The sequence below is a fragment of the Haliotis cracherodii genome, unplaced genomic scaffold (assembly GCF_022045235.1).
Source record: "Haliotis cracherodii isolate W230 unplaced genomic scaffold, xgHalCrac1.p SCAF_12, whole genome shotgun sequence".
In the NCBI taxonomy this organism is placed as follows: Eukaryota; Metazoa; Mollusca; class Gastropoda; order Lepetellida; family Haliotidae; genus Haliotis; species Haliotis cracherodii.
This window is the reverse complement of record NW_027266267.1, coordinates 11,656,176-11,800,354: the sequence shown is the minus strand read 5'-3', so window position 1 is coordinate 11,800,354 and position 144,179 is coordinate 11,656,176. Positions and strand designations below refer to the sequence as shown.

At 40.9% G+C, this 144,179-nt stretch overlaps 5 protein-coding genes and 1 pseudogene across 5 annotated transcripts in view; 4 read left to right on the top strand and 2 right to left on the bottom strand.

Moving 5' to 3' along the window:
* LOC139457542 (uncharacterized) overlaps positions 1-964 on the top strand; it is a 17,315-nt gene extending 16,351 nt beyond the window's left edge. Inside the window, exon 16 of the mRNA XM_071238919.1 lies at positions 798-964. Within this exon, the coding sequence (XP_071095020.1) occupies positions 798-900 (103 nt within the window). The 3' untranslated portion in view covers positions 901-964. The remainder of the gene's footprint in view (positions 1-797) is intronic.
* A 3,420-nt stretch (positions 965-4,384) lies between these two features.
* LOC139457019 (uncharacterized) lies at positions 4,385-40,259 on the top strand (annotated as a pseudogene).
* Positions 40,260-50,565: 10,306 nt separating this feature from the next.
* LOC139457018 (uncharacterized) lies at positions 50,566-60,653 on the bottom strand. Its single transcript, XM_071238471.1, has 9 exons — positions 60,547-60,653; positions 59,785-60,034; positions 56,544-56,858; positions 55,573-56,452; positions 54,889-55,439; positions 53,954-54,518; positions 53,055-53,501; positions 51,435-52,972; positions 50,566-51,342 (listed from the first exon to the last, which is right to left on the bottom strand). Exons 1-9 carry the CDS (start codon positions 60,651-60,653, stop codon positions 50,566-50,568), a joined length of 5,430 nt encoding a protein of 1,809 aa, XP_071094572.1.
* Positions 60,654-60,662: 9 nt separating this feature from the next.
* LOC139457017 (hemicentin-1-like) lies at positions 60,663-94,845 on the top strand. Its single transcript, XM_071238470.1, has 23 exons — positions 60,663-60,774; positions 61,553-61,716; positions 62,820-62,961; positions 76,333-76,584; positions 78,299-78,556; positions 78,952-79,209; positions 80,076-80,333; positions 80,619-80,876; positions 81,746-82,003; positions 82,870-83,127; positions 83,413-83,670; positions 84,540-84,797; positions 85,664-85,921; positions 86,207-86,464; positions 87,334-87,591; positions 87,877-88,134; positions 89,004-89,261; positions 89,547-89,804; positions 90,084-90,341; positions 91,211-91,468; positions 92,344-92,601; positions 92,887-93,144; positions 94,559-94,845. The coding sequence occupies exons 1-23, from the start codon at positions 60,708-60,710 to the stop codon at positions 94,843-94,845; spliced, it is 5,556 nt and encodes a 1,851-aa protein (XP_071094571.1). The 5' UTR covers positions 60,663-60,707.
* On the top strand, positions 94,744-116,858 carry LOC139458176 (hemicentin-1-like). Its single transcript, XM_071239508.1, has 18 exons — positions 94,744-94,816; positions 95,103-95,360; positions 95,805-96,089; positions 96,689-96,946; positions 97,218-97,502; positions 97,771-98,028; positions 99,217-99,501; positions 100,149-100,433; positions 109,456-109,713; positions 110,033-110,290; positions 110,956-111,240; positions 111,632-111,916; positions 112,270-112,524; positions 113,235-113,534; positions 113,883-114,011; positions 114,482-114,515; positions 115,169-115,206; positions 116,466-116,858. The coding sequence occupies exons 2-18, from the start codon at positions 95,144-95,146 to the stop codon at positions 116,522-116,524; spliced, it is 3,774 nt and encodes a 1,257-aa protein (XP_071095609.1). The 5' UTR covers positions 94,744-94,816; positions 95,103-95,143; the 3' UTR covers positions 116,525-116,858.
* An 8,407-nt stretch (positions 116,859-125,265) lies between these two features.
* Positions 125,266-137,965, bottom strand: LOC139458177 (fasciclin-2-like). Its single transcript, XM_071239509.1, has 10 exons — positions 137,884-137,965; positions 133,746-133,908; positions 133,391-133,527; positions 132,155-132,335; positions 130,440-130,576; positions 130,174-130,345; positions 127,536-127,672; positions 126,691-126,877; positions 126,430-126,566; positions 125,266-125,842 (listed from the first exon to the last, which is right to left on the bottom strand). Exons 1-10 carry the CDS (start codon positions 137,945-137,947, stop codon positions 125,550-125,552), a joined length of 1,608 nt encoding a protein of 535 aa, XP_071095610.1. The 5' UTR covers positions 137,948-137,965; the 3' UTR covers positions 125,266-125,549.
* Between the last annotated feature and the right edge of the window lie 6,214 nt (positions 137,966-144,179).

Genomic DNA, 144,179 nt, shown 5'->3' with positions numbered 1-144,179 from the left:
GTTCCACAAAATTATCGTATCGTTAAGGTTATCGCAACTCACATACTTAAACTTAGACCAACGACTGTCGTTGCGCTACAGCACGATCGCCTTGTAGAACGGGGCCTTGCACCTCAAAGTTTACAATCACGTCACAATACCCGATGACGTAATTTGTGGGATTTTGTTGCAAGATCCTTCGGCGAAACAATGCCATGTGACGTCAGCCTAGCAACAAGGTTGCTGTGGTCATCGAGTGTGCTTAAGCTCCTCTCAGTGATCTATCATCTCCACACGCAATGTCGTTGAATAAGCCAAGGGATGTTGAGAGCTTTCAATATTTTTCGTGAAACGTGTTCCGAGAGTACATAAGTACGCGTTTTGGTATTACACAATGTGTAATACAGCTGTATGTTTATTAAACGGGTGATCTCTTCACGGGCAAGTAATAAATATATATAGCAGTATACTCTGATATGTCAAGTTACAAGTGCAACGTTGCATGTTGTTCATATTAATTCGTACTCGCATACATTCACGATTTAATGTATATCAGCAAGGTCAGTAATGATGTGTTAAACATTTACACTTTTCCAACACCGTTTTCACGCTTTAGTGACCAGGTTGAGGTAACTGAACGGATCGGGTGGTCAGGCATGCTGATAAGGTTTGATTGTATGTCATCGTTCCACAGTGTAAAATAAACGCTCACGGTGTTAATCACTGGACTCTCTGACCGTCACATAGTTTGAATGTAGCTGTGTTAGTCGTTAACCAACAAATATACAATTATATTACGATTCATTACTCTGCTTCAGGAAACGCCGTCTTAGAGGTAAAGTGACCGATGATGAGCAATGTTCCAACAGAAGCATTAATGGAATAGAAAATCCGACCTTTGAGAACTCAAGTTGTTCTTAATTTAGATGATCTGCCTTTCTCTCTAAATTATGCTTCCCAGAAGACTGTTTCCTATATGTTACAACTCTGCAATGAAACACACAACTTTCGCATGTAAAACAAAAAGAAGATTGTGGTGGTTATTCAGACCTGTTGCTGTCTTGTTTTACATTCGTGACCAACTTCGTTTGAACATATTCGTGACAAAACACAATAGGACTGGACAAAAGTCTCTCATTTATGTACATTTAATGTTTGAATGTTAAAGTTAAATATGTTCCACTCTGTTATTATATTTGTCCAAATCATTGAACATTTGTAAATTTATGTACTTCAAACGAGGAAAATATCTTGTAAAATGTATCTCTGTTTATAGAGAACGTTTTGAAGCATAGAACAAATGGCATTCACTAAGCCTTTGTGCGTGTGTTGAATAAACATTGTACTATTGGCATCGTTGCAATGGGAATTGCCTCTTATATGAATAAAAGTTTGTTTGTGTTGTCTGAGTGTTGCGGCAGGTACAGTTTTGATTTTGCTATTGTTGATTTATTTTAGATATGAAACATAATATAAAGGCTAACTTTAGGACGAACGCAAGTATGAATTTATATGAAACATAACACAAATATAATATAAGGGAAACTTGAAAAAAGGTCCTTCGATATTTCCCCCTTTTCTCATTAACTTTATGCTGACATTGAAATACGCCTTAGGACACATGGAAATGCAGCATTTAATCAAGAGTTGTGTTGCCAACCCTTCTCATTCGTGACAACAATGATGTCATACAATTAAGCATTGTTACACTGCCATGTGGCTACACTGAAGAAATGTTGCAGAGAGTACACAATACTGTGATACAATGGTGAGTTAGTGAACTATATGTTAGGTATGCAGGAATTGGAAAACACAAACATGTCAGTAAATCGGAGACATACAAATCAACATTATTTAAAAGAATGTACCTCTGGATGAAGGGTCATTCGTACTTTTGCTTCGATGTTTAACAATCAATTGAACAGGTTATGTACTTATTGTTTACTGACTAAAGTAGTAGATGAAAATAAATCATTAATTCTAAAGTGTGAATAAAAACAGGATGATTAAGACATTAAGAGTGCACTGTGAAAGAGGAAGCTTACAGAACTTCAGCTGGAGATATAAGCGTCTTCCCGTCGGAACATGTGTCGGGTATGATCCCAATAACGTCTTGTCGCAAATTCTTTAAAAAGCCACAGGAAATAATTCCATGCATCAAAACACGAAATGCGTGATTGCGAGCTTTCATTTGACGATCTAATTCTGCTACATGTAAGTATTCTAAATAACGTTTAATTTGAAATAAAACACAAATTTTTGCATTAGAATGAAGTTTTTGCGGCAATATCATTTGGTCAGTTATTGTTTTTTAACTTACAGTATCGGTTCGGGACAGCAATAGCTTGACCGCTCTCGTGTAATGATAATCATCAGTGACATTAACAAAGGATGAAGTCACTAATATAAACAGCAGGATTATGACTGATTGGGGTCTTTGATGAGTTGACTACCCTTGTGTGTACAGAACAGGCTTCTCCACTCCAGTGTAACTACATCTGATATCTACTCTACTCTTTGTGACGAAGCTAAATGAACGCTACGCTACTGCACGGCAATCTAGACTGAATATTCATCTGACACGAAAAAAACACATCACAATAGAAACAAATGTGAAAAGATCGCAGAGGTCGAGATGTAGTAAAGAGATGCTGGTTTTGTTACAGTAAGGAAACATGAGAAGTGAAGTAGCCCGAGACACAGTACACACAAGCAACACTGGATAACCCCTAAGTTTATATAGTGTATACATGACAGCAATTTAGATCTATCTACATCTTGGATTTATCGTCACCATGCAGTAGTATTGAATTCTAACATTTTCTGGACAATACTTACAATGCATTACGAAAAATAAAATATGAATGACATATAAATTTCTATAGCAGGAGACGAGGGAAGAAAGGTACGAGTTCCTCGAACTGAATAAAATAGACAAAGAAGATAGAATGTCGATGCCTTTTACAAAAGTAATAAAACATTTTGATTTCGGTCAAACCGTTTCAGGACGAATTGATCAGTGTCACGTTAAAACTATACGCTCCTCTCAAGCCAATATGATGAACTTACTTTTTCGATTACGAGCCAAAGTCCCTTCACATAATCTTACTGAATGTTTTGTATCTTGCATCGTATACACAAAGACCACGTGTCATAACAAGCTGAATCGAAGGCGCCTATCACTGCCTGTGAATCTTCCAAATCCATCCTCAGTTGAAATTAACATTTCCAGTAGGTTTGTTGGCATTGAGAAAAAAAGGTTTACTGGCACAAGTGCATATTACGTTAAAAATGAGAGTTAGAATCTCTGGCAGTCTGGCTGGTGATGACAGTTGTGTGGCAGGTCCCTTTGCGGTGGTAATCTGACCAGTTTGTGGATCCTGTACTCCTCTGTGACCACAATATCCTTGTGCTGCCATGGCCCTCTAGGTTCTACCTTAAAGTGATATGTGTCTACAATCTACTGATGTCACTGAAATATACTCTGCCCCCCCAAACACCGCACAAATGATTTTTCCATGTTTAATTTATATAACATAAATAATGAACAGATGGTAATCGATTGTTCGAAATTGGCACACTCCATTTTCATTGACCAAGGTTCTATGTGGCACTCGTAGGACAGTAGATTTTCAAGATGAATGTGATGTGTGCTCAATATCTTGTATGGCCACAACTCGATTCCCAAACTGACAAGCATCGTCATCCCACAAAAACAATCAGACTGTGGATTGTAGCCTGGGGAATGTTCACCCATGCTTCCTGCAGTTGTTGCGGCAACGGCAACTGCGTGTGTTCTGTGGTTGTTGCTGACGTAGTCTCAAACGTTGACCAAGTTCATCCCATAAATGTTTGATTTGGTTTAAATCTGGAGGCCCGGTCTTCAGCAAACCACGCTTGCCGTAAAAGGCAACTATGATTGTCATAAAAGGTGACTAATGTGATCAGGTGGTCAGGCTCTCTGACTTGGCTGATGCATGTCATCGTATCTCAATTGCGCGGATAGATGCTGATGACATCAATAATTGAATGGTCTGGTCCGGACTCGATTATTTACAGACCGCCTTCGTATAGTTCGATTATTGCTAAACAAACAAACAAACAAACAAACAAACAAACCCGGAGGGCCATGGCAGCACATGGATATTGTGGTTCATTAAAAAGGCTGTTGTCGTGCCATCAGAGTTCAGGCGTGCCATTAGAGTTGGAAAACATCATTTGCTTGTTGCATGAGGGGAAGGAGAATTGTAATTGTTCCCCAGAATTTGCACCAAGTCTGTTCTGCCAGTGTGGGAGATGGCTGTCAACATCATCACGCTGACACCCAAACATCTGTCCACTTCCTTTATGCAGTTTCATGCATAACGTTCCCTTCGATGTCTATAAACAGGACGAAGTATAAATCATGACTCACCGCAAAACCAAACTTGCCTTCTTCGCTGCTGTGGCCATACCATGTTGCCCTGAACCCATCAACTTCGCAGCCGACGTTGCAGGTCCGTAAAAATGACACTTCGAAATGGCCATCTAAAGCGAATACCTTTTGCGCGTAAACGGTTCCTCACTATCTGTGCTGATATCCTATACAATCCTGGTATGGTTATATCTGTAGAAATGGACGACGTGTTTTGTTCAGATGAGTTATGTAGCCATATGAATCTGTCCTGTGCCATGGCAGTGATACGTGGTTGACCGGATCTGTGAATGTCACAGATTGTCCCGTGTGTCTGATAACGATCTCACAGTCTTGTAATGGTTCTTTGAAAAACCTGGCTACGGCCGAATATCATTTACCTGTATTGCGTTGATGCGTTGGGCTTCCGTCAGGCATGGCATGTTTTCGCTGTTCACTTGTTGTAAGATTGTGATGGTATGCAAATGTAAACACAAAGTTTTTATAGCCCAAACAGTGATGTTGCACGTGCATGTCATGTTAGTGTGTTTGGGTGCCAGGCTCTCACATGGTTGTTTTTTTTTCTTCTTTTCACCAACTTTCTGCACTACCTCATTCTCATTCTCAACAAACATTAATCATAATCATGCTGAATTTTTCTGTTTTTAATTGTGTATGGCTATCGACAACGCTCTGTCAGATATTTACGACTTCCTAGTTGTGTTTCTTTTTTGCAGAGTATAATTACGAAAGAAGTGTATGTGTATAGGGTATCAGGAAAGAGATAATGATCCTGTGTCATACTCATGTGTCTTGATCTACCTGACAGTGAGATCTGTCTACTGTCGGCTCTCCTTCTAAGTTGCGCTGACAACTTATATCACTGAAATCACTACCAAGGCAGTTTAACTCACTAACTAACTCACTCGTGGTATCTGATATCTTACCCACATCTATATTTTTTATCAATTATATAGGAAACATTAAATAAGAATACATCTTTATTTCTGCATATAACAATAGCAATATAATATATGTGTGTTCATTTGGAGAAAGTCTCCATAGTATATCATCTCAGAAGTTCTTGAACATTCCTCAACCCGTGACACATATGTTTTACCTGAAATTTGTCTGGTAGCAATACGGCATACATCGAGAGTACACACATATTTTGAACCAAGATTACCACACCAAGCAAACGACTAAACGTCTACAACGAAGTTCCATTGATATATTTTTATAAGGATAAACTTCCTCTCCTTTCATGGCATACACATCCGTACCCGAAACGCCGATTACATAGATTCTGTCACTGTGATACGACACACTGCATGGTCGATTTGATAACTTGATAACTGTTTCATATTTTAGCGAATTGGAAATCCGCATGACCGACTGACCGTCTAGGGCGTATACGACGTGTCTCTTGTTGTCGTAGCTTAAAGAAAAAACTACACTTTTAGCTTTCAACTTTGTCACATTTTCTGCTCTATATGTACTGAAAACAATATACTTTTGACAATTTACATACATCATTTTCCTCTCAGGATCTACCGCTATGGAACTAGGAAACCGTTTAAAATGCTGCCTATGCAGAATAACATGGAATTGTTTGCCCTTTGTTGTCATCACGACCACTGTACGATTTCGAGTTGAAGCAAATATCAGCTGTCTACCTTCATCTACCGTCAGCCCCCTGATGTTAATTCCTGTCAATAAAACGGTACCAACATCCATGTCTAAAGGATATGATAGGATCTGATGTTGTTTTGCAACAAGAACTGTTTTTAGACGAGAATTATATGCCATGGCGTCCATTAACCGTATGGTCAGATAAGGTTCCTTCCGAACCGACATGTTTTGAAAATTAACCTGAACAATTTTTTGCTTTGTATAAACTAAAAGTCTTGTCTTATTGTTGAAGAGTTCCGGCTTTCCATTGATTGCATCAACTGAAAAACAGAATGATAAAATGTTTGCAGACCATGATATGTGTCTGGAGTGTGAGTAAACGATTATAGTAACATCGGCAACATTGCATCCATATCGTGACTGGAAAACATTATACATTAATATCTATGTTAAGGATCTACATCAGCCCTTCAGGTGTTGGCGAGTATTGACAGATTTCGCCAAACACTAATAATAGCACATATTCTTCATTCTTGAATGATGTGGTCTTACATCGCCTCTCCGAAGGACAATCATTGTACACCGCTTTCGCGGGTACAGCCATTAAAATTCTCAGTTATCCCATTTACTGTACCAATTACCAAAAAGTACTTTATTTTATACAAAACATATCAATCAATTCCTTTTCGAAAAACAAGAATTAAATCAAAATTATATATGCTATATATGTTAACATGGCCAGTGATTCGGCTGTAAAAATGGAAGAGTTGCCTGGTAATCTAGTTGATAACATGTTTGGCAATTTTGTTATTAGCATGTAAGTTCGAAATGCTTTATTGTTTTCTGACCGAATTTAAAGGGTTTATCAAACTACAGTGTTTACCTTCCTTTTGAATTGTCTCACAATGCCAGTGGTGTTTTCGATCATAAAAACCCTTCGCAAAGTGTGGACACATGCCCGTGTTTCTGTCCTAAACATAGAATAAGTGAAACACAGTTATACTATTATGTATTTGTCTGTTAGGCATAGGATCCATATTTAGAATGTCGTTCTGAGTCGGCTATGGATTTTTTACTTGAGACCACAGATAAAATTCATTTTGATATGTGTCTTTTTTCTCAAAATCCTTGTTGCTTCTCGCTGAGTTGTGTTCCTTGGACACGCAAGAAACCTTTGATCATGTTTCGACTCCCGCTCCTCTCTCTCTCCCCCAGACAACCCAGTGATTGACATCATGAGCATCGATCAACGCAGCGACCCTGACCACCAGATCCCCTTGGATCTTACAACAAGCATAGTCGCATTTTACAACAAGCATGATTTGTGCAAGACCAATTCAACACCGGATCGTCACGGGTCCGCAAAATATAGTGCATATATGGCAAAACCTACCTTTTCCGGGACAAAAAATCATATATACCAAATAAGCATATATTTTTTTAATATTATATTAGCCTATGATATTTCTGTTAAATGAAAATACCCAGAATGTCAGTGTGTTATGCAAATAATGATTCCCCGAGTACTCGACCCCTACGGTTGTCAGATCGGACCTCAGATCACTGAAGAGCAATAGTGATTACGTGATGAGTCCATATTTGAGGTCAGTGTCAGTATCGTGATTTAACCAAAGCTGTTCGGCGCAGTTTTCTATTGTTATGTCAGCATTGAAATGTATTGTTGAGTCACATGGGATAGATTAACCAATGCAATTCAAATATTCTTAAGAGAGGTATAACAATACACATTGTTGCTTACCTGTGTGATGTTAACATTATAAGCCACTTCATCAGGGGAAGGTTTGTCATCTACAGAAGCCTTCAGACGACAGAGATGTTTAGTACTTGAATACAAGTACGTGGAACATCCTACAACGTTCAAGCACAGCCTTTGACACATCCTGATACCAAACGGTGACCTCGTGAGGGTGTCCGAAGCCCCAAAGAAAATGAAATGTGCTGATAATGCTGCATACACATGTCCCCACAGTATGACACCCATCTCCTTATTGCGTTTGGCTGAAGTGCATCAGGGACACGAGAATGAGAATTTTCTTTGCCATACAACCGTAAGGGTATTATGCACAAACTGAATTGATCAGTACAAATGTTATCAACAGGATGGGTGCAAACGAGCCACTGTACACTTATTATAAAAGTCAGCGAATATATCTATCAATAAGACCAAGACACAAACATGGTTCGACGTCAGAAAGTTATGGATAAACGAACGCGAATTTTAAAAGGAAAAAAAGTATAGTAATTGTAAACAAAACATGATTCGAACAACACAAAGACACACGTATACTTATCACTGTGTATTGTCGCCAACCAGCCACTGATGTCTCCGTCGTTGTTCAAATGTGGTGGATCTTTGCTACTGCCAGTAGTATTTCTAGACTAATGACTTACTTGTGTATTGGTCTAAAGCAATGGCATTGCCTTTACTGTCCAAACGGCTCTGCGTGCAAAAAGGCAATTCATCAATCAATTAAAAAAAATTGTCATAATTTTTATTGCTGGTGAAACTTAATACAAACAAAACGTATATGCCGCGAAAGAATGACTGAAAAAGTTTCAGAGTATTCAGATTTAGAATCTCATGCATTGTTAAAATGTCGTTTTTTTCATCTAGATTATGTTTTTGTTCTTTGAATGTACAAGAAACTGACTAAAGTACCTTCGAAAAAGTTAATTCCCTAAACTTTGAAAGGTCGTACAACTGTCAACTCCCGAAATATAAATAATGCATTTCAAACATACAATGTGACATTTGAGTTGACCTTTGAATGTCACATTAAACGGAACGTATCTATTCTTCTTGTTATTTGCCACTCACTGAACGCACGCATGAAGCTGTTTGATGTGAATTAAGATCGGATGCGCCAGAAAGTAAGGGGAAACTAAGTAAGGAAACACCGGACGAAACGCCCTTCATCAAATCAGCTTCCGTTTAAGTAAAAATGCAAACGAGCAGAAACAGAAACTACATGATGATTTTGAATATCAGCATCATGTATTTATGGTCAAGAACATTTTTTCATTCTGCATTTCGAACACAATATGAATACATTCCAATTGGTTTCGGCTGCTCTTTGTTTCTGCTGATGGAAGGAGTAATTTATTGATAATATGTCAAGTCAACAACAAAAGAAATGTTTGGACCAGTACATTAAAATTGCTTACACCACATTTATCGTTTACTTCTAAGCAGTGGGATTACTGCTCTTGTACACTGCAGCTGTAATTCAAAATAGAAATATAACTTTCCACAAAATCAGTAAATGGGCTATCGTGTCACTTTTAAGATTTTCAAAGGTCAATGACTTGATTGTCTCATCTGTCTCCCGTCGCATGGAAGGAGTACTGCTCTACGGCGTCAGATAAAAACAACTTTTATACAAGTTCAGTGAGTGGCAGGTGCGACAGGTTGGGCAGGACATTTATACTGTTTTTGCGAACACCAGTTTCAGTGATCCATTCATATAATTTTCACTGCTATATTACCTTTCACCCCAAGTGTAAACTGTTTCAGTGGATACTCGAGACTGGTTATTCTCTATCCTTGCCATGGGTTTATGACTGATACGAACACCTGTCGTCATCACTATTTGATAATGATTCATAAACATATGCATATGAAACAGTGTGAATTGCACAATGTATTTCTTATGATTATGGAAAGGGTTTTGTTGGTTTTATTGTTGACCCTCACCCATGACTCATCTTATCAGAAAGGAAATTCACACAAAAGCTACATCCTACCGTTCGTGCCTTGATAGGCACTGATGAGCAAAACTATGTATACCAAACTATATAAGGCTTCACACAAAAATATATTAAAAAAGTAGGTGATGTATTCTAAATGTAATCACATACACAAATATACAGCAATGATACTGACAACAAACAATGCTGTCACTGGCAACACATTGTTGAGCTTGTAGTCAGTTTTGCATATGTCAACCTTTGGCTTCAAATACATGCCCGCACTCGACGTGTTTGCAGGTTCCTCAGGTTGCGTCCTAAAATGACGACCAGTGTGGTCCCAGTGAGATCGAGCTGGCCATGACAAAATGTTGCAGAAAGAAATGAACGATGTTGGGTGTGTTGTGTTGTTGTGTTCTTTCAAGGTCTGGGTGGTTTGTTGAAGGGAACAGGGCATGGCGCAATGATCCGTTGATACAACACTGTCATCTCTCATCTTTCTAGTTATGCAACTGACGTAGCAGTAAATCGGAAAAATCAAACGTCAATAATATACGTTGTCTGATGAGTTCCCTCCCTTCCGCTATAATGATAATATCTCACTGTTCATGGGTGTGGCAACACAGTAATGAGCCATACCTGAATGAGGAAACATTCAAAGTGTTATATTAATGCACCAACCACACAATGTTGAGGAATAAAATGCTCACTCGAGTGACCTCCCTTGGATACGATACATGGGTCGGACACCTAGTCAGGCACTGGGAGATGACAACTCTCTGGAGTGTGACAGACTCAAGGCTGTAGTCGTAAAGAAAGTTTAAGACAACAGAACACCAGACAGGGTTGAAAGCAGGGTGAGCCACTGAAGTGATAGCTTGGTTAGAGGGAGCACAAGGTGAGGTGACACTTCTCACTTGAAATCAGTGTGTTTCACATTCATATTTAGAGGATCGGTTAGATAAGCTGGGACTGTAGCATGGCTTCAAAACTGAATTTCTACCACTTCTCCTCCACCCATGCTAAAATGTCTAAATCTTTATCTCGTTAGTTCGTCAGTTAACTTATTCATTCGACCGTATGTGAGGCGAAGTGTAACGCTGCTGCCAGCAATGATTCAGCCCCCTGTATTAAAATCAGAGCTGGTAAAAATAATTTCTGTACGAATCCAAAGTGATACTGAAACAAATATACTGATTCACGCGATGTTAATATGCGGACAGCCCACCTGACCATCAAAACCACGATTAAATCGGCTTTTTACAAGCACACGAAACTTGGGACCTGATTTTGAACCTGATGGGCTTAAGTGATTAAGTGTGTAAATCAGACACTCGCATTCATCTATGTCCCTTTTGACTTAACACGTTTGAGGATGAAAAACCCCATGCTAACATAAAAAACATAGCACCCATAAGTGATTAAACATTTGATTTTTTTTATGGAGTATCTAAATATAAGTGTAACTCTCGGTTCAATGTTCAAACTTTGGACATCTAGATTAAGTCACACTGCACCGTGTCGAGTCCTGATTTCATTTTTTTTATTGTGGAGAATATTACTGTCATGTTATTAATGTTTTAGATTTGGACATAGGTATGTGATAAATCTATTAAAAACAAAAACGTGTTTGACATAATGTTTAATGCAGCGTAAAACAATAACTTAGCTACATTACACCTTCAAACAATGAAGTCCAGTCTACCCAGTGGGTCAGCCCTTTACATAGTCACTCATTCGACCGAGATACCTGTCCCAACCAGGATAATGAGAGCGTCTTGTGGTAGGAAATATGTGAACACAAGTTGATTCACGTGGCCAATCGGAGCGGTCGCGTAGCCTAGTGGTTAAAGCGTTCACTCGTCACGTTGAAGACCCGGGTTCAATTCCCGACATGGGTACAATGTGTGAAGCCCATTCCTGGTGTCCCCAGCCGTGATAATGCTGGAATATTGCTGAAAGCGGCGTAAAACCATACTCACTCACTCATGGGGCAAATTCCCGAGGTTCAAACATGGATTTCTTTAATTCGAATGAATATTTTGCAACCCAACTATTTCATATTGCTGTGGTGTTGCATCAATGTCTGGTGAGAAGATGTGACCTACCTCAATGTGTACTCACGTGCACCGACGTAGTGAATCGTTTCTTTTGCAGGCAACCATTTCTTTACCTCGCTGTAGTTATGGTAACCTTTGATGATGACAAGGGTAAAGTCGCTTTCGAATTCAGTGCATGTTCCTTATGTGAAAATTGGTGTAAGCGTTAGAGCCATTGTCAATATCAAGAGGCGTACGCGTCCTTAAGCCATGCAAGAAACCGCTTGTCCTGGTTTCTAATGCAATTGTGCCCACATTTAGTGGTCACGAGATGACATAATTAATACGCTCTTCATATCGGCTTTTAAAAATAGCCCTCAAGCTTGTGAGTTTGTAAAACCAATTTAAGCCTTTGACTATACGATGCACATCAACCATAGGGAAATACTCTTTGTTTCATCATAAGTTTTGCATGGTTTCATTGTGAGGGGCAAGTCTCTTCAGTATTGCACGAATACTCAGACACTAACCACAGCTATCTCACCGCTGTTTATCCTGCTTTTGATGTAGGCTTTAATGCCTTTACATCGAAACTATTCTTTTATGTTGATGCTTACAGCTACTACAAGTATCTTATATTGAAGCATGTGCTAGTATATAAATATGTTGGATATTGATGAGGTGAAGTCTCGTGCCAGCGGTAAGAGGCGATTAACAGGTTCTGTTGGTCAGGCTCCATGACTTGGTTGATACATGTCACCGTTTCCCAATTGCATGGATCCGATGCTCATGATGTCAATCACTGGATTGTCTGGTCCAGATTCGATTATTAACAGACCGCCAGCTGGAATATTGCTGAAAATTAAACAAACACACACAAACCTAGTGCAGGCGTGTTATGTTTACAATGAGTCTGCAATGAGTCTGTGAATCTGTTAACATCATTTCAGGTGCAGCACCTGACACATCAACTCCAGTGGTGGCGGGGGCAGTGACTTGTAACATAATTATTGTGTTGATCATCGTCGGGGCAATACTTCTTCATCTGCATATGTACGTACACTCAGTCCCTTCTATGTCTGTCTCTGATATTCAAACGAATTAATTGCTTAAATCTAAATAATATTTACAAGTCTAAGCGTGTGTATGCTACTCTGCTCATCGTGCACAATGGTGAGGTGAGGTGAAATGGGGTTTAACGTCGCGTCCAAACGTATTGTCCTTATATTGCGACGTGCATGCATGTGTGGTCGGGTGGTTGCTTGTACTAGCCCGGACTAATGTCGGTTTTATAGTGCTTGCCCACTTATACGACATACCCCTTTCAACATGAATACCCTATTAAGACACAGCAGAGCGACTCCGAGCAGACCAGTCCTTGTTCTAGCCCTGTAATGCCTAACGCCAGACAGGGTAACGACAAGTACTTTCTTCTAACGTATTTTGGTATGGCGCGGCCGGGCATCGAACCCCGGGCCTTCCGCTTTCCGGACGGGTTCTGTGTATAGTGGTTTAAGACTGATCTAGTCTTAACGTTTTCAGTGTTAAGTAAAAGTGTAGGTCAACGTCTCCCTGGTTAATGAACCATTATTAGAAGGATGGTCAAAGAGAAATACCTTATGATTTACCACGACCATAGATATATAGTCGTCTACCAAGACTGGCCATTGGTGAATGAAAATGAACAAAATTTGCTGAATCTAGATCCATTAAAAATTGTTGGAAGATACCACAGTTTAATGTTGTTGCTAGGCTGTACATGTTCGCGACCTGGATGAGCAGTGGTTTGACTGCCTGAAAAGACGCCATCATACACGGTTGGTAAATGTCATAACAGCTTGATCAACGTGTGTAAACAAGATGAGCCCACTTACGACCTTCGTTATATATATGCATAATATACTGAACCAAATTAAAAACTTCACAATCCTAAAATTTTAACATTTTGACCAGTTATCATTGTGGGCCCTTGTGTTTTTGTGCAGATGAATCGATCAAAATTATGTGCACTGCACTATACTGGCAAAAGTGTTTTTTCACGTGCAACCGCACGTGTTTTCAGCAGTCATTTACTTGTTAGCAGTCATTAACAAAAAAAGAAAAACACGAGAAAATAAAAATCTTTACGGCCATTTGTCACGCCACGCCTTTCAGATGTGCAACGTGAACGTGCCATCGGCATGTTGCAGACGGGAACATCCGTAGCTGACGTCGCAAGGTCGATGGGTTGTAGTAGACGGACTGTTTATGATTTACAGACGCGTCTTATTGTCTTACGTCACCTCCGTAACCGATTTTTGACGGCTACATCAACCAGAAATGAAATGTTTAGGGGTAGACTGAGTGCGCAAACTGTTCGAAACCGTCTGAGAACTGCTCACCTTCAAGCATGACGGTCCTACTGCTGGCCGATTCTGACTCAATTACACAGACGTCAGAGTCATTTGTGGGCGCAGCGACACTTACGATGGACTCAGAGGAATTGGAATCAAGTCGTCTTCAGTGATGAATCCCGATTTAATTTACGATTTGCTAATGGTAGGGCGAGGGTGTGGAGGCGCCTTCATGAACATTACGTCCAATGCTGTGTACAGGATATTGACAGATTTCGAGGCGGATGTGTCATGGTGTGGGGTGCTTTCTGTAGCAATGCACGTTCCAGGCTTCTTGTCATCCATGGCAACCTCAACTCTGCTGCTTACCGCGACCAGGTACTGGCACCAGAACTTCTGCCTTTTATGGCAGCACGTGGACATGGTTTGATCTTCCAACACGACAATGCCAGACCCCACACAGCAGTTTTGACAAGGAATTACCTTCAGAATGCGGGAGTCAACGTAATGGACTGGCCGTCAAGGTCTCCCGACTTCAATCCCATCGAACACGTCTGGGATGCTCTTGGCAGAAGTCTGAGCTCTCTCCAGAACCAACCACAGAATTTGCAAGATCTTGGCACAATTTTGCAGCAACAATGGCGTCGTCTTCCCAATCATGTGTTTACAAGCATCACAAGGTCATTGCGAAGGCGTTGTGTGGCGGTTGTCAACGCACATGGTGGCCATACACGTGTGTGCTATCAGATTCTCGTGCTTTGGTCTTATGATTTACACTGTTGATGTTATTACCAATTACCGTAGGTGCTTGGTACAAATTATGGTTACCACCTTTAATTAAAATCTTTCTTTGGACATTAATGATTAAAAATTACCTTCTCTGATACATTTGTCCGATGTATATCATATATGGGATTACTTTTTAAAATGTTAAGTTTTTAATTTGACCAGTATGTATATATATATGTAAATATGTGTAAATATCATTGGTCCCGCCAGTTTGCAGAGAACCTGCAAATAACAGTATACTCCAATATGTCCAGTTACAAATGTAACGTTCGCATTTTGTACATATTAATTTGTACTCGCACACATTTCACGATTTAATGTATATCAGCAAGGTCAGTAATCATGTGTTAAACATTTACATTTTTCTTACACCGTTTTGACGCTGGAGTGACCAGGTGGAGGTAACTAAACGGATCGGTTGGTCAGGCATGCTGATAAGGTTTGATTGTATGTCATCGTTCCACAGTGTAAAACAAACGCTCATAGTGTTAATCACTGGACTCTCTGACAGTCACATAGTTTGAGTGTAGCTGTGTTAGTCGTTAACCAACAAATATACAATTATATTACGATTCATTACTCTGCTTCAGGAAATGCCGTCCTAGAGGTAAAGTGACCGATGATGAGCAATGTTCCAACAGAAGCACTAACGGAATAGAAAATCCGACCTTTGAGAACTCAAGTTGTTCTTAATTTAGATGATCTGCCATTCTCTCTAAACTATGCTTCCCAGAAGACTGTTTCCTATATGTTACAACTCTGCAATGAAACACGCAAACTTTTGCATGTAAAACAAAAATAAGATTGTGGTGGTTATTCAGACCTGTTGCTGTCTTGTTTTACATTCGTGACCAACTTAGTTTGAACATATTTTCGTGACAAAACACAATAGGACTGGACAAAAGTCTCTCATTTATGTACATTTAATGTTTGAATGTTAAAGTTAAATATGTTCCACTCAGTTATTATATATGTCCAAATCATTGCACTAATTTAAATTTATGTACTTCAAACGAGGAAAATATCTTGTAAAATCTACCTCTGTTTATAGAGAACGTTTTGAAGCATAGAACAAATGTGCGTGTGTTGAATAAACATTGTACTATTGGCATCATTGCCTCTTATATGAATAAAAGTTTGTCTGTGTTGTCTGAGTGTTGCGGCAGGTACAGTTTTGATTTTGCTATTGTTGATTTATTTTAGATATGAAACATAATATAAAGGCTAACTTTAGGAAGAACGCAAGTATGAATTTATATGAAAAATGACACAAATATAATAAAAGGGAAACTTGAAAAAAGGTCCTTCGATATTTCCCCCTTTTCTCCTTAACTAATTGCTGACATTAAAATACGCCTTAGGACACATGGAAATGCAGCATTTCATCAAGAGTTGTGTTGCCAACCCTTCTCATTCGTGACAACAATGATGCCATACAATTAAGCATTGTTACACTGCCATGTGGTTACACTTAAGAAATGTTGCAGAGAGTACACAATACTGTGATACAATGGTGAGTTAGTGAACTATATGTTAGGTATGTAGGAATTGGAAAACACGAACATGTCAGTAAATCGGAGACATACAAATCAACATTATTTAAAAGAATGTACCTCTGGATGAAGGGTCATTCGTACTTTTGCTTCGATGTTTAACAATCAATTGAACAGGTTATGTGCTTATTGTTTACAGACTAAAGTAGTAGATGAAAATAAATCATTAATTCTAAAGTGTGAATAAAAACAGGATGATTAAGACATTAAGAGTTCACTGTGAAAGAGGAAGCTTACAGAACTTCAGCTGGAGATATAAGCGTCTTCCAGTCGGAGCATGTGTCGGGTATGATCCCAATAACGTCTTGTCGCAATTTCTTTAAAAAGCCGCAGGAAACAATTCCATGCATAGAAACACGAAATGTGGTTTGCGAGCTTTCATTTGACACTCTAAATCAGCTACATGTAAGTATTCTAAATAACGTTTAATTTGAAACACATATTGTTGCATTAGAATGAAGTTTTTGCGGCAATGACATTTGGTCAGGTTTTTTTTGAACTTACAGTATCGGTTCTGGACAGCAATAGCTTGACCGCTCTCGTGTAATGATAATCATCAGTGACATTAACAAAGGATGAAGTCACTAATATAAACAACAGGTTTATGACTGATTGGGGTCTTTGACGAGTTGACTACCCTTGTGTGTACATAAAAGGCTTCTCCACTCCAGTATAACTACATCTGGTATCTTCTCTACTCTTTGTGACGAAGCTAAATGAACGCTACACTACTGCACGGCAATCTAGACTGAATATTCATCTGACCTGAAAAAACCCACATCACAATAGAAACAAATGTGAAGAATCGTGGAGGTCGAGATGTAGTAAAGAGATGCTGGTTTTGTTACAGTAAGGAAACATGAGAAGTGAAGGAGCCCGAGACACAGTACACACAAGCATCACTGGATAACCCCTAAGTTTAAATAGTGTATACATGACAGCAATTTAGATCTATCTACATCTTGGATTTATCGTCACCATGCAGTAGTATTGAATTTTGTATCTTGCATCGTATACACAAAGACCACGTGTCATAACAAGCTGAATCGAAGGCGCCTATCACTGCCTGTGAATCTTCCAAATCCATCCTCAGTTGAAATTAACATTTCCAGTAGGTTTGTTGGCATTGAGGAAAAAGGTTTACTGGCACAAGTGCATATTACGTTAAAAATGAGAGTTAGAATCTGTCTGGCAGTCTGGCTGGTGATGACAGTTGTGTGGCAGGTCCCTTTGCGGTTGTAATCTGACCAGTTTGTGGATCCTGTACTCCTCTGTGACCACAATATCCTTGTGCTGCCATGGCCCTCCATGTTCTACCTTGAAGTGATATGTGTCTACAATCTACTGATGTCACTGAAATATACTCTACCCCACAAAACTCCGCACAAATGATTTTTCCATGTTTAATTTATATAACTTAAATAATGAACAGATGGTAATTGTTCGAAATTGGCACACACCATTTTCATTGACCCAGGTTCTATGTGGCACACGTAGAACAGTAGATTTTTCAAGATGAATGTGATGTGTGCTCAATATCTTGTATGGCCACAACTCGATTTCCAAACTGACAAGCATCGTCATCCCATAAAAACAATCAGACTATGGATTGTAGCCTGGGGAATGTTCTCCCACGCTTCCTGCAGTTGTTGCGGCAACGGCAACTGCGTGTGTTCTGTGGTTGTTGCTGACGTAGTCTCAAACGTTGACCAAGTTCATCCAATAAATGTTTGATTGGGTTTAAATCTGGAGGCCCAGTCTTCAGCAAACTACGCTTGCCGTAAAAGGCAACTATGATTGTCTTAAGAGGTGACTAATGTGATCGGGTGGTCAGGCTCTCTGACTTGGTTGATGTATGTCATCGTATCTCAATTTCGTGGATAGATGCTCATGACATCAATAACTGAATGGTCTGGTCCGGACTCGATTATTTACAGATTTGCTAAACAAACAAACAAACCCGGAGTGCCATGGCAGTACAAGGATATTGTGGTTCATCAAAAAGGCTGTTGTCGGACGTGCAATCAGAGTTCAGGCGTGTCATCAGAGTTGGAAAACATCGTTTGCTTGTTGCATAAGGAGAAGGGGAATAAAAATAGTTCCCCGGGGCGGTCGGGTAGCCTAGTGGTTAAAGTGTTCGTTCGTCACGCCGAAGACCCGGGTTCGATTCCCGACATGGGTGCAATGTGTGAAGCCCATTTCTGGTGTCCCCCGCCGTGATAATGCTTGAATATTGCTAAAAGCGGCGTAAAACCATACTCACTCACTCACTCAATAGTTCCTCAGAACTTGCACCAAGTCTGTTCTGCCAGTGTGGGAGATGGCTGTCAACATCATCACGCTGACACCCCAAAATCTGTCCACTTCCTTTATGCAGTTTCATGCATAACGTTCCCTTGGATATCTATGAACAAGACGAAGTATAAAACATGACTCATCACAAAACCAAACTTGCCTTCTTTGCTGCTGTGGCCATACCATGTTGCCCTGAACCCATCGACTTCGCAGCCGACGTTGCAGGTCCGTCAAAATGACACTTCGAAATGGCCATCAAAAGCGAATACCTTTTGCGCGTACCTCACTATCTGGGCTGATATCCTATACAATCTTGGTATGGTTATATCTGTAGAAATGGACGTCGTGTTTTGTTCACATGGGTTATGCAGCCGTATGAATCTGTCCTGTGCCATGGCAGTGATACGTGGTTAACCGGATCTGTGAATGCCACAGATTGTCCCGTGTGTCCGATAACGATCCCACAGTCTTGTAATGGTTCTTTGAAAAACCTGGCTACGGCCGAATATCATTTACCTGTATTGCGTTGATGCGTTGGGCTTCCGTCTGGCATGGCATGATTTCGCTGTTCACTTGTTGTAAGATTGTGATGGTATGCAAATGTAAACACAAAGTTTTTATAGCCCAAACAGTGATGTTGCACGTGCATGTCATGTTAGTGTGTTTGGGTGCCAGGCTCTCACATGGTTGTGTTTTTTTCTTCTTTTCACCAACTTTCTGCACTACCTCATTCTCATTCTCAACAAACATTAATCATAATCATGCTGAATTTTTCTGTTTTTAATTGTGTATGGTTATCGACAACGCTCTGTCAGATATTTACGATTTTCCTAGTTGTGTTTCTTTTTTGCAGTGTATAATTACGAAAGAAGTGTATGTGTATAGGGTATCAGGAAAGAGATTATCCTCCTGTGTCCGACAGAGCCATACTCACGTGTCTTGATCTACCTGAAAGTGAGATCCGTCTACTGTCGGCTCTCCTTCTTCGTTGCGCTGACAACTTATATCACTGAAATCACTACCAAGGCAGTTTAACTCATTAACTAACTCACTCGTGGTATCTGATATGGTACCCACATCTGTATTTTTTATCAATTATATAGGAAACATTAAATAAGAATACGTCTTTATTTCTGCATATAACAATAGTAATGTAATATTTGTGTGTTCATTTGGTGAAAGTCTCCATAGTGTATCATCTTAGGAGTTCTTGAGCATTCCTCAACACCGTGACACATATGTTTTACCTGAAAGTTGTCTGTCGGCATACATCGACAGTACACACATATTTTGAACCAAGATTACCACACAAAGCAAACGATTAAACGTCTACAACGAAGTTCCATTGATATATTTTTATAAGGATAAACTTCCTCTCCTTTCATGGCATACACATCCGTACCCGAATCACTGAATACATAGATTCTGTCACTGTGATACGCCACACTGCATGGTCGATTTGATAACTTGATAACTGTTTCATATTTAAGCGAATTGGAAATCCGCATGACTGCCTCACCGTCTAGGGCGTATACGACGTGTCTCTTGTTGTCGTAACTTAAAGCAAAAACTGCACTAATAGCCTGCAACTTTGTCACATTTTCTGCTTTATATGTACTGAAAACAATATACTTTTGACAATTTACATACATCATTGTCCTCTCAGGATCCAACGCTATGGAAATAGGAAGCCGTTTAAAATACTGCCTATGCAGAATAACATGGAATTGTTTGCCCTTTGTTGCCATCACGGCCACTGCACGATTTCGAGTTGAAACAAATATCAGCTGTCTACCTTCATCTACTGCCATCGTACGGACGTTAATGCCTGTGAATAAAACGGTACCAACATCCGTGTCTAAAGGATATGATAGGATCTGATGTTGTTTTGCAACAAGAACTCTTTTTAGACTAGAATCATATGCCATGGCACCCATTAACCGTATGGTCAGATAAGGTTCCTTCTGAACCGACATGCTTTGTAAATTAACCTGAACAATTTTTTGCTTTGTATAAAAATGCCATACTAAAAATCTTGTCTTATTGTTGAAGAGTTCCTGCTTTCCATTGATTGCATCAACTGAAAAACAGAATGATAAAATGTTTGCAGACCATGATATGTGTCTTGAGTGTGAGTAAACAATTATAGTCACGTCGGCAAAATTGCATCCATATCGTGACTGAATGAATGAATTACTTTATTTCGTGGGGGGTCACTGGCCCATTATACATTGTTCATTAATCGGTATCCATTGTAACGATGGAGCGCCAGATGATAACTGATTATATACAACTAAGAATGGTAAAAAATAGAGCAGATCATACTAAAAAGATCATTTCTTGTCCACAGGGGTTTGTCCCAACCGATTACTTTATATAAAATTGTTTACAGTGCATAGATAAACAATGAAGCTTTGGAAAGTATAAGTACTTATTTACAAAAGAGTTTGTCACAGTAGATAAGTACATAAATTCTGTTTACAGTGTATATATGTGCAATAAAGTTTGAAAAGTAAAGCAGAAAAGTAAATCCTACAAGAAGCATCAGTTCTAGTATACAAAGCGTCTATTTCAACCCCCCACCACGGGGGACTGAATTATTGAAAGCCATTATTAAATATGTAGTGAGAATCAACCCAAATACATGTGGTTTCCTCTTAATACATGTTCGGGGCGGTCGGGTAGCCTAGTGGTTAAAGCGTTCGCTCGTCACGCCGAAGACCCGGGTTCGATTCCCGACATGGATACAATGTGTGAAGCCCATTTCTGGTGTCCCCCGCCATGATATTGCTGGAATATTGCTAAAAGCGGCGTAAAACCATACTCACTCACTCCCTCACTTAATACATGTTCATATTAATCATTGGTTAAGAACTTTTCCCTTTTCTTAAATGCAAGAAAAATAAATTGTCCTATGCTGTTTAACATTGTGGTGTTACAAGATACAAGTAAACTATGAAGCTTTTGCTCTGTAGGACAGCGGTGAAAATAACAAGGAATAAGTGACTGTCTTAAATCCAAGACAAAAATGAAACTCTGTTTCTACAGTGGGAATAACACACAAAGGATAGAGACGTTTATGTCTCGCCAAACACAGCTTTCTGCCTGCCTCAATCATCAACTGATGGCTGGAGCACCTAAATGAACAAATTGCAATACGATCAGCTTTTATATTAACATCGTATAAATAATTTTCAAATACAATATAAGATTTCAATGATCTGTACAGACCTAGCTTGGAGAATTTTTGAAGACTTGACAACAATTTTTGTTGATCAATATCGATACATCTTTGTTTAAATGAAGCCAAAAACTGATTTACATTTCCAATATTCTGAGCCTCCCAAACAGTTCCCAAACCATAGTTATATAACAGCATTTTCACATCTAGGGCCCATGATTTGATATTTTTATTTGCTAAAGATAATTGGTAATTATACACCGTGACTTGAAAACATTATACATTAATATCTATATTAAGGATCTACATCAGCCCTTCAAGTGTTGCCGATTATTGACAGATTTAGCAAAACACTAATAATAGCACATATTCTTCTATTAAGCTCGTGGTAGAAATAACACTACCTTGAATGATGTGGTCTTACATCGCCTCTCCGAGGGACAATCATTGTACACCGCTTTACCCCCTTCGAGGGTACAGCCATTAACATTCTCAGTTATCCCATTTACTGTACCAATTACCAAAAAGTACTTTATTTTATACAAAACATATCAATCAATTCCTTTCCGAAAAACAAGAATTAAATCAAAATTATATATGCTATATATGTTTAAATGGCCAGTGATTCGGCTGTAAAAATGGAAGAGTTGCCTGTTGATAACATGTCTGGCAATTTTGTTATTAGCATGTAAATTCGAAATGTTTTATTGTTTTCTGACCGAATTTAAAGGGTTTATCAAACTACAGTGTTTACCTTCTTTTTGAATTGTCTCACAATGCCAGTGGTTTTTTCGATCATACAAACTCTTCGCAAAGTGTGGACACATGCTAGTGTTTCTGTCCTAAACATAGAATAAGTGAAACACAGTTATACTATTATATATGTGTCTGTTAGGCATAAGATCCATATTTAGAATGTCGTTCTGAGTCGGCTGTGGATTTGTTACTGGAGTCCACAGATCAAATTCATTTTGATACGTGTCTTTTTTTCTCAAAATCCTTGTTGCTCTCGCTGAGTTGTGTTCCTTGGACACGCAAGAAACCTTTGATCATGTTTCGACTCCCGCTCCTCTCTCTCTCCCCCAGATAATCCAGTGATTGACATCCTGAGCTTCGAGCCACGCAATTGGGATACGATGACATGCATGCATCACCAAGTAAGCGACCCTGACTACCCGATCCAGTTGGTCGCCTCTTACGACAAGCATAGTCGCATTTTACAGCAAGCATGATTTGCGCAAGACCAATTCAACATATATGGCAAAACGTACCTTTTCCGGGACAAAAAACATATATACCAGATAAGCATGTATTTTTTAACATTATATTAGCCTATGATATATCTGTTAAATGAAAATACCCAGAATGTCAGTGTGTTATGTAAATAATAATTCCCCGAGTACTCGACCCCTACGGTTGTCAGATCGGACCTTAGACCACAAAAGACCAATAGTGATTACGTGATGAGTCAAAATTTGAGGTCAGTGTCAGTATCGTGATTTAACCAAAGCTGTTTCGCGCAGTTTTCGATTGTTATGTCAGCATTGAAATGTATTGTTGAGTCACATGAGATAGATTAACCAATGCAATTCAAATATTCTTAAGAGAGGTATAACAATACACATTGTTGCTTACCTGTGTGATTTTAACATCATAAGCCACTTCATCAGGGGAAGGTTTGTCATTTACAGAAGCCTTCAGACGACAGAGATGTTTAGTACTTGAATACAAGTACGTGGAACATCCTACAACGTTCGAGCACAGCCTTTGACACATCCTGATTCCAAACGGTGACCTCGTGAGGGTGTCCGAAGCCCCAAAGAAAATGAAATGTGCTGATAATGCTGCATACACATGTCCCCACAGTATGACACCCATCTCCTTATTGCGTTTGGCTGAAGTGCATCAGGGACATGAGAATGAGAATTTTCTTTGCCATACAACCGTAAGGGTATTATGCACAAACTGAATTGATTAGTACAAATGTTATCAACAGGATGGGTGCAAACGAGCCACTGTACATTTATTATAAAAGTCAGCGAATATATCTATCAATAAGACCAAGACACGCATATGGTTCGACGTCAGAAAGTTATGGATAAACGAACGTGAATTTTAAAAGGAAAACAAAGTATAGTAATTGTAAACAAAACATGATTCGAACAACACAAAGACACACGTATACTTATCACTGTGTATTGTCGCCAACCAGCCACTGATGTCTCCGTCGTTGTTCAAATGTGGTGGATCTTTGCTACTGCCAGTAGTATTTCTAGACTGATGACTTACTTCTGTATTAGTCTCAAGCAATGGCATTGCGGCTCTGCGTGCAAACAGGCAATTCACCAATCAATTTAAGAGCCTTGTCATAATTTTTATTGCTGGTGAAACTTAATACAAACATAACGTATATGCCGCGAAAGGATGACTGAAAAAGTTAAGTGTTTCGGAGTATTCAAATTAAGAATCTCATGCATTGTTAAAATGTGGTTTTATTCATCTAGATTAAGTTTATGTTCTTTGCATTAACAAGAAACTGACTAAAGTACCTTCGAAAAAGTTAATTCCCTAAACTTTGAAAGGTCGTACAACTGTCAACTCCCGAAATATAAATAATGCATTTCAAACATACAATATGACATTTGAGTTGACCTTTGAATGTCACATTAAACTGAATGTATCTATTCTGCTTGTTATTTGCCACTCACTGAACGCACGCATGAAGCTGTTTGATGTGAATTAAGATCGGATGCGCCAGAAAGTAAGGGGAAACTAAGTAAGGAAACACCGGACGAAACGCCCTTCATCAAATCAGCTTCCGTTTAAGTAAAAAAGCAAACAAGCAGAAACAGAAACTACATGGTGACAAATTACGTGTCAGTCTAATTCAAGGCGTGGTACAAGGAATTGTTGGTATGATTTTGAATATCAGCATCATGTATTTATGGTCAAGAGCATTTTTTCATTCTGCATTTCGAACACAATATGAATACATTCCAATTGGTTTCGACTGCTCTTTGTTTCTGCTGGTGGAAGGAGTAATTTATTGATAATATGTCATGTCAACAACAAAAGAAATGTTTGGACCAGTACATTAGAATTGCTTACACCACATTTATCGTTTACTTCTAAGCAGTGGTATAACTGCTCTTGTACACTGCAGCTGTAATTCAAAATTGAAATATAACTTTCCACAAAATCAGTAAATGGGCTATCGTGTCACTTTTAAGATTTTCAAAGGTCAATGACTTGATTGTCTCATCTGTCTCCCGTCGCATGGAAGGAGTACTGCTCTACGGCGTCAGATAAAAACAACGTTTTATACAAGTTCAGTGAGTGGCAGGTGCGACAGGTTGGGCAGGACATTTATACTGTTTTCGCGAACACCAGTTTCAGTGATCCATTCATATAATTTTCAACGCTATATTAGCTTTCACCCCAAATGTAAACTGTTTCATTGGATACTCGAGACTGGTTATTCTCTATCCTTGCCATGGGTTTCTGACTGATACGAACACCTGTCGTCATCACTATTTGATAATGACTCATAAACATATGCTTATGAAACAGTGTGAATTGCACAATGGATTTCTGATGAGCAAAACTATGTATACCAAACTATATAAGGCTTCACACAAAAATATATTAAACAAATAGGCGATGTATTCTAAATGTAATCACATACACAAATATACAGCAATGATACTGACAACAAACAATGCTGTCACTGGCAACACATTGTTAAGCTTGTAGTCAGTTTTGCATATGTCAACCGTTGGCGTCAAAAACACGCCCGCACTCGACGTGTTTGCAGGTTCCTCATGTTGTGTCCTAAAATGACGACCAGTGTGGTCCCAGTGAGATCGAGCTGGCCATGACGAAATGTTGCAGAAAGAAATGAACGATGTTGGGTGTGTTGTGTTGTTGTGTTCTTTCAAGGTCTGGGTGGTTTGTTGAAGGGAACAGGGCATGGCGCAATGATTCGTTGATACAACACTGTCATCTCTCCTCGACGCAACAACGTGCAGTGCATTCTACAAGAGGACGATCCACTGCCATTACTCTTTAGAAATGGACTCTTGCTGTGATCATGATGCAAGTAATTTCGCACGGAATTTAGTGACATAAAGCCCAATATCATAACTTTTGTATTTCTATGATCCTTTTTATATTATTTGGAAGTATTACTTTGTGTCTGATTCTGAAATGTCTTTTGCTAGTTAATATGTTAAGAGATATGCCACGAGCAATGACTTTGGTATGTTCAAAGCAATTATTGAGGTACTATAGTGAATGTGTTGTCTAGGCGTCTGAAGCGCCATACTTTGCATGCAGAGTATCATCCCTTAGGCATGCAATAATCCTGAGGCCATGCCTTACAGGCAGTTATACTGATATACTTACAAAAGTCTTAAATGAACTTACACGCTTCTTGAACAAAACCCTTTTTTAACCGATTTCACCAACATTCAAGCCTTCTGTTGTCATGGGCATGTCACTTTTAACAATATTATAAGATTGATGCATGTCTTCTGTATATTAACTCTTTCAAAGAATAACTACCCAAGTGAAATCAGTGAAATCCTGTCAGTGAGATGTTATTAAAATGTTTCTTTGCAATTGTGCATAACGGATGATAAGGACAGCTGTATCTTCCAGTGTCAGGCAGCATAACATGGGACACTGCACAAGCCTTGTCTTCTTAAAGGCTAATCATAATAAGTGGTTGTGGTTGGTACAAAATTAACTTTATACTTTAATCAATTTACTTCGCCAAACTTTCTAGTTATGCATCTGACGTAGCAGTAAATCGGAAAAAAATGAAACGTCAGTAATATATATTGTCTGATGAGTTCCCTCCCTTCCGCTATAATGATAATATCTCACTGTTCATGGGTGTGGCAACACAGTAATGAGCCATACCTGAATGAGGAAACATTCACAGTGTTACATTAATTCGCCAACCACACAATGTTGAAAGATAAAATGCTCACTCGAGTGACCTCCCTTGGATACGATACATGGGTCGGACACCAGTCAGTCACTGGAAGAAGACAACTCTCTGGAGTGTGACAGACTCAAGGCTGTAGTCGTAAAGAAAGTGAGGATGAGCCACTGAAGTGATAGCTTGGTAAGAGGAAGAACAAGGTGAGGTGACACTTCTCACTTGAAATTAGTATATTTTACATTCATATTTAGAGGATCAGTTAGGTAAGCTGGGACTGTAGCATGGGTTCAAAACTGAAATTCTACCACTTCTCCCCTACCCATGGTAAAATGTCTAATCTTAATCTCGTTAGCTCGTAAGTTCACTTATGTGAGGCGAAGTGTAACGCTGCTGCCGGCAATGCTTCAGCTCCCTGTATTAAAATGAGAGCTGGTAAAATAATTTATGTACGAATCAAATGTGATACTGAAACAAATATAAGCGAATCATGCGATGTTGATATGCGGACGGCCCACGTTACCAACAAAACCACGATTAAATCAGCTTTTTACAAGCACACGAAACTTGGGACCTGTTTTTGAGCCTGATGGGCTTAAGTGATTAAGTGTGTAAATCAGACGCACGCATTCATCTATGTCCCTTTTGACTTTACACGTTTGAGAATGAAAAATCTAATGCTGACATAAAAAACATAGCACCCATTAGTGATTAAACATTTTACAGAATTTTTATGAAGCATCTAAATATGAGTGTTACTCTCGGTTCAATGTTAAAACTTTGGGCATCTAGATTAAGAGACACTATGCACCGTGTCGAGTCCTGATTTCATTTTTCATTCAGGAGAATATTACTGTCATGTTATTAATGTTTTAGATTTGCACATATGTATGTGATAAATATATTTTTTTAAAAACTTGTTTGACATAATGTTTAATGCCACAATGTTTAATAACTTAGCTACATTACACCTTCAAACAATGAAGTCCAGTCTACACTACTCAGTGGTTGATATCATGAGACAATGGGTATTGTTGTTCCCTAGTACGAATACACACAAAAGAGTTCTTTCTGATCATATAGACCCTTTAATCTTGAACAAGGCGTATTAGTATAGTTTGGGAAACGTCAGAGAGTTTGACCGTGAGATCGTTTATGAATTACCTCACTACAACTTCCGAAATCTGTCCTGTCTTGTTTATCGTTTCGTACTTGATGTAAATGAATTACGACACGCCTTCATTGTGACTGACTTCTCAACAGATCTTTGTCATCTGATGGTGATATTTGAATACATGCGTTTTGTTAGATGTTTCGGAAGAGAAAGTTGCGCAAACATACGCTATTATTGAGGAAATAATTTGTTCCTCGTTTCAGTGGCTTGTTGTATGGCTACCTGTGTAAACATGAAGTCACACATCTTAAATGAAACTGTGTATAGATCTAGGCTTACCTCCTTTGAGGCAAAAACTGTGGTAAAAAAATGACTTTCACTTTGCGTGAATTCATTGCAGTATGAACCTTCACAGATTGGGGGCCAACCATTGTATGCACGTGCATGTTAATGCGCGGCGCACAATTTGGATGCTCTTTGTAACATGATACTCACGGATGCGGGTTTTAATGTGACAAACACACCATGATTGTTTAGCTATTAGGAACGCATACAACCCTTTTGTTTAACCATAAATATCGCTTATGAAATGTCATAATGTCTTTGCTGTGGGTATGCTGTAAACAGAAGTTGACAGGTACTTTAATATTCATTAAATTGAATATGGAGAGGCTATCTACAGCAGCCCAACACGCAAGTCTCTTAAGGGCCAGTCGTGTAACGTATTTTTAACAAATCTACTACATTCGGTCGGTGCCTCTACGGAAACGACACCGAACTTCCCACTTTAAGAGCTCGGACAATTCTTGGGTTGAGACTGATTAGTGGCAGAACCACACGCACTTTTGCTTCCGTGAGGCTTGCCCAGCTCGGCGTAGACAACATCTGACGTTCAGGAGACACGCCTGGTTCAGTATACTGATAAGTTCAGGTTTCATCTGGACAGCTCCGATGGTCGTGCATGGGTCTACAGGTGTCCAGAAGAAGATGTTTGCAACGTTATCCATGATGGAAGTGTAATGGTACGGGATGACATCACAACGCATGGGAGAACACAATTCGTCATTGATGGTGGCAGTTTGACTGGCGTAAGCTACCTGGACGACATGTTCGAGATCATGTTCTACCCTTCCTGCAAATGCAGAGATATAACGTCATGTTGCAGCAGTATAATGCCGACAAAGATGTGGCACGTGTTGGAACATATGACTTTGGGACAGCATAAACATGCTGTACTGTAACGGCCGGACGTTTCCCCAGACCTCTCCCTCATAGAACATGTCTGAGGTGAGACAAATCGACATCTACGACAAGTTGACATTTGGAACAACATCCCCAGGTTGTTTTCAATCAAATGGTGTCTCCAATAAGCCGCAGCTACCTCGCCTGTATCAAAACAATTAGTGTTCACACCCGATATTGATCTTAATAACTGACTTTATACACCCTCCCCCGTTTGTTGGTCGTTTTACAACGTATTGATTTTGTTAATGAAAATTTATGAAAATATACTGAACAACAAAAGTTCCTGTTACGTTGAATAAGATTTAATGCAAAGTTAAGTTTTTTACCAAATCTGAAACAATTTCGGTTTGCAAAAGATAAAGGACTCATGTAAGTGTTCAAATGGTTTAATTTGCTATACTGACTTCAGAAAATGCGTGATTTCATAAAAAAAACATGAACACGCCAAAATGTCAATTTACATATCAATAGCGTTTGTGTCCACATCTGGTTGCGATGCAAGCAACACATCTTCGTCTCATGGAATGGACTAGGCGTCGCACAAAGTCCTGTGGGATATCTGTCCATACCTCCTGGAGCATGTTTCGAAGTTCCTGGAGTGTCTGTGGAACACACGGTTGACGTCGGAGGCGCCAATCCATCTCATCCTACATGTGCTCGATTGGTGAGAGATCAGGGGAGCTAGCCGGCCAGGGGATGACATTCACGGTGTTTTGTTGAAGAGAATCCTGAACGAATCGAGCAATATGAGGCCGGGCATTGTCATGTTGAAAGGTAATGCCTGGGCCATGACGACGCAAAAACGGTAGAACAACAGGGCCGATGTTCTCGTCGCGGGAGCGCTGTCCATTGAGATTTTCCTCACTCTGAAACGGGTCTTCTGTCTTGCTATTATCCCACCCAATACCATAACGCTGCCGCCCCCGAACCGATCTTCTTCCATGACACAATGATTGACGCAACGTTCACCTCGACGTCGCTACACTCGAATCCGTCCATCGCTGTTGCTGAGGTGAAAACGAGACTCGTCAGTGAATAGAACTTGTCCCCACTGCATGGCCGTCTAGAGTAGACGTTGTCTGCACCACTGTAGACGTGCTTGACGATGGTTTCCTGTCAAAATGGGGCGTCTGGCGGGTCTTCTGGCGAAAACCCCTGCATATCTGAGGCGACGACGTACGGTTTGTGACGAAATTCGTCGCTGTTGCTGGCTGGAATCGATTGTGTAGGTGTGTTGTTCGAATCCAGTTGTCTTGTCGATTATTGGTTACGCGTGGCCTGCCACTCCGAGGATGGTCTCTGACTGCATTCGTCCATTGCGAACGTTGCCATAAACACCAAATGGTGTTTCTGTGGACGTTAAAATGTCTTGCAGCATCACGTTGACTCAATCCTGCTTCAAGCATACCAATGGCTCGCAGACGCTCATTTTCGGACAGGCGTGGCATTTCGTAATAATGAATAATTGCGTAATTTTGTTGTTTTTCTGAGTGGTTGTTGTCAGCACGATGCTTAACAATGCATATGGAATCCCGTTAACGCACATGTTTTTATACCCATGCTTGGGCAGTGAAATGCATGGGTCTTGCATAAAAGTCAACTTTTGCATGGAATGGATGCTTTTCTGTAGCAGTTGCGTTTTTGTGACTTGATTCCATACATGTACTACAGTATTGAAAACCAAACTTTACTTGTTTGAAAAATACACTAAAATATTGGTGTCACAGGAAGTCTTGTTGTTGAGTATTATATTAATCAGACATATGACCAAATATTGTGTTGGTGTTGGCAATAACATAACATTTACACTATTTTATCAGAAAGCACAGTTACTTTTTCCCACTAATATATAGTACTGTATAAGACTATAAGTAATGGTATTTAAGTTGTTTGTAAAGTTTAAGGATGTATGGATACAACGTTCAGCTATACGAAAACATAATAATTACACACTGCCGAAACGAGATATGCTGCGTGGGGCGTAATGAACCAAACACACAAACAATGATTGCGCTGTTCGCTCTGTGAGTGCTATCAGTAGAGTAGACCATGATTGCGCTGTTCCCTATGTGAGTGCTATCAGTAGAGCAGACCATGATTGCGCTGTTCGCTCTTTGAGTTCTATCAGTAGAGCAGACCATGATTGCGCTGTTCGCTCTGTGAGTGATATCAGTAGAGCAGAACATGATTGCGGTGTTCGCTCTGTGAGTGCTATCAGTAGAGTAGACCATAATTGTGCTGTTCGCTCTGTGAGTGCTATCAGTAGAACAGAACATGATTGCGGTGTTCGCTCTGTGAGTGCTATCAGTAGAGCAGACCATGATTGTGCTGTTCGCTTTGTGAGTGCTATCAGTAGAGTAGACCATGATTGCGCTGTTCGCTCTGTGTGTGCTATCAGTAGAGCAGACCATGATTGCGCTGTTCGCTCTGTGAGTTCTATCAGTAGAGCAGACCATGATTGCCTTGTTCGCTCTGTGAGTGCTATCAGTAGAGCAGACCATGATTGCGCTGTTCGCTCTGTGAGTGCTATCAGTAGAGCAGACCATGATTGCGCTGTTCGCTCTGTGAGTGCTATCAGTAGAGCAGACCATGATTGCGCTGTTCGCTCTGTGAGTTCTATCAGTAGAGCAGACCAAGATTGCGTTGTTTGCTCTGTGAGTGCTATCAGTAGAGCAGACCATGATTGCGCTGTTCGCTCTGTGAGTGCTATCAGTAGAGCAGACCATGATTGCGCTGTTCGCTCTGTGAGTGCTATCAGTAGAGCAGAACATGATTGCAGTGTTCGCTCTGTGAGTGCTATCAGTAGAGCAGACCATGATTGCGCTGTTATCTCTCTGAGTGCTATCAGTAGAGAAGACCATGTTCACGCTGTTCGCTCTGTGAGTGCTATCAGTAGAGCAGACCATGATAGCGCTGTTCGCTCTGTGAGTGCTATCAGTAGAGCAGAACATGATTGCGCTGTTCGCTCTGTGAGTGCTATCAGTAGAGCAGACCATGATTGGGGTGTTCGTTCTGTGAGTGCTATCAGTAGAGCAGAACAAGATTGCGCCGTTCGCTCTGTGAGCGCTATCAATAGAGCAGACCATGATTGCGCTGTTCTCTCTGTGAGTGCTATCAGTAGAGCAGAACATGAATGCGGTGTTCGCTCTGTGTGTGCTATCAGTAGAGCAGACCATGTTCAGGCTGTTCGCTCTGTGAGTGCAATCAGTGGGACAGACCTTTATTCCGCTGTTCGCTCTGTGAGTGCTATGAGTAGAGCAGAACATGATTGTGCTGTTCGCTCTGTGTGTGCTATCAGTAGAGCAGACCATGTTCAGGCTGTTCGCTCTGTGAGTGCAATCAGTAGAGCAGACCATGTTCACGCAGTTCGCTCTGTGAGTGCTATCAGTAGAGCAGACCATGTTCACGCTGTTCGCTCTGTGAGTGCTATCAGTAGAGCAGACCATGTTCACGCTGCTCGCTCTGTGAGTGCTATCAGTAGAGCAGACCATGTTCATGCTCCTCGCTCTGTGAGTGCTATCAGTAGGACAGACCATGTTCACGCTGTTCGCTCTGTGAGTGCTATCAGTAGAGCAGACCATGTTCAGGCTGTTCGCTCTGTGAGTGCTATCAGTAGAGCAGACCATGTTCACGCTGTTCGCTCTGTGAGTGCTATCAGTAGAGCAGACCATGTTCACGCTGTTCGATCTGTGAGTGCTATCAGTAGAGCAGACCATGTTCACGCTGTTCGCTCTGTGAGTGCTATCAGTAGGACAGACCATGTTCACGCTGTTCGCTCTGTGAGTGCTATCAGTAGAGCAGACCATGTTCACGCTGTTCGATCTGTGAGTGCTATCAGTAGGACAGACCATGTTCACGCTGTTCGCTCTGTGAGTGCTATCAGTAGAGCAGACCATGTTCACGCTGTTCGATCTGTGAGTGCTATCAGTAGAGCAGACCATGTTCACGCTTATCGCTCTGTGAGTGCTATCAGTAGAGCAGACCATGTTCACGCTGTTCGCTCTGTGAGTGCTATCAGTAGGACAGACCATGTTCACGCTGTTCGCTCTGTGAGTGCTATCAGTAGAGCAGACCATGTTCACGCTGTTCGATCTGTGAGTGCTATCAGTAGGACAGACCATGTTCACGCTGTTCGCTCTGTGAGTGCTATCAGTAGAGCAGACCATGTTCACGCTGTTTGCTCTGTGAGTGCTATCAGTAGAGCAGACCATGTTCACGCTGTTCGCTCTGTGAGTGCTATCAGTAGAGCAGACCATGTTCACGCTGTTCGCTCTGTGAGTGCTATCAGTAGAGCAGACCATGTTCACGCTGTTCGCTCTGTGAGTGCTATCAGTAGAGCAGACCATGTTCACGCAGTTCGCTCTGTGAGTGCTATCAGTAGAGCAGACCATGTTCACGCTGCTCGCTCTGTGAGTGCTATCAGTAGAGCAGACCATGTTCATGCTGCTCGCTCTGTGAGTGCTATCAGTAGAGCAGACCATGTTCACGCTGTTCGCTCTGTGAGTGCTATCAGTAGAGCAGACCATGTTCACGCAGTTCGCTCTGTGAGTGCTATCAGTAGAGCAGACCATGTTCAGGCTGTTTGCTCTGTGAGTGCTATCAGTAGAGCAGACCATGTTCACGCAGTTCGCTCTGTGAGTGCTATCAGTAGAGCAGACCATGTTCACGCTGTTTGCTCTGTGAGTGCTATCAGTAGAGCAGACCATGTTCACGCTGTTCGATCTGTGAGTGCTATCAGTAGAGCAGACCATGTTCACGCTGTTCGCTCTGTGAGTGCTATCAGTAGAGCAGACCATGTTCACGCAGTTCGCTCTGTGAGTGCTATCAGTAGAGCAGACCATGTTCACGCTGCTCGCTCTGTGAGTGCTATCAGTAGAGCAGACCATGTTCATGCTGCTCGCTCTGTGAGTGCTATCAGTAGAGCAGACCATGTTCACGCTGTTCGCTCTGTGAGTGCTATCAGTAGAGCAGACCATGTTCACGCAGTTCGCTCTGTGAGTGCTATCAGTAGAGCAGACCATGTTCAGGCTGTTTGCTCTGTGAGTGCTATCAGTAGAGCAGACCATGTTCAGGCTTTTCGCTCTGTGAGTGCTATCAGTAGAGCAGACCATGTTCACGCTGTTCGCTCTGTGAGTGCTATCAGTAGAGCAGACCATGTTCACGCTGTTCGCTCTGTGAGTGCTATCAGTAGGACAGACCATGTTCACGCTGTTCGCTCAGTGAGTGCTATCAGTAGAGCAGACCATGTTCACGCTGTTCGCTCTGTGAGTGCTATCAGTAGAGCAGACCATGTTCACGCTGTTCGCTCTGTGAGTGCTATCAGTAGAGCAGACCATGTTCACGCTGCTCGCTCTGTGTGTGCTATCAGTAGAGCAGACCATTTTCACGCTGTTCGCTCTGTGAGTGCTATCAGTAGAGCAGACCATGTTCACGCTGTTCGCTCTGTGAGTGCTATCAGTAGAGCAGACCATGTTCACGCTGTTCGCTCTGTGAGTGCTATCAGTAGGACAGACCATGTTCACGCTGCTCGCTCTGTGTGTGCTATCAGTAGAGCAGACCATGTTCACGCTGTTCGCTCTGTGAGTGCTATCAGTAGAGCAGACCATGTTCACGTTGTTCGCCCTGTGAGTGCTATCAGTAGGACAGACCATGTTCACGCTGTTCGCTCTGTGAGTGCTATAAGTAGAGCAGACCATTTTCACGCTGTTCGCTCTGTGAGTGCTATCAGTAGAGCAGACCATGTTCACGCTGTTCGCTCTGTGAGTGCTATCAGTAGAGCAGACCATGTTCACGCTGTTCGCTCTGTGAGTGCTATCAGTAGAGCAAACCATGTTCACGCTGTTCGCTCTGTGAGTGCTATCAGTAGAGCAGACCATGTTCACGCTGTTCGCTCTGTGAGTGCTATCAGTAGAGCAGACCATGTTCAGGCTGTTCGCTCTGTGAGTGCTATCAGTAGAGCAGACCATGTTCACGCTGTTCGCTCTGTGAGTGCCATCAGTAGAGCAGACCATGTTCACGCTGTTCGCTCTGTGAGTGCTATCAGTAGAGCAGACCATGTTCACGCTGTTTGCTCTGTGAGTGCTATCAGTAGAGCAGACCATGTTCACGCTGTTCGATCTGTGAGTGCTATCAGTAGAGCAGACCATGTTCACGCTGTTCGATCTGTGAGTGCTATCAGTAGAGCAGACCATGTTCATGCTGCTTGCTCTGTGAGTGCTATCAGTAGAGCAGACCATGTTCAGGCTGTTTGCTCTGTGAGTGCTATCAGTAGAGCAGACCATGTTCACGCTGCTTGCTCTGTGAGTGCTATCAGTAGAGCAGACCATGTTCACGCTGTTCGCTCTGTGAGTGCTATCAGTAGAGCAGACCATGTTTACGCTGTTCGCTCTGTGAGTGCTATCAGTAGAGCAGACCATGTTCAGGCTGTTCGCTCTGTGAGTGCTATCAGTAGAGCAGACCATGTTCACGCTGTTCGCTCTGTGAGTGCTATCAGTAGAGCAGACCATGTTCACGCTGTTCGCTCTGTGAGTGCTATCAGTACAGCAGACCATGTTCATGCTGCTCGCTCTGTGAGTGCTATCAGTAGAGCAGACCATGTTCACGCTGTTCGCTCTGTGAGTGCTATCAGTAGAGCAGACCATGTTCACGCTGTTCGCTCTGTGAGTGCTATCAGTAGAGCAAACCATGTTCACGCAGTTCGCTCTGTGAGTGCTATCAGTAGAGCAGACCATGTTCACGCAGTTCGCTCTGTGAGTGCTATCAGTAGAGCAGACCATGTTCACGCAGTTCGCTCTGTGAGTGCTATCAGTAGAGCAGACCATGTTCACGCTGTTCGCTCTGTGAGTGCTATCAGTAGAGCAGACCATGTTCACGCTGTTCGCTCTGTGAGTGCTATCAGTAGAGCAGACCATGTTCACGCTGTTCGCTCTTTGAGTGCTATCAGTAGAGCAGACCATGTTCACGCTGTTCGCTCTGTGAGTGCTATCAGTAGAGCAGACCATGTTCACGCTGTTCGCGAAAATACGGTGTCATCACTCACTTCCAGTGACCCATTCCTTTCATTTTCATCGACATTTTGCCTTGAACGATTTGACCTATCCATGTCCCCAATGGCTGCTGAACAGTTTGGTTAGATTGAAACAACACACAAACAAACCTCCCTAGTTAAAAATTGGGGCCTTGTTAGCTGGGGAGCCAGTTTAGGCTTATTTACAAACGAAATGCTGCATGAAATTCCTTGGTAGTGACTTGGTTGGGTTTGTGTAACTGTTCCATATGAGGACATTTCTAAACTATACACTGACGGAATTTGGAGATATATGAACAAAACGAAAGGGTGGTGCTTAACTTTTGAAATATAAAATAATCCAGGGGATACTGTTGACAGTCCTCTTAGTGAGATAATCAAACTATTAGAGACGTTGGTGATGTTTTTGATAAGTTATGATAATTTTATGAATAATTTAGGATATATTGTTTCAATGTGATAGGCTCCAGATGACACCTGCCGACACAGCCGTGGCCCAGACTCTACTTCTACTGACACAGTCACTCTGCGGTCAGTTCAAAACTTTTGTGATATATTTGTAGATGATAATTGTCGCAAGTGTATATGCAGCTATAGTTCTCTGTGAATGACACAGGAATCATACAATATTACAGATTAATAAAAAAACTTTCTCCACAGTATCCACAGGATTCATCTGCCCAACTTTCAGCAATGTGGACTCGTTCGTACAGTTGATCTGTACAGGGGGAAGTGGTGTTCACACATATAAACACCCCGGTGGTCGTGGTGTTGCACAGTGTCAACTGAAAGGTGTTATGCCGTGTGATCTCGAGTACGGATCGGCGTCTGTCATCAATAGCACTCAGTCTGTCTTCAACATTTCTGGTATACAAACAACAGATGCGGGAGAATGGTCATGTGAAAATGCTCTTAATACAGTTGAGACATGCAATTTGACAGTTGCAAGTAAGTATCATTTCAAATCTCATTTGTACTGATCGTGTATAATTTACTCCCCCGAAAGATACAGAACATGTACGTTAAATGATACACGTACACCAAATGTCAAGGATTAGTATGGGTTCATCTTCCCGAGGCAAGGAAGTTAAGTGACTGTAAAAAACAGTTTCCACCCTTGCCGAACTAAGGTGGATTTTCTTGGCTCCATCGTACCGCCACCAGTGGCTATTACGAGTTAGGTCCCTTCCATGTGCTTCCTACTGACAAATCAGATTCCACCTCTCACTTGCATTTGCTTCACACGAAATGGTGCCGATTATCTGGTTGATGATCAAGATCTATATTGTAATATAACGGGTCTTACCCCGCGAAGTGCAACAAATCACGTAAGCACCTTGACTGAAGACATGACATGATGTTGAATATATTTGTTGACGATCAGTTGACGGTACACATGCTTTACAAATCCTGCAATTGACAGAAATCTGCAGGGCAGTTTACGAACCGGATGTCGATTCTGTTTCGCGATTCTTATTGACTCGTTAGTCCAGGCAAAATATTACACCATAATTCCAGGTTTGTTCGGCAAGGTGGAAACCGGATTTTTCTAAAAACTTTACTCCTTTGTCTCTGAAAGATGGTATGTGCTATGCATGTTTGTTTTTATATCAGTTAAATCTTTACTCTTACGAGCCATGCTCATGTAATATTTAAGAAACAGTTGTTGATATCTTGAATATAATTTATAAAGGTAAAATAATGTTGTGTTGTCGCGTTGTCGCCCTATCTAATGTGAGTTAAAAATTAAAATGACCAACAACCTGAATACAATTGATCGTTTCTAGAGAAATTAAGTCTCATATCGATTTTCGAACACCAAAGTATTTTGACGACAAGAAACAAACTCTTTCCATTTCCATTTCATTTAATTTCAATCACCAGCAACTTTATGTAGATGAGGGGACACGGTTGGCTCAGTCGTTTTAGACTGCGTAGCTCGCTGTGCAGTGTTGCGTCCAACAAGCGAGCTAGAAAATCAGCATCTTGCACATATATAACTTCGGCGTTCATCCCACATCAAGCAGACACGGCATGAAATGCAAATTCACTCACTCACTCACACATTCATATCATATTCGCTGTACAGATTGGTGTCTCCTAGACGTCAGTGTGAAACCAAAGGGCGTGGTTTCGAATCCCCGATTCGACCTGATTATGTTTCTTGGCTTGACAGTTTTGCGTTTTATCAAAGTAGTAAAGTCTGTCACCTGTATCACTTCCGCTTTTATCCCACATCATGTTGACATAAATGTTCCAAGTGACGTCAAATTTTGACGAAACGACCCCGAGGGAGCCTGGTACATTAAGAACATATGTCCATATATTTAATACACAAAACATCAGTCAACTAATGACCCTTTTAGCCACAAACTTAGCTCCTACTTTACGAACGTATTTATTTTTATTTGTAATCTAAATGCGAAAATGTGACATGTTTTATGGAATGTTGCCGTTTGGCATTGTCGCTCAGTCGCGTTGTCGCGCGCTCTGAAAATATCAAAAGTATGCATCAATTGATATGAGCACAGCAATGCGACAGCGCCAAATTTTCTCGAAATGCTGCATTGTTTCGTTGTCACGTTGTATTAGAATTTTGAAAATGTAGTCGTGTTGGTCTTGAGTGAAATGAATCATAATTACACATTTGCTGTTTAACTTCAACCAACATGCATGCGTGTTTTGGATTTAGCTAAATTTGAAATGTCTCTAAACTCTGAAATAGACTCAATTGACCTTAGATCCCAAGCAACATTGGCTTATCGACAGAGGCGACTACCAGGAAGTCAAACTCGATGACTTGTTTGATTTCATCTCGACGTATTTCTTTTGCTTGGATTAATGCTCATGATGTCGATCACATGACTGTCTGGTCCAGTGCCATGTTGTCTTGGTCACCGTCATGTTGGAATATTGGTGACACACTTAAATGATTAAATGGTTTTCTGTTTGCACAATTAACACATACCAACGCAAATCAGTCTGCAATTTCAACCTCAAACCACTTGCAACCTCCATATATCAAAAGTGATGTTTGGTTTACATGATAGTTTTGATTTTTAAATGGACAAGTCAATGAAAGAATTTCACTCTTTAACTCTAATTTGATTTAGTCGGACTATTTCATCATTCTGTGGTTGTATTATATGATTCAGAAACACCAACATGCAGCATCACCAGTAAGGAGGACACTGATGTATTTGCCCTTTATTAACAGCTGACACTCACAGTGGACATACAAGACTACTACTGTTCAACAGCCCTCACCTTCCCACTCCAGACAGGGATTGTGACAACACTGCTGATGGAAGCTGACTCTGTAGCAAGTGTTACTCACAACACTTCTTCAGTAACCCTCAATGTGACGGACTCCCACCTGGGGGTTGTAAGACTGATATTTAGCTGTCACAACAAGCGGTCGAGTCTAACTTGTGGTGGTGTCACTGAACTCAGTGATTCTATAACAATATGTCAAAGAAGCAAATAACTAAATTGAATTGGGGCACGTCAACACCACAACTACAGTTATAAGGCAATAAAATTAATTTATTTTGAGAATTACATAACAGATTAAATAACAAATTCGTCCCCATATTTGTTGCTTAAACAGTCGCCAACTCCTGCTATTTGTCTTAGCCTTTTTTACTTTCTATTACTAGTCATTATAATGTACACAAGCATTGTTCTTTGGTTTTATGCACTGGAACTAGGGTTCTGATATTTAAGGAAAGGTGTCTAACAATTGCTGATGACGCCTTTATATTGTTGCAGAAACAACTGATGCTCAAGGAAATGATGAACCACCCACACCATCAACTCTCATGATCATTGTTGCCGTTGTTTGTGCAATCGTGTTTCTCGTCATCATCATCATCATCATTGTATGCGTCGTCAAAAGAAAACAGGTAAATGATACAAAACCACAATCGCCAGTTAATCTTGACTGTCCTCCGTATATAACTGTTGGGCAACTTTGAGGTACAGATTATGCTACTGTGCATCGTGTGACATGACTCTGTTAACAAGACGAAAGGGGCATGATCGCGGATAATGATGACACAAGAATCTGAAAAGTCATCATTACATTGTTGATATACTTTTGTAAGAGAGCGATGACATTTTGTTCTGATTTAAGTTTTGTATTTTAAAAGTGATTCTCCGTTAACGTGGGCGGTATCACCAAAAGAGATAATTAATTTTTAAAAAAACAATAATCATCGAACAGTATCTTAGCTCCATGTCAGAATGTTGAGATGTGATTAGGTCACGTGGTCATGATAAAATGCTACGTAGTCCGCGGGAGCGGGAGGATAAATCTCACGAACCCGGCTACGAAGCCACAAGTTGTACGTTCACTTCAGCTTGATCAAACAGAAGTTTTCCCTCAATTTTCAAATTTGTTTTTAATTAGTTTCCAACGGCAGATTGAAACATTGCGGATAATTTCAACTCCTTGTTGTAATGGCTTTTATACCATTTGCAATGTTTTATACCACAGGCCGAAGGCTCAACTTATAATATGCCCATCTGCAGGGTTGCCAGACTAAAGTGAACTTAGTTTGATAGCTAATATGTGTTTTTTTGGTGAAAGGATGAGCCCCCTGTTTCATTTCTTTTCACAACATTTTGTTTTCCTTTACATCCAGCATGAGAAAAAAAATATGTCGGATAGAATCTGAGGCTATGTTTTTGTCCATTTTATTTCTGAAACGTATTATTTGTATTTAAGCCCAGGCACTATTACAATAATAAAAGGATCTCCCTGTGAGGTCACAGGTTAGAATAGGCACACAACAAGATCTACTACTAGCCGAAAGAGCAAACTAGATCAGTGGTCAGGATCTTGGACTGATTATCGTTTATTGTACCCCGACGACGTGACACGAGGGTCATTATTTCTGCCACTGGTTGGCCAGGCTCAGACTCGATTATTATACCGCCGTATAGAGCTGGAATGTAACTGAATGCGGCCTAAAATAACAAATACACAAAACCTAAAGCTTCCTTCAACACTTACGACTGTAAACAGTTTGATTCCAGAAAGAGACTACGGCAACAGATCAATGGGTCTGGATGACAAACTAATACCAAAACATGAGTATCGCGGTGTCCTTGTTGCTGCCTTTCCTGTGCTTCTAGGGCGGTGAGGTAGTCTAGTGCTTCACGCCAAAGACCAGGGTTCGATCCCCACATGGGTACAATGTGTGAAGCCCATTTCTGGTGTCCCCGGCAATGATATTGCTTGAATATTTCTACTCACTCACTCACTCACTCACAATCCAGCTTTTTGGTTTCTATGGATCTACATTTTCCTCCAGAAACAATAACATATTGTGTACAGTGTAAATGTCGATCATACAGACGCTGGGTTACCAGACTAAAGCAAATTTTGTAACATATAATAACACTCTCATAATGACAGGCTCACTTGGCTGTGTCCTGGTGGTGAATCATAGTGTTCCTGATGTGTACAAAAGTAGATGCATGTATCCCTCGTTCTTAAGGCAGGTTGCAAATCAATGTGTCAATTGTATAATGAAATTATTTTGCTTTTACAATGTGGGGCCAAATTGGCACTCTTGTTTTGATTTGGTTCCCCGTCAGTGATGGTGGTTGTAAAAGACGACTTAATGGAGCGTGAAGTGAGGATCGTTCAGTGGGTTGATTGCTTGACACTGTACCTTGAAGTCGAGCATGGTTGTTCATAATATCAATCACTGGTATATCAGTTGCATCTCGATGATTGGCGTTGATCTAAATTTATCAAATAACTTGAGGGATATTAAAGGGAACAAGACACGTGGCTGTACACTTCACGTCTTTCATTTATTCATCACTTTTCATTGTGCACGTTACTTTACACTGCAATTGTTACATCAGAAGGAAATATATCTTTCGAAGTTTAGACCGCGTCCGTGATCTAGTGGATGGAACCTTTGTCTCTGGAGCAGACGTTCGGTGCTTCAAATCCCGTATGCGTCATAGCCAAGGACATTAACATTGACAGTTTTTGATTGTGATGTCTTTATTATTGACATAGTTTATTTATCAGATATCGAAAAGAAAATTGTATAGCTCGTTCATAACGGTACAAAGTCTGCACCATTTATTTATATGTTTATGGTTTATGTTTAGTGGAATATATATGCCTTCATTTTTATTATATAATAGTTGGCTAATTCAAAATACTGAATAAATCATTTAGAATGTATTTGTTAGACAATTTATCTAGACGAGTACATAATTGATGTATGATTGGTTGGTGTCGCCTTCTAAATGCTGTATATAATGTATCGGACACGAATACTCTTTACATGTCATTGATATCTGTGAAAATAACTCATCCAAGGAGCGAGATGCACGTGCAATTGCCTCAGTGTCATCATTAATAGGAGCTAATTTCTACTGTAGGAAGGTTTGATTCGTTTTAAAGGGGGTCATTTGTTTCAAGGAAATGATTTGTACCGGTATTTATTCGCCAGGGATAAGGCTCATTACTGGGACAGAATGTAGTTTGTGTCATTTGCATGACGTACTTTTGTATTTCAATGTTTAATGTAAAGTATTTTATATTTTTGTATATCATTATTGAATATCCTCACCGAATACATGAATAATCACCAATGTTTCTATTACGCTGCTTTGCCTATTACATATGTTATGCCTGTGGTTATTGAACTCTAAAATACAGCCTGTGTTACATTCGTTTTGCAGGTTACGCAATATGGTGAATACCTTGTGAATGTAGGATGACATTTGGTCTTATACCTGCCACATAATGATATCTGAATAAGAATGTCTTTTGTAAAATGCACCGTCATGGATTCGTCTGCTATTTCCTTCCTTGACGGTTCTTCGATCATACCATAAAAACATCTAAATCATTGCATATGTTGTGTGTGACATTATTATGATGATCTTATATTGATCTAATACAATATGTTAACAAAACATGTAAACAAAGCGAGAATGATATGCATTGAATATGAATTATAACTTAGAGCAAAAATGCTTAATTGTAGATATTGTCTTTATCTGGTTTGACAATTTTGTTTTTGATAATTAGCATATGAAACAAGTTTATTAACTGTTTAACAGTGTGTGGTCATATTGTTTGTTCAAATGTTCAGCTTTAAGATATATCGATGGTCTAATGGTTATTTTACAATTGCACATTCTTGCTTTGCACCAAATACATTGTTGCTACTTTATATATGTTTTGCTGATTCCGTCTGTGTGTTTTCTGTATTTTCGGTTTTGTAAGACCATCGATAGCATCTGTAAGTGGAAACTGCTCTCATATGTGACCAACCATGAGATAAGGGACCTTATGAGTGAAAACGTTTTATATTTTGATTCTGATTATATTTTAAAACTACATTATCTTAGGAACACAAAACACAGAGATACATGACGATAAACATTTGGGCTCATTTTCGAAGTCCCATTTTCACACTTAGACCCGTCTTTGTAATTATTTCAGTTCTATGTATAATGATAGGAAAATAAGATACATATATATATCTTGTATATATACATATTATACTTCTACAGACCGCACACATTGACATTTTTTCGGAAGTTGTCGTCAAACGTCTTCCTTTATGACGTCACACCTGTATCCTAGCACCCTTAAGGTCCCTTTTCTACTGGTGGGTCGCATTTTATGAGAAAGGATTCAAGTAATGTCAAAACCGGGTGTGGCGCACGTCCACACATGCATGTAAATAGCACATCTTTACATTGATTCGATGACAGGTTTATTACAATTTCTCTTACAAAAAAAAGCGAAAGAAAGAACAGTTTCAATAATTATAAGAAAGCAGAGTCATTAAATAAAACGACAAAACCCTTTCCATATTCATAAGAAATATCGACTAAATTCGATTGTACCCTTCCGACTGTATCAGGAACATGTTTTTGAAAATTACAATTAAATAGTGAGAATACCAGGTGTTCGCAAAAAGGTGAAAGTATCCTGCCCCACGGTTGCAAACACATGCAAAGGCGAGTCAACTGTTAACCTGAAAAAACACGGGAATATATGGAACAAGTCAAACTAGAAAATTGCATCGTCCGTTAAATGTTTCACTGATGAGTCAAATTTGGAAATGTTCTCCACAGGATCTTGAATGAGGCCTTGAATGTAGTACCCTTGATCAAATAGCGTTACAAGCACGTCAGCCCTTCTGCCTTACAGTCTTGTGGAGAGATTTGTCAGTCTAGATCTTTATGCATAGAACTTAATTTGGAACAAACGAAGCGGTTTGGCTGGTCTCTTATATGTCTGGTTCACATGGATAAATCAGTGGCAGGGATGTATCGGGTATTGTCCGATATCAGATGTACCGGAAGCTTAAGTTCAGCCTTCAAATATAGTGTTTTCTCAGTGAAGGTTAGAAGACATTTGATTTTATTGTTGACAAATAGAAATGTAATAATATCTATTATTTCCATGTTTAGTGACAAAAGCAAATTAAAATAAAATGTTTGGACAGAAGTGAACTTGGTTGTTTTCTTAAATTGCAAAATATCAAGCAAATCCTTTATTTATTTTGAAAATCCACACAAGAATCCAATACCTCTCTGTGACCTTGGTTGATTGCTTTTTATATAACTATTGGCATACATTGTCCGGCCTCGACAATTAACAGACACCTGGGATCGTGCGGCGTTAAACAATATCCACACAATAAAATAATAATAACATTTCATGTACGATATATTCGTGTGTGGAGAGAGGGTTTTAAGCTAAAAAAAACTAGATTAGGATGTCCATCACTCAGCAGCATTACCCCAGATGCCTATCGAGAGTTGACGAAACACTGCTACAATGGCTGCCTAAAGAAAATTTTATATAAAACATAAGAATTACTTTTTTCCATAAAGAACGTGTTGACAGAAGCATGTGTAGACATACATATTTAATGTATTCATATGAAATCACGTTTAATGTTCCGTATGCTATGCTCAATTACCAAGCCCTTCACATCAATATTTAAATGACAATTGATTTCGCTGAGTGCCCTTGTGATATAGGTACACCTAACAGTAGACTTTAACATAAATATGTAACACTGCAAATCTAACATATAGTGAGTGAGTGAGTTGGGCTTAACCCCTCTTTACAGTTTTCCAGTCATATCATGGCATGTCAGTTTAATGTAGGAGGAAAGCCCAATGTGAAGCAGGCCTCAGAAATTTACAACTTCGGTGAAACCCACGAGCACGGGTATGGTGCTGACAAACCTAGAAACATAATCGGGGCGAACCGGGATTCGAACCCACAATCATAGGTTTCTGGCGTGCCCAAGGGACGCAACTCTGCACAGCGAATCGCGGCGCCTTAGACGACTGGGCCACCCGTGCCCCCTTTCACATATAGGACCCTGGGAGTGATATAACATACTTGTAAGTTACATGGAGATATGTCAAGGAAATCATATCTTGCAATGAATACATCATGCATTATACAACCACATATCCCAATAAACATATTTTATCTTCATAGCTATGCATAAAGTTGAGAATGACTAAAAACTCTCCTCAATATGAGAGAGATGACTTCAACTTTCCAACAGTCAACTTTCCCTTAATGTCGAGAAGTATTTCAGCAGCAACAGCCTTTGATATCTACATTGCACATTTGTTTAGGTCAATAGAGCATGCTCTTCCTACGAAGATTACAACGAGCGTCATAGGACCTGTCCAAGAGTTGTTTGATGAAGGTTACAACATTCAAGGCCTCAGGAAAGCTGTCAATTTTTTCACGGAAGACGTGTTGAGGACATTTCTAAATTTGACACATCAGTGACAAAAAGATTCCCGATGCAATTCGATATGTTCATTTGTACCATATGTTCCCTTGATTTTAGTTTTCAGGAAAACAATTGAATTGAAGAATTGCAGTGAAAATGATGTTCACGGAAAGTGTAAGTTTGGTAGCACCAACCTCTCACTAGTTGCATACAAAGCTATATGTTTGTTGACTGACAACGTACAGCGTTACTCATGCCATACGCGGCGGCATGTAAACAAACCAGAACATGAAGTGATTGACCAGCAAACCAGTCACACAAAAGCGCGTTTGCTGAATTTTGTTGAAACTAAAAACGAAATCATAATTAACACAGAACCTCAGTTCAGATAAGTATATCGGTTTAAATCTGCTGACAAGGAAAGTCGTTAATTCAATAATGTTGATGAATACATATTTTGTCACTGGCGATAGTCTTCCTTATTGATAATGGATGATTGTAATTACAACTGTGAGCTACATGTGCATGGACTGTTACATTTCTGTGTAATGTTAAGCACGGTATGACACAGTAATAACATGTGATTGCCACAATGGGTGGTTATGAAACGCTGTTTGTATTTAACATACCTATTACATAAGCACGAACCTACTCATAATGCGATTCGTTACTATATTTACATTTGCTAATGCTTCTAGTACAGAAATGAAGCAAAAGAATGAGTAAGAAAACATAACTTCGCACACTTGTGGGGAGATTTATAATGTTTTATAATGCATCGACATTACAAAAAAATCTTATCATGTTGGTTTAAAGGAAATATCGCGTGTTTGAATATTCTATAGAACGTTACATTTAGCGGAAGTTTATATGCATAACAATTGAAATAGAAAGAGAAACAAGGAAAACGTTGTGTGTGAATATTTAACTGAGCGTTACATTTCACGGAAGTTTGATGATTTAGACGATGAAAGGTTATCTGAGTTGACTGTACACAATACAACTAAACTACACTATCACAAAGAGCAACATCGTATTAACAATACTATGAAACGGTAATAGTGATTCCTCATCAAGTACCCCAAGCCTATCTCTCCGTGCTGATTCCTGGTCACAAGAGCACCCAGTACCCAATGCTTGTTTCCCATTGATGATTCCTGGTGGCAAGAGCACCCAGTACCCCATGTATGCCTCTCCGTGATGACTGATACTCACAAGAGCACCCAGTACCCCATGCTTGTTTCCCATTGATGATTTCTGTTGGCAAGAGCACCCAGTACCCCATGCTTGTCTCTCCGTAATGATTCCTGGTCACAAGGACACCCAGTACCCCATGCTTGTCTCTCCGTGATGATTCCTGGTCACAAGAGCACCCAGTACCCCATGCTTGTCTCTCAGTGATGATTCCTGGTCACAAGCACACCCAGTATCCCATGCTTGTCTCTCAGTGATGATTCCTGGCCACAAGGACACCCAGTACCCCATGCTTGTCTCTCTGTGATGATTCCTGGTCACAAGAGCACCCAGTACCCCATGCTTATCTCTCCGTGATGATTCCTGGTCACAAGAGCACCCAGTACCCCATGCTTGTCTCTCTGTGATGATTCCTGGTCACAAGAGCACCCAGTACCCCATGCTTGTCTCTCCGTGATGATTCCTGGTCACAAGGACACCCAATACCCCATGCTTGTCTCTCAGTGATGATCCTGACCACAAGAGCACCCAGTATCCCATGCTTGTCTCTCCGTGATGATTCCTGGTCACAAGGACACCCAGTACCCCATGCTTGTCTCTCTGTGATGGTTCCTGGTCACAAGAGCACCCAGTAGCCTATGCTTGTCTCTCCGTGATGATTCCTGGTCACAAGGACACCCAGTACCCCATGCTTGTCTCTCTGTGATGATTCCTGGTCACAAGAACACCCAGTACCCCATGCTTGTCTCTCTGTGATGATTCCTGGTCACAAGAGCACCAAGTAGCCTATGCTTGTCTTTCATTGATGATTCCTGGTTACAAGAGAACCCAGTACCCCATGCTTGTCTCTCCGTGGTGACTGCTACTCACAAGAGCACCCTGTACCCTATGTATGTAGCTCATTGGTGATTACTGGTTGCAAGAGCACCCAGTACCCCATGCTTGTCTCCGAGTGGTGATTCATTGTCACAAGAGCACCAAGTACCCCATGTCTGTCTCCCAGTGGTGATTCCTTGTCACAAGAGACCCAAGTACCCCCCCATTTTTGTCTCCCGGATCACGATGCGCGACGTGGCTGACTTTGCATCATTGTATCGTTTCAAAGTATTGCGTCTTGATTGTTGTGGCCGTGTACATAAACTCTGTTCCGCCCGATACTCGGCTCTTTTGTATCACATTGCCTCAATCACCCACTGAGCTATGCTGAGTGTCATCAATATGTTGCACGATTGTTTTGTTGATTATTTGTTTTCTGTGAGCAAACCCAAATAAGTGGAAAAACTTTTTCAAATTTCTAAACTTTTGAAATAATTGCCAATGCTTCATTTTAACGATTATAAGTTCGAATGTGGTTAGGCGATGGTATTTTATACCTAACCTGTATTCCTTTCTTGCTCTGTGACGACACACTTATCAATATTCAGGTGATCAGTGATTGAAGTACCTTGAGTACCTTGATACGCCATCCATTACGGCGCCTTGTGCGACAGCAAAGGTTGCTGGGCACCAACAAGGAATGCCAATGGGGGCATGATTCGGGGAGTGTAACAGTTGAAACTGTTGTGTAAGAGTATACATCGTTTGATTGACACTGCATCTTGGTTTAATATACGATGTAAACTGTATGAGATTGTGGTTGCATCCTAAAATAATATTAACAGCTTTACTCTAACTTCATTATATCCAACCACAGAAGAATAGCTAAGTTTGTTATCGATTTTAATTCACCGAGTTATACAGACTTAACATGTTCACAAATTGTGTCATTTACTTGTCTTTTATCAGTTAATGTTGATATGTATTCATATTACAGAAGTGGCGTGTTCCTTGTTCCTTGTAAATTTGGCATTGTTATGTATATGTACACTTCCGATAAACGTAACGTTCTATCAAATATTCATACACAACACTTTCCTTGTTTCTCTTTCTGTTACAATTATTAAGTATATAATTTTCCAGTCACCGTTTACGTGTACGTTCATACATTTAATACAACATACGTTGTAACTCTAAAATGATGAAGGTACTCCGTGAAAGAAGACCCGAGAAGATTCGGGGTGGAATAGATCTTCAGCAACCCATGCTTGCCGTAAAAGGCGACTGTGCTTGTCGTTAGAGGCGACTAACGGGATCGGATGCTCAGATTCGCTGACTTGGTTGATACATGAGATCGATCCCAATTGCGTGGATCGATGCTCATGATAATAATCACCGGATGGTTTGGTTCAGACGCGATTATTTACAGACCGCCGCCATATAGCTGGACTATTGCTGAGTGCGGCGTTTTACAAGAAACTAACCAAACAAACAACGTGAAAGAAACATGCTCCATATGGTTATTTTCACATAGTACCTCCATCAGTATAGAATAACAACGTTTAAATGTATGAACGTATTTGAATCAGGGAAACAGGGAAGCCTTGTCATAAAGAGAAGTTAGATTATATTTAGGTATTTTATGAAGGCTTCGCCAACTATATATATTGCGCTTCTCACCTTGGACGTGGCTAAATGGCAGTCTATATACACAAACATTTACAGTACTAAAAGTATATAATTTACTGATATGAAATTATAAACAATGGAGTTGTTCCCCTTTGACAATGACTCGTTCATGTTTCATATTGACGGACTCCACAGAATGAATACAAGCGTGTGAGACACATAACATAGACAGAAAGGATTCGTTTGTTGTTTGACGCTGCATTCCGTCAATAACATGGTTAAGGCCAGAGCATCCAGTGGTTTACATCATGAGCATCGATCTATGCAACAGGGTCACGATGACATTAATCAAGTCAGGTGGCCTGATCACCCGATCCCGTTAGTCGTCTCTAACGACATGGATGTTTGTTGAAGACCAATTCTAACCTAGATCCGTCACGGAGGACAGAATAGATGTGTGTGGGGTGTACAATGCAATTATATGTACATGTGGATATACATTTTGTTTAGTGGCGAAATTGACACAATTTGTGTTTGTATTTTTTTCACCAATCTCTTTGATTGTACATATCCCCTGGACAATGACGGGCCCTTGAACTTCCTTGTCCTTTGAAGTATGCCATGAATTAAATTGTGTGAACAACTGTAGGCAGCCTGCCTGAAATAAGCATATGACGTGTCACGGTATTATCTCTACAAGTTCTATCAGGTCAAATGCTAATATCCTTTATACATCAATATCACAACTGACACGCTCAAAGCGGCGTTAAACCTACTCACTCAGATATTGCAAAAGAATACAACTACGCATAACGACCGCCTGAACAAGCAATTGATGTCAGTGAGTGGTTGAACGGTATATATGTAAATGTTTGATTTGGCGACGCGACGCCGATCTAAGGTGATGAGAATGTTCCTGTCCCTGCTATTTGGATTTATCTCAAGATCCGTCTCTGTCCTGTAGGATGCTGGTGACCAGGTCCGTGTCTGTTTTGAAGGGTGAGGGTGTCACTAGGTCCGTGTCTGTCCTTTAGGATGATGGTTTCACTACGTCCGTGTCTGTGCTGTAGGGTACTGTTGTCACCAGGTCCGTGTCGGTCCTGTAGGGTACTGTTGTCACCAGGTCCGTGTCGGTCCTGTAGGGTACTGTTGTCACCAGGTCCGTGTCTGTCCTGTAGGGTGCTGGTGTCACCAGGTCCGTGTCTGTCCTCTAGGGTGCTGTTGTCACCAGGTCCGTGTCGGTCCTGTAGGGTACTGTTGTCACCAGGTCCGTGTCTGTCCTCTAGGGTACTGGTGTCACCAGGACCGTGTCTGTCCTGTAGGGTACTGTTGTCACCAGATCCGTGTCTGTCATGTAGAGTGCTGGTGTCAGCAGGTCCGTGTCTGTCCTGTAGGGTACTGTTGTCACCAGATCCGTGTCTGTCCTGTAGTATGCTGGTGTCAGCAGGTCCGTGTCTGTCCTGTAGGGTGCTGGTGTCACCAGGTCCGTGTGTGTCCTGGAGGGTACTGTTGTCACCAGGTCTGTGTCTGTCCTGTAGAGTGCTGGTGTCAGTAGGTCTGTGTCTATCCTGTAGGGTACTGTTGTCACCAGGTCCGTGCGTGTCCTGTAGGGTGCTGTTGTCACCAGGTCCGTGTCTGTCCTGTAGGGTGCTGGTGTCAGCAGGTCCGCCTCTGTCCGGTAGGGTGCTGGTGTCACCAGGTCCGTGTCTCTCCTATAGGGCGCTGGTGCCAAAAGCTTTGTATCTGTCCTGAAGGGTTAAAGTGTCAGGAGGTCCGTGACTGTCCTGTAGGGTGCTGATGTCACCAGGTCCGTGTCTGTCCTGTAGGGTACTGGTGTCACCAGGACTGTGTCTGTCCTGTAGGGTGATGTTGTCACTATGACCGTGTCTGTCCTGTAGGGAGTGGGTGTCACCAGGTCTGTGTCTGTCCTGTAGGGTGCTGGTGTCACTACGACCGTGTCTGTCCTGTAGGGAGTTGGTGTCACCAGTTCCGTGCCTGTCCTGTAGGGTGATGTTGTCACTACGTCCGTGTCTGTCCTGTAGGGTGCTGGTGACACCAGGTCCGTGTCGGTCCTGTAGAGTGCTGGTGTCACCAGGTCCGTGTCTGTCCTGTCGGGTGTTGGTGTCACCAGGTCCGTGTCTGTCCTGTAGGGAGTTGGTGTCACCAGTTCCGTGCCTGTCCTGTAGGGTGATGTTGTCACTACGTCCGTGTCTGTCCTGTAGGGTGCTGGTTTCACCAGGTCCGTGTCTGTCCTGTAGGGTGCTGGTGTCACCAGGTCTGTGTCTGTCCTGTGGGGTGCTAGTGTCACCAGGTCCGTGTCTGTCCTGTAGGGTGATAGTGTCACCAGTTGCGAGTATGTCCTGTAGGGTGCTGGTGTCACGAGGTCGGTGTCTGTCCTGTAGGGTGCTGGTGTCACCAGGTCTGTGTCTGTCCTGTGGGGTGCTAGTGTCACCAGGTCCGTGTCTGTCCTGTAGAATGATAGTGTCACCAGTTCCGAGTATGTCCTGTAGGGTGCTGGTGTCACGAGGTCGGTGTCTTTCCTGTAGGGTGTTGGTGTAGCCAGGTCCGTTTCTGTTCTGTAGGGTGCTGGTGTAGCCAGGTCTGTGTCTGTCCTGTAGGGTGCTGGTGTAACCAGGTCCGTGTCTGTCCTGTCGGGTGTTGGTGTCACCAGGTCCGTGTCTGTCCTGTAGGGAGTTGGTGTCACCAGTTCCGTGCCTGTCCTGTAGGGTGATGTTGTCACTACGTCCGTGTCTGTCCTGTAGGGTGCTGGTGACACCAGGTCCGTGTCTGTCCTGTAGGGTGCTGGTGTCACCAGGTCTGTGTCTGTCCTGTGGGGTGCTAGTGTCACCAGGTCCGTGTCTGTCCTGTAGGGTGATAGTGTCACCAGTTGCGAGTATGTCCTGTAGGGTGCTGGTGTCACGAGGTCGGTGTCTGTCCTGTAGGGTGCTGGTGTCACCAGGTCTGTGTCTGTCCTGTGGGGTGCTAGTATCACCAGGTCCGTGTCTGTCCTGTAGGGTGATAGTGTCACCAGTTGCGAGTATGTCCTGTAGGGTGCTGGTGTCACGAGGTCGGTGTCTGTCCTGTAGGGTGCTGGTGTCACCAGGTCTGTGTCTGTCCTGTGGGGTGCTAGTGTCACCAGGTCCGTGTCTGTCCTGTAGAATGATAGTGTCACCAGTTCCGAGTATGTCCTGTAGGGTGCTGGTGTCACGAGGTCGGTGTCTTTCCTGTAGGGTGTTGGTGTAGCCAGGTCCGTGTCTGTTCTGTAGGGTGCTGGTGTAGCCAGGTCTGTGTCTGTCCTGTAGGGTGCTGGTGTAACCAGGTCCGTGTCTGTCCTATAGGGCGCTGGTGCCAAAAGCTTTGTATCTGTCCTGAAGAGTTAAAGTGTCAGCAGGTCTGTGACTGTCCTGTAGGGTGCTGGAGTCACCAGGTCCGTGTCTGTCCTGTAGGGTGATAGTGTCACCAGTTCCGAGTATGTCCTGTAGGGTGCTGGTGTCACGAGGTCGGTGTCTTTCCTGTAGGGTGTTGGTGTAGCCAGGTCCGTGTCTGTTCTGTAGGGTGCTGGTGTAGCCAGGTCTGTGTCTGTCCTGTAGGGTACTGGTGTCACCAGGACCGTGTCTGTCCTGTAGGGTGCTGGTGACACCAGGTCCGTGTCTGTCCTGTAGAGTGCTGGTGTCACCAGGTCCGTGTCTGTCCTGTCGGGTGTTGGTGTCACCAGGTTCGTGTCTGTCCTGTAGGGTGCTGGTGTCACCAGGTCTCTGTCTGTCCTGTGGGGTGCTAGTGTCACCAGGTCCGTGTCTGTCCTGTAGGGTGATAGTGTCACCAGTTCCGAGTATGTCCTGTAGGGTGCTGGTGTCACGAGGTCGTGTCTTTCCTGTAGGTTGTTAGTGTAGCCAGGTCTGTGTCTGTCCTGTAGGGTACTGGTGTAACCAGGTCCGTGTCTGTCCTATAGGGCGCTGGTGCCCAAAGCTTTGTATCTGTCCTGAAGAGTTAAAGTGTCAGCAGGTCCGTGACTGTCCTGTAGGGTGCTGGAGTCACAAGGTCCGTGTCTGTCCTGTAGGGTACTGGTGTCACCAGGTCTGTGTCTGTCCTGTGGGGTGCTTGTGTCACCAGGTCCGTGTATGTCCTGTAGGGTGTTGGTTTCACTACATCCGTGTCTGTCCTGTAGGGTGCTGGTGTCACCAGGTCCGTGTCTCTCCTATAGGGCGCTGGTGCCAAAAGCTTTGTATCTGTCCTGAAGGGTTAAAGTGTCAGGAGGTCCGTGACTTTCCTGTAGGGTGCTGGCGTCACCAGGTCCGTGTCTGTCCTGTAGGGTACTGGTGTCACCAGGACTGTGTCTGTCCTGTAGGATGATGTTGTCACTATGACCGTGTCTGTACTGTAGGGAGTGGGTGTCACCAGGTCTGTGTCTGTCCTGTAGGGTGCTGGTGTCACTACGACCGTGTCTGTCCTGTAGGGAGTTGGTGTCACCAGGTCCGTGCCTGTCCTGTAGGGTGATGTTGTCACTACGTCCGTGTCTGTCCTGTAGGGTGCTGGTGACACCAGGTCCATGTCTGTCCTGTAGAGTGCTGGTGTCACCAGGTCCGTGTCTGTCCTGTCGGGTGTTGGTGTCACCAGGTCCGTGTCTGTCCTCTAGGGTGCTGGTGTCACCAGGTCTGTGTCTGTCCTGTGGGGTGCTAATGTCACCAGGTCCGTGTCTGTCCTGTAGGGTGATAGTGTCACCAGTTCCGAGTATGTCCTGTAGGGTGCTGGTGTCACGAGGTCGGTGTCTTTCCTGTAGGGTGTTGGTGTAGCCAGGTCCGTGTCTGTTCTGTAGGGTGCTGGTGTAGCCAGGTCTGTGTCTGTCCTGTAGGGTGCTGGTGTAACCAGGTCGTGTCTGTCCTATAGGGCGCTGGTGCCAAAAGCTTTGTATCTGTCCTGAAGAGTTAAAGTGTCAGCAGGTCCGTGACTGTCCTGTAGGGTGCTGGAGTCACCAGGTCCGTGTCTCTCCTGTAGGGTACTGGTGTCACCAGGACCGTGTCTGTCCTGTAGGGTGCTGGTGTCACCAGGTCCGTGTCTGTCCTGTAGGGTGCTTGTGTCACCAGGTCCGTGTATGTCCTGTAGGGTGTTGGTTTCACTACATCCGTGTCTGTCCTGTAGGGTGCTGGTGTCACCAGGTCTCTCTCTCTCTTATAGGGCGCTGGTGGCAAAAGCTTTGTATCTGTCCTGAAGGGTTAAAGTGTCAGGAGGTCCGTGACTGTCCTGTAGGGTGCTGGTGTCACCAGGTCCGTATCTGTCCTGTAGGGTACTGGTGTCACCAGGACTGTGTCTGTCCTGTAGGCTGATGTTGTCACTATGACCGTGTCTGTCCTGTAGGGAGTGGGTGTCACCAGGTCTGTGTCTGTCCTGTAGAGTGCTGGTGTCACTACGACCGTGTCTGTCCTGTAGGGAGTTGGTGTCACCAGGTCCGTGCCTGTCCTGTAGGGTGATGTTGTCACTACGTCCGTGTCTGTCCTGTAGGGTGCTGGTGACACCAGGTCCGTGTCTGTCCTGTAGAGTGCTGGTGTCACCAGGTCCGTGTCTGTCCTTTCGGGTGTTGGTGTCACCAGGTCCGTGTCTGTCCTGCAGGGTGCTGGTGTCACCAGGTCCGTGTCTGTCCTGTAGCGTGATAGTGTCACCAGTTCCGAGTATGTCCTGTAGGGTACTGGTGTCACGATGTCGGTGTCTTTCCTGTAGGATGTTGGTGTAGCCAGGTCCGTGTCTGTCCTGTAGGGTGCTGGTGTCACCAGGTCCGTGTCTCTCCTATAGGGCGCTGTTGCCAAAAGCTTTGTATCTGTCCTGAAGGGTTAAAGTGTCAGGAGGTCCATGACTGTCCTGTAGGGTGCTGGTGTCACCAAGTCCGTGTCTGTCCTGTAGGGTACTGGTGTCACCAGGACTGTGTCTGTCCTGTAGGGTACTGGTGTCACCAGGACCGTGTCTGTCCTGTAGGGTACTGGTGTCACCAGGACCGTGTCTGTCCTGTAGGGTACTGGTGTCACCAGGACCGTGCATGTCCTGTAGGGTGCTGGTGTCAGTACGTCCGTGTCTGTCCTGTAGGGTGCTGGTGTCACCAGGTCCGTGTCTGTCCTGTAGGGTGCTGGTGTCACCAGGACCGTGTCTGTCCTGTAGGGTACTGGTGTCACCAGGACCGTGTCTGTCCTGTAGGGTACTGGTGTCACCAGGACCGTGCCTGTCCTGTAGGGTGCTGGTGTCATTACGTCCGTGTCTATTCTGTAGGGTGCTGGTGTCACCAGGTCCGTGTATGTCCTGTAGGGTGCTGGTGTCACCAGGTCCGTGTCTGTCCTGTAGGGTGCTGGTCTCACTATGTCCGTGTCTGCTCTCAATAGTGTTGTTCTCACCAGGACCGTGTCTGTCCTGTAGGGTGATAGTGTCACCAGGCACGAATCTGTCCTGTAGGGTGCTGGTGTCACTAGGTCCGTGTCTGTCATGTAGGTTGGTGGTGTCACCACGACCGTGTCTGTCCTGTAGGGTACAGGTGTCACCAGGACCGTGCCTGTCCTTTAGGGTGCTGGTGTCACTAGGTCCGTGTCTGTCCTGTAGAGTGCTGGTGTCAGCAGGTCCGTGTCTGTCCTGTAGAGTGCTGGTGTCACCAGGTCCGTGTCTGTCCTGTAGAGTGCTGGTGTCACTAGGTCCGTGTCTGTCCTGTAGGGTGCTGGTGTCATCAGGTTCGTGTCTGTCCTGTAGGGTGCTAGTGTCATCAGGTTCGTGTCTGTCCTGTAGTCCGATGGTCTCACCAGGTCCGTGTGTCTCCTGTAGGATGCTGGTGTCAGCAGGGCCGTGTCTGTCCTGTAGGGTGCTGGTGTCAGCAGGTCCGTATCTGTCTTGTTAGGGGCTGGTCTCATTACGTCGTGTCTGTCCTCAAGCATGCTAGTGTCACCAGGTCCGTGTCTGTCCTGTAGGGTGCTGGTTTCACCAGGACCGTGTCTGTCCTGTAGGGTGATAGTGTCACCAGGCACGAGTCTGTCCTGTAGGGTGCTGGTGTCACCATGTCCGTGTCTGTCATGTAGGTTGGTGGTGTCACCAGGTCTGTGTCTGTCCTATAGGGTGCTGGTGTCACTAGGTCCGTGTCTGTCCTGTAGGAAGCTGGTGTCAACAGGTCCGTGTCTCTCCTGTAGGGTGATGGATTCACCAGGTCCGTGTCTGTCCTGTAGGGTGCTGGTGTCACAAGGTCTGTGTCTATCCTGTAGGGTACCTGTATCACCAGGTCTGTGTCTCTCCGTTAAACCACATTTCACCTCACCATAGTCGCGACCTACGACAAGCATAGTCGCTTCTTTCGTCAGGGATGGGTTGCCGAAGACCAGTTATATCCCGGAAGTTCGTATACCACATTACATTCAGAGTGTCCACTCCAAATGTAAATCTAAACCTTTCGAGTAATAGCGACGTCTGGACAAGTGCTTTACTGAGCTGTTTCACACATGTTCAGAATAATATGTAACAAGATGAATATTGACATAATCTTTTTCCTTCAAAACTTTACATGAAAAGGTGTGAAACGTTCAACGCTCACGAGTGAGACGCTTATAAGAACAACATGCTCTTGTATTTCAATATGAAACCAGATAAATACATTTCAACATCGTGATTGGTCAATTATTTTGCAATGAGCGCATTTTGATGAATGAGATTGTTAAAATGAGGAGTACATAACAGGTTTTGTCAGCAAACATTTAGTGAAACACACTTCCCTGTGAAGCCCTTGCAACGTGTTGTGTGAGTAGCTTCGGATTATGTGTTTGTATCAACGTATTACTATGAGGAAATACATCCGTGTTATGAGCTCTGATTGACTCAGCGGGTGTGATAAAGTCCCATCTCGAATCCTGTAGACAATAGCACAAGTCAATAGGGGAAGCTGGACATTAAACATGAAAATACATTTAATAATCGCTCTAAAATGAAACTGATGGGATGTGTCGACGGCCTTTTGTATGTGATAAGTATTTGCTCAGCACTCAAACTCGCAGGAAAATGCAAATTAGCACACAGGATTGAAGTTAATTTAGAAAAGAAAGCATATTGCGTTCTAAATATTTGCATTACTTTTCAACATAGCTTTTATTCTTTCACTTTTGCAACGGTACAGACAACATAATAGCATCATCGGGACAGGGAACCTCGCACAGAGTGACAGGAGGTTTACACAAATTCAGGTCCAAAGTAGCTTTGGCGTCTTTCCAATTCACTTTAAAGTCACGTCCTGGACCCTGCTTAGGTTGAAACTTCCATTGTTTCAAGAACACCTTACATTCATTTGGCACAGCACAGACTCAAGTGTTGTAATGAAATGACTTATCGTAGGCAGTGCCCACAAGAAATCCGTTATGTTTCGTGTCAAAAATACTATTTAATTATCTTCACAGAAAGTATGCGTACAATGCAAAGACGGATATAAGGCAATGTCAACCTCATTAGCTTTCTCCTCTCTGGTCTCTCTGCGTTTGTAGCACTTGAAATACTTGTACATCTACGGATGTACACCATTCATTATCAATGAACTGACTAGTGGAGTCGGATATTTAAAGTTCCCGAGTTGTCACAATGTCATAGCTATTATTTAATTCATTGTGTACAGTTATGTATGTTGTCTAAATAATAAGCATGGCGTGTTTCTAAATGTCACAGTCGCTTCGCGGAATGAGCTCAAGCCATTTGTCAAGTGAAGAAGACTACAACCCACTTATCTGAAAATTGTGGTTTGCATCCAATCACAGTGGACGGTAGAAAAGTGTACGATCTTGCAACCTTTTACAACAATATCACAGCAGATACCGAGCTCTCAGTCAAAAGTAACCGTTTAATGCCACTTTTATAGGTAACTTACGCAATTAAGGAGTTGCATGGCCCATGAGTGTGCTAGATCCTTATGATCGTGGATTCAATCATCATCACTGCCATCAACGTCATTACTAGTATTTACAGATTAGAATACAAAATGCAGCAAAGAGGGTTTGGACGATCGTGTCAAAGTCAGGCTGGTTAGGCTCATCATCAGCTCAGGGTCCTTACCCCTTCTACTCGCAGTGAGAAGGACTCCTCCCAGTAAGCGCTGCCTAGTCTAACCAACCCAGAACTTTTCGAACATAATGAAGACTTCCCAAAACTGCATCACACAGATTGTCAGAAGGGCTGTATTCATGGTAAAAAAAGCGGGAACTCCCCCAATGTCAGTCAACAGATTGAGACGTCCTCAAACCTAAGGCACCGAGAACAATTGGGAGCCGGACAACATGGTGCTTGGGATTCAAGCCTGACATTTCCAAAGCGAGGTCCGCATACTTGCCATGTTTTTCCTCAATCTTGTCAATCACATTAGTGTCAAAATGGACAGAAAACTCAATGATAAAAATGATTTCATTGGATTCTTCAAAAAGGACAAAATCAGGTTTGCAGGACTTGGATATGTCTGAGGCTGTATACAGACCTATTAAAAAGAAATTTGTATTAATAATTTTCCATGGCGCCCTCTACATATTCTGGGTCGTAGCATGGATTGACCTGTGTGTCAAAACCACAAGCATAACAATGATCGAGCCACTCCATCATGTCGCTTAGGATGCTGTGTTTGTGCCACTGACAATGTGTTAGACAGTCTCATTATATTCATTGTGAAGACTACATTTCATATTTACATTTTGATGCAAAATCAAACATTGATGGTTTCGAGTGGGAAGTGCCTAGTCAAAAGCAGCAAACAGAAAGCCTTCTGTTTCACTTTACAGGCCAGCCGACTTCATCCAAGCGAGGGGCGGTCGGGTAGCCTAGTGGTTAAAGTGGTCGCTCGTCACACCCAAGATCCGGGTTCCATTCCAAACATGTGTACCATGTGCGAAGCCCCTTTCTGGTGTCCCCCGCCATGATATTGCTGGAATATTGCTAAAGGCGGCGTAAAACCTCACTCACTCACTCATCCTAGCGAAAACTCTGCAGGGTTGCTGAGCTCAACACACTAAACCAAAACTCGATGCAGTGGTCGTTCAGAAAGTCTCTTCTTGAAAAACTGAGTTTGGGCCAATTTCATATGGCACAGTCAGGCTGGTTAGGCTCATCATCAGGGCCCTTGCCCCCTCAACACGCAGCCCAGAAAGCGCTGCCTGGTAAAACCCATGCAGTACTTTTCGGAGAATGTGAAGACTCCCGAACGCTACAGCCTTCTGCATTACCAAGATTGTCAGATGGGCTGTATTCCTGGTAGCAAACCCGGATACTCTCCCGGTGTCAGTCAACAGATTGGGAGGTACTAAACCTAAGGCACCGAGGACAATGGGGAGTCGGACAACTTGGTACTTGGGATGTGAGCATGACATTTTGAAAGAGAGGTCTGCATCTTTGCCATGTTTTTCCTCAATCTTGTCAATCACATAACTGCCAAAAGGGACAGAAAATTGAATGATATAAATGATTTCATTGGATTTATCAAAAAGGACAAGATCAGGTTTGCTGGCTTGGATATATCTGAGGCTGTATACGGGTCTATTCCAAAGGACTTTGTATTTATCATTTTCGATGACGCCCTCTACATGTTCCGGGTCGTACCATGGATGGACCTCTGTGTCAAAACCACAAGCAGGGCAAAGACGGTAATAAAATGATCGAGCCACCATATCATGTCGCTTAAGATACTGTGTCTGTGCCAAAGCTGGGCATCCACTCAAAATGTGTTCGACAGTCTCATTAAATTCATTATATTATTATTTACAGAATAAAATTTAAAAAATCAGCAAAGAGGGTTCGGGTGATCCTGGCTTTATTATTATTATTATTATTATTATTATTATTATTATTATTATTATTATTATTATTGTCACTGGAATGGTGTAGGGTTCAACACACTACTTGGTATTTTGCTCCCAATACACTTTCGTTTTCATGCTCACTTGAAACTTGACAGTTCTAGGAAGTTAGGAAGTGTACTTTCACCAGTGATCACACTCAACACACCATATAAAATATCCCGTCGGACAGAACCTTTCACTCTAGTCATCATGGCAAATTGTGGCTTAATGTGTTTCTGAAGCCTGGATATCTTACAAACAGGATGGTGAACTGGTTGGCATGTGTGATAGTGTGTAATGTTCTGATCGGTGGGATTCATGAAACAAGAGGTGAATAGTTTTCTCTTTAATTGCTTTATGTTTGTATTATTTTAAAACATTGAACTAATGCTTACTTCGTGTGCATCGATGACATGTTTCAAAATTATTATATACATGTTTTTTTATTTAGTTTCGAGTTGGATTGAGTGGTATGAAAAGTCTTTGGTAATCTATCATAGTTGGTTCTATTTTCATTCTACATGTATGTAAATTTCATAAACCATCAGTAAAATTGTGTGAGTATGGTTTTACACCGCTTTTAGCAATATTCCAGCAATATCACGGCGGGGGACACCAGAAATATGCTTCACACATTGTACCCATGTCGGGAATCGAACCCGGGTCTTCGGCGTGACGAGCGAAAGCTAGGCTACCCGACCGCCCCCATCAGTAAAAAGTGAGGTGAGGTGAGGTGAGGTGAGGTGAGGTGAGGTGAGATTTTATACTAACTTTGAAGATCAGTGTCCATAGGAACCGACAATATTGATATTCTGGGGCTGGATGGGGTCTGGGGTTTGTGTGGATGGGTAAAGAAATATAACGGGTTATTGACAGCACCCGCTCCATGCTTCAAACTATGTAGGTGACACCTGTTGAGAAACCACAAAAAGGGGATTTGAGTCAGACGCCATGTTTTTCTTTATCCAATAATCTTTTGACCTACATTCACATGTAATATTACACAGTGTATCCGCTTTATGATGCCTTCGCAAGTCGTTTGTTGTTTCAGCAAAACATATCCAATGGTATATCAAAATTAATATGTTTGCACTGACTTTTATTTCAGGTTGTGGTGGGACCTACAGGGGACAGTCAGGAACGATTACATCCCCACACTACCCTTACACATATGCCAACTATCTGTCCTGCACATATGTAATTACCCCCAGAAAGCTGATCGGACTTAAATTTGAAACGTTCAACACAGAGAGCAGTTATGACTATGTGAAGGTAAGTACAGCTTATGATATGTTCATGACGATTTAAAACTTGCAATGGCCCACGCAACTGATATGTTCGTATGACTCTTTAAATGTGTTTATCATTCCTGCTTTTACCATCTTTGGTTATAACTTAATGCATTTCTGGTTTCCAGGTATGTATGCGAGGACAGTATACTTTAACGGACAGTTTAGAGTAGTAACTATGACATGACAATTCTAAGTAAGGAATTAGCAAAGGGGAACACATTTCTCTCATGACTCTGATATTTGATAATCTAATGTACACTGTAGCAGGTTTGTTTGCTTATTTGTTTAACGCCACACTCAGCAATATTCCAGCTTTTTTACTGTAGTTTGTAAATAATCGAGTCCGGACCAGACAATCCCGTGATTGATATCATGAACATCGATCCACGCAAAGGGGATGCGATTACATGCATCAACCAAATCAGCGAGCCTGACCACCGAGTCTCTTTGGTCGCTTCGAACGACAAGCATTGTCGCCTTTATGACAAGCATGGTTTGCTGAAGACATATTCTAACCCGGATCTTCACAGGTGTATGCGACATGTGAAGTGACGGTCATTCGATAGACACAAAGTTGGTATAGTTGTAGTAAACATAATCATATTTACCCTGCAAAGACTGTAATCAGGTCAGCTGCACAAATATCTGTCAATATGCCTAGATTTCTTCCTAAACGTGTACTGCCAAAATCATTCATGATTGTGACGTATAATTTGGATGCTTTGAACATACTATTTTATCAGCTTCGATCACACACGGCATGAACTAGTTTATGTGATTGAATACATGCAAAACTCAATTTTTGAAACTAAAACAATTTTACTGCCCTATAGAAATAACCCATTGCCCTGGTATTGATCGTCCACGAAACCGAACATTCACTTCACTGTAGGATGTGTCTATATGTATACCGCATTAAGTGCCTGTTCAGTTTTAAGAACAAAATATGCATTTCAATATCTCAAACATGGACAATATAATTATTATTCAGAGAACATCTCCACAATTTTAGCCGTACCTTGATGTTGGTAAGTGAATGGCAGCAAAGTCAATGATGACTCCATTCAAGTTACTCCCTTGCAGGTGTACGATGTCTCCAACAACCTGCTGGCATCACTGTCTGGTTCACACAATGGCTACACAGTCCCGTCGTCCACCTACTACCGTGTGGAATTTACAACAGATAGGTCGATAGGATCTTCGGGCTTCAGAGCTGTATGGAGATGTATGTACTTTCACACACAGACTATACAATATGTTACGTCTATGTCACTATGTCACTTCGAGTTACGTCTTTGTCACTATGTCACTTAGTGTTACGTCTATTTCATTATGTCTCTTCGTGTTACATCTATGTCACTACGTCACTTCGTCTTACGTCTATGTCACTATGTCACTTCATGTTCCGTCCATGTCACTATGGCACTTCGTGTTCCGTCTATTTCACTATGTCACTTTGTGTTACGTCTATGTCACTATGTAACTTCATGTTACGTCTATGTCACTACGACACTTCGTGTTACGTCTATGTCACTACGTCACTTCATGTTCCGTCCATGTCACTATGGCACTTCGTTTTCCGTCTATTTCACTATGTCACTTCGTGTTACGTCTATGTCACTATGTAACTTCATGTTACGTCTATGGCACTACGTCACTTCGTGTTCCGTCCATGTCACTATGTCACTTCGTGTTACGTCTATGTCACTACGTCACTTCGTGTTACGTATATGACACTATGTCACTTCGTGTTACATCTATGTCGCTATGTCACTTCGTGTTACGTCTATGTCACTATGTCACTTCATGTTACGTCTATATCACTATGTCACTTCGTCTTACGTCTATGTCACTAAGTCACTTCGTGCTACGTCCATGTCACTATGTCACTTCGTGTTACATCTTTGTCACTATGTCACTTCGTGTTACGTCTTTGTCACTATGTCACTTCGTGTTACGTCTAAAACACTATGTCACTTCGTGTGGAATTTACAACAGATGTGTCGGTAGGATCTTCCGGCTTCAGGGCTGTATGGAGATGTATGTACTTTCACACACAGACTATAACATGTTTAGAATATTACACATTTGACATGAAGCATTCTTATAGAAAATGCTAATATGTGGATCCTTGCAATGGTTTACAACTCCACAACCATCTGTCACGTTACGTCTATGTCACTTCTTGTGACATCTATGTCACTACTTCAGTTCGTGTTAAGTCTATGTCACTATGTCACTTCGCTTTACGTCTATGTCATTATGCAACTTCGTGTTACGTCTCTGTGACTATGTCACTTCGTGTTACGTCTATGACACTACGTCACTTCGCGTTACGTCTATGTGACTATGTCACTTCATGTTATGTCCATATCACTAAGTCACTTCGTGTTACGTCTATGTTACTATGTCACTTCGTGTTACGTCTATGTCACTACTTCACATCGTGTTACGTCTATGTCACTTTGTCACTTCGTGTCACGTCTATGTCACTATGTCACTTCGTGTTATGTCTATGTCATTCGTTATACGTCTATGTTACTTCGTGTTACATCTCCGTCACTTCGTTTTACGTCTATGTCACTATGTCATTTCGTGTTACTTCTATGTCACTATGTCACTTCGTGTTAAGTCTATGTCACTACGTCACTTCGTGTTACGTCTATGTCACTGTGTCACTTCATGTTACGTCTATGCCACTACGTCACTTCGTCTTACGTTTATATCACTAAGTCACTTCGTGCTACGTCCATGTCACTATGTCACTTCGTCTTACGTCTATGACTCTATGTCACTTCGTGTTACGTCTTTGTCACTATGTCACTTCGTGTTACGTCTATTTCACTATGTCACTTCGTGTTACGTCTAAAACACTATGTCACTTCGTGTGGAATTTACAACAGATGTGTCGGTAGGATCTTCAGGCTTCAGAGCTGTATGGTGATGTATGTACTTTCACACACAGACTATAACATGTTTAGAATATTACACATTTGACATGAAGCATTCTTTTAGAAAATGCTAATATGTGGATCCTTGTAATGGTTTACAACTCCACAACCATCTGTCATGTTACGTCTATGTCACTTCGTGTTACGTCTATGACATTTCGTGTTACGTCTATGTCACTATGTGACTTCGTGTTAAGTCTATGTCACTACGTCACTTCGTGTTACGTCGATGTCACTATGTCACTTCGTGTTACGTCTATGTCACTACGTCACTTCGCGTTACGTGTATATGACTATGTCACTTCATGTTATGTCCATATCACTATGTCACTTCGTGTTACTTCTATGTTACTATGTCACTTCGTGTTACGTCTATGTCACTATGTCACTTCGCTTTACGTCTATGTCACTTTGTAACTTCGTGTTACGTCTATGTCACTACGTCACTTCGTGTTACGTCTATGTCACTATGTCACTTCGCGTTACGTCTATGTTACTATGTAACTTCGTGTTACGTTTATGTCACTATGTCACTTCGTGTTACGTCTATGTCACTACGTCACTTCGCGTTACGTCTATGTCACTATGTCACTTCATGTTATGTCCATATCACTATGTCACTTCGTGTTACTTCTATGTTACTATGTCACTTCGTGTTACGTCTATGTCACTACTTCACTTCGTGTTACGTCTATGTCACCTTGTCACTTCGTGTCACGTCTATGTCACTATGTCACTTCGTGTTACGTATCCGTCACTTCGTTTTATGTCTATGTCACTATGTCATTTCGTGTTACTTCTATGTCACTATGTCACTTCGTGTTAAGTCTATGTCACTACGTCACTCTGTGTTACGTACATGTCACTATGTCACTTCGTGTTACGTTTATATCACTATGTCATTTCGTGTTACGTCTATGTCACTATGTCACTTCGTGTTAAGTCTATGTCACTACGTTACTTCGTGTTACGTCTATGTCACTATGTCACTTCGTGTTACGTCTATGTCACTATGTCACTTCGTGTTACGTCTATGTCACTATGTAACTTCATGTTACGTCTATGTCACTACGTCACTTCGTGTTACGTCTATGTCACTATGTAACTTCATGTTACGTCTATGCCACTACGTCACTTCGTGTTAGGTCTATGTCACTACGTCACTTCGTGTTACGTCTATGTCACTACCTCACTTCGTGTTACGTATATGACACTATGTCACTTCGTGTTACATCTATGTCACTACGTCACTTCGTGTTACGTCTATGTCACTATGTCACTTCGTGTTACGTCTATGACTCTATGTCACTTCGTGTTACGTCTTTGTCACTATGTCACTTCGTGTTACGTCTATATCACTATGTCACTTCGTGTTACGTCTAAAACACTATGTCACTTCGTGTGGAATTTACAACAGATGTGTCGGTAGGATCTTCAGGCTTCAGGGCTGTATGGAGATGTATGTACTTTCACACACAGACTATAACATGTTTAGAATATTACACATTTGACATGAAGCATTCTTATAGAAAATGCTAATATGTGGATCCTTGTAATGGTTTACAACTCCACAACCATCTGTCATGTTACGTCTATGTCACTTCGTGTTACGTCTATGTCATTTCGTGTTACGTCTATGTCACTATGTGACTTCGTGTTAAGTCTATGTCACTACGTCACTTCGTGTTACGTCGATGTCACTATGTCACTTCGTGTTACGTCTATGTCACTACGTCACTTCGCGTTACGTGTATGTGACTATGTCACTTCATGTTATGTCCATATCACAATGTCACTTCGTGTTACTTCTATGTTACTATGTCACTTCATGTTACGTCTATGCCACTACGTCACTTCGTGTTAGGTCTATGTCACCACGTCACTTCGTGTTACGTCTATGTCACTATGTCACTTCATGTTATGTCCATATCACTATGTCACTTCGTGTTACTTCTATGTTACTTTGTCACTTCGTGTTACGTCTATGTCACTACTTCACTTCGTGTTACGTCTATGTCACTTTGTCACTTCGTGTCACGTCTATGTCACTACGTCACTTCGTGTTACGTCTCCGTCACTTCGTTTTACGTCTATGTCACTATGTCATTTCGTGTTACTTCTATGTCACTATGTCACTTCGTGTTAAGTCTATGTCACTACGTCACTCCGTGTTACGTACATGTCACTATGTCACTTCGTGTTACGTCTATATCACTATGTCATTTCGTGTTACGGCTATGTCACTATGTGACTTCGTGTTACGTCTATGTCACTACGTCACTTCGCGTTACGTGTATGTGACTATGTCACTTCATGTTATGTCCATATCACTATGTCACTTCGTGTTACTTCTATGTTACTATGTCACTTCATGTTACGTCTATGCCACTACGTCACTTCGTGTTAGGTCTATGTCACTTTGTCACTTCGTGTCACGTCTATGTCACTATGTCACTTCGTGTTACGTATCCGTCACTTCGTTTTACGTCTATGTCACTATGTCATTTCGTGTTACTTCTATGTCACTATGTCACTTCGTGTTAAGTCTATGTCACTACGTCACTCTGTGTTACGTACATGTCACTATGTCACTTCGTGTTACGTTTATATCACTATGTCATTTCGTGTTACGTCTATGTCACTATGTCACTTCGTGTTAAGTCTATGTCACTACGTTACTTCGTGTTACGTCTATGTCACTATGTCACTTCGTTATACGTCTATTTCACTATGTCACTTCGTGTTACGTCTATGTCACTATGTAACTTCATGTTACGTCTATGTCACTACGTCACTTCGTGTTACGTCTATGTCACTATGTAACTTCATGTTACGTCTATGCCACTACGTCACTTCGTGTTAGGTCTATGTCACTACGTCACTTCGTGTTACGTCTATGTCACTACCTCACTTCGTGTTACGTATATGACACTATGTCACTTCGTGTTACATCTATGTCACTACGTCACTTCGTGTTACGTCTATGTCACTATGTCACTTCGTGTTACGTCTATGACTCTATGTCACTTCGTGTTACGTCTTTGTCACTATGTCACTTCGTGTTATGTCTATTTCACTATGTCACTTCGTGTTACGTCTAAAACACTATGTCACTTCGTGTGGAATTTACAACAGATGTGTCGGTAGGATCTTCAGGCTTCAGGGCTGTATGGAGATGTATGTACTTTCACACACAGACTATAACATGTTTAGAATATTACACATTTGACATGAAGCATTCTTTTAGAAAATGCTAATATGTGGATCCTTGTAATGGTTTACAACTCCACAACCATCTGTCATGTTACGTCTATGTCACTTCGTGTTACGTCTCTGTCATTTCGTGTTACGTCTATGTCACTATGTGACTTCGTGTTAAGTCTATGTCACTATGTCACTTCGTGTTTCGTCGATGTCACTATGTCACTTCGTGTTACGTCTATGTCACTACGTCACTTCGCGTTACGTGTATGTGACTATGTCACTTCGTGTTACGTGTATGACTCTATGTCACTTCGTGTTGCGTCTATGTCATTATGTCACTTCGTGTTATGTCTATTTCACTATGTCACTTCGTGTTACGTCTAAAACACTATGTCACTTCGTGTGGAATTTACAACAGATGTGTCGGTAGGATCTTCAGGCTTCAGGGCTGTATGGAGATGTATGTACTTTCACACACAGACTATAACATGTTTAGAATATTACACATTTGACATGAAGCATTCTTTTAGAAAATGCTAATATGTCTATGTCACTTTGTCACTTCGCGTTACGTCTATGTGACTATATCACTTCATGTTATGTCCATATCAGTATGTCACTTCGTGTTACTTCTATGCTACTATGTCACTTCGTGTTATGTCTATGTCATTCGTTATACGTCTATGTCACTTCGTGTTACGTCTCCGTCACTTCGTTTTACGTCTATGTCACTATGTCATTACGTGTTACTTCTATGTCACTATGTCACTTCGTGTTACGTCTATGTCACTATGTCACTTCGCTTTACGTCTATGTCACTTTGTAACTTCGTGTTACGTCTATGTCACTATGTCACTTCGTGTTACGTCTATGTCACTATGTGACTTCGCGTTACGTCTATGTCACTATGTCAATTCATGTTATGTCCATATTACTATGTCACTTCGTGTTACTTCTATGTTACTATGTCACTTCGTGTTACGTCTATGTCACTACGTAACTTCGTGTTACGTCTATGTCACTATGTCACTTCGTGTTACGTCTATGTCACTACGTCACTTCGCGTTACGTCTATGTCACTATGTCACTTCATGTTATGTCCATATCACTATGTCACTTCGTGTTACTTCTATGTTACTATGTCACTTCGTGTTACGTCTATGTCACTACCTCACTTCGTGTTACGTCTATGTCACTTTGTCACTTCGTGTCACGTCTATGTCACTATGTCATTTCGTGTTACTTCTATGTCACTATGTCACTTCGTGTTAAGTCTATGTCACTACGTCACTCCGTGTTACGTACATGTCACTATGTCACTTCGTGTTACGTCTATATCACTATGTCATTTCGTGTTACGGCTATGTCACTATGTGACTTCGTGTTACGTCTATGTCACTACGTTACTTCGTGTTACGTCTATGTCACTATGTCACTTCGTTATACGTCTATTTCACTATGTGACTTCTTGTTACGTCTATGTCACTATGTAACTTCATGTTACGTCTATGCCACTACGTGACTTCGTGTTAGGTCTATGTCACTACGTCACTTCGTGTTACGTCTATGTCACTACGTCACTTCGTGTTACGTCTATGTCACTATGTCACTTCGTGTTACGTGTATGACTCTATGTCACTTCGTGTTACGTCTTTGTCACTATGTCACTTCGTGTTAAATCTATTTCACTATGTCACTTCGTGTTACGTCTAAAACACTATGTCACTTCGTGTGGAATTTACAACAGATGTGTCAGTAGGATCTTCAGGCTTCAGGGCTGTATGGAGATGTATGTACTTTCACACACAGACTATAACATGTTTAGAATATTACACATTTGACATGAAGCATTCTTATAGAAATGCTAATATGTGGATCCTTGTAATGGTTTACAACTCCACAACCATCTGTCATGTTACGTCTATGTCACTTCGTAATACGTCTATGTCATTTCGTGTTACGTCTATGTCACAATGTGACTTCGTGTTAAGTCTATGTCACTACGTCACTTCGTGTTACGTCGATGTCACTATGTCACTTCGTGTTACGTCTATGTCACTACGTCACTTCGCGTTACGTGTATATGACTATGTCACTTCATGTTATGTCCATATCACTATGTCACTTTGTGTTACTTCTATGTTACTATGTCACTTCATGTTACGTCTATGCCACTACGTCACTTCGTGTTAGGTCTATGTCACCACGTCACTTCGTGTTACGTCTATGTCACTATGTCACTTCATGTTATGTCCATATCACTATGTCACTTCGTGTTACTTCTATGTTACTATGTCACTTCGTGTTACGTCTATGTCACTACTTCACTTCGTGTTACGTCTATGTCACTTTGTCACTTCGTGTCACGTCTATGTCACTATGTCACTTCGTGTTACGTCTCCGTCACTTCGTTTTACGTCTATGTCACTATGTCATTTCGTGTTACTTCTATGTCACTATGTCACTTCGTGTTAAGTCTATGTCACTACGTCACTCCGTGTTACGTACATGTAACTATGTCACTTCGTGTTACGTCTATATCACTATGTCATTTCGTGTTACGGCTATGTCACTATGTGACTTCGTGTTAAGTCTATGTCACTACGTCACTTCGTGTTACGCCCATGTCACTAAGTCACTTCGTTATACGTCTATGTCACTACGTTACTTCGTGTTACGTCTATGTCACTATGTCACTTCGTGTTACGTCTATTTCACTATGTCACTTCGTGTAACGTCTTTGTCACTATGTAACTTCCTGTTACGTCTATGTCACTACGTCACTTCGTGTTACGTCTATGTCACTATGTCACTTCATGTTACGTATATGACACTATGTCACTTCGTGTTACATCTATGTCACTACGTCACTTCGTGTTACGTCTATGTCACTATGTCACTTCGTGTTACGTCTTTGACTCTATGTCACTTCGTGTTACATCTTTGTCACTATGTCACTTCGTGTTACGTCTATTTCACTATGTCACTTCGTGTTACGTCTAAAACACTATGTCACTTCGTGTGGAATTTACAACAGATGTGTCGGTAGGATCTTCCGGTTTCAGGGCTGTATGGAGATGTATGTACTTTCACACACAGACTATAACATGTTTAGAATATTACACATTTGACATGAAGCATTCTTTTAGAAAATGCTAATATGTCTATGTCACTTTGTCACTTCGCGTTACGTCTATGTGACTATATCACTTCATGTTATGTCCATATCACTATGTCACTTTGTGTTACTTCTATGTTACTATGTCACTTCGTGTTATGTCTATGTCATTCGTTATACGTCTATGTCACTTCGTGTTACGTCTCCGTCACTTCGTTTTAAGTCTATGTCACTATGTCATTTCGTGTTACTTCTATGTCACTATGTCACTTCGTGTTAAATCTATGTCACTACGTCACTCCGTGTTACGTACATGTCACTATGTCACTTCGTGTTACGTCTTTATCACTATATCATTTCGTGTTACGTCTATGTCACTATGTGACTTCGTGTTAAGTCTATGTCACTAAGTCATTCGTGTGACTATAACATGTTTAGAATATTACACATTTGACATGAAGCATTCTTTTAGAAAATGCTAATATGTGGATCCTTGTAATGGTTTACAACTCCACAACCATCTGTCATGTTACGTCTATGTCACTTCGTGTTACGTCTATGTCATTTCGTGTTACGTCTATGTCACTATGTGACTTCGTGTTAAGTCTATGTCACTACGTCACTTCGTGTTACGTCGATGTCACTATGTCACTTCGTGTTACGTCTATGTCACTACGTCACTTCGCGTTACGTGTATGTGACTATGTCACTTCATGTTATGTCCATATCACTATGTCACTTCGTGTTACTTCTATGTTACTATGTCACTTCGTGTTACGTCTATGTCACTATGTCACTTCATGTTAAGTCTATGCCACTACGTCACTTCGTGTTAGGTCTATGTCACTATGTCACTTCGTGTTACGTCTATGTCACTATGTCACTTCGCGTTACGTCTATGTCACTATGTCACTTCATGTTATGTCCATATCACTATGTCACTTCGTGTTACTTTTATGTTACTATGTCACTTCGTGTTACCTCTATGTCACTATGTCACTTCGCTTTACGTCTATGTCACTACGTAACTTCGTGTTACGTCTATGTCACTTTGTCACTTCGTGTTACGTCTATGTCACTACGTCACTTCGGGAAACGTCTATGTCACTATGTCACTTCATGTTATGTCCATATCACTATGTCACTTCGTGTTACGTCTATGTTACTATGTCACTTCGTGTTACGTCTATGTCACTACCTCACTTCGTGTTACGTCTATGTCACTTTGTCACTTCGTGTCACGTCTATGTCACTATGTCACTTCGTGTTACGTATCCGTCACTTCGTTTTACGTCTATGTCACTATGTCATTTCGTGTTACTTTTATGTCACTATGTCACTTCGTGTTAAGTCTATGTCACTACGTCACTCCGTGTTACGTACATGTCACTATGTCACTTCGTGTTACGTCTATATCACTATGTCATTTCGTGTTACGTCTATGTCACTATGTCACTTCGTGTTAAGTCTATGTCACTACGTCACTTCGTGTTACGTCTATGTCACTATGTCACTTCGTTATACGTCTATTTCAATATGTTACTTCTTGTTACGTCTATGTCACTATGTAACTTCATGTTACGTCTATGTCACTACGTCACTTCGTGTCACGTCTATGTCACTATGTAACTTCATGTTACGTCTATGCCACTACGTGACTTCGTGTTAGGTCTCTGTCACTACGTCAATTTGTGTTAGGTCTATGTCACTACGTCACTTCGTGTTACGTATATGACACTATGTCACTTCGTGTTACATCTATGTCACTACGTCACTTCGTGTTACGTCTATGTCACTATGTCACTTCGTGTTACGTCTATGACTCTATGTCACTTCGTGTTACGTCTTTGTCACTATGTCACTTCGTGTTATGTCTATTTCACTATGTCACTTCGTGTTACGTCTAAAACACTATGTCACTTCGTGTGGAATTTACAACAGATGTGTCGGTAGGATCTTCCGGCTTCAGGGCTGTATGGAGATTTATGTACTTTCACACACAGACTATAACATGTTTAGAATATTACACATTTGACATGAAGCATTCTTATAGAAAATGCTAATATGTGGATCCTTGTAATGGTTTACAACTCCACAACCATCTGTCATGTTACGTCTATGTCACTTCGTGTTACGTCTATGTCATTTCGTGTTACGTCTATGTCACTATGTGACTTCGTGTTAAGTCTATGTCACTACGTCACTTCGTGTTACGTCGATGTCACTATGTCACTTCGTGTTACGTCTATGTCACTACGTCACTTCGCGTTACGTGTATGTGACTATGTTACTTCATGTTATGTCCATATCACTATGTCACTTCGTGTTACTTCTATGTTACTATGTCACTTCATGTTACGTCTATGCCACTACGTCACTTCGTGTTAGGTCTATGTCACCACGTCACTTCGTGTTACGTCTATGTCACTATGTCACTTCATGTTATGTCCATATCACTATGTCACTTCGTGTTACTTCTATGTTACTACTATCACTTCATGTTACGTCTATGTCACTACTTCACTTCGTGTTACGTCTATGTCACTATGTCATTTCGTGTTACGTCTCCGTCACTTCGTTTTACGTCTATGTCACTATGTCATTTCGTGTTACTTCCATGTCACTATGTCACTTCATGTTAAGTCTATGTCACTACGTCACTCCGTGTTACGTACATGTCACTATGTCACTTCGTGTTACGTCTATATCACTATGTCATTTCGTGTTACGGCTATGTCACTATGTGACTTCGTGTTAAGTCTATGTCACTACGTCACTTCGTGTTACGCCCATGTCACTAAGTCACTTCGTTATACGTCTATGTCACTACGTTACTTCGTGTTACGTCTATGTCACTATGTCACTTCGTGTTACGTCTATTTCACTATGTCACTTCGTGTTACGTCTTTGTCACTATGTAACTTCCTGTTACGTCTATGTCACTACGTCACTTCGTGTTACGTCTATGTCACTATGTCACTTCATGTTACGTATATGACACTATGTCACTTCGTGTTACATCTATGTCACTACGTCACTTTGTGTTACGTCTATGTCACTATGTCACTTCGTGTTACGTCTTTGACTCTATGTCACTTCGTGTTACATCTTTGTCACCATGTCACTTCGTGTTACGTCTATTTCACTATGTCACTTCGTGTTACGTCTAAAACACTATGTCACTTCGTGTGGAATTTACAACAGATGTGTCGGTAGGATCTTCTGGCTTCAGGGCTGTATGGAGATGTATGTACTTTCACACACAGACTATAACATGTTTAGAATATTACACATTTGACATGAAGCATTCTTTTAGAAAATGCTAATATGTCTATGTCACTTTGTCACTTCGCGTTACGTCTATGTGACTATATCACTTCATGTTATGGCCATATCACTATGTCACTTTGTGTTACTTCTATGTTACTATGTCACTTCGTGTTATGTCTATGTCATTCGTTATACGTCTATGTCACTTCGTGTTACGTCTCCGTCACTTCGTTTTACGTCTATGTCACTATGTCATTTCGTGTTACTTCTATGTCACTATGTCACTTCGTGTTAAATCTATGTCACTACGTCACTCCGTGTTACGTACATGTCACTATGTCACTTCGTGTTACGTCTTTATCACTATGTCATTTCGTGTTACGCCTATGTCACTATGTGACTTCGTGTTAAGTCTATGTCACTACGTCACTTCGTGTGACTATAACATGTTTAGAATATTACACATTTGACATGAAGCATTATTTTAGAAAATGCTAATATGTGGATCCTTGTAATGGTTTACAACTCCACAACCATCTGTCATGTTACGTCTATGTCACTTCGTGTTACGTCTATGTCATTTCGTGTTACGTCTATGTCACTATGTGACTTCGTGTTAAGTCTATGTCACTACGTCACTTCGTGTTACGTCGATGTCACTATGTCACTTCGTGTTACGTCTATGTCACTACGTCACTTCGCGTTACGTGTATGTGACTATGTCACTTCATGTTATGTCCATATCACTATGTCACTTCGTGTTACTTCTATGTTACTATGTCACTTCATGTTACGTCTATGCCACTACGTCACTTCGTGTTAGGTCTATGTCACCACGTCACTTCGTGTTACGTCTATGTCACTATGTCACTTCATGTTATGTCCATATCACTATGTCACTTCGTGTTACGTCTATGTCACTATGTCACTTCATGTTACGTCTATGCCACTACGTCACTTCGTGTTAGGTCTATGTCACTACGTCACTTCGTGTTACGTCTATGTCACTACGTCACTTCGTGTTACGTCTATGTGACTATGTCACTTCATGTTATGTCCATATCACTATGTCACTTCGTGTTACTTCTATGTTACTATGTCACTTCGTCTTACGTCTATGTCACTACTTCACTTCGTGTTACGTCTATGTCACTTTGTCACTTCGTTTTACGTCTATGTCACTACTTCACTTCGTGTTACGTCTATGTCACTTTGTCACTTCGCGTTACGTCTATGTGACTATATCACTTCATGTTATGTCCATATCACTATGTCACTTCGTGTTACTTCTATGTTAGTATGTCACTTCGTGTTAAATCTATGTCACTACGTCACTCCGTGTTACATACATGTCACTATGTCACTTCGTGTTACGTCTATATCACTATGTCATTTCGTGTTACGTCTATGTCACTATGTGACTTCGTGTTAAGTCTATGTCACTATGTCACTTCGTGTTACGCCCATGTCACTAAGTCACTTCGTTATACGTCTATGTCACTATGTCACTTCGTGTTACGTCTATGTCACTATGTCACTTTGTGTTACGTCTATGTCACTATGTCGACATATGTGGGGCGGTGGGGTAGCGAAGTTGTTAAGGAGTTCGATCGTCACGCCGAAGCCCTCGGTTCGATTCCTCAGGTGGGTGCAATGTGTGAAGCCAATTTCTGGAATCCCCGCTGTGATAATTTTGGAATATTGCTAAAAGCAGTGCAAAACTACACTCATTCACTCCAAATATGTATGGGTAGTATATATATGATTCACTGCATGGAACCAGAGTGTCCTTACAAGATGGTTGATGAAATAAGAAAGTCATTATGTTACCATGCTAAAGTATAAACATTTGACAAAAGCTTTGATAACTCTATAAACATGTCACGTAAACTATTATTGCTTGCTGTTGACTGTCCCAAAGAAGGTTATAGTGATTAGGTTAAAGGTTTAGTTGATATGTATACTATTATGATGACACGTGTATACTATTCAAAAAGTACATTTGATTCATAGTATCAATAGTTGAATATGCTCACATATTTTATTGTCACAGCTGCTCCTACGATATCTGGTTTACCTTCCACATACCGAGTGAACAAGTCAAGTAGATTGCGGCTAGACTGTAGTTCCTACACACGGTCAGCTACAACACCTACATACAGGTGGACGAACAGACGTTTAACTGTTAGCCGAGGGGCTGTACTCAACATAGTTAACATCAACAAGAATCAAGCTGGACAGTACACCTGCACTGCCACGAACACAGTGGGGGCTGACTCAGCAGCTGTCAATGTGGTGGTACAATGTGAGTAGTAGTATAACTTAATGTAGCCTGCGGACACTAGTGGTGTTACAATATGAGTGGCAGTGTGACTTATGCAGGTAGCAGACACTGGTGGTGGTACAATGTGAGTGGCAGTGTGACTTATGCAGGTAGCAGACACTGGTTGTGGTACAATGTGAGTGGCAGTGTGACTTAATGCAGGTTGCAGACACTGATGGGGGTACAATGTGAGTGGCAGTGTGACTTAATGTAGGGTGCAGACACTGGTGGTGGTACAATGTGAGTGGCAATGTGACTTAATGCAGGTTGCAGACACTTGTGGTGGTACAATGTGAGTTGCAGTGTGACCTATTTTTGGCTGCAGACACTGATGGTGGTGGTACAATGTTAGTGGCAGTGTGACCTAATTTTGGCTGCAGACACTCGTGGTGGTACAATGTGAGTGGCAGTGTGACTTACTACAGGCTGGAGACACTTGTGGTGGTACAATGTGAGTGGCAGTGTGACTTAATGCAGGCTGGAGACACTTGTGGTGGTACAATGTGAGTGGCAGTGTGACTTAATGTAGGTTGCAGACACTGGTGGTGGTACAATGTTAGTGGCAGTGTGACTTAATGTAGGTTGCAGACACTAGTGTTGGTACAATGTGAGTGGCAGTGTGACTTAATGTAGGTTGCAGACACTAGTGGTGGTACAATGTTAGTGGCAGTGTGACCTAATTTTGGCTGCAGACACTGGTGGTGGTACAATGTGAGTGGCAGTGTGACTTAATGTAGGGTGCAGACACTGGTGGTGGTACAATGTGAGTGGCAGTGTGACTTAATGTAGGGTGCAGACACTGGTGGTGGTACAATGTGAGTGGCAGTGTGACTTAATGTAGGGTGCAGACACTGGTGGTGGTACAATGTGAGTGGCCGTGTGGCTTAATGTAGGGTGGACGCTGGAGGAGGGGTACAATGTGAGTGGCCGTGTGACTTATTGCAGGCTGCAGACACTGATGGTCGTACAATGTGAGTGGCCGTGTGGCTTAATGTAGGGTGGACGCTGGAGGAGGGGTACAATGTGAGTGGCCGTGTGACTTATTGCAGGCTGCAGACACTGGTGGTGGTACAATGTGAGTGGCCGTGTGGCTTAATGTAGGTTGCAGACGCTGGTGGTGGTACGGTGTATATGCTCTTGTTCAGGGTTACATGCATAAATGGTATCGCCAAACATCCGGATTGTATAAATTAGTTGTTACGCAAACACATGGCCGTTGATGTGTCGCTTGTAGCATGCACATCATGAAAAAATGTGTGTATTTTTTCTGTTAAAGAAAACGAGTTATGAAGTCCGGTGATTTATAGCTGCACATGTGCTGGGGAAGCTGTTAAGATAGTTTGTGCTCACCGATAACCTTGGATCTAAGGACCCTTATTATATATATGACAGGTTATATAGAAGAAATTGTGCTATGTTTAATCTTTTAAAACGTATTTTAAATTTCCTATGTGTAACCGTCACTGTTATGAACACTGCTCTTTGTTTGCACAACATTATTTAATATACCAATAATAATCTTTCATTTGGTTCAAATTATGATTATGGCAATGTCGAAACACACCCATGATAACACAATCACAAGTAGAAACGTATTTTCAATGTAAAAAATGGAATCATTTGAAAAACAGGAACATCTTGCATCCATAAATCGGAATGGTTCTTGAGCACTGTTGTTAACGCCTCTTGCTTGTAGATTCACCTGAAATATCTGGCCTCCCATCAACATACCAAGTGACTGAGTCAACTACTTTAAGACTGGACTGTAGTTCATATACAACACAGGGCAACCCTTCTGAAACAACCTACAGTTGGTCACGTGGAGGGTCAAATGTTAGTAGAGGAGCTGTACTGACAAGAAGCAGCATCAGTAGGAGTCAGGGAGGGGCGTACACCTGTACGGCCAGTAACACAGTAGGATCGGACTCTGCCTCCGTCAACGTAACCATACTATGTAAGCATATTTCGTTTAATTATTTTCGAGGCATGGCAGAGGAAATTGTGATATGTTCAATCGTGTTAAGCTTATTTGCAATGTCCCATGTGTAACCATCGCCATAATGAACACTGCTCTTGGTTTGCACAACATTATTTAATGAGTAATTTGTAAATTAGGACCAATCATTATATATTACCTATAAGAGTAACTGGATTAATGAACAAATAACAAATTTTCATTTGGTTCAAATTAAGATTATGGCAATGTCGAAACACACCCATACAAGCTTTGTCTCAGTAGAAATGTATTTTTCACTATAAAGATTGGAAGCATTTGAAAAAAAGGAATATCTTTGCATCTGTCAATCGAAATTGGTCTTGAGCACTGTTGTTAACACTTCTTGCTTGTAGATTCACCTGAAATATCTGGCCTCCCATCCACGTTCCAAGTGACTGAGTCAGCTACTTTAAGACTGGACTGTAGTTCATATACAACACAGGGCAACCCACAAGCAACAACCTACATTTGGTCACATGGAGGGTCATCTGTCGGTAGAGGAGCTGTACTGACAAGAAGCAGCATCAGTAGGAGTCAGGGAGGGGCGTACACCTGTACTGCCAGAAACACAGAAGGATCAGACTCTGCCTCCGTCAACGTAGACGTAAGATGTAAGCAAATTGTGTTTACTTCTTTTCCAGGCATGGCAGAGGAAACTGTTATAGGTCCAAGCGTATTTGTAATGTTATCTGTGTAAACATCATCATTATGAACAATGCTCTTGGTTTAAACAACATTTATTAAAAAGTAATTTCTAAGTTGTGATTAATCGTTATATATTCTAATCGAAACTGTATTAACAAAACACATAACAGTTAATGTTTGAATTTGTTGAATATTTGAACGCATGTTGATTTGTAAACGAACCTTAGACACCTAAAACATTTATAACTTAATAGAAACTTATGTTTAACTGCCATTTTCACGTATCCAGTCTCTGAAGCAGCGCAACTACACACACACACATCTTATAAACCTCCAGTGATGCATTACCATTGTTACAGCAGGTTGTTCTTTTCTCCGAAAATCCCTCTGCCCACGGGATTCTCGAGCTGTGCGCTTTTGACTCAGAATTTTCGAGTGCTACAATTGCAATTTCAGAATTAAAGTAATGTCAATTAAACAAAAATGCATCTTCATATCTGCCGTATTATGAGTCAAATATAAACCTCCTATGGCTATCCATGAAAATAATGCACTCCAGCGCAGGAACATCCGTTGGGCCTACGGCCTGTGGGCTTTTCCTTTGCCTGACTGCATTATTTTCACGGATAGCCCACGGAGGCGGTTTATATCCTATACTGATGGAATCCCGGAGATAATTTTCACATTTGTAAAGATATGTTAATTAAACAGAAAGGAGCAGTAGGAAAGTATGTCATAGTAAAGAGTTGATGCATTTGAAAGACTTGAACATCCTTGCATCCATAGATAAAATTGGTTCTAGACCAGTATTGATGAATCTTCTTGCTTGTAGATTCACCTGACATATCTGGCCTCCCATCCGCGTACCAAGTGACTGAGTCAGCTACTTTAAGACTGGACTGTAGTTCATATACAACACAGGGCAACCCACAAGCAGCAACCTACATTTGGTCACATGGAGGGTCATCTGTCGGTAGAGGAGCTGTACTGACAAGAAGCAGCATCAGTAGGAGTCAGGGAGGGGCGTACACCTGTACTGTCAGAAACACAGTAGGATCGGACTCTGCCTCCGTCAACGTGACCATACTATGTAAGCATATTTCGTTTACTTCTTTTCGAGGCATAGACGAGGAAATTGTGATATGTTCACTCTTTTAAACTGTATTTGTAATTTCCTCTGTGTAATCATCACCATTATGAACAGCTCTCTTGGTCTGCACATTTATTCATAAGTAATTTTTAAATTATCATCACTCGTTATATATTCTAATCGAAACTGTATAAACAAAAGCAATGTAAAAAAATGGTTTAATATTTGAACTCTTGTTGGTCTGTCAACACACCCATGATAGTTGTTGACTCTTCTTGCTTGCAGATTCACCTGAAATATCTGGCCTCCCATCCATGTACCATGTGACTGAGTCAGCTACTTTAAGACTGGACTGTAGTTCATATACAACACAGGGCAACCCACAAGCAACAAACTACACTTGGTCACATGGAGGGTCATCTGTCGGTAGAGGAGCTGTACTGACAAGAAGCAGCATCAGTAGGAGTCAGGGAGGAGCGTACACCTGTACTGCCAGAAACACAGAAGGATCAGACTCTGCCTCCGTCATCGTAGACGTAAGATGTAAGCAAATTGTGTTTACTTCTTTTCCAGGCATAGCAGAGGAAACTGTTATAGGTCCAAACGTATTTGTAATGTTATCTGTGTAAACATCATCATTATGAACAATGCTCTTGGTTTGAACAACATTTATTAATAAGTAATTTCTAAGTTGTGATTAATCGTTATATATTCTAATCGAAACTGTATTAACAAAACACATAACAGTTATTGTTTGAATTTGTTGAATATTTGAGCGCATGTTGATTTGTAAACGAACCTAAGACACCTAAAACACCTATACCTTAATAGAAACTTATGTTTAACTGCCATTTTCACGTATCCAGTCTCTGAAGCAGCGCAACTACACACACACACATCTTATAAACCTCCAGTGATGCATTACCATTGTTACAGCAGGTTGTTCTTTTCTCCGAAAATCCCTCTCCCCACGCGATTCTCGAGCTGTTCGCTTTTGACTCAGAATTTTCGAGTGCTACAATTGCAATTTCAGAATTAAAGTAATGTCAATTAGACAAAAATGCATCTTCATATCTGTCGGTTTATGAGTCAAATATAAACCTTCTCCTATGGCTATCCGTGAAAATAATGCACTCCAGCGCAGGAACATCCGTTGGGGCTACGGCCTGTGGGCTTTTCCTTTGCCGGACTGCATTATTTTCACGGATAGCCCACGGAGGCGGTTTATATCCTATACTGATGGAATCCCGGAGATAATTTTCACATTCGTAAAGATATGTTAATTAAACAGAAAGGAGCAGTAGAAAAGTATGTCATAGTAAAGAGTTGATGCATTTGAAAGACTTGAACATCCTTGCATCCATATATATAATTGGTTCTGGACCAATATTGATGAATCTTCTTGCTTGTAGATTCACCTGAAATATCTGGCCTCCCATCCGCGTACCAAGTGACTGAGTCAGCTACTTTAAGACTGGACTGTAGTTCATATACAACACAGGGCAACCCACAAGCAGCAACCTACATTTGGTCACATGGAGGGTCATCTGTCGGTAGAGGAGCTGTACTGACAAGAAGCAGCATCAGTAGGAGTCAGGGAGGAGCGTACACCTGTACTGCCAGAAACACAGTAGGATCAGACTCTGCCTCCGTCAACGTAGACGTAAGATGTAAGCAAATTTTGTTTACTACTTTTCCAGGCATGGCAGAGGAAATTGTTATAGGTCCAAACGTATTTGTAATGTTATCTGTTTAAGCATCATCATTATGAACAACGCTCTTGGTTTGAACAACATTTATTAATAAGTAATTTCTAAATTGTGATTAATCGTTATATATTCTAATCGAAACTGTATTAATAAAACACATAACAGTTATTGTTTGAATTTGTTGAATATTTGAGCGCCTGTTGATTTGTAAACGAACCTAAGACACCTAAAACACCTATAACTTAATAGAAACTTATGTTTAACTGCCATTTTCACGTATCCAGTCTCTGAAGCAGCGCAACTACACACACACACATCTTATAAACCTCCAGTGATGCATTACCATTGTTACAGCAGGTTGTTCTTTTCTCCGAAAATCCCTCTCCCCACGGGATTCTCGAGCTGTTCGCTTTTGACTCAGAACTTTCGAGTGCTACAATTGCGATTTCAGAATTAAAGTAATGTCAATTAAACAAAAATGCATCTTCCTATCTGTCGTATTATGAGTCAAATATAAACCTCCTATGGCTATCCATGAAAATAATGCACTCCAGCGCAGGAACATCCGTTGGGCCTACGGCCTGTGGGCTTTTCCTTTGCCGGACTGCATTATTTTCACGGATAGCCCACGGAGGCGGTTTATATCCTATACTTAGGGAATCCCGGAGATAATTTTCACATTCGTAAAGATATGTTAATTAAACAGAAAGGAGCAGTAGGAAAGTATGTCATAGTAAAGAGTTGATGCATTTGAAAGACTTGAACATCCTTGCATCCATAGATATAATTGGTTCTGGACCAATATTGATGAATCTTCTTGCTTGTAGATTCACCTGAAATATCTGGCCTCCCATCCGCGTACCAAGTGACTGAGTCAGCTACTTTAAGACTGGACTGTAGTTCATATACAACACAGGGCAACCCACAAGCAGCAACCTACATTTGGTCACATGGAGGGTCATCTGTCGGTAGAGGAGCTGTACTGACAAGAAGCAGCATCAGTAGGAGTCAGGGAGGGGCGTACACCTGTAATGTCAGAAACACAGTAGGATCGGACTCTGCCTCCGTCAACGTGACCATACTATGTAAGCATATTTCGTTTACTTCTTTTCGAGGCATAGACGAGGAAATTGTGATATGTTCACTCTTTTAAACTGTATTTGTAATTTCCTCTGTGTAATCATCACCATTATGAACAGCTCTCTTGGTCTGCACATTTATTCATCAGTAATTTTTAAATTATCATCACTCGTTATATATTCTAATCGAAACTGTATAAACAAAAGCAATGTAAAAAAATGGTTTAATATTTGAACACTTGTTGGTCTGTCAACAAACCCATGATAGTTGTTGACTCTTCTTGCTTGCAGATTCACCTGAAATATCTGGCCTCCCATCCATGTACCAAGTGACTGAGTCAGCTACTTTAAGACTGGACTGTAGTTCATATACAACACAGGGCAACCCACAAGCAACAAACTACACTTGGTCACATGGAGGGTCATCTGTCGGTAGAGGAGCTGTACTGACAAGAAGCAGCATCAGTAGGAGTCAGGGAGGAGCGTACACCTGTACTGCCAGAAACACAGAAGGATCAGACTCTGCCTCCGTCAACGTAGACGTAAGATGTAAGCAAATTGTGTTTACTTCTTTTCCAGGCATGGCAGAGGAAACTGTTATAGGTCCAAACGTATTTGTAATGTTATCTGTGTAAACATCATCATTATGAACAATGCTCTTGGTTTGAACAACATTTATTAATAAGTAATTTCTAAGTTGTGATTAATCGTTATATATTCTAATCGAAACTGTATTAACAAAACACATAACAGTTATTGTTTGAATTTGTTGAATATTTGAGCGCATGTTGATTTGTAAACGAACCTAAGACACCTAAAACACCTATAACTTAATAGAAACTTATGTTTAACTGCCATTTTCACGTATCCAGTCTCTGAAGCAGCGCAACTACACACACACACATCTTATAAACCTCCAGTGATGCATTACCATTGTTACAGCAGGTTGTTCTTTTCTCCGAAAATCCCTCTGCCCACGGGATTCTCGAGCTGTGCGCTTTTGACTCAGAATTTTCGAGTGCTACAATTGTAATTTCAGAATTAAAGTAATGTCAATTAGACAAAAATGCATCTTCATATCTGTCGGTTTATGAGTCAAATATAAACCTTCTCCTATGGCTATCCGTGAAAATAATGCACTCCAGCGCAGGAACATCCGTTGGGGCTACGGCCTGTGGGCTTTTCCTTTGCCTGACTGCATTATTTTCACGGATAGCCCACGGAGGCGGTTTATATCCTATACTGATGGAATCCCGGAGATAATTTTCACATTCGTAAAGATATGTTAATTAAACAGAAAGGAGCAGTAGAAAAGTATGTCATAGTAAAGAGTTGATGCATTTGAAAGACTTGAACATCCTTGCATCCATATATATAATTGGTTCTGGACCAATATTGATGAATCTTCTTGCTTGTAGATTCACCTGACATATCTGGCCTCCCATCCGCGTACCAAGTGACTGAGTCAGCTACTTTAAGACTGGACTGTAGTTCATATACAACACAGGGCAACCCACAAGCAGCAACCTACATTTGGTCACATGGAGGGTCATCTGTCGGTAGAGGAGCTGTACTGACAAGAAGCAGCATCAGTAGGAGTCAGGGAGGAGCGTACACCTGTACTGCCAGAAACACAGTAGGATCAGACTCTGCCTCCGTCAACGTAGACGTAAGATGTAAGCAAATTTTGTTTACTACTTTTCCAGGCATGGCAGAGGAAATTGTTATAGGTCCAAACGTATTTGTAATGTTATCTGTTTAAGCATCATCATTATGAACAACGCTCTTGGTTTGAACAACATTTATTAATAAGTAATTTCTAAGTTGTGATTAATCGTTATATATTCTAATCGAAACTGTATTAATAAAACACATAACAGTTATTGTTTGAATTTGTTGAATATTTGAGCGCATGTTGATTTGTAAACGAACCTAAGACACCTAAAACACCTATAACTTAATAGAAACTTATGTTTAACTGCCATTTTCACGTATCCAGTCTCTGAAGCAGCGCAACTACACACACACACATCTTATAAACCTCCAGTGATGCATTACCATTGTTACAGCAGGTTGTTCTTTTCTCCGAAAATCCCTCTGCCCACGGGATTCTCGAGCTGTGCGCTTTTGACTCAGAACTTTCGAGTGCTACAATTGCAATTTCAGAATTAAAGTAATGTCAATTAAACAAAAATGCATCTTCATATCTGTCGTATTATGAGTCAAATATAAACCTCCTATGGCTATCCATGAAAATAATGCACTCCAGCGCAGGAACATCCGTTGGGCCTACGGCCTGTGGGCTTTTCCTTTGCCTGACTGCATTATTTTCACGGATAGCCCACGGAGGCGGTTTATATCCTATACTTAGGGAATCCCGGAGATAATTTTCACATTCGTAAAGATATGTTAATTAAACAGAAAGGAGCAGTAGGAAAGTATGTCATAGTAAAGAGTTGATGCATTTGAAAGACTTGAACATCCTTGCATCCATAGATATAATTGGTTCTGGACCAATATTGATGAATCTTCTTGCTTGCAGATTCACCTGACATATCTGGCCTCCCATCCGCGTACCAAGTGACTGAATCAGCTACTTTAAGACTGGACTGTAGTTCATATACAACACAGGGCAACCCACAAGCAGCAACCTACATTTGGTCACATGGAGGGTCATCTGTCGGTAGAGGAGCTGTACTGACAAGAAGCAGCATCAGTAGGAGTCAGGGAGGGGCGTACACCTGTACTGTCAGAAACACAGTAGGATCGGACTCTGCCTCCGTCAACGTGACCATACTATGTAAGCATATTTCGTTTACTTCTTTTCGAGGCATAGACGAGGAAATTGTGATATGTTCACTCTTTTAAACTGTATTTGTAATTTCCTCTGTGTAATCATCACCATTATGAACAGCTCTCTTGGTCTGCACATTTATTCATAAGTAATTTTTAAATTATCATCACTCGTTATATATTCTAATCGAAACTGTATAAACAAAAGCAATGTAAAAAAATGGTTTAATACTTGAACACTTGTTGATCTGTCAACACACCCATGATAGTTGTTGACTCTTCTTGCTTGCAGATTCACCTGAAATATCTGGCCTCCCATCCATGTACCAAGTGACTGAGTCAGCTACTTTAAGACTGGACTGTAGTTCATATACAACACAGGGCAACCCACAAGCAACAAACTACACTTGGTCACATGGAGGGTCATCTGTCGGTAGAGGAGCTGTACTGACAAGAAGCAGCATCAGTAGGAGTCAGGGAGGAGCGTACACCTGTACTGCCAGAAACACAGTAGGATCAGACTCTGCCTCCGTCAACGTAGACGTAAGATGTAAGCAAATTGTGTTTACTTCTTTTCCAGGCATGGCAGAGGAAACTGTTATAGGTCCAAACATATTTCTAATGTTATCTGTGTAAACATCATCATTATGAACAATGCTCTTGGTTTGAACAACATTTATTAATAAGTAATTTCTAAGTTGTGATTAATCGTTATATATTCTAATCGAAACTGTATTAATAAAACACATAACAGTTATTGTTTGAATTTGTTGAATATTTGAGCGCATGTTGATTTGTAAACGAACCTAAGACACCTAAAACACCTATAACTTAATAGAAACTTATGTTTAACTGCCATTTTCACGTATCCAGTCTCTGAAGCAGCGCAACTACACACACACACATCTTATAAACCTCCAGTGATGCATTACCATTGTTACAGCAGGTTGTTCTTTTCTCCGAAAATCCCTCTCCCCACGCGATTCTCGAGCTGTGCGCTTTTGACTCAGAACTTTCGAGTGCTACAATTGCAATTTCAGAATTAAAGTAATGTCAATTAAACAAAAATGCATCTTCATATCTGTCGTGTTATGAGTCAAATATAAACCTTCTCCTATGGCTATCCATGAAAATAATGCACTCCAGCGCAGGAACATCCGTTGGGCCTACGGCTTGTGGGCTTTTCCTTTGCCTGACTGCATTATTTTCACGGATAGCCCACAGAGGCGGTTTATATCCTATACTTAGGGAATCCCGGAGATAATTTTCACATTCGTAAAGATATGTTAATTAAACAGAAAGGAGCAGTAGGAAAGTATGTCATAGTAAAGAGTTGATGCATTTGAAAGACTTGAACATCCTTGCATCCATAGATATAATTGGTTCTGGACCAATATTGATGAATCTTCTTGCTTGTAGATTCACCTGAAATATCTGTCCTCCCATCCGCGTACCAAGTGACTGAGTCAGCTACTTTAAGACTGGACTGTAGTTCATATACAACACAGGGCAACCCACAAGCAGCAACCTACACTTGGTCACATGGAGGGTCATCTGTCGGTAGAGGAGCTGTACTGACAAGAAGCAGCATCAGTAGGAGTCAGGGAGGGGCGTACACCTGTACTGTCAGAAACACAGTAGGATCGGACTCTGCCTCCGTCAACGTGACCATACTATGTAAGCATATTTCGTTTACTTCTTTTCGAGGCATAGACGAGGAAATTGTGATATGTTCACTCTTTTAAACTGTATTTGTAATTTCCTCTGTGTAATCATCACCATTATGAACAGCTCTCTTGGTCTGCACATTTATTCATAAGTAATTTTTAAATTATCATCACTCGTTATATATTCTAATCGAAACTGTATAAACAAAAGCAATGTAAACAAATGGTTTAATACTTGAACACTTGTTGATCTGTCAACACACCCATGATAGTTGTTGACTCTTCTTGCTTGCAGATTCACCTGAAATATCTGGCCTCCCATCCATGTACCAAGTGACTGAGTCAGCTACTTTAAGACTGGACTGTAGTTCATATACAACACAGGGCAACCCACAAGCAACAAACTACACTTGGTCACATGGAGGGTCATCTGTCGGTAGAGGAGCTGTACTGACAAGAAGCAGCATCAGTAGGAGTCAGGGAGGAGCGTACACCTGTACTGCCAGAAACACAGTAGGATCAGACTCTGCCTCCGTCAACGTAGACGTAAGATGTAAGCAAATTGTGTTTACTTCCTTTCCAGGCATGGCAGAGGAAACTGTTATAGGTCCAAACGTATTTGTAATGTTATCTGTGTAAACATCATCATTATGAACAATGCTCTTGGTTTGAACAACATTTATTAATAAGTAATTTCTAAGTTGTGATTAATCGTTATATATTCTAATCGAAACTGTATTAATAAAACACATAACAGTTATTGTTTGAATTTGTTGAATATTTGAGCGCATGTTGATTTGTAAACGAACCTAAGACACCTAAAACACCTATAACTTAATAGAAACTTATGTTTAACTGCCATTTTCACGTATCCAGTCTCTGAAGCAGCGCAACTACACACACACACATCTTATAAACCTCCAGTGATGCATTACCATTGTTACAGCAGGTTGTTCTTTTCTCCGAAAATCCCTCTCCCCACGCGATTCTCGAGCTGTGCGCTTTTGACTCAGAACTTTCGAGTGCTACAATTGCAATTTCAGAATTAAAGTAATGTCAATGAAACAAAAATGCATCTTCATGTCTGTCGTGTTATGAGTCAAATATAAACCTTCTCCTATGGCTATCCATGAAAATAATGCACTCCAGCGCAGGAACATCCGTTGGGCCTACGGCTTGTGGGCTTTTCCTTTGCCTGACTGCATTATTTTCACGGATAGCCCACAGAGGCGGTTTATATCCTATACTTAGGGAATCCCGGAGATAATTTTCACATTCGTAAAGATATGTTAATTAAACAGAAAGGAGCAGTAGGAAAGTATGTCATAGTAAAGAGTTGATGCATTTGAAAGACTTGAACATCCTTGCATCCATAGATATAATTGGTTCTGGACCAATATTGATGAATCTTCTTGCTTGTAGATTCACCTGAAATATCTGTCCTCCCATCCACGTACCAAGTGACTGAGTCAGCTACTTTAAGACTGGACTGTAGTTCATATACAACACAGGGCAACCCACAAGCAGCAACCTACACTTGGTCACATGGAGGGTCATCTGTCGGTAGAGGAGCTGTACTGACAAGAAGCAGCATCAGTAGGAGTCAGGGAGGGGCGTACACCTGTACTGTCAGAAACACAGTAGGATCGGACTCTGCCTCCGTCAACGTGACCATACTATGTAAGCATATTTCGTTTACTTCTTTTCGAGGCATAGACGAGGAAATTGTGATATGTTCACTCTTTTAAACTGTATTTGTAATTTCCTCTGTGTAATCATCACCATTATGAACAGCTCTCTTGGTCTGCACATTTATTCATAAGTAATTTTTAAATTATCATCACTCGTTATATATTCTAATCGAAACTGTATAAACAAAAGCAATGTAAAAAAATGGTTTAATACTTGAACACTTGTTGATCTGTCAACACACCCATGATAGTTGTTGACTCTTCTTGCTTGCAGATTCACCTGAAATATCTGGCCTCCCATCCATGTACCAAGTGACTGAGTCAGCTACTTTAAGACTGGACTGTAGTTCATATACAACACAGGGCAACCCACAAGCAACAAACTACACTTGGTCACATGGAGGGTCATCTGTCGGTAGAGGAGCTGTACTGACAAGAAGCAGCATCAGTAGGAGTCAGGGAGGAGCGTACACCTGTACTGCCAGAAACACAGAAGGATCAGACTCTGCCTCCGTCAACGTAGACGTAAGATGTAAGCAAATTGTGTTTACTTCTTTTCCAGGCATGGCAGAGGAAACTGTTATAGGTCCAAACGTATTTCTAATGTTATCTGTGTAAACATCATCATTATGAACAATGCTCTTGGTTTGAACAACATTTATTAATAAGTAATTTCTAAGTTGTGATTAATCGTTATATATTCTAATCGAAACTGTATAAACAAAAGCAATGTAAAAAAATGGTTTAATACTTGAACACTTGTTGATCTGTCAACACACCCATGATAGTTGTTGACTCTTCTTGCTTGCAGATTCACCTGAAATATCTGGCCTCCCATCCATGTACCAAGTGACTGAGTCAGCTACTTTAAGACTGGACTGTAGTTCATATACAACACAGGGCAACCCACATGCAACAAACTACACTTGGTCACATGGAGGGTCATCTGTCGGTAGAGGAGCTGTACTGACAAGAAGCAGCATCAGTAGGAGTCAGGGAGGAGCGTACACCTGTACTGCCAGAAACACAGTAGGATCAGACTCTGCCTCTGTCAACGTAGACGTAAGATGTAAGCAAATTGTGTTTACTTCTTTTCCAGGCATGGCAGAGGAAACTGTTATAGGTCCAAACGTATTTGTAATGTTATCTGTGTAAACATCATCATTATGAACAATGCTCTTGGTTTGAACAACATTTATTAATAAGTAATTTCTAAGTTGTGATTAATCGTTATATATTCTAATCGAAACTGTATTAACAAAACACATAACAGTTATTGTTTGAATTTGTTGAATATTTGAGCGCATGTTGATTTGTAAACGAACCTAAGACACCTAAAACACCTATAACTTAATAGAAACTTATGTTTAACTGCCATTTTCACGTATCCAGTCTCTGAAGCAGCGCAACTACACACACACACATCTTATAAACCTCCAGTGATGCATTACCATTGTTACAGCAGGTTGTTCTTTTCTCCGAAAATCCCTCTCCCCACGCGATTCTCGAGCTGTGTGCTTTTGACTCAGAACTTTCGAGTGCTACAATTACAATTTCAGAATTAAAGTAATGTCAATTAAACAAAAATGCATCTTCATATCTGTCGTGTTATGAGTCAAATATAAACCTTCTCCTATGGCTATCCATGAAAATAATGCACTCCAGCGCAGGAACATCCGTTGGGCCTACGGCTTGTGGGCTTTTCCTTTGCCTGACTGCATTATTTTCACGGATAGCCCACAGAGGCGGTTTATATCCTATACTTAGGGAATCCCGGAGATAATTTTCACATTCGTAAAGATATGTTAATTAAACAGAAAGGAGCAGTAGGAAAGTATGTCATAGTAAAGAGTTGATGCATTTGAAAGACTTGAACATCCTTGCATCCATAGATATAATTGGTTCTGGACCAATATTGATGAATCTTCTTGCTTGTAGATTCACCTGAAATATCTGGCCTCCCATCCGCGTACCAAGTGACTGAGTCAGCTACTTTAAGACTGGACTGTAGTTCATATACAACACAGGGCAACCCACAAGCAGCAACCTACACTTGGTCACATGGAGGGTCATCTGTCGGTAGAGGAGCTGTACTGACAAGAAGCAGCATCAGTAGGAGTCAGGGAGGGGCGTACACCTGTAATGTCAGAAACACAGTAGGATCGGACTCTGCCTCCGTCAACGTGACCATACTATGTAAGCATATTTCGTTTACTTGTTTTCGAGGCATAGACGAGGAAATTGTGATATGTTCACTCTTTTAAACTGTATTTGTAATTTCCTCTGTGTAATCATCACCATTATGAACAGCTCTCTTGGTCTGCACATTTATTCATAAGTAATTTTTAAATTATCATCACTCGTTATATATTCTAATCGAAACTGTATTAACAAAACACATAACAGTTATTGTTTGAATTTGTTGAATGTTTGAGCGCATGTTGATTTGTAAACGAACCTAAGACACCTAAAACACCTATAACTTAATAGAAACTTATGTTTAACTGCCATTTTCACGTATCCAGTCTCTGAAGCAGCGCAACTACACACACACACATCTTATAAACCTCCAGTGATGCATTACCATTGTTACAGCAGGTTGTTCTTTTCTCCGAAAATCCCTCTCCCCACGCGATTCTCGAGCTGTGTGCTTTTGACTCAGAACTTTCGAGTGCTACAATTACAATTTCAGAATTAAAGTAATGTCAATTAAACAAAAATGCATCTTCATATCTGTCGTGTTATGAGTCAAATATAAACCTTCTCCTATGGCTATCCATGAAAATAATGCACTCCAGCGCAGGAACATCCGTTGGGGCTACGGCCTGTGGGCTTTTCCTTTGCCTGACTGCATTATTTTCACGGATAGCCCACGGAGGCGGTTTATTTCCTATACTTAGGGAATCCCGGAGATAATTTTCACATTCGTAAAGATATGTTAATTAAACAGAAAGGAGCAGTAGGAAAGTATGTCATAGTAAAGAGTTGATGCATTTGAAAGACTTGAACATCCTTGCATCCATAGATATAATTGGTTCTGGACCAATATTGATGAATCTTCTTGCTTGTAGATTCACCTGAAATATCTGGCCTCCCATCCACGTACCAAGTGACTGAGTCAGCTACTTTAAGACTGGACTGTAGTTCATATACAACACAGGGCAACCCACAAGCAGCAACCTACACTTGGTCACATGGAGGGTCATCTGTCGGTAGAGGAGCTGTACTGACAAGAAGCAGCATCAGTAGGAGTCAGGGAGGGGCGTACACCTGTACAGTCAGAAACACAGTAGGATCGGACTCTGCCTCCGTCAACGTGACCATACTATGTAAGCATACTTCGTTTACTTCTTTTCGAGGCATAGACGAGGAAATTGTGATATGTTCACTCTTTTAAACTGTATTTGTAATTTCCTCTGTGTAATCATCACCATTATGAACAGCTCTCTTGGTCTGCACATTTATTCATAAGTAATTTTTAAATTATCATCACTCGTTATATATTCTAATCGAAACTGTATAAACAAAAGCAATGTAAAAAAATGGTTTAATACTTGAACACTTGTTGATCTGTCAACACACCCATGATAGTTGTTGACTCTTCTTGCTTGCAGATTCACCTGAAATATCTGGCCTCCCATCCATGTACCAAGTGACTGAGTCAGCTACTTTAAGACTGGACTGTAGTTCATATACAACACAGGGCAACCCACAAGCAACAAACTACACTTGGTCACATGGAGGGTCATCTGTCGGTAGAGGAGCTGTACTGACAAGAAGCAGCATCAGTAGGAGTCAGGGAGGAGCGTACACCTGTACTGCCAGAAACACAGTAGGATCAGACTCTGCCTCTGTCAACGTAGACGTAAGATGTAAGCAAATTGTGTTTACTTCTTTTCCAGGCATGGCAGAGGAAACTGTTATAGGTCCAAACGTATTTGTAATGTTATCTGTGTAAACATCATCATTATGAACAATGCTCTTGGTTTGAACAACATTTATTAATAAGTAATTTCTAAGTTGTGATTAATCGTTATATATTCTAATCGAAACTGTATTAACAAAACACATAACAGTTATTGTTTGAATTTGTTGAATGTTTGAGCGCATGTTGATTTGTAAACGAACCTAAGACACCTAAAACACCTATAACTTAATAGAAACTTATGTTTAACTGCCATTTTCACGTATCCAGTCTCTGAAGCAGCGCAACTACACACACACACATCTTATAAACCTCCAGTGATGCATTACCATTGTTACAGCAGGTTGTTCTTTTCTCCGAAAATCCCTCTCCCCACGGGATTCTCGAGCTGTGCGCTTTTGACTCAGAATTTTCGAGTGCTACAATTGCAATTTCAGAATTAAAGTAATGTCAATTAAACAAAAATGCATCTTCATATCTGTCGTGTTATGAGTCAAATATAAACCTTCTCCTATGGCTATCCATGAAAATAATGCACTCCAGCGCAGGAACATCCGTTGGGCCTACGGCTTGTGGGCTTTTCCTTTGCCTGACTGCATTATTTTCACGGATAGCCCACGGAGGCGGTTTATATCCTATACTTAGGGAATCCCGGAGATAATTTTCACATTCGTAAAGATATGTTAATTAAACAGAAAGGAGCAGTAGGAAAGTATGTCATAGTAAAGAGTTGATGCATTTGAAAGACTTGAACATCCTTGCATCCATAGATATAATTGGTTCTGGACCAATATTGATGAATCTTCTTGCTTGTAGATTCACCTGAAATATCTGGCCTCCCATCCGCGTACCAAGTGACTGAGTCAGCTACTTTAAGACTGGACTGTAGTTCATATACAACACAGGGCAACCCACAAGCAGCAACCTACATTTGGTCACATGGAGGGTCATCCGTCGGTAGAGGAGCTGTACTGACAAGAAGCAGCATCAGTAGGAGTCAGGGAGGGGCGTACACCTGTACAGTCAGAAACACAGTAGGATCGGACTCTGCCTCCGTCAACGTGACCATACTATGTAAGCATATTTCGTTTACTTCTTTTCGAGGCATAGACGAGGAAATTGTGATATGTTCACTCTTTTAAACTGTATTTGTAATTTCCTCTGTGTAATCATCACCATTATGAACAGCTCTCTTGGTCTGCACATTTATTCATAAGTAATTTTTTAAATAATCATCACTCGTTATATATTCTAATCGAAACTGTATAAACAAAAGCAATGTAAAAAAAATGGTTTAATACTTGAACACTTGTTGATCTGTCAACACACCCATGATAGTTGTTGACTCTTCTTGCTTGCAGATTCACCTGAAATATCTGGCCTCCCATCCATGTACCAAGTGACTGAGTCAGCTACTTTAAGACTGGACTGTAGTTCATATACAACACAGGGCAACCCACATGCAACAAACTACACTTGGTCACATGGAGGGTCATCTGTGGGTAGAGGAGCTGTACTGACAAGAAGCAGCATCAGTAGGAGTCAGGGAGGGGCGTACACCTGTACTGTCAGAAACGCAGTGGGATCAGACTCTGCCCCAGTCAACGTGGATGTCCAGTGTATGAATCACATTGTGCTGCTCCTGTGATTAAGTTGTAATAAAGATTAACGAATTCAATATTCATAATAAACTCCAAGTGCACTCTGAGCTATTTATGTGCATGTTCAGTGTTGTTATCACAAACCCCTTGAGTGTAACTGATCAGATATAGACCGCCCAAATGAATGAAGGAAATGGGTGTTGCGATACATCCCTGACTATTTAAAATAACACATGTACTGCTTCAAGAATATGACGTTTATATTTTACCATCAGTATCATGTATGTATGGTTTCATGTTACAGATCCACCTGTACTCTCTGGTGTTCCACTCGATTACCAAGTGATGGAAAATTCTCCACTGTCGATCAACTGCACGCGTTACACTTCCCCGGGCAACCCGTCAACAACTAACTACACATGGAGCTATGGGGCATCTACCGTTAGTACTAAGGCGGTACTTCAACTAAACAACATTAACAGAACTGCAAGAGGACAATACACCTGCACTGTCAGCAATGCTGTAGGGAAGGAGGCAGCCTCAGTCACAGTTGATGTTCAGTGTGGGTAGTACTTTTTTCTTGGCATAACTAAAAGATATACGAATCAGAGAAACATTGATTTCTACATGCTCTATTTAAAACGAATCTTAGTTCTACAACACACATATAAGAATGAACACCATGTCATTATCAAATATAGCTAATCAATAAATAAAATTAAAGGCCATCACCACATATCTCTTATATGTCATGGTTTGATTTAATTGTTTACTGGGGCGGTCGGGTAGCCTTGTGATTAAAACGTTTGCTCCTCACGCCGAAGACCCGGGTTCGATTCCTGACATTGGCACAATGTGAGAAGCCCATTTCTGGTGTCCCCCGTCGTGATATTTCTGGAATAGTGCTTAAAGCGGCGTAAAACCATACTCACTCACTCACTAATTGTTTACTATCTCAGCAAATGTATAAATCATATAATGCGTAATTATTTCTTTTTTGTAACAGATTCACCAACACTATCTGGCTTTCCCTCAACCTACCAAGTGATTAAGTCCTCCAAATTGTGGATAGACTGTAGCAATTATACAACTGATGGCAACCCTGCTACAACAGACTACTCCTGGGTCTTCAAAGGGTCCACTATCAGTTCTGCCGCAGTACTGAAAATTGACGCAATACGTAGGAACCATGGAGGACGGTACACCTGTACTGCCAGTAACACACTTTCACCAAGTGGAGGGTCTCAACAACAGGGGGCGGCCACAGCGCAGGTGGACGTGGTTGTACAGTGTGAGTAGCATGTTCTGGACGAATGTGGTGTTTGAAGTAAGTAAGCCATCAAGCACGAAAATACGTACAAAACTCAAGCACTTAAGTTCTGTCAGTACTGGGGCTGTTCTTGGGAGAGGCAAACTCATAAAAGAATAAGGAAGACAGCTTGACTTTATACAGATGGATTCCACGCCTGGGGATGGCAACAACACAGATCAGTGTGGATATTCAGTGTATACATTTATACAAAACGCTGCATATACTTGTATTTCACATTTAGACATTCATAAGTTCTCCATATTCGAAGTATCCCATATATACAAACAAACATATTTCGCATCGACTTTGTTCCTCCAGTTCTTGTTTTATCCCCTCATCGTTAAGCACCTTAACGCTTTGTAATGAGTAATGCCATCAAACCCCCAATATCCAGCTCTCCCAAAAGACACTGTATCCACTAGACCACAGAGACCTGACAGATTAGAAAGGTAGACCAAAGTCAGGTGTTTTCGAACAAATTTGCATCTGTGCACCGATCAGAAATTGAAAATAAATATATACTTTTAGATTGAGGTTAGAAGGTTTTTATTTTCAAACTGAATGTTTCCAATGATTAGATGTCCCTTCAATATCTGGTCTCCCGTCTACTCTTTGGGTGGTAGAAGAATCCCAACTGTGGATCAACTGCAGTAACTATACCTCACCAGGCAACCCGGCAACAACTAACTACACGTGGATCTATGGACAATCAGTGTTCAGTACCGAGGAAGTACTTCAGATAGACGACGTTAACAGAACTGAAGGAGGACAGTACACTTGCACTGTCAGCAACCTTGTTGGGTCGGAGTCTGCTTCTGTCAGCGTTGACGTACAATGTGAGTGTTTTATTGACCCAAAGCACTCAAAATGATCCTTGTGACAAGGTGTATTTGTTTTGGACTAAATTATTGCTTATACTCTCTGCAAACTTTGCATATACACACAAAACACCCCATCTTTACAATCAAAGACTAAGAACATTATGACGTTGCCCTGTGATAGTACATGGACATACATGTAAGTAAGTAAGTCCTTGTGTTTCTGCTACAGGTAAAGCTATGTATGTATGGACATGTCTAAGCTTACTGCGTGGCTTTGTCTCCACAGACGCTCCACTGACGTCTGGGTTTCCTTCGACGTACCGAGTAACTGAGTCATCTAGTCTCAGGATAGACTGTAGCAATTACACCACAGCAGGGAATCCTCCCAGTACAAGCTACATGTGGACCTATGGCGGTTCTACTGTCAGTACAGGGGCGGTTCTTGCCAGAAGGAACATCAGCCCTGATCAGGGAGGACAGTACACCTGCATTGCCAGCAACACTTTGACACCATACGTAGGGACTCCACGACAAGGCATAGCAACAGCACAAATCAATGTGGATGTTCAGTGTAAGTCTTTTTTTAATAATGCTGCAGATGTGTGTCAAATACATTTTGACCTCACAGACGGTGATATAACTGGAATAATGTTAAACGCGGCGTTAGACCAAGCTCACTCACTCACTCACTCACTCACACACATAATGGAAGTGCAGATTGAGAAGAAGTGTTTTCCAAGCTTTCTGTAACTGAGCAAAGGTTTGAAGTGAATAATAGATATACGCTTAGATTTAGGTAATGAAGTAATTATTTCTAATCGAATATTTCCAATGAACAGATGCCCCTTCAATATCTGGTCTCCCGTCTACTCTTTGGGTGGTAGAAGAATCCCAACTGTGGATCAACTGCAGTAACTACATTTCACCAGGCAACCCGGCAACAACTAACTACACATGGATCTATGGACAATCAGTGTTCAGTACTGAGGAAGTACTTCAGATAGACAACATTAACAGAACTGAAGGAGGACAGTACACTTGCACTGTCAGCAACCTTGTTGGGTCGGAGTCTGCTTCCGTCAGTGTCGACGTACAATGTGAGTGGTTTATTGACACCAGGAACACTATATGATCTTGAAATTAATGTTAATTTGTTTTGGACCAAACTCTTACGATGTAACCTGCAACCTTGGGGTATCGCGGTTCTTGTTATGTACGCTTAACAGAACAAAATGCATCCACTAAACCTTATGTTTATTCGTGTTCGTATCTAACTGTGCATATGTTACTGATAAAAGTTCATTATTTACATTAATCGCGCCGAGTAAAAGCAGAGCCTCGCGCTCAGTTTGACAAGGGAGAGAACTCCTTCGGATCGTGGTGCATGGAAAAGTTGTGTATGGAGAACAACGGGACCTACATCAACCAAGAACTAAGTATGATAATGCCAGACTTCAGTGATTAGTCCAGACAAGTGCAAAGACAGCACACGTACAATTCTGAATGTGTTATCAGTTATAGGTTTTCAATGCATATTGAAGTATAAAAGTAAGAAAACAATATTTTTAACAACATTATATCAGAAATTATATTTTAAGATTTATGATTAAAAAAATGGATGATAATAATTTGTCGGAAAAATAGAAAAATGATGAAAGTAAACAATGAATATATATATACGGCACTCCTTGTATGACAAACACGTATTTATCATTGGCTACTGGTGAAGAACGCACATGTATTTCTAAGTATGGCATTATCACCCTTATGATATCCTAAAAGATTCTGGCCACAGAGCGGGGGAAAAATGTGCGGACTTCGTAACTTTCGTTACCTTATTAGTCGCCATGAATATGCAGATGATCTAGTTCAGGTCGATAGAGAAAGTTTACTTGGGTCACTGCGGGTTATATCGTTGGCCATTGAAAGATTGGGTTAACGCAATTTTTAAAATATGTAAGTATCAACGCGTAAATAACTCACTACTTACAGCAGACGGAACATTCCTATTAAATTGAAATTGTTTACGAAGTGAGCACTTCCTGGTTCCTGATTTGCATTAATAGACAGCCGCTAAGAGGCGTGTCCCGCATGAACTACAGGAAATCACAAATGACGCGGTACAACGAATGCCGCAGTACCAAGGGGGCCGAGTATATTGATTAAGACTCCAAGCCATCATGTTTCAAAAGAAAAATATATGTAAAGAAAATTATAATGTAAAGTTGATCTTGAAATAGTGTTACTACATTGTTAGTCTTATCACAGCTAATATTCTGTTTAAGATGTGCCATCTATATCTGGCTTTCCCCCAATGTTCCGGGTGATCGAGTCTTCAAGATTGTGGATTGACTGTGGAGCATACACCACGCATGGACATCCAGCAGTAACACGCTATTCTTGGACCTTCAATGGTTCCCAAGTCAGTGCCAGTTCTCTGCTTGGAATAGACGGCATCAGTAGAGGCCAAGCAGGACAGTATACCTGTACTGCCCACAATACCCTGACACCAAGTGGAGGTTCTGAACAGCAAGGAGAAGCAACAGCCAGGGTTAACGTTGACGTGCAGTGTGAGTTACTCTGTGATGTACCAGAGCAATAGACACACTTACTTATAAGTCCATGTTTTCTTTCCTTTTACTGCTATAAATTCACTCTTTGTTATTTTGATAATAGACAGAACGTGCAGGAAAGTGAATTTTGATAATGAGCAGAACACACCTTATATGTACATATCAGAACAGGTTGACATTATTCATTCTACACATGTTATGACATTTGTTACTGAACGTGGTAATCTTAAAGCTATTTATATACATAGATATATCTACAACGTTTCAGGACAATGTATAACAAATGCAAGCAAATGTCATCTGAAATATACTGAGAATACATTATATATATATGTGAAATTTGGTGCGAGGATACTTAGACGAGAAATAGGCATATCCGCGGACACCAATTGTGGCCCTGTGGCCTTGGGGTCGGTATGTGGAGTACAACTTTCAGTTTTTAGGTATCAGTGCCAAACATTACGTACAGTGCTATTCCTCATCTTGACTTGAATCAAATGTGTGTTTGTTGTGATATGCCCAACTTCACGTGAACATCTGATATCATCACTCTTTGATAGTGATCCATACACACATGCACAGAGACGGAATCCTATATAAAGCTATAAACACACACACATTACATATGTTGTATGTTTTGTCAGACCCACCAACACTTACCCGATTACCGTCAACGAGGAGAGTCACAGAGATGTCCACATTAAGGATTGACTGTCACAGTGTCACTACGCCAGGCAACCCATCAGTGACAAGCTACACATGGACATATAAAGGTTCTAGCGTCAGTAAGGAGGCTGTGTTGACTGTGTACAATATCAGCAGGAGTCAGAAGGGGGAATATGTATGCACAGCTAGTAACACTCTGACCCCAAGTGGAGACTCTCAACGGCAGGGTACAGCCGACACACATATCAATGTTGAAGTCGAGTGTGAGTATTAGTGACATCATTTCTTTGAAAGGTGGGGAAAATAAACTAACGTGGGTGCACTAACATCAGTAACATCTTATGGCAGTAACACAGCTTAGAAAATATATCTTATTGCCATAATATCTTATAGCTGTTATGTCGTATTGCCTTTTATTGTTACCATAGTTGTCTATACATATTTGCTATCTTTTAGTGACATTATTTCTTTAAAAGGTATTGAATTTATTATATAACCACAACATTATTATATACTAAAAACACAAATACACATACAATAATCAACTAACAAATTTGTGTTTTTGTAATATACCATGCCTGACGATTATATTTCACAGCAAAAAAAATGCAGTTTCCGGTATCCGGATAACTGCCGGATACCACCGGACACTTACCCAAAACGCGTCCGGGTATCCGGTGGCAGATACCTCGCCGGATACCTGATCCGTGGTATCCGGCATGGACACCTCACCGGAAAGTATGCCACCTGGAATCCGGGTATCCGACACCGGATACCTCACCGGATACCTCAATCTGGGTGTCCAGGGATCCGGCTCCGGATACCTCATTTTGAGTTTCCAAAAACATGTCACAATTTGGGGGGTGCATTTTGTTCAATTAAGTGTGAAACACCTAAAAATATATTGGAAACTAACCATGAAAATTGAACATTGCTGAAGGTATCCGGCAGGAATCCGGCAGGTATCCGGATGCAATTTTTCGAGTTGTCTTACTCCTAGTAAATAATGTTAGCTTGGGCATAGCAGATGGCTGTAGTAATATTCTGTGTTATTTTAGTTGTAAATATCCCCTTAAAGTTGAGATCTATGGGCATGTACTTTTGGTGAAAACATTTTTCAAGTTCATATATATTTCATTTTAGATGTTCAGCGTATTAAATGAAAAGTATTCAGTCCTGGTATAAAGTATCCTTACATTTCATCTTCATATTCCCAATTTGTTCAAGCCTAGTGGTTGAAGCGTTCGATTCACCACATTGGTACATTGCTTGGTGTCACCCATCATGAAATTGTTGGAATTTTGTAAAGTGGCATAACACCATACTCACTCTGACAAAAAAATGAGAGTCATTGGCTATGTGCTCACTTGGGTCTTTGTTCCTGGTGAGATTAAAAGATTATTTTGGAACTGTATCAGTACTTGTTACATCTTGACAGACGAGTTTCGTTGAAGTTTGAAACAGAATATCATTAACCCAAATGGGTGCATAAGACTAATGTCATCCACAGAAAGCACCTAATAAAGTACTGGTACATAAAAATATCAATGTATTTTTTCTACTGACATGGAACTAAAAACTTCGTTCAGTGAGCTGTATTAATTGTAGGAAAACATTCAGGGCATTAGTATATTTGATATATGTTAGCACCTTTGTTATGAATGATCAATATCATATTTCTTTAAAGAAGCAAAACAAAAAAAATGTTCAGATAAAAAATCATATTTATTGATTTTATGACATTTCATTGGTTCAGTAAACAGAGGTGCAAGAACATTCAAAATCTGAAACAGATGCTTCAATGCCATTTTCTAAATAAACAAATTAGTCAAATCTCAGAAGAATTTCAAGGTAGAAGAATATCTAAAGTCAATTATGTTTGTGCAGTAAACCACAAAAGTCGTTCAGATTTGTATAGTCAGCGTCAGTGTACACCACATAAACATAGTCTCACTGCTGTGGTATTAATTCCTTTAGACTTGATTAATGTCGTAATAAAACAACCTACAGAATCACACTGATGTGGCATTATTTATTCAGACTCATCACTTTCTGAGGTGAACCTGTTAGTTGTTCTGGGGAGGATTATTCATCATCCGGAGAGTCCTTTGTATGACTTGTCTGATCTGGTGTCATTGTGAAATCCAGGTGCCTGAAACAATTTATAACATCTTTAAAAGCTTGTTATTAAAAATATAAGAAACACACATATATTGACAAAGGGTAAAAAGTTGGTTTCTCAATGAGTAAGGTAATGACAATTTATCAAGCAACTGTTAACCAAACCATGTTAACCAATGTAAAAAAGCCATAGCAAACAGTAAATTTTACAGAAAACACAAAATTGTAATTGATCTTCTGAAAACAATTACTGTAGTGCCATAAGGCAGGCTCACCTGAATTTTTCTCAAATGTTTGCATTACATCAAAACATAAGGAAGGGTAAACAAGGCAATGCAAATTGCATAAAATAGGTTCTTATACATAAAAACAGAACTACCATAATTGACGTAATAAGCGCCTCGCTCTAATAAGCGCCCACAGGAATATTTGCTAATATATTGGCTAGTGAACAATCCCAATTAGCACCTTTCCAATTGATCAATGTATACAAGACTTATTTATTTGCGTATAATACACACTCGTGTGTGATATGCGCCCTTAATTATGGGGAATTTCATTCTGGAAAAATATATTTGTCATGCATAAACATTTCAGGCTGCCAGCATAAACCACGAAATTTTGAGAGCGCCCTGGACGCTTATTACGTCGAATACGGTATTCATAACTATCAAAACTTTCAGTCACACAAGTCATGTAAGTGATATCAAAATACAATATAATGAGTGAGCAAGTTAATAGTTCCACACAGCTTTTAGCAATATTCCAGCAATATATCTGCGGGGACACCAGAAATGGGCTTTTCACACAGTACCCATGTGGGGAATAGAGGTGGATGAGGGGGGGGGGGGGGGGGGGGGGGGGGGGGGGTGGTGGTGCTGGGTGCGCACCCTCCTTTTTATTTCGAAAACAATCTTTATTTCTGTATAAATTACCACCAAAGACAATAAATAGATCTTAATTGTGCACCCCCACTTTTAAAAAAAGCTGTATCGGCCCATGAATAGTCATGAGTAAAATCATTATCATATTTTTATCATTTATCCTATCGTTAATTAAGATTAACAATAACGGGAAAAACTGCCAAATATATCGGTCAAGTGTAATCATAATATAAGTAGTTCTATTTGGTTTTGGAACTTTTCAAGGGTAATTGTAAATATATGTGTATTCCTATTTGAATACTCATTTGATTGTTATAAAGTTACACAGTATTGCATCTATCATCTGTTTCTAAATACAGTGGAACCCATCTTTGACTTGTGTGACATAATTGAATCATACCCCAAGTTCATTATGCATTGTTATGCATCTGCACAGAGTGGTCAAAGTCCTTGTCACACACATAGTTTGCAAAAAGACAGAATCCAATAAGTACAGCTGAGACATCAGGTTGTATCCAGACAAACTGTCTGATAATCTCAAGTATGGTCTTGGTAGCATCAAGGGATGTAGCTAATCCTAAATAAACATTAAACAAGTGACATAATCTCTTCTACAGAACACTTGATCAAAGCCTGCCCCACCTTTGATGTTTATCATCTCGTTACGCTCACAACAGCTCATTAGCAAGATGAACTCAATGTCAACTCATGGTGGATTAGGGATTAACAGGGCAATTAGTGTCAGGTGGGTTTTATCACTTGCAATTATCTGTTAATTACTTAATTGAGTAGTGACGGCTAGTTAGTTTCCAACCACACAGACTGCTATGCTACTTATCAAGTCAGTTTACTGGTAAGATGATTCTGTGGACCAAGGAAATGTATCATGCCAGATACTTAAAAAGTTCTACTCTTAAGTAATAAAATAATGACAGTTCTGATATGCAATTCTCCCTACAAAGACATTTAACATTTGATATACATAAACTGTCTGTTGAAACTATGATGATGCTAATATACAAGTCGCACAAAACAACTCATTCGTATACTGGTACCTAGCCAAACATGCATATTTTTTATATGCGTATGCACATGCTTGTACATATATACCTCTACTTGCATATCACACATACAAACAATCATTAGATGGATGTAATCGTTCAAAAATATTTTACATACAAAAACAAGTGAACAGATTCTGTAATAGCATGGTTAATATTGGGAGATGTTTTAGCATTTCCATTTAGCTTTGTTAGCTTTGTTAGATGTTTAACGCCACACTCAGCAATATTGTAGCTATGTGGCAGGAATCAAACCTGCATGGGTCTTCAGCACGAAGAGTGAACGCTTAAACCACTAAGCTACCCCACCACCAAAAAATCCCCCATGATAAAGTTGTCATCATGGTAATTGTTCAACTAGTTCAAGTGAAAATGTTCATACCCTTAAAATGTATTATCTTCCACTTCACAATGATCTCTGATGCAAAACTTCCTTGTCATTAAAGCTGTTCTTGATTCTTCACATCTGGAAAAATATGTTGAGGCTATTAATCATCTCACAGAGTAAAGGGAATATATGAAATAAGACAGTGAGTAACATTAGCATACAAATTATCCAGTTAAAGTAAACATATTTCTACATTATATACATAAGCAAATACTAACATATGATAGACAGGCTACTTGTTATATCAAAATATAATTATACATTTACTTACATGTTGGCTATAAAAGTTAATGTGTCACATGTGACAGGCTTACATGTGGTAAATTACTTTAATACGTGATCATTGTAATATCAACATATTCCTTAACTTAATGTGTCACTTCAGCTGCCAGCATGACCTCAGCTGCAATCTCAATATTTGGCCAATTTTGACGAAATGACCGATCGTGTTCAGTGTATAAGCTGGGCCTCGTCTCTGATATAACTTGGCGCAAGTTCACGACGCGCATAGAGAGCCGGGAACCAGCTTATGTCGTATTAACCTGGCGCGTCGTCAACTTGCGCCAAACAATATTGTGATATTAGAGACGGGGGCCCAGCTTAGTGTTAACCCGGAACAAGCAATTTTACCCATATTCCCCTGCGGTCCAGGGCGCCATTTTAGAACATGGATGTAAACAAACCTCGTGTATCGATATACACTGTGATGCTTGATTACGATAAGCTTACCTCGTGTATCGATACATTGTTCTCATTCACCTCCACCACGGAAATGCCGGCCGAAGTTCCTCTGAGCCATCCACAACGCGAAAGTCAAAAGTATTTGGAAAGGCGATTGGCAGCAAATGCGGATGCCGGGTACGTAGCAGGGCTTCGTGACCTAATGATTTCTGTGCAGAGATCTTATGGAACGGATTGATTTAGATATTTTCCTGCTCTGCATACTTTACCGTAAACGCCAAGGGTCCTTTTTTTTAGTATTATGGTCAACTGTTTGTTACGACGACAAGGATTTGCATAAGGGGCGTATTGGATTTGTGGTCAAAACAAGATGATCCAAATTAGATCCGCTTTTTATAGATAATGAAGAAAAGTACAAAGATCTAGGAACGATTATGAACTCTAAACTTTCGTGGGATGCTAATACGTACTATAATTTACAATAATGGCCACCAAAGACTTCTTTTTTTTTACGCTTAACATATTTTTATAATTACACTGTTATGTCCTTGTTTTGTATAAGCTTCATAACTTAATAATTCAATATTTCATGGAATGACTGACCTTGACGAGGATCTTTTTTTGCAACAAGTGATTCCCTATGTAAAGTCTTTGTTGAATGACCCTGGCTTTGTTGTCAAATAATTGTTTGACAGTTGTTAAATATGGGGTTATGTTTTATCTCTGAATGTTTGGGATGAAATATTTTGATAAGCACAGTTCTAAGTTGGAAACTCAACTGGGGCCTTTTCAATTGAATTCAATGTACAACATGTACAGTTTGGATATTTCTGTAATGTGAATGCTACATATGTTTGCAGAATGTCTGGATGAATGAATGAGTCAGTCATCTGCACAGCATCAATGGAAAAAGGGAAGCAATGAGGAACAAGAGAAGAGTATCAGTGAGTGGTAAATATTTGAAATTATTCTGTTTAGTTCATCATGTTCATGTAGCTATTCTGCAAATATTTCTTCAGTTTGCTTGTTCTTTATCACCTGTTGGCATGGATGGCCTAATTATCAAAGGCACCACAACTTGCTGTGCATAGTTGCATCTCCTGGGCTTGACAGAAACCGATGGTCGTGGATTTGAATCGAGGGTAGCATCATACACTTGCTTGTGGGTTTCATCAAAATGGTAAACATGTAAGACCTGCATCACTTCGGGCTTTCTTCCCAAATCAAGCTTACATGCCATGATATAACTGGAATACTGTTCAAAGAGGCGTTAAACCCAAATTACTCATTTAACACCACATCCAGCAATAATTCAGCTAAATGACAAGGATTATATATAATCAAATCTCAAATCTCAACTAGACAAACCAGTGATTAATGTTATGAGCTCGATCCAGACGCACCGATGATGACTGTTATGGACAACATCCCATGTTATTGGATACGATTACGAGCGATCAATGAGCCCACTTGCTACCTCATCTATTACTTTGGCTTGTATGGCAAGCATACGTTGCTAGGAACATTTTTAAGAGATGTCAGTTAATGATTGTTTCAACTCATCAGCATGGAACAATATATATCTCAAATGTTTGGTATATAACACAACTCAAAGATGATAAATTAAGTGAATTTGCTGCCTTTTATCTGTAAGTACATGTTGCAACAATTCTTTTCTATTGCTACAATCTTTATACATAATTTTGCAGAAACTGAAGTCCAGCTTGAGATACCCGGATGACAGGTTGACAGTCTGGAAGGACCCTTCCAGATATCCGAAGTGATTGGTAGACAGCGATGAGGAGAGTCCTGTTATTTCAATGGGGGCCTACCGAGAAGTTATATCCCAATTGACACTGGGACACACTTGCAAGGGCTGGTCTGGCTAATGTGAGAAGACCAACCAATGCCAAGTCGGAGTGGGACCCTTCAAGGACGTTGAAGAAATGATTGTCTTTGGCCATGTTGTAATCACTTGAAAGAAATAATGTTTGCGACTACTTGTCTATAAATGTGGACCCAAACACCAAATAGAATGTTCACACATTCTACTAACACAGTGCAACAGGGATAGAGCCGATCTGGCCTCCCCTCATCCTGGTTCCTGTTTTTCCATGGCAATATAGAAGGAAAAGGGGGTTTGAGGGCAAGTTACTCTGAACTGGTGAGCATGGTCTGCTGATGCTTTCAAGCAAACAGTTATCCCGTTCTGTTAGGAGCATGATGAGTATTGAAGAAAAGGAGGAAATTGCATACCGCATCAGGAACCATCATGTCAACACTGTTCAATGTAAATAATTAAAAGAAATTGATAATTTGTTTGTTGTTTATGTTTCTTTAGCCAGCTGTGTAAATGGGGACTTTCCAATATTTTGCCTCAGTTTGATAGCCACAGTTATCGTATGAAACCATGCATTGCTTGGACATCTTTGGAATAACACATTGATCTGCTATGTCAAAGGTCAATGTCATAGCCAGACAAAAAAAATGTTAATGACCAAACTCTTCCTTAGAGCAGGGATAGAAGTTGGCAAAAGGTCATACACTTACATTTTATCCCCCGGCAGTCCGTCTGTCCGTCCGTTATCATTTCCTTTTCCGGGGCAGGATTCCCAAACCATTCAGTGTATTTGATCGAAATTTGGCAAATCTACCAGGCACATACTGAAGTGGTGCCTTTTGATATTTTGGGATTTTTATAATTTCTATTTTTTAAAATGTTTATGGAATGAAGTTGGACATAGACTCAATTGGGAATGGGGTTCGTTTCCGGGGCAGAATTCGAAAACCATTCAGTGTATTTGATTGAAACTTCGCAAAGCTATCAGGCATATACTGAAGTGGTGCCTTTTGATATTTTTGGATTTTTCTAATTTTTATTTTTTTAACTTTTTATGGGTTGAAGTTGGACATAGACTCTACAGACAGCTGCCGGGGGGATATGTCATCTTTCTGATGACTCTTGTTCTCCAATGTGCCTTTTTCTGCAGAAGTCTAAATAACTGTTATACATATAGTTGTATATCATTGTCACATGTTTGTCAATATTACACTGAATGAACCAATTTACAATTGTTTTTGAAATAGTCGCAACTGATATTGAAGGTCAAATTAGCTTTAAATGTCTTTCAGTAAAAAATTTCACAGTAACTGAGGAACAGCTCTCTGTAGTGTGATGAAATCTGGTACATGTCAACTTAGAGTGAGGCATATTGTGTTTCAAACTTAAATGAAGCTGGTGTGCTCGTAACAAGTACTTGTACCTTTACAAATAATCATATTATCATCTCACTAGGACCAAAGGCCCAAGTGAGCACACAGTCGATTAGTTTATACTTTCACTTAGAACAATCTGGAAGTCTGAACATCAAATTTAAGGATTTCATCATACATGTATTAGAACTGATGTTTGTTCATTAAAAAGAATTATAGATGAAATTGAAAAAAGTGTCTTCTCCAAAAGTACATCCCCATAGATCTCAACTTTAAGGGGATATTTACAACTAAAATGACACAGAATATTACTACAGCCATCTGATATGCCCAGGCTAATATTATTTACCAGAAATAAGACATCTCGAAAAATTGCATCCGGATACCTGCCGGATACCTTCCGGATACCTCCAGCAATGTTCAATTTTCTTGGTTAGTTTCCAATATATATTTAGGTGTTTCACACTTAATTGAACAAAATGCACCCCCAAATTGTGACATGTTTTTGGAAACTCAAAATGAGGTATCCGGTGCCGGATCCTTGGTATGCATGCCGGATCCTTGGACACCCAGATTGAGGTATCCGATGAGGTATCCGTGCCGGATACCCGGATTCCAGGTGGCATACTTTCCGGTGAGGTGTCCATGCCGGATACAACGGATCTGGTATCCGGCAAGGTATCTGCCACCGGATACCCGGACGCGTTTTGGGTAAGTGTCCGGTGGTATCCGGCAGGTATCCGGATTCCGGAAACTGCATTTTATTTGCTGTGAAATTTATGCTTGGACACCACAGCTTCATATTTTCTCAGCTTATAACACACACTACAACTACTCACCAACATCTTAAATCAATGAGTCAGTCATTGTTCTGTACAATTTGAATGAATCATACATGGACGGAATCCATTAAACAATAGCCCGATCCCCTTTACAGTTGCCCCTTCGATATCCGGACTCCCGTCTACTCACTGGGTGGTGGAAGAATCACAACTGTGGATCAACTGTAGCAAGTACACATCACCCGGCAACCCGGCAACAACCAACTACACGTGGATCTATGGACAATCAGAGTTCAGTAATGAGGAAGTTCTTCAAGTAGACAGCATGAACAGGACCAAGGCTGGACAGTACACCTGCACTGTCAGCAATGTTGTTGGGTCGGAGTCAGCTTCCGTCAGTGTTGATGTAAAATGTGAGTGTTTAACTGACTCAAAGCTCACACCTTCATGAAACATGCCACCCCATAACATACATTATCATACCTCCATGTCAGAATGGTGTGATCTGATTGGTCCACGTTATGTTAATAACATACTATGTATCCCGCCTTTGAGGGAAATAAATTTCTCAGCGGGGAATAAATCCCATATACCCCACCACGAGCTGAACGTGGAGTTCTGAAAGATCTAGCTGAATCAAAGCTCACACTCTGATGATTTTATTACACACGCCATCAAATAATGTATCATGTGTCATATATTGTGTAATCAAATACAATCTCATGTCAACAGATGCACCATCTCTATCTGGCTTCCCGTCTTCCTACCAAGTAGTTGAAGACAGTGATCTCTGGATCAACTGTAGTAACTATACTTCACCCGGCAAGCCTAGTAGAGGCAACTACACATGGAGCTATGAGGGATCTGTGTTCAATGCCGTGGCTGTTCTTCAAGACCGTGGCATCAACAGATCTGCAGCAGGCCTATACACATGCACAGTTAACAACGAAGTTGGTTCAGATTCAGCCACAGTCAATGTCATTGTACAATGTGAGTTGAGATACCTATCACGATACAATAACACAGCAACCCTCAGGTAATGACATAGTCATGCTCATAGGATTCGTTTGTTTGTTTGTTGTTTAACACCACACTCGGCAACGTTCTGGCTTTATGAGGGTGGCCTGTACATAATCGAAGGTGGACCAGACAGTCTGGTGATTGACGTCATGAGCATCGACAAGCGAATTGGTGCACAATGACATGCATCAACAAAGTATGACTACAAAATCCCGTTTGTGATCTCTTACGACAAGCATTGGTTGCTGAAGACCAATTCTAACCCAGATCTTTACGGTTGGTATGCAAGCATGGGTTGCTGAAGTCCAATTCTTACCCGGATATTCACAAAGGAATACAATAAAATGACATTAGTAATATTACTTTCTAAATTCCAAGAAGACATACATGAAAATAATCAAATACTCCCTTTGTGTATAAATACCCAGTACAAAGTGGCTGCCAAGTAAATCGAAATAAGATAGTATATATCTAAACAGAAGTGCATGTGTTCATCTGGTAAAAAAAGTACAATATCCATTCTTCTGAATTTCAAAATGTGAGAATTCCTTGTTAAAGAAGTAACGTACACAAAGAGTTAACATTGTTTGTCATCATTGTAGCCTTTCAGAACAGACAATTCGTTATTTTAACAGATGCTCCTTCTTTGTCTGACTTCCCATCGTCTTACGGAGTGATAGAGACATCCAGAGTGTGGGTAGACTGTAGCAGCTACATCGTCCAAGGACACCCTCCAACAACAAACTACACGTGGACATTGAACAGTTCTGTCATCAGCACCAGCTCTGTGTTGGAAATACACAACACCAGCAGGAATCAGGGAGGGCAGTACACCTGTACAGCTTATAACACTCTCACACCAAGTGAAGGACCTCAACAGTTAGGCTCAGCTACAGGACAGGTTTTACTGGACATACAGTGTGAGACTTGGTGTTTATGTATGGCATATGTATTGTAGAGGTGTTAAATAGAGAATCTGTTAATCATTCATCACCAGTTTACCGAAAAATAAACATCAATGTTATCCTGATACAATATGGGACAAAGCACATATATCGACAAATATGCAATATGGATGAGCGTTCAAACTCTCTGAAATAATGAACATAAAGTTGTGATGTCATACCAGTATGATGCATTTGGTCTTTGTTTCCACTGTTTAAAATCTGCCTTATTGTGTTCAGTATGACATCACATGTTCAGTGAAGACAGCGTGTATAAATAGTGTCGATTTCGTAACTTATGTATACATTTTACATGAATGTATTTCAAATTGCGTGGCTCAATTGTAAAACATGTTTTTATTTCCAGACCCACCAACTATCTCTGGGTTACCATCATTGATGAACGTCACTGAGTTCTCTTCATTCAGTGTGGACTGCAGCAATGTAACTACCCCGGGAAACCCAGGAGGCACAAACTACACTTGGACACACAATGGTTACACTGTCAGTGCAGAGCCAAAGCTTGTACTAGAGAGCATGAGTAGGAACCAGAGTGGACTGTACACCTGTACAGCCAGCAACATGCTCAGACCAAGTGGAGGCAGGCTACACCTGGGGACAGCAAGCGAACCTGTTAGTGTGGATGTGCAGTGTGAGTTTGGAAGAAGATATATTTGCAATTAATATTTATTCATTTCGTAATGCCACAATATTCAATACTCCAACTGATATCATTGCTCCCTGTGATTATCCAGTCTGGACCAGACAATCAAGTGATTGGCATCGCCGACAATCTGCAACGATGTCAGGGTACAATGACATAGAATCAACCATGTCACCAAGCCTGACCACCCTGTCTGTTCACTCGCTTCTTGCGACAAAAACATCTGGGCTGCTCGGGACCTATTCTTATAAGAAGATTTTCTGAATCTTCTTTTAAACCGTTCAATGCATCGCCCATTTTTGTTGATTCTTGTACTAAAATGTTTTCATTCTTCGTTTAAGATGGTCCCAGGGATAGTGTAACTATTACACCGTCAGGATCACTGAGTATGGTTGAGGGAACTGGTGTTTTCACTGCCACCTGCACTGCCGAGTGTAACCCAAGCTGCGCTATAACATGGAGGAAAGACAACATCCCCTTGGCAGGCCAGATGAGTCTCAACAATGTGTCCAGAACAGACCAGGGGGACTACACCTGTCAGGCACAAAACGGCGTTGGTGAATCCCAGGAAAAGAACATCAGACTCACTGTATACTGTACGTTACTTTCATAAGACAATATGGTTGATAAACATATGCTTTAATCCGAAAACGTGCTAGTGTGTCATTTTCTGGACTGTCTGGGACATTACTGAGTAGTCTGGTCCAGACTAGAATGTTTACAGGCTGCCTTTGTATGGCATGAATACGGCTCGGCGGCGTTAGGCAACAAACACACACGTACTTTTGTATGCAACAATTACTGTGTGAACGGCGTGTGCTGACTTTAGAGCAGGTCATGCTTTCCCTCTTCACAAACTCTTGGCATCATCATGTTTTGTGATCCATTCATATAACTGTCACCTGTATTTTGCCTTTTACTTCCAATAGAATGAGATTCGGGAGATAATCAAGACTGGATAATCTCTACCGTTTTATATTCCAAATAGAAATGGGCTTGTTGTTGTAATGATCGTGAAGGTATTCTTGTGTCCACATTTCATCAGTCTCTTCGGGGATTATGTTATTCTTTTATCACATTATTCACCGTAGGTAACCATTAATCATTGGCGTTATGTTAACATGGTAGGTTTGAGATAATGCCAAATATATATTAAAGCTGCTCTAATCAATATTGTCGTCAAATGATGAATTTCAGTGAAGCTGCAATAAGTTGTTCTCCAGTGTATTGCCCCGGTCCTCTGTACCCACAGACTTCCAGGTGGCTGCTGTACCCGTGACTGATGCATCTGTCATCTTTATTTCAGCCCCGCCCTCTGTACCCATAGACTTCCAGGTGGCTTCTGTGACTGATACATCTGTGTCTCTACAGTGGACCTCCAGCTTCGATGGTGGGGCTGACCAGACGTTCACTCTCCTGTACAAGTCGGAATTGGAGTCTCATTGGTTGACATGGAACGACAACATAGCCGATCCAGGAAGTAGTCATCACGTCAGTGTGCACATCCAAGGACTGACACCTGCCGTGACGTACCACTTCCAGTTGTATGCTACTAATGTCTATGGTGAAGGGGAGATAACAGTGTTAAATACAACAACCACACTATGTAAGTGACACCAAGGACAATGGCTTATCAAGGCTATATTTTATCAAACAAACAATGGTATCGTGTTAAACGTTGTGCATTTATTGCTTCTGGAAAAGTAATGATTTCTTGTGACTGCTAGTTTGCGAACGCTTGGTAACTTCATTATTTGATAGTGATTCATGTACACATGTTTGTGAATTAGACGAAATCGTACAATGGACTGTGCATTTTGTTGAGAGTTATTATTATCATGGAAACGCTTTTATTTATTTTCAGTATTCTTTTTGAATGCTGCAACCTTCACTAGCATCCACAGGCATCTTGTTTTATACCAGGTCTTGTGCGAACATTATCTATTATTTCTAGCCAAAGCATCAGTCATGAGCAAACATGGAATTACAATCGGCCTTGCAGCTGGACTCGGTATCCTGGTTGTGGTTGCCCTCGTCACCGTCTCAGTGGTTCTTTGTCGGAGACAGACCCAGCACACTTTGGGTATGTATTTGAGAATGTTTAGGTCTGATATTTTGGGGGTTACGGATTTTCAGTCTAACAATTGAGGTCGTTAGGTCAATTTATAAAGAAATTAAATTTCATACATGTTCATGGCCTCAGTTAATCCAAGTAGGGAGGGAGTCATTGTGATAAATTTACAAAAAAAAATAATTTTAAGTAATTTACTTCTACTGATAGTGACTTATTTCTGGTCTGTGGAATGGCAACATGGAAACTACTTTTCCCCTAACCCTAGCCCCAAAACTACGCCCCACCCTGTACCCCGACCTACCTTCTTCTACCCCCACCCGCTATAAAGATTATCATGTATGACCTTATTTCATCATATATTACTATATATTACTTGTTGTAAATTACCGTAGGTTTACATACTGTTTTATATATTATTTGCTTGTTGTCGAAGGTCCTTTCCTATTGTAATTAAGACAATATTTTATTATTATGTCAAGTTGTAGGTGGTGAGGAACCTACAAACCTACCTATGTAAGTATAACGTAGCAGTTGTCCTTCTGGAAATCTGGGTCAATGCATGTCATTGTTTCCCAATTGCTTAGATCAAGGCTCAAGATGAGACAGGCACATTTACCGTTATATGGCTGGATCATCGGTGAGTGTGAGGTTAAACAAGAAACAAGCAAACAAATCTACCTGTGTACAAAACCAACCACTTGTTAAGACAACTTTGGGCATCTTCTTACAGTCAACGAGAAAGTCACACATGTTGCTCCCTCTGCCCTAGATCACTAATAGTTTAATACAAACTTACATATAAGTAACCCGTGAAGATCCGGGGTAGAATAGGTCTTCAGCAATCCATTCTTGCCGTAAAAGGCGACTATGCTTGTCGTAAGAGGCGACTAACGGGACCGGGTGGTCAGGCTCGCTGACTTTGTTGATGCATGTCTTCGTATTCCAATAGCGTAGATCGACGCTAATGATGTAAATCACTGGATTGTCTGGTCCAGACTCGATTTTTTTACAGACCGCCCTCATATAGCTGGAATATTGCTGAGTGCAGCGTTAAACAAGAAAAAACAAACAAAAAACAAATACGTATAAGTATTCAATTTCACTGATGCTTTGCTTAGTTTTGTTCGATAACCAGTAAAACCTTTTTATTTATTTCCAACATCAAGGAATTCGTTCATGCCTCGGCCCAGTCCATTCCTGCATGGTAAGTACAAGTTTCAATCTTACCCAATCGTTCATATACATCCACTTCAGTGTTTCATTGAATCATAGTTCTTACATGTTCAACTATTCTTTTACCTACATAAGTACTTTCAGCAGTGAATTAAATGAAATTAATCTACTGATACGTGTAGGACGCAGGATGAAGGATGGATGTATCTAAATGAGTGTGTCCTGTCTGTAAAATTGCGTCAACTTCTCTATGCCACAATAACTCCATGATGGCTGAAACGGCCCTGCGTTTGCGAAGAGAGAACCTTATTACATAGAAGAAAGGAGATAAACCTAGTTTCCAACTCTGAGATATCGAACGTCTATTTCATTCAACCAAACGCGTCAGCATAACACATCGAGAATCAAAATATGAAAGCTATTTTCAATAGGCTGAAGAGTCAAAGTCAGGAACCAACGCTGACCTGTCGCCTGCATATGATTTTACATATTCTAAAACCATTCTTTTCAACTAAATACTTGAATATTTTCAGTATTGAAACATTGACATTACAGATCTCTCAGGTGGACATTGTGTAAGCAGTATTAAAACTGTGATTCCATACATAAATATAAATGTGCCATGCCCCATGCAACGTTAATACTTTGGTACACCTCACTGTCATGATGACATACTGTTTTAGATACATTAAGGCAACAGCTCTTTTATGCGATGGACGACATCACGCTACAAGGTAGAATAAGTTGTCTTGATGTGACTGAATTTCACACTGCACTCGCTATTCGTAGGTTTCCGTCTTCAGTGCATGGCAAGGCGTGTTTAAACATTCAGGGACCCATTGTCTATTGAAGTGCGTCAATTACTAGTAACTATTTTCTTTCGGAAGACGTGGAAGCCAGCAAAAAAATGGCCGTACATATATTCGTTACCACTGGTATTAAATTACAAAACAAATTCACGATACGATTAACGATAGTTAGACAAAGGATGGAGGAGAATATTAAAAATAGGTTTGTGTCAGTACTTTATCAATGTGTCACTACTTCACTGTTCCCAATTCCAAAAAGTAAACAGTATTAATGTTTTCTCTACGTGTATGTAAGTGTGGAACATTTATAAATATGTTTCTATACATATATGCCGTGACATATGTTGATTTCACCAGCGATGCAGGGCGTTTGGACATGGAGCAGTTGTCATATACCTAACCAACTTGGTTAATAAAATAAATGTTCACTGAAACACAAATGATATCGATGGTGTTAATACTTCTGTTAACTTTTCTCCAGGTTCTGTTGACGTGAACACCAAGAGCTGCGATGTCACCACACAGAGCTGTGAGGATTAGTGTCCATTGTTGGATTCTTCCTGGTCATTTACAATCCATACCAGCTGAAGACAGATGCCTGCTTTGCTATCTATTCTGAATAACTAGTTTAAATCCCATGTACTTTACTGCTTTGCCTTTGGTGTCTTTTCTGTACGTTGTTGATATTGTAAGAATGTGTTAAGGCCTCTCATACTGCTGATGATGTGTATCGTTGACTGAAAGTATGTAAAGTGATGGCAGGTGCTGTATTATATATTGTAGTACAAGGGGGTAACTTGTGTCATGATACGTGTACGGGCAGTGTATGGAGTATATCAAGTGATGGAAGGTGCTGTATTATATATTGTTGTATAAGGGGTAACTTGTGTTATGGTTCGTGTACGGGCAGTGTATGGAGTATATCAAGTGATGGCAGGTGCTGTATGATATTTTGTAGTACAAGGGGGTAACTTGTGCCATGATACGTGTACGGGCAGTGTATGGAGTTAAATCTATAAGGATGAAGAACGAATATGGCGGATGAAAGGCAATACATTAAATGGGAGGATAGTTAGTTGAATAAAGACGTGTGTTGATTGTAGCATTTTCTCTAGGGCAGTTTGATGATAACAACATGTCTATGTCTAGCTATTAAATGGTATAAATAATAACGTTTTAGATATCAGTTATATCAATTTAACACACCTGCATGCTGATCGAGTATAATAACTTTTCATACGTTTCACACCTGCATTTCAGTGGTTCTTGCAGCTGATTGGTCCGCTAAAAATGCTATGCTCTTTTGGTTGCCGCAACGATTTAACTAACAGTGCATTCCTTTAAATAACTTCTCATTATTCGGATTATCTAACCCCTAATACCTTCAGAAGTTTGTCCTTAAAACGGAAATTACATGAAGTGGAAGTGTCAAGCTATATATGAAGGGCACAATTTAAAGTGGTCCTATTCGTCAAATCCCAATTTCCCCAGCTCTGTTATTCGATTATTTCAATTTGCAACTCAATGTCATTTTGTCTCTCCGATCCAAAACACTTCTTCAGAATGATTTTCTAATGATTCTAAAGCTGACATCAATATTTGTGTACATCAATAAACATGAAACACAAAGAAGAAACACAACACTTCTTGCTAGTGATCCACAAAAATGAATAAATTCCACCAAAAAAAGTTTGTTTTTTTTATCCGTGCATGTTTTTCATTTTTGCGTATACGACCTTCCCTCTGAAGGGCATTGAGTCGAGAATCATACTTTCTCTCAAACGTCTTAAGGACAAACAGTTACAGTTCATTTTGTCAAACCAACGGAAGTGATAAAGTCCAAAACCAAAAGTCATTAAAACTGCAGAGTAACAGTAACCAACAACAGCGTCCGTAAATCAAGACCTCGTGGAATACAAACTATACTTTGGTGGAATATCAAGTCTTGTCATGTACGGCAACTGCCTCTTTCTGTTTGTTAGATTTGTAATGAATAAATTCCCTTGTGCTCATTGTAATTCCTGCATTCTGATTAGATAAACTGATCACGAGTTATTGAATTAATTTCCAAATGCATGTAAACAAAATAGCCACGCCCGCTGAAGCGGACTGCTTTTAGCACTATGGAATGTCAGGGAATCCCAATTACGGTCGAGACAGTTCCTCTACTCCTCACCTGTATCATCATACACAGGACTTTTTTTTTAGCGAAATTCATGTATATTCAGTGAGCAAACCACCCTTCCATGCAGAAGGCAAAGAAGGAATGAACAGCACACGTGCTACATTCTGCCTATTGGCTGCAGGGTTTGTGGGCGTACTTAATTATGTGCAAAAATTAAACAATCACTTGATTCATGTCAATCCCCAGTATATATTTCTCTCTGCGAATTTAATTTTGTGGAGTGAATGTGTATTTGTATCTGTCCAATGAGGTATGATTCGACAAAGCGATGTGCAAACTTGTGTAAAACTCGGCTTTGCGGATGAAGTCTTGTCAGCTAGTTATTTCCAAAATAATGTTTCTTAATGACATGGATATTTAAACGTAATAACGCAATTTTGGCGTTATTTCATCACGACTGGTATGTATGATAATAATGAATCAAAACGGTCGCCTTTCTTGATCTTGATCATACCATTTTGGAAGAGGTAGATCTGAGTGGTCGCCAAGGACTGTTGATTTGACTGTTATAAACCTACGTAAAGTATGGAAGTTACGATCATCTTTGAACTGAGATTTATTTGTGGTCAGATCAATAAGAAGATCAATAATAAGATTACCATTTACCACTGACGTACAACCGTTTGTGATACACCATATTGTTTGTATCAGTTTGTTACCGAATGGAGTGTGGGTTGGAATATGTTCCCAGCACCTAATGACTGTAGAAACATGAATATGGCTCTACGGGCACAGAGAGTGTGTACTTATTGGAATTCACAATTCAATGAAGGTGAATTTAATTATTTCTTTACATGCCCACGCTATGAAAAGGAACGTAAAATCCTTAAAATACTACTACTGCACATGTCCTAGCCTTATAAAATAAATACTCTCAACCATAATGAACGTATCTAATTTCTAAAAACATAAAGTGAGTCCTGGTTGATTGTGTGCCACCATGCCTACACGTCATGAATCTCTTGGCAAGCAGTGTATCACAATCCACTCCTGGTTATTTACAGACAATTGGGATATGCTTGAATATATGCAATAGCAGCATAGTGTCACTCACTCACTCACTCACTCACATATAGTCGTATGCAATGTAAATAGAATGGTGGCAACCCATCTAGTGACTTTGTTTCAAAGGTTGTACAGTATGTCTTACGTGATAGCTACTGTACTGTCAAACTTCAGAATTTGCTGAAATTGAAAACCAATATAAAGTAGATTTTACTGAATTTATAAGACTGAACTTTATCAAAAAAACATGAACACAAGTACTTCACGCGTATCAGTGTATTGTTGGAGTCGGTGATGCTGGTAACGGCGGTCGTGATCAGTGCATTTCCTCTGAAGGGAAGCTCCAACGGATTCAAAAATAGCAGGTAATAAAGAAAGTATTACACTAGCGTGTGTGTCATACCTGTTTGAGGAAAGTCATACAAGAATTCATGTATTACCGTCGCTCAGGCTCGGGAAATACACGATTTTTTTTTTTTAGAACGACTACTTCAACAGTGCCACTACTCCAATCTACTATCTACACGCAGTGTCAGACAGGGATAACCGTGGGAGAGCCTGCTTCAGAATAATGTCGGACTATGATGACGTGAACACTGTGACCAGGGTCAATGCTGCTACTTCCTTCCTCGATCTGGAATGAAAACACGATTCTTCAAGTGCAGACTCTAGAAATACAGGGACAAAGGCATCTTCTGACCTCATTCCCGATATTTGAGAACACTTGCCATTTCTCCGTCTCATTCAGCAACACCCACTTGGATCATGTATGAATAGGAATGATTGTGTCCCAGTCTAAATGTACGATAGGGATGTTTCTTCTCAAGTGTTCAAATGAGCGGATATGAGTATCATGTATGTGAGTCAATGTAATTTGGACATTGTCCTGGACCTCAAAACCAAAATAAATATACATATCTTCAGTTTACAAAATCCCTTAAATACACATCTTCTGACGGATGCAATTGATGATTGCCTTATAATATTCGTTATAAAAATACTATTTAGTGTATATTAATCTGCTGCAAAATTGAATTTACCATTTAATAAATATTAATAATAAATCGCAGTGATGTTTTTTCAAAGCCTCACCAAGTTTGATGTTTTGAAGGTGCACTCTCCTTATCCTCACAGTTCTTGTAACTGAAAGGAAACAGGAAAGATAATATTCTACCAAAAACACTGAGCAGTTATCTAACCGATCACCAAATAACAAATGTTGCAAGTGTTAAACATTTCACAAACGTTTAGCTTTTTAATGAGTGAGTGAGTGAGTGACTATGGTTTTACGCTGCATTTAGCAATATTCCAGCAATATCACGCGGGGGACACCAGAAATGGGCTTCACACATTGTACCCATGTTGGGAATCGAACTCGGGTCTTCGGCGTGACGAGCGACCGCTCTAACCACTAGGCTACCCGACCGCCCCTGCTTATTAATGACAGTTATGGGATCATACTTAAACGTGGTTAAACATTACTCTCAATCACTACATTAAATATGCATATTTCCTGATTCTAAAACAAAACTCACAACTGAGCATCTGTACACGCACTCCCTTGAACCCTTGTTCCTCTGCAATAAAACGTGTGTTTATGGATTACAAGTGTATGCTGTGACCATTACATCTTGGCTGTCTCACTTTATTGTGATTTGAATCCTCTGATTGACCTAACAGATGCAGTTTGTTTTAGAATTCATGGTAGAACACTTTGTAAACGAGATTATCTGTTTTTACTTCAGCCTTAAACATCGGACAAGGTCAAAACAGATATAAAAAAGTGTTTCCAATTGCAAAATTATAAACTATGTAGGTACTATTTATACCTTTGTTCATGACTGTCCAATATTCAGAATCTTTGTCTTCTCTGACGTCTTTGTATTTGAGTATCGGTCGACAGACGTGGCCGTCGTACAGGATCCCTTGACAGTGGGATAACTTCACACACGATCGACCACATTGTAGCCTTGGGTCCATGATAGACATGGACATGTCTCTAGCACCCTTGTGTGTAAGTCTCAACGTGTGTACGCGACCTCCGTGTGTGAGATCACAAAGGGATAACAGACCAATCACGTGCAGCCAGCTCGCGAGCCTCATAGTGTTGTCTGGAAAGCCAAGTAATTACATGATTCAAAATGTGCCAATACATACGTGTGGTTGTTGTTTAACGCAGCACAGGGTCATGTTACAGCTATATGAAGGCGGCATGTAAATAATCGCGTCTGAATCAAACAAGCCAGTGATTGACATCATGCATATCGACCCACGTAATTGGGATACGATGATATGCAATCAGCCAAAAACACCAAACCTGACTACCCGACCCATTTAGTCGCCTCTTACAACAGGCATAGGCTGCTCTTGGTATAAGTTCTTACCCGGAATCTCTACGGGCTTCCACCACTTAGAAAATACGGATTGCTCATAGAGGTGTCTATTGCAATATTATTGCCACATATAAAATAAACACAATTATATTTTCATAGAGGTATAACTATTGCGAATATAGTATAGTATTGCAACAATTTGTATATATCTTTATTTGTCTTGTCTAACAAGTCTGCCTCTTCTTAGTTCTGAAGATTTATTAGAGAAGGTATCTATTATTACAGCATGTTGCAAATGTAAACGTATAGATAACAGCAGACGGTAAAGCGAGGAGTTGCTTGTGATTATATCTAAATATGTATTTTATTGTTTTAGAAGTGTTAAAATAATCCATAGTTAATCATTGTATCAATGTCAGCAGTTGATAGTCCAGATATCGATGAAACATATTGGTTAAACCATCACGGTAATTTGATCTGTCGTTACATCCCTCAGGTACATTCCAGCGCCGAATTCAAAACATAAGAAACATAAGAAAGCTACACGATAGATCACAAAGAATAATGAAGAACGATAAAAAAACACTGTTATATCATGACGTCATTTCTGGGGTTTCGAACAAACGCATGCAACGTGATGACGTCGTAAATTGAACGGCGCTATTTTTGAAAGGCTAGTTGAGATAAACGCGATGGCCGAACGACCGTACCTAAAAGTGGGCGAGCTACGACATTCTGTACTGGGAGAAAAGGTACAGATAATGGCGGTCAATTGTTTTTGTGTTGAGAATATTCAGGAAATACCAACTTAACCCCTCTTTTCATGAAAAGGACTTGTATTTTGGATCGGATTGTATTTTGGGAGTCATCATTATTTAAATAAGGGTAAACATTTTTTAAAGCAAGTAAATGTTATTAACATCCTTAAAGAGGCTGTCAATAATGTTGATATCTCATATAAGAAATACACGATGCGCCCCTCTTGGTTTATTCTCCTTTGCTGAGTTATATTGTACGATAAATATCTACCTATCGCGTGTTTCTTAATCAGACACCGCTAACTAGTGATATGCTGTGTCTACAACCAGCAGGACTTCACATTGATATAACAGTTGCATCATATTATCACTAACATTTACATCCTTGTTGAAAACATACTGATATCGTGTTTTTATCATGTACATTAACATCGTATTTAGAAAACTATCCCAAAACTTATGGTTATTTTTATCAATTCACAACCTGTACCTACAACTCACCTGCTGATCAATTGTCTTCTGCAAACATATGAAAAATAACTACAAATGTTTTCCTAAGCTGGAGAACCACGGATATGTAAAATATTTATGTTCCTCAGTGATATCCTGAATGTGATGGGAGTAAACAAGATATCCATTTCACGCCACGCTAAATGGACAAGGACAACAAACGACCGATGTACTGTATTTCTTGTCGAGTGTATCACTTACAGTTTGGATACAAAGATACAGCCCTGGTTAGCAACATATGTGTCCTCAAAATAATACAAAACCGTGAACCCAGTACCTACAGCAGATGACGTGGGGGAATTCGTTGTAGTAGTTGTAGCAACTGTGACGCAGTATTTAGGAAGAGTAGCAGAATTATAATAAGGGGCAAGGGTTCCGTTCCACAAAGCGATGTCAGCACTACGACTATCTTAAACATATGTTAAAGTATAGGAATTACGATCATCTTAGCGCTGAGGTCGGTTTGTGGAACGGGGACCAGCTGTCGTAAGGGTAGTAGATAGTGCTTTCAGGGTTGTATAATACGGAGAGTTTTGTCGACATATCTGCTGTATAACCGGCAACGTGTAGAAACAACTCATGATCTTACTCCACTTTTAGAAATATTCTAGCAATATCACGCGGGGGGCACCAGAAATGTGCTTCACTCATTGTTCCCATGTCGGGAATCGAACCAGGGTCTTCTGCGTGACGAGCGAACGCTGCAACCCCTAGTCTACCCCACAATACTGCATTGATGATAAATCAGGGGCTAACATTCTAACGCGGAACAGCATGACCATCAAATCAGGTGGATCTGAACAGGACATGTCAACATACGGCCTACAGAAGATTTCAGTGTAGGGCCTACAGACCATGTCAACATACGGCCAACAGAACATGTCAACATACGGCCAACAGAACATGTCAACATACGGCCAACAGATCATGTCAACATAAAGGACCACAAAGCGATGTCAGCACTACGACTATCTTAAGCATATGTTAAAGTATTGGAATTACGATCATCTCAGCGCTGAGGTCGGTTTGTCGAACGGGAACCAGCCGTCGTAGGGGTAGTAGATAGTAGTTTCAGTATTGTATAATACGGAGAGTTTTGTCAACATATCTGCTGTATAAACAGCAACATGTAGAAACGACTCATGATCTTACTCCACTTTTAGCAATATTCTAGCAATATCACGCGGGGGACACCAGAAATGTGCTTCACAAATTGTTCCCATGTCGGGAATCGAACCAGGGTCTTCTGCGTGACGAGCGAACACTGCAACCACTAGTCTACCCCGTCGCCCGAATACTGCATTGATGATAAATCAGGGGCTAACATTCTAACGCGGAACAGCATGACCATCAAATCAGGTGGATCTGAACAGGACATGTCAACATACGGCCTAAAGAAAATTTCAGTGTAGGGCCTACAGACCATGTCAACATACGGCCAACAGAACATGACAACATACGGCAAACATAACATGTCAACATACGGCCAACAGAACATTTCAGTATAGGGCCTACAGACCATGTCAACATACGGCCAACAGAACATGTCAACATACGGCCAACAGAACATGTCAACATACGGCCAACAGAACATTTCAGTGTAGGGCCTACATACCATGTCAACATACGGCCTACAGAACATTTCAGTGTAGGGCCTACAGAACATGTCAACATACAGCCTACAGAACATTTCAGTGTAGGGCCTACATACCATGTCAACATACGGCCTACAGAACATTTCAGTGTAGGGCCTACAGAACATGTCAACATACAGCCTACAGAACATTTCAGTGTAGGGCCTACAGAACTTGTCAACATACGGCCTACAGGACATGTCAACATACGACTCATACTTGTTTGATCAAAGAACTTGATATAAGTGGCATATCAAACATGTAAGGCTTGTATGTTTACTGAGGAAAAGTCTGCCAAAACCTCGCCTCATTACCATCAACTTTAGAATTGAAGACACGTCCACTCTTTTGTATTGGGTTCAAACGCTCCCCAAATATCCGTACAAAGAGTGAGTGTGTTTAGTTTAACACAACTTTGAACAGTATTCCAGTTGCATCACTGCTTGTCAGCTTTATGTAGGAGGAAATTCCAAAGTGATGCAGGTCTAGGATGAGGACCACGACTACGGATACGCTGCTGACAAACCTAGATACACAATCGGGGCGAACTGCGATACAAATCCCCAATCATAGGTTACTGGCGTGCCCATGGATCCAAACTCTGCATATTGAATTGTCGGGCCTTAGACGACTCGGCTGCCTGTGCCCCCATCTTTCAATTTGTGTTTCAGAATACTGCTGGTACTGAAGTAAACAGCTTACTTGAGAAAGATACATTTTGCGACAAATACATTGAGCCAAACAATATACATGGTATCTAATGCCATCTGGCTACTTATGGAATAGTTATAATGAAGACAGGAATATGTTTACTAAAGTTCATATGACTTTATTACTAATATGTATTTGGGAATATGAATAGTGAGTGAGTGGGTGTAACGCCGCTTCATATGTTATTCCCAAACTGGCAAGGCTGAGGACGCCAAAACCTAGCTTAACACATTTCCGGGACTCGAATTCTGCTCTTGTTCGTGATGAGACACCATCTTAATTACAAGGTTACCTCACAACCGCAGCAACAATAACAAGGTTACTACTATGAATATAGTGTGTGAAGTTCTGGCAGCAGGGAATGGTGCAACACCACAATGTAAGACTAATGTGTGGTGCTGATGGCGATGTTATAAGGCGTCAAAGTTGTCACATTGTCAAAGTTGTCACATTGACGAACGTGTAGTTACTGGAACCATATTCATTCACAGCATTTAGCCGAATGTCGTACATTGTTGCCGGTTTTAGACCATCCAGCTTCAGTTGAAGGGCGTGGTCCTCCCTGGGCATGGATGGGTGGGTGATCCATTGACCGTCAGGTTGTCTGTATTCTATGTTGAAACGTTGTTTATAGGAGCCGTTGAAGCCTTTGTCCCATGTGATAATAATGGAACGCGAGTTCACGGTGGCAGCTTGCAGATTCGTTGGTGTATCTGGCTTACCTGTATTGAACACAAATCAGGACTAAAAAGCTCACAACATCTAAAACCTCAGCTCAACAACACACTGGACAGTTCTCAGAGGACATATAAACTAAATTTACTTCCATCATTCAAAGATCCAGTAACAAAATCCTGAAGCTTTTTCATTCATTATCCTCTTTGCACCACGGATGAAACATGATGTCCCTAACACTGACCCCCCAACCAACCACAACACACACGCACGCACATACACACAGACACACAGACACACATACATACCTTAATAATGAGATTGCTGTATGGGGCAATGTGGTCAATATCAAAATCGGATGAGGAATATGACACAACGTGTTGTACACCGTAAATCACCGAACTGCCTTTGGCCCATGCTGTCTGTCTGCACAGAATAAGCCACATACTACATAGATGGGGAACTTTGAGTGTTCAGGACTCCGGTTCACGAAGCAGTCTTAGCGTTACGTTCATAGTAAGTCTATTTATACTATGGGTTTTACGACTTCTCAATTGACATGCCATAATGTAACGGAAACACTGTTCAGAGCGGCGTTAATCACAACCAACTTATTTGTCACTTTAACATTTACCGTAGATAATAAGTTGAATGTCTTTGATCATGATGTTGCCCCCGACAGTACATCTACAGGTGTATGTCCCTTGCTCGGCACTGGTCAACTGGTCAAGCTGAAGGCGGGTTGAATCGGGAAGTTTTAACGTGTAGACCCTGCACACCGAGGATGGAGAAAAGAGATTTCATCATACACAGTGTAAGTGTTATTATTGATAGTGTATGGTAAATGTTCAGGACTGGCGTGGCCTTCCTTTCAAAGCCGTCATGAAAGACGTACCTGTTGCGTTTGGAATCGTTTCTGATGTAAGATCCGATGATATCGTCATTTTTGTCCAGCCATTCGAACTTGGCATCTTGCAGTTCGTCGCCTGAAAGCCCCTCTACTTTGCAATACATAGATGCTGAATTGTTCTTCTGTCGCCTTATCCTATCTTCTGATGGAGTAATAACGATTTTAGGGGGAACTGGAATAAAGCAGCACCCAAGTTAAGGCAGACAAAACAAACAGCGAATCTGAAATTGAGAACGGATTGGCATGACTTAGTCGGCAATATCACACAGAGTCAACAGCAGCTTCCATCATCTCTATCAGTCTGCTTGTTGTGTTCATGAGTCACCCACTGGCTTCCAATTATCTCAATCAGCTCTCTTTGTCCATCAATCAATTTATGTACACTTTTATGTTAATAAGTATATATACCTATGGTGTTTAGCACTATCCATCACATGCTTGATAAAGGTGTTAGGATCTACACCGAAACGTCGCACTAATTGTAATAAAGACGTTGTTCATCCATAGAACTCTTCTTACTTAAGTCAAGAGTTGTGTCTCTTAGGCCTATTAGAAATCTAAGAAGATGGGTTCGAATCCCAATTCACCCTGATAATGTTTCCAGGTTTGTCAGCACCATATACGTTCTCGTGAGTTTCACGAAAGTGGTCAAATACTACTACACTACCAGATGGTACACACTACTGACCAGTGGTCAGAGATTCAACCAGCTCAGAAATGAAATGTTTTCATTCCATCAAATATTCTCCATTGTCTGTCAAGCTACAACTATGACATAACCACATTCGACTGTAAATCACGAAATAAGAGAGGCTTCCTAAAACACTCACCGTACAATTTGAGTTGTATTTCTCTGCGGACGGTATTTCCGTCTATTATGGCACGACATGTATATGTACTCTTGTCGCCTTTTCTCAGCTCGTCAAAGAACAGCGTGCTGCCCAAGAAGGTCTTCTGTGTGAAGTATCTGCAGACAAAGAAAGAAAGTTGGTGACGGAATTCGTTCACACGCCACTTCAAGTACATCACGTCAGTTAAATGTGGGTTGAAACTAAGAGTTAGTGAGGTGGATATACTGTTCATGTTGATCGGCGAAAGACGGCTAGGCAGACATACATGACTGAATTCGAGAGAGTGAGTGAGAGAGAGCAATTGAGAGAAAGCGTGAGAGAGAGAGAGTGATATATAGAGAGAGAGAGTGAGAGAGAGACAGAGGCAGAGAGTAAAATAATAAATAAATATTTCCACATAGTTGATAATCACCTTCTTGGACACATTTTATAAGTGAGAATATCGCATGATATTCACAATACCTTTTTTGGATGTGATATTATATTTCTGATGCTAGCACCAATGTATGTACTATTGATCTTATATATTCCGCTCCATAAAATGACGATGTGGATAGACAATTGCATATTCCAAGAGCAAAATGTTTATGCACACTCCTTGAACTTTAAGCAGGAAACAACGTTCACAATTATAACGAAACCTAGTATTCCCGCCCCAAGTAAATCCAGGTGAGTCTCAGACATGGGCATTATGTTAATAATAGTCTTCGAGGAAGTGCCCCTTGTAAGACTTACATATGCCCTTGATCATATCACAGTTTATATGAATGAAAAAATGGAAGTTGTCCGTCATTTGAACCATCTGATACAAGCTTCATGACCACTCTAAATGTATGTATTCATCAACCTACAACTTTATAGCCCTATTTGGTGAATACATGTCATGCATGTTGATTTTGGTTTATAATGGGCTGCCAGACCCTTCATCGAAAAAATCCTTCTCGACTGTCTCCCTCACAAGTATGCACAATGGCGTGGATTAATGTGTAAGTGCGGTTTAGCGCCGCTTTTGGCAGTACTTCGATTGTTAAACGGCGTGTCCGTTTGATGTGGGAGGAAAGTCCGATGTGATGCAGGTACAAGACGTTAAGAAACCCACGAGCACGAACATAGTAGCTATATAATATAGTGTTGACAAACAAAGAATCACAATCAGGGTAAATCTAGGATACGAATCATAGGATTCTGGCCTGTCTCAGCTGGGCCCTGATATCAGTATGTATGCAGACATAGAACTATTATTTTTCTATAATACTTTTTACTGATATTGTGATGTCATCAGTCACGTGTATCCCTGAAGATTGATTTTCATACATTCTTCAAAGTGTGGAAAGGATATATTTAGATCAACCTTTGTTTTCTATCCTTGGATTTCTATTACAAAGCTAGTTTACATTGATTTGTGTATATAGAAAAGTGCCTGGGGTAAATGTGTGTACACTGGAAGATACGGAGGATACATACAGAAGACACCTATCTAACATTATAACACGATCGTTCGCAATAACCTTCCTCTCCACACACGTGTAGACAACGATTCTCAGGATTGACTGGTCAAGTGAAATGATGTCTTAGTTCTGAAAATGTGAAATCCTCTCTTGATGATGACGTCACAAATTGATAGTATGATGTAACAGTGAATTAAAATTTAACGCCGCATCGGCATTATTTCAGCCATATAGCGACACATTTGAGAAAAATATATTAAGAAACAATTTATAAAAAAATATTTGAGCATAAAAAAATTATATATACAGTTTTAAAACTCGGGCTACAGGCCACCAGTAACCAAAGCTAGGCCACCTCACTGGAGATCATTGGGACTTACAGTACCTCTGCCTCCTGCAAGATACCCCAGCAGAATTGACGTCATCACTTTAGCTACTGGCGGTTGTGAACAATTATACTAGCCAATATTAAAAAATACTCAGCAATGAGTTGGCTTAAAAACACTGGTTGATGATAGTTGCATCAATTATGAAAGGAATACGTGTCCCACAGGGGGACAATAATTTTACGATACTTTAACCTCTCCGGACAGAGCCTTTAATAAAGTCAGTAGATAATAGCATAACACCAAATTAAAAAACAACAACATTTAAATATTCACATACATTTACAAAAAATATATTACAGACCAATTTCTTTCAAACAGCTGACACGAGAAAAGAGATATTTCAGATTTAGGCTTTGATAATGTGAATCCCTTGTATGACGTAACAAGCGGTGCACTTCCGTGACGTTTGAGATGACATGTCATTTGATTGTTCTCCATTTTCTTTAACAAGATAACAAAGGGAAATATACTGGACAACCTACTCGGAATTAGGAAGTGTCTCACCAAAGGATTGGAGGTTCCATCAGTCCTTTGATACTTGATAATTCCTCGCCTGTAATTATGGTCTTAAATAAGCTAAATAGCGATATGTAGTCGGTACATATTTGAGACGAATGGAAATGTCAGAATTAAGAAATAGAATAGAAAAATTGTGAATTTGAAGGCCTTCTGTGAAACAATAATACTGGAATCGCTAAGAGGTAGACCTTTTAATATTCATGAGAAGGCGGGTGTGAAAAGAAAATATGTTGACGGAAAGGATGAGATAAAATGTTCCACCTGTTGGCTGGAGGATAGTCTGGATCATAACGTGATATGGAATAGCCGTTTGGGTACAGCCAGTCTACAGTTACATCTCTGCTGCCTGACGGTTCGGTGACTTGGCAATACAACGCTAGACCGGTGTCCCTTTCCCGCCTTATTACGGTCAGTTGTGGAAGTATAACAACCCCTGAAACAATAGGAAGAATACTTAGACCAAACACGATGGATTCCAGACCAACTAAAATGAGTGTATGTATATGACAAGCCAGTTAGACACTTACCATAAACATTGAGACGAAAAGACTTAAAAATTGTTTCACCACCAACTTTCCCTCTACATGTATATGTTCCGTGGTCTTCAAGCTTTACTTGATTAAACTTCAACTGGCGTCGTCGACCAAGTTTCATTGTGTAGACCCTGCAAGGTGTCAAACGGAGACTCGTAAAATATATTCACGCAGAAGATCATAACGTGAATTGTATGTATCTGATACCCGTATATATAATTTTAAACCCTATACGTGTCTGCAACTTGCATGGGAACATGTGGAGAAAAACTCGTTTCTGGTTAAACTCGCGTGGTGTTCGGCACTTTAAATGATAAAAGTACGCGAACATTCCTGGATCTTCTGTATCGTGGTGTACGATCCCATTCATCTTGGAACCTTGCAAATGTTTAGTTTTATACCTACACAGCTATTGTGGAATTGTGGCTTATTGTGGCATCACAATGTTTGTTGCAGCTCAGTAGATGTGACGTCACAGCGAGGATAATGTAGCGCTAAAGCATGATCTCTAAAACTGATTAATAATGTTCTTCAAATATAATCATTTAGTGATGCGTCCGTCACATGAGCTGCGTCAGTGACTATTGTGACTTGAAAACCTGAGTGATCGATCATTTAACAAAGTCGTGGCAGAATAGTCAATAACATTCGAACACACATAACTTTATTTCGCATTGTAAAGTACAAAGTTATGCGAAATAATAGAAGCTCTCTCTTTCATAGACGTGAGACGTCAAGCTGAATAGGGAGAAGTCATGAAACACTGTCCAACGTGAAGTTTATTTGTGAATAAAGGTTGTCGCCTAAATCAGCACAAAAGATTGTATCACCCACACCATTCTGACGAGATGAAGACATCGCTCCCTGTCTATTCACTTTCATGCGCACATATACTGGGATGTGGTACAGCGTGAACCACTTCTCTGGCCGCCGGGTCTCGCTGACTGTTCGTCTCAACAGTCGAGCTGCTTAATAATTGATCAAAACGAATGGTAAGTTAAAATGATCTGATTGTTGTTTCATTTCGACCTTCACATTAGATTTTAATCTTTTATGTATTTGTTATTTCTGTCATCTATTTCCTGAGATGAAAAAAAACGAATTGTTAAACAGCTAGGATTCCGAGAAAGAATATGAATCCCCAGCGACCTGCGCTTGTCTTAAGAGGCGACTAAATGGATCGGAAGGTCAGGCATGCTGACTTGATGGTATGTCATCGTACCCCAAATGTATGCCTCAATGCTCATGATGAGTATAAATGTATTGTCTGGATCAGCCTTTTTTTACAGACCGTCATCACATATCTGCTATACTGCTGAGTGCGGTGCAAAACAAAAACAAACAAAACACGAAATGCATTCTGAATATCAAGCTCAAAAAATGACGGATGCATATCTTTGATTTGTGGACTGGAACATGATTGGCACGTTATACAATAATACAATGCTAGTATTAATAACGTATGTTCGACAAAATGATTGATGGACGTAAATCATACTTAAATTACGTACCAGCATATGACAGTACTGTAAGGGAGTAATACTTGGGTAAATAATTGCAATGTAAGGCATGTTTTACAAACGTTACAATTTTACAAATACTTGTGATGTAACTTATATATGTAGTGGTTACATACCAGCAAAGGCTTGTGAAATAAGTTAGTTATATAAAGGGGCTATGATTGTGAATCATTCGACTACAATAATCACCTGCTGCTTTTGGGGTCATTTTCACTGAAAGGTCCAATGGATTTGTTGTTGTTGTCAAGCCATTCTAAGTTGGCAACTTGATCGTCTGAGAGTCCCAGCGCCTCACAAGTGAGGATCTGTTCACCTGTGTCTTGAACTCGCGTTATATCTCCAGATGTGGAGATGACAATATCTGGGGTTTCTGAAATAGATTTCAATCATGACGTACTCTGGCAACTTTGTATGAGCGTCATAGAGTTCTATTCGCTGGAGATAAAAAAAAACAACAACAACCACGGCTTCAACAAGGAAAAGTCATTGATGTTTCTGTTGTAGAAAAGACAGGTATTTCACAGTTATGGTGGAGGTAATAATAATAATAATAATAATAATAATAATAATAATAAATATAAATATAATGATGATGATGATGATGATGATGATGATGATGATGATGATGAAAATAATAATAACAGGTTGGAATACAGTAGTTTGGTAATAACATAGGGAATAAAGCAACGATTATGACAAGGGATTAGAACGATATGATATACATACCATAGTTTTAAATAAAAGCGAGAAAAAGTTCATTGCAAGATTCCGACTTTATCATGAGCATGTGTTTAAGAATCAAATAGTGACGATAGCAGGGTTAAGCGAAAAGGTGGGTGTATCCTACACCCGTCAAAAACACATACAAAGGCAAGGCAATTGTTCCCCAGAAAAAAAAACCCCAAAAAACGGGAACATGTGGTACAAGTAAAAACACAGCTTTTGAAACAGTCGTATTACTTTGAAACCTGTGTGGAAAGAGCATGGACGATTGTCCTCAAACGTTGTGCAATGTACACGTCATAGGTTATGGCTGCTGGAATACGGCTCGACATAGAGGGAAAGTTGACTGCTGGGAAAGTGAAGTCATCGCTCTTGTCATACAGTCTTGTGAATATGTATGCATAGTTATCAATATGAAACAGGCGGGGGTGTTTCACTGGTCTCTTCAATGTCAAGTTCAGGCGGGTACATCAGTGGGAGGTAGCTGGCAAAGCTATATCATATGTAATACCATATGATAGAAAGCAATATATCCTGAGTGAGTGAGTGAGTGAGTGAGTGAGTGAGTGAGTGAGTGAGTGAGTGAGTGAGTGAGTGAGTGAGTGAGTGAGTGAGTGAGTGAGTGAGTGAGTGAGTGAGTGAGTGAGGTTTAAAGATATTAACCTATAAGGACAAAGGTTATTTCATGTGCGAGTCTCTTACCATTGAAATAGAGCTGTCTTGATTTATTCATAGTCGTATCCCCGACCTTTCCTCTACACGTATATGTGCCTGCATCTTCATCTCTCCAATTTTTGAAGAATAATATTAAGCTTCGCCCTGAATAGGATGTGTGGATGCTACAAGCAAAGGAAAAGATAATGAAGATTCGGAAATATTGGAGCCACATTCCTGCAAAGTGGTAAACATATCATTCTTACTCAAGTGGGTACCAGTGCTATATTCATTTTGGTCCCGACTCGGTTATTTATAGGTCACAGTCATGTAGATGAACTACTGATTAGTTCGACTTAACCATCAGATTAAAAGAAAACCCAAACAACAGAATATTCTGTACCGTTTGTCCCAGTCGCGTCCAATAACATTGTTGTTCCTGTCCAGCCATTCTAACTTGGCATCAATACCGTCTGGCAGTCCAGGAACTTCGCATTGCATTGGAAACGAAACGTGGTACGCCATTAATTCATCCATTGGTGGACCAATAACGAGTTCTTGGGCACCTGAAAAAGTCACATGAATATCAAGCAATGAAAGTGATGTGTCTGTTTTCTAAACTCAGGATGAGTGACCTCACGCCCGGTGCTCATTCCTGGCCACATCCAGAACCATCTCAGATCTCAACCCGGTCATGAACTCTGGATACATCCCTGACCTCACTGCATCCCTGACCTCATCCAGGACCTCATCCTGTACCTCATCCAGGACTTCACCACATCCCTGAACTCATCCTGTATCTCATCCATGACCTCACCGCATCCCTGACCTCATCCAGGACCTCATCCTGTACCTCATCCAGGACCTCACCACATCCCTGACCTCACCGCATCCCTTACCTCATCCTGTACCTCATCCAGGACCTCATCAGATCCCTGACCTCATCCCTGACTTCATCCCTGACCTCAGTCTGACCTCATCCGGGACTTCACCACATCAATGACCTAATCCCTGACCGCATCCCTGACCTCACCGCATCCCTGACCTCATCCCTGACCTCACCACATCCCTGACCTCATCCCTGACCTCATCCTGTACCTCATCCAGGACTTCACCACATCCCTGAACTCATCCTGTACCTCATCCATGACCTCACCGCATCCCTGACCTCATCCAGGACCTTATCCTGTACCTCATCCAGTACTTTACCACATCCCTGAACTTATCCTGTACCTCATCCATGACCTCATCCAGGACCTCATCACATCCCTGACCACATCCCTGACTTCATGGCATCCCTGACCTCATCCTGTACCTCATCCAGGACCTCATCACATCCCTGACCTCATCCCTGACCTCAGTCTGACCTCATCCAGCACTTCACCACATCCCTGACCTCATCCCTGACCGCATCCCTGACATCACCGCAATCCTGACCTCATCCCTGACCTCACCACATCCCTGACCTCATCCCTGACCTCATCCTGTACCTCATCCAGGACCTCACCACATCCAGGACCACATCCAGGACCTCATTTCTGACCTCATCTTGTACCTCATCCCTGACCTCACCGCATCCCTGACCTCATCCCTAACCTCATCCTGTACCTCATCCAGGACCTCACAGCATCCCTGACCTCATCCAGGACCTCATCCAGGACCTCAACGCATCCCTGACCTCATCCAGGACCTCACCGCATCCCTGACCTCATCCCTGACCTCATCCTATACCTCATCCAGGACCTCACCACATCCCTGACCTCATCCCTGACCTCATCCCTGACCTCATCCTATACCTCATCCAGGACCTCATCTCTGACCTCATCTTGTACCACATCCCTGACCTCATCCCTGGCCTCAGTCTGACCTCATCCAGCACTTCACCACATCCCTGACCTCATCCCTGACCGCATCCCTGACCTCACCGCTATCCTGACCTCATCCCTGACCTCACCACATCCCTGACCTCATCCCTGACCTCATCCTGTACCTCATCCAGGACCTCACCACATCCAGGACCACATCCAGGACCTCATTTCTGACCTCATCTTGTACCTCATCCCTGACCTCACCGCATCCAGGACCTCATCCCTAACCTCATCCTGTACCTCATCCAGGACCTCACTGCATCCCTGACCTCATCCAGGACCTCACCGCATCCCTGACCTCATCCAGGACCTCACCGCATCCCTGACCTCATCCCTGACCTCATCCTATACCTCATCCAGGACCTCACCACATCCCTGACCTCATCCCTGACCTCAGTCTGACCTCACCACATCCCTGACCTCATTCCTGACCTCAGTCTGACCTCATCTCTCACCTCATCCTGTACCTGACCCAGAACATCCACATGATGATATATGTTCCGATCAAGACCTTTGATGACTACGCAATTAACGTGTTCTTACCATACATTCACTGTAGACACAGATGTTGTTGTTCTGACCATGTCTAAAGTGCCCCAGCTGTATAATCACAGAGTTGAGGACGGCTTTTTGGAGCTGGCGGACATTTCCGGAACACACCAGCCCAAGTGATTGCTGCGTCACTTTAAGCATGTATATATTGACATATACAGCAGTCAAGACAGTTGTCACACATAGCTACTGGGCTATAATATGTCCAGTGTGGTGCCGCCTTCAAACAGTCAGCTTCAGCTCGATTCTAGCTCAATACAACTCGTTTATGAATCTGTGGATGGGGATGTACAACACTGATACTGAGAGTGACACAATAACCATGGTATGGCAGCGGTCAGAGGTCAGCGTCATGATTATCCCCCGCTTTGAGCGATGTTAAACTCACTCACTCCTGAAAATCACGGAGAAAGGTCTATAGCTCTGTACAAAAAGGAATTTAAGACAATGTTCGAACTCATTTAAGATTGTGACTGGTAACATCATTCTGTAAATTGAATTTCTGTGAATTGAATAGTTTTTGAGAAAATGTGTGTCAAAGGTGAATCGGACGGACGGATGGTAGAGCGGACGGAAGTACGGACGGACAGCATTACAGTAATATTAGCATTTCAGCTTAATACTGAATGAAGCCCACAATCAAAGCCACAATCATATAATATGACTGGCATGTTCTTAGCTCAACTACTGGCGATGTAGTGCCCTATACATTTGACCCAACCCTGTCCACACAACATGAGTGAGTGTAGTGGGTCTACGAGGATATTCTTATTACTAAGTTGAATTAACTAACATAAGATAGTTATGCGATAAATCGCAAACGTACAATGAACAACGCAGTGTGGTTTACTTCACGATAAAACATTGTTCTATCATGACGTCATTTATGGAGATTCGGACATTCGCTCGTAACTTGACGACGACGTTATTTTTGAGAGGGTTGTGTCTCTTGAGTTGATCCCCATAGATGATCCTGGGTAATGCAGATAAAAGCGATGGCCGAACGATCGCATCCAAAACCGGGGGAGATATGACAATCGGTATTGGGAGAGAAGGTACAGGTAGTCGATGTGAGGATTGTGAGAATATGCGGGAAATACCCACCTATGCATATAATGGACTTGTCCGACATTACCGAGGTCTGATTCTATTGAGAGAGTCATCTTTTTTAAATAAGGATAATTTATTTTTTAAAGTTTGTACATTGTATCATCATCCTCAAAAAGAGTGATGTAAAAATATGCAACTCGTGGTCCTTGTGGATCGTACAATAATACACTGCAGGGAGAATAAACCGCTCGGGGCTGCGACCTACATGGTTTATTCTTCACGCAGTGGTTCATTGTACGATTATGTGTACTTGATCCTTAGCAAACTTTGTAATAATATAACACATACAAGTATCATTACATCAAGGCATTGAGCCATGCAATTGCTTGTAACATGATAATATGGAAATCATGACCCAGAGTATACAACTTAGACAACCGGACACGTGACCGTTTCGCCATGAGACAACCCAGTTATATTCTCAATGAATTTCTGGTGGCACAAACACCATGTTTGCTGGCAGCATAGCTTGCGGAAATAGTTTCACATACGTTGTACATAATGTAAGCTTATCGCGAGGGGAAAACGGAATATGTGGCTGTGCACCCCGAGCGTTTGTGTTTTGCCATTTGTGGTCATTTTTAAGCTCTCTACAGCATTTGCATCTCCAGTCAATTGTCAGTGAATTCGGATTTTCTGGAACTAGGATGATATTTCGATTATTTAGAATGAGTGAGTGATTTAGTTGGGTTTTAACGCCTGTTTTAACAATGTTCCAGTTATATCGCGGCGTGTCAGCTTAATTTGGTAGAAAAGCCCGAGGTGATATCTCACTTCGGTGAAACCCACGTGCTAAAAAAACCTAGAAACAGAATCGAGGCGAAACAGGATTGGATCCGCAAATCATAGATATATGGCGTGCCCAAGGGACACAAATCTGCACAGCGAATCGCGGCGCCTCAGACGACTGGGCCACCCTGGCCACTCGAATATTAAGAAAACACTTGTGATGAATCATTCATGCACATATTATAAAACATAAAACCGTCGTTAAAAGTAAACTCTACTCACAAACAGCAAGGGGGCCCAAACGTATTACCAATAGCAGGAGGTGTCTCATGTCAGCGTCCGACATGGCTGTGAACTGCAAGTCTAATGGTTGCTCGTCAGCTGGTAATCTGTAAAGTGTTAAGTACATGCAGGGTACGAGTTGGCGTTTAGTAATGTGGCGGGCTTTTGCATGTGTAGGCGTCAAACATTTAACCTTTTAAATGTCAAACTGTCAGATCTGACTGGTAATTGTAACAGGTTCGCCAGTCTGCAGACGATTAAAATGTTTTTCAGATATGCCAGACTGGTCCCAATTGTTAAAGTCATATGAGGTAGACGTCTAGGACGCAGCGATTCGCTGTGTGTCCCTTGGGCACGACAGAAAACTATGATTGTTGGCACGAATCCCGCTTCGCCCAGATTATGCTTCTAGGTTTGTCAGCACCATACCCGTGCTCGTGTGTTTCACCGAAGTGGTAAACGTCTGTGACCTGCATGACTTCGGGCTTTCCTCCCACATTAAGCTGACACGCCGCCGCAATATAACTGAAATACCGTTAAAAGCGGCGTTAAACCGTATTTACTCCTCAGTACTTCGGTGATTTTATCACTGTGAAAGTATCAGTTTATGTGGAGTACCACATAGTGTGTGCGAGAGGGTTATCCATGTTAAACCATTGCATGATATCTCAGTGAGCTGGCACACACACACACACACTCACTCACACACACACACACACACACACACACACACAGGCACGCACGCACACTCGCACACATACGTTGCTATATAAATGCACTAATGTTTTACGCGAACACCTGTTACACCTCACCTCATCTTGGGATTGTTATCATATGGACCTCATACGGTATTCTGACACATATCTCTGAGGAGATGTCACTTCACTGCAGCTAAGAATGACACCTATGCACACGCGTGTATCATACTGACTGCACAGAACTGAAAACTCATGGAACACCTTTGATACTACAGTGAAAGGGAGGCAACTCCTGACTCCTCGTCTCGCTATCATGAGGTTGTGTTGGACGTCTATCGGGAAATACCGACTTTCTGCTGGCTTACAAACTGTTTCTTAGATTCAAGAACACGTGCCTGATTCAATACAGTTGACTATTATATTTATTATACAGTGCCAAATAATTTGCAGCAGCCGTTGTTAGATGAGACATTCATTCTTGGGGAACGTGTATCTAGATTGTTTTGGGAATCGTATACAAAGGTGTTGTTGCAAGTTGGCATGGCATTGATGGTGGATGATGTTATCGGAATATTTATAGGATCCCCATCGACAACACAAAGCTGGAAATCAAAACTTAGTGGCTCAGTGACATGATGCATTCACATTCGTTGTACAGAGTTGCGCCACTTAGACAGCAGATGCACATTCGCCGTCTCCGCATAAAGTTGATATAGGACATGTAATGGAGGAGACGCTTATCCCAAGTGACAGTAATGAGACTAGTCGCGATTTTACTTACTTGCCAAATGCTTGTTCTAGATCACAAACGTTTTCCGTTACTTTTGGAACTATTCCATGGACGCAATCAACCAGCTCCATGTAATGTCCCCAAAAGGCTTACTCACACCACTCGTTTAACTGGTAAATAAACACTTCATAGGCTTTTCTTGAAACATCATGTTTGTTTGCAACATTGTGCGTATGATGAGTACAAAGAAACATACCAAGTTTCAAAAACTTCCAGTTCAAAGTTTGTGTCTGCAGATACCAAGCTGGATAAGCACTTGTGTTGTCATAACTTCCACACCTTAACACAAACGTACCACAGTCGTAACGGTCAGGTTGATTGTAGAAAGGGACCCTGAACTACCTAGTTTTTCAAATCAGCCGTCGAGCTAAAGTTGCCACATATTTACACATAGCAGAAAAACTATTGTCATTGAGTTGTGATCATTCCAAATGCATTTTGTTGAAACCCAAGTGTACTGCTACTGGGCTGACTGGTTAACAATCGCAATCGGTACGGATCTGTCATTCGGACCATTCGGCGACCAACGGATCCTGGTACGGATAAGGGACGTAACTCTAAAAAGCGAGTTGAGACGCCTTCAACAAAATGACCACGTGTGCTCCGAAGTGTTCGAAACCATACAAGTAGACACAAAAAAGTATAAACTCCATGGATAATGTATCTACCAGTCCGCGTATCTGGAGTAATGTTATCAGCAGTGATAGAGCAGGACAACAGTCAAGCTAACCCTTGTCGCGAACATCTAGGTGCCATCACTGGTTATTCTCTGACGTGGACGTTTTTCATTCAGTTCGATGAGTGTAAGATCTAACAATGTGGCAAATGTTATGTTTGGGATAACACTTTCTTAGTGCAGTACAGATTCTCGTTCTTTTTGGGGTTAAGTCCCGTCCGGGATTCGAACCCAAACTAGTGTAAGAGTGTAAGATCGCTTTGAGCAATATTTCAGTTATATCACGGCGTGGAAGTGCCGCATGTTTTAGACGGTTGTGGTAAGCAGTGTATCCTGCCACATAAAAGAGGCGCCATTGGGAATAGCATATGGTGCTACTCGTGACATACTGCATTACAAGTTTTTGATTTTCTACTTTTCCAAGTGCGGATATAAAATCAACGACTTCGTAAGTAAATATGTACCAAATCACAAACTCGTGGTCAGATTCATAATGTGTGTGACATATGATGGTTACAAAATAAGCATATCGGGTTCCAGCAGTTGAAAAGACACAGTGCTCATTTACGACATTGCTTCCCATAACGTCAGAATCAATCGACAAACAGGTTAGTTCGGTGTCGTATACTGACTTGAACATGAAACTAAACAGTCTTGACAGTATAGATCCCCACTAAGCAATATTCCAGCTATGTGACGTCGGTCTGTAAATAATCGAGTCTGGACCAGACAATCCAGTGATTGACATCATGAGCATCGATCCATGCAATCGGGACCGATGACATGCATCAACCATGTCAGAGAGCCTGACCACCCAATCCCGTTAGTCCCCTCTTACGACAACCATAGTCGCCTTTTACGGCAAGCATGTAAAATGTAATCTGATGAAGGAACATCATTTAGATAATTAAGTAATTTAAGTAATCAGACATAAATTTGTAAGAATGCTTGAATGCACTGGTATGTTTATACTATTATACAACAAATCTTTGAATTGTGTAGGAAGTTTTTAATTTTTATGTGGCATTTACTATTGATATCAGAACTACTTGACTAGTTTCCCTGATATTGTATTTAACTGTTTACTCCTTTCCTTTTCCGCATGTCAATAAAATCGACTGTGCCTAAATCGGTGGGTTCGAATCCTATACTTGTTCTATTTTATAATCCTTTTTGTCAGCACCGCGTCCTTCACCCTGCCTTAGAAGCCTCAATTATACATCGACATATCAGCTTACAGTTACAAGTAAAGCAGGTCGCACACGTTTTCAACACTACTACTACTGAACCACCTATGGCCCACTTCATGATATTATATACTGTTTTTCAACATGACATGTGATAGAATGGAAGTGCATTGTGCATATACCGTAAACCGGTACACGGAACGAGGAAAATGGTGTTTCTGTCTTATCTATGGAATACTGTAAGGGACATTCTCGCGATCTCGCATTCTCGCGATCTCGACCTTTGGAAACGAGGTAAATATGCCAAAAACACGAGAATGCGAGATCGCGAGAACGCGTGTTTTTGGCATATTTTCATAGCCATTTTTGTCAAAAGTCGACAACGCGAGAATGCGACATTTGAACATGATGCAAAATCTCGCAATCTCGCAATCTCGACTTGTCAAATTAGGCCACAAAAACACGAAATCGCGAGAACGCGAGAACGCGACATCTCATTTTCTCGCGATCTCGCGTTCTCGTGTTCTCGCGTTTTAGACGCTGTCCGTGCGCATGCGTAATATCATAAGGTCAAGCGCATGCGCACGTTAGTAGTCCCATGGTCATGCTTCTTTCATGCTCTTCATTCTCCAAGTAGCATTTAGCAAACTTATGACTTGAGTTTGGAAATGCTATGTAATTTACATACACAAAGTCTGAGTCATCTCCCGTTGTTACAGTTTCCTATGTACTTTATAATAAAACCCTCAACATGCTCAATATATTTTACAAAAGAAATTGTGTGCATGAATGTCCAATGATAGTGAACATATTAATGTGTCTGAAAGCTGGAAACAAAACTATTACCGTCAGTGAGTGAGTAATATTGCTTAATGTCGCATCAGCAGTACTACAGTTACAGAAATAATCACAGGCCAGTGAGTTTCTCCATGAGGCAATTTCATACACGGCTAGCATATTCATGAAAGGCAAAATTCTCATAGACCAATTTGTAATACAAAATTAACTTTCATATTTTCATATTGTAACCGGGGATTGTGATGGAAAATACAATTTCAAACATAGACTACGGGTGTGAGTGTTTATTGCCAGAGTAGATAATGACATCCTTTAATGTACAAAACAATAACATTATAAAGACAATACTGCATAGGTTTCATTCATTCGTTTCATATAAACATACGTCTATATTCTGTACATGAACATGAACTTACTAATCAATGATATACAAAATCATTATATTAACCCTATAATGAACAAACATTTCATCAAGGGCGATAACTCGATCCCGACATCACTCATAAGATACAATATAAACCTGGTCCATGTTGTAAAACACACTTAACATTATAAATACAATTACCATTTTCTTGAAACTGCTGTATTTATTCAGTAACTCACATATATTTGGCACGATACACTATTTACAATTCATATTTTGAGACACGACAAACATGTAAATTACCAATACCCAGTGGGTGACACTGGGATGTTTATCGTCTTCATGCAACCGCCTTTTTAACGAAAATGAGTTTATATATAGAGCCAGCTGATGGTCACATCCCTCTCACAATTAACGTCATCAAACTCTCTGCGATATTAAATTACATGATCACAATCAAATCATCAGAAATGAGGTCATGATTAATCGTATAATACACCCCGCTTCGTTCTTCAATGACAGTGATTAAACGTGTAGTTATCTATAGAGTAAGTGAGAGAGTTGGGTTTAACACCGCTTTAAACAGTATTCCAGTTACATCACAACGTGTCAGCTTAATATGAGAGGAAAGCCCGAAGTGATGCAGGTCTCAGACGTTTACCTCTTCGATGAAGCCCACGAGAACGGCGAACCGGGATTCGAACCCACAATCATAGGTTCCGGGCGTGCCCAACTGACGCAACTCTGCACAGAGAATCGCAGACGACTGGGCCACCCTAACGAGTGTTGATATATTTGATGTCAGACCGCCGTCATATAGCTGAAATATTGCTGAGTGCGGCGTTAACAACAAACAAACAAACAAACAAAATCTTTCAGAAAAATACCTTTAGGCATCCATTTTGGTTATTTGACTGTTAGTTGTTAGACAATATTTGAGAGTGTTCTTGACTTTATTATGTTACCAGTCTACATAAAATTTCTTATAATCAAAAGAACATTTGCATCTACATTGTCAAAAGTCACGTGATTTTGAGCAGCCATTTTGAAATAAACTTCATTAATATGCAAAGCAGAAATTTCTATGAACGTTGTGGTTCATCCCGTCGTTTTGATGTTGAAAGACACGAGCGTGAGATTTCATTCATCATCCAACATCATTCTTCCAACTTTTTCAGTTTGCAGACAGTAATAAGATGTTGGATACAATGGTTCGTGCGCACCTCAGTTCACGCCGCTGCACGCGAGTTTACCGTGAGTGAGTGAGTTTGGTTTTACGCCGCTTTTAGCAATATTCCACCAATATCACGGCGGGGGACACCAGAAATGGGCTTCAAACATTGTACCCATGTAGGGAATCGAAACCGGGTCTTCGGCGTGACGTGCGAATGCTTTAACCACTCGGCTTTCATTGTGGGTATATTGTTTAGACAAAATGTATAAAGTTTCACGAAGGCATTTTTTGCAACGCCTAAATATTCAGTTATTTTACAAATTGACTGAAAATCGGTCAATTTATGTAATTGTTATTACGAATTCCAAACATTTTTATGTTTTAATTTCATCACCCAGTGACTGAAAATGATAGGATTAAATTAAAGAAAACGAAATTCAAAGTATGTTTCTATAGTTTTGGCTTCTAATACTAGCGGGGCGGTCGGGTAGCCTAGTGGTTATTGCTGAAATAGTGCTAAAGGCGGGGTAAAATCAAACACACTCACTCACTCTAATACTAGGATAAATAGTCTATTTTTAAGCCCTTTGGAACCTCTTAAAAGTTGTT

Bases quoted from the DNA above. Each gene is read 5' to 3' on its own strand.
- LOC139457018 (XM_071238471.1), bottom strand. From the start codon at position 60,653: ATGACTAGAGTGAAAGGTTCTGTCCGACGGGATATTTTATATGGTGTG. The intron at 53,502-53,953 runs GTGACACCAGTA...AACAACCTACAG, and splicing joins ACAGGACAGACACAGTCCTG to GAAAGACACGACCTCGTGAC. The intron at 51,343-51,434 runs GTGACATCAGCA...AGCGCCCTATAG, and splicing joins ACAGGACAGACACGGACCTG to GAGAGACACGGACCTGGTGA.
- LOC139457017 (XM_071238470.1), top strand. From the start codon at position 60,708: ATGGTGAACTGGTTGGCATGTGTGATAGTGTGTAATGTTCTGATCGGT. The intron at 62,962-76,332 runs GTATGTACTTTC...TTATTGTCACAG, and splicing joins CTTCAGAGCTGTATGGAGAT to CTGCTCCTACGATATCTGGT. The intron at 79,210-80,075 runs GTAAGCAAATTG...TCTTGCTTGTAG, and splicing joins CGTCAACGTAGACGTAAGAT to ATTCACCTGACATATCTGGC.
- LOC139458176 (XM_071239508.1), top strand. From the start codon at position 95,144: ATGGAAAATTCTCCACTGTCGATCAACTGCACGCGTTACACTTCCCCG. The intron at 96,947-97,217 runs GTGAGTGTTTTA...TTGTCTCCACAG, and splicing joins TGTCAGCGTTGACGTACAAT to ACGCTCCACTGACGTCTGGG. The intron at 100,434-109,455 runs GTGAGTATTAGT...TCCCCTTTACAG, and splicing joins TATCAATGTTGAAGTCGAGT to TTGCCCCTTCGATATCCGGA.
- LOC139458177 (XM_071239509.1), bottom strand. From the start codon at position 137,947: ATGTCGGACGCTGACATGAGACACCTCCTGCTATTGGTAATACGTTTG. The intron at 133,528-133,745 runs GTACAGAATATT...CTTTGCTTGTAG, and splicing joins GGACGCGACTGGGACAAACG to CATCCACACATCCTATTCAG. The intron at 125,843-126,429 runs GTAAATGTTAAA...TGTTCAATACAG, and splicing joins CATTCAACTTATTATCTACG to GTAAGCCAGATACACCAACG.